General features: G+C 36.1%; 2 protein-coding genes across 5 annotated transcripts; both read left to right on the top strand.

The window, feature by feature from the left end:
- Positions 1–11,747: 11,747 nt before the first annotated feature.
- On the top strand, positions 11,748–86,271 carry LGR4 (leucine rich repeat containing G protein-coupled receptor 4). Its single transcript, XM_081934119.1, has 18 exons — positions 11,748–12,539; positions 52,662–52,733; positions 58,483–58,554; positions 59,375–59,446; positions 62,798–63,013; positions 63,510–63,581; positions 64,369–64,437; positions 65,224–65,295; positions 65,390–65,461; positions 67,101–67,169; positions 68,316–68,387; positions 69,175–69,240; positions 72,416–72,487; positions 73,935–74,006; positions 75,668–75,793; positions 79,666–79,787; positions 80,382–80,462; positions 82,968–86,271. Exons 1-18 carry the CDS (start codon positions 12,355–12,357, stop codon positions 84,242–84,244), a joined length of 2,859 nt encoding a protein of 952 aa, XP_081790245.1. The 5' UTR covers positions 11,748–12,354; the 3' UTR covers positions 84,245–86,271.
- A 2,035-nt stretch (positions 86,272–88,306) lies between these two features.
- On the top strand, positions 88,307–103,938 carry CCDC34 (coiled-coil domain containing 34). Of its 4 annotated transcripts, XM_081932938.1 has the most exons (8): positions 88,307–88,437; positions 88,656–88,888; positions 91,721–91,844; positions 94,507–94,623; positions 98,167–98,325; positions 99,861–100,002; positions 100,798–100,888; positions 103,331–103,938. In XM_081932938.1, the coding sequence occupies exons 2-8, from the start codon at positions 88,671–88,673 to the stop codon at positions 103,407–103,409; spliced, it is 930 nt and encodes a 309-aa protein (XP_081789064.1). In that variant the 5' UTR covers positions 88,307–88,437; positions 88,656–88,670; the 3' UTR covers positions 103,410–103,938. The 4 variants fall into 4 exon arrangements, with proteins under 4 accessions (XP_081789064.1, XP_081789063.1, XP_081789061.1 ...); XM_081932937.1 differs by lacking the exon at positions 103,331–103,938 and having other exon boundaries at positions 94,507–94,614; positions 100,798–101,725; XM_081932935.1 differs by lacking the exon at positions 103,331–103,938 and having other exon boundaries at positions 100,798–101,725.
- Positions 103,939–126,221: the final 22,283 nt, after the last annotated feature.

Below are 126,221 nucleotides of genomic sequence, written 5' to 3'. Positions count from 1 at the left end.
TCACACCATTGCAATATCGCCATGATCATGTGATCAAAATTTGTATGTTTGGCAACTGGCTCACATTTATGATGGCTGCAGTGTCCCGGAGTTATGTGATCACCTTTTGCCACTTGACAAAGTCAATGGGAAAGCCAGATTCGTTTAACAACATATTACTAATTTAACAGTGATTCACTTAACTGTGGCAAGGAAAGTCATAAAATGGAGCAAAACTCACCAACTGTCTCGCTTAGCAACATAAATCTTGGCCTCAAATAAATTGAGGACCACCTGTATATATACCTGTTCAAACTACCTGTTTGAAATAAATAACATTTATTTCAAACAAGCCTGCCACCTCAGCTTTCTTTAACATTATAAGTGAGCAACTTTAGCTGCTATTAGCAGGTGAGCAATTCTAGCTCCTGTTATTTTTTTTAAAAAATGTATATATTTATATGGGGAAAAAATGGGGGTACAATGATTTTCTGAGAAAAGAATTATGAGCATAAAAGCTGGGTTGGTTTCTACAACAAAGAACTGTTTAAGAAACAAGCAGGTGCTTTTACTTATCTAATCATAGTACACTTTCACCTTGGATCTGGAGACTGCAAGTCTGAGGACTGGTAATAAATCACTTATTTCTTTTCCTGCCCTAAGTCATGAATAAAACATGCAGTCAATGGTTAATAGAGCTAAAAGTGGTTGAATAGCTCCCGAAAAGTCACTAAAACAAATCTGGTCCCCCTATTCTTAATGTGATACTTGAAAGTAACCAGAATCCTGCTTGCAAGGATTCTCTGCTTGCAATCCTGGTTCTCTGCAAGACTCTTACGTGGTCTGCACCAAATTTGACTGCATTTGCTGCAAAATATCCCGGGTTCCTGAATACGTATTTCTAGGGTTCATTGAAGCAAGCTACCAGGAGGGGCCACCTTCATTAGTCCTACTGTCAGAAGCAGAAAAGTTTGTTGTCCAGCTGTTTGGTGTGATCCTATGGCTGCAGTCTGTGGCTGCTGGACATCTATAGACACTTGCTCAGAAGTAAAAAGTGATTAGAGAAATGTCAGCTGGACAATAGCTTAAAAACAAATGGAACTGGTCTGCTCTAGTCTATATTAGATTACAAATGTCATTATGACTAGCTAGGAGTATGGTAACCCCAGCCAAATCTATTCAGTGAGAATCACTTTGAATGTCCCAGGATGTCCTTGGCAGGCTTTTTTGTTCAATGTTTATACCTGGGGTGGCAAACTCCAGGCCCATGGATCAGATCTGGCCCAGGAGGTGCTTAGATCTGGCCCATGGTGTCACCTTGGAAACAGATGGCCTGTGGTGCCTCTGCCAGTGAAAACGGCGCTCAGGAGAGCTGCACACAGCCTTCCAAGGCTCCGTTTATGACCGCGACGGCCTCCTGCAGCCCTTTACCAGCGAAATCAAAGTTTGGGGGGAGGAGTTTTCACTGGCAGAGGGCTACAGGATGCCATTGCAGCTAAAAACAGCTCGGGAACCCGTTTTTACTGACAGAGCACTCGGTCCACCATAGGTGTCCCCGACACGAGTGACGTCAAGCTCGCCATGCCCACCCTGGCCATGGCCACTCCAGCCCCCCGAAGTCGAACAACCCTGATGTGGCCCTCAATGAAATGAAGTTTGACATCCCTGGTTTAGATACTGTAGGCTTGGGATTTTGGATTTGAAAGACTGCATTAGAGAAAAACTAAAAGAACAATACTGCAGTGTCACGATGTTAAAAAGTTTGCTAGGCCTGAACTGCCTGAATTCATTTTTTTCCCTGACATGCAGTGCCTTCCAGATCCTTCAAAACCTCCCAGATTTGAAAGTTAAATAATTTGGTTGCTGTAATATTCAAAAAACATATTCCATTTAATAAATGCAAACAGACCAGTAATCCTAATATAATGTAGGAAAGCCTCCCATGGTGACTTAAGTCACCATAATTTAAATGTGCTCATTTCTTAAAAACAAGGGGTCTGTCACTGCTTTCTTTCAGGAAGGTTGGTTTATTTGCCATCTAGCTGGGCAGATATAATGTACTGATCTTCACATTTTAATATCATTGATTGCCTAAATGAACATTAATAAAGTGACTATGCATTTGCGATATACTATTTTATTATCTTTTAATCTTTTAATCTTTAAAAAGAACATGTCAATTTCATATAGCGCTGCTTAGGGTTCAAAACATTAACTCACCCTGCTGCTGTTTATTATAAATATTGTTATAGATGTATTGAGTGTGTCCGCCACTAGGTGCTGCTAAAGTGCTAGATATTTTAAGCTAGTCCAATATTAATAGCTGTAATTATTTTAGTTAAGACAGACAACAGTGATTTACAAAAAGCCCCTCTATTTATCTTTTGTAGATATGGTTCTCAGGGCAGAATAGTTCTGGCAACTGAGGCTACCATTAACCTGATTTTTTTTTTAAATTAGGGGGGTAAATAATGCCAATTGAGTAACCCATGGTATACATGTAGTAAGACTTCTTATGTTTGCACAAGTGGTGATAGCAATGATCTACCCTAATAATGGGATTATTAGAATTATATGTTATAAATAATGTATGATGTGTTTTCAACACTTGTAGTTTTATCATGGTCCAGAGAAAAACCTATAGATTAGGAAGTATTACAGGGAAGGGGGACCTAATTATCATTGGAGACCTAGCCTGGACTCTCAAAATACCACCAAACATGATGAATTGCATGGCTGATATTGCTCATTGTTCCAGGATTTGCCTTCATCTCACCATCTAAATATGGCCATTCCACATTAGTCAGACTTAAGGATGGGAAGGAGACGGCTGCTATGGAATGCCGGGGAGTGAATGTTTGGGCAAAGATTTTTGCTGGGCAAGAGAATTCCTGTGGAGCATTGGGAGACCAGACACAATTTGGTGATGGGCCTTGCAAAGTTAGGGAGGGGATCTGTCAGGGACAAATTCCACAAGGGTAACTATGTTTGGACAACACAAAGAACAAATAATTCAGCACAAAATGAAATAAAATCAGACCACCCACCGGAACAATACTAATGCTTACATATTTTGGACACATAATGCAGAAGCAGGAATCTTTGGATAAGACTCTGATGCTTGGAAAATCAGAGGCCAAGAGAAAGAGACCAGCAAAAGGCAAGAGCACTATATATTATAACTAATATAGGGTCACAAGATCTCAGAAACAGTTACTGAGCAGCAGTTCTGGTGAAAAATTGTTCAAGTCGGAGAGAATGGCAAGTGAATTACCACAAAAATTATGTGCCATGGCAAGATCATTTAAAGGAAGGAACGAACTGCAATCAACAAAATGGAACTGATTAAACCACAGAAGCTTTAAATTTTCATTAATAGTGGGAGAATCCAGAATTTACCCATAAATTATAAATAATGTAATGAAAATTAAATCAAGCAAAATTCTTAAGTGCATTTTTCAACATTTCACTCATTAATATAATTATATTAACTAAATATGTAATTCCAAACTATTAATATCAAATAATATATTCCAATGTTTCTCTTAACTTTTAAAAATCTGTATAGTTGTAACCATACATTTTCTAAAAACTTTGAGATTGCATGTTTAGCATACACTTTTTTCCTGGGCCTATCATTTTTGTTCTAAATATAAAAAAACTACTCTGCTGAAGGGGGCAAAGGTAGTTTACAGTTCGAAGGTAGCTCTGTATTAACTGATCATACAGACTTTAAAGGAAAAAAAAGGAAGACATTAACTGTAAAATGTAAGTCATATCTGTATTTATGACTTTCTTATCATATCTTTTCAGAAATAAGGGTAAGCATTCAACATTACTTACTATCTAATAAATATGTACTGACTTAAAATTTACTAAGTGATTGTGATGCTATATTCAAAGGTCCACTCTAGTTATTGGCAGTAGCTCTTCCACATCTAAATATTTACCATCTCTGTATTGTATAAGGGACAATCTTTATGTTCCTATTCCCTTCTGGTTCTTTGTTGGGAATTCTGCTTACTCCTGAGAATTTCCAGCTGGTCAATCTCAGGTAAAATATAACATCTGAAATATTGTAATTAAACATAAGGATCAATCTTCTCTTATATTGGTTTGCATTTTTCCAAGTGCTTTTATGATTATTACCATTTACAATGCCCTAAATTTAAGCATTCAGTGTTACTGCTACTGCTATTACTTATTAAATGTGTGTGCTACCCAATTCCAATGACTCTGCGGTTACAACACAGGTAGGTTGCTGCTGGTTCAGCCCGAATCAGCCAAACCTGTAGTAGCGGTGGTGGGAGGCTCCCCCCCCCCCCCGCCCAAACGTTTCTGTGCATGCACAGAAGTGTCACAAGAACGCACGGAATTGCGCGCGAACCAGTAGCAAAAAAATTGGCAACTCACCTCTGGGTTACAATATTGCTCCAATATAGTGCTGCCTTGAGTGTATATTCACTGTCATGCCACTATTGTTAACAGATCTGTTTTATCATTTATTTGTTAACAATACTTACTGCGCCCATCCAGTAGATATAAAAACATTAAATCAATGATTTTACAAAATAAACCACACACCAATCACACCTACCTATCTTTGATCTTTCCTGTTCCTGTCCAATCCTTTCTGTTCTGAACTGAGTTAGCTTCTGTACACCTTGTTCCCAACATCATATTCACTGAATAGTGAAGAATAATATGGAGGCACATGAAAAAGAATTAATGGGTTGAAGCAAGAAAGCCTTAATTCCTTCATTATAGTTTTCATATAGGGAATTCTACATTTCTCTAAGACCCCTGCTTGAATTATGATCTATTAATAGATCTCTCCCTTTTGTATACGTTACAGAACTGCTGTTTCTGTTGTTTATCATAACCTAGCCTAGATACCTACATCCTCTTAGTGCTTCTTATTTGTGAGATTTTTCTTAACTGCCCTTTCATTTCCATCATAAGAACTGCATGTTAAGGATTTGCCACAAAATAATTTATGAACATATGGTGAGCTCAGCACTTCAACAACATGGGAATCAGTTTGTTCCATTCTTTGCTGAGGAAAAGGAAAGGTCAGAAGCTACAGTTTGTGTAACTGACAGATTTCTGGCAACTGGATTTCCTGGCTCATGTATTTTTCTAGTTACCAATATCCTCACTTCAATATGGAGTTCTGGCAGGAAGCAGGATATGTTTGATTAATCTAATGATATCCTAAGAAGACAATATTTCCAGTCTTTGCAGTGGGATGTTCTCATGTAACTTCCCTCTTCCTGCCTGATTTCTGCTCCAGACATTACCTTTCACTCTGGCACAAGTCTTTTGCCTGTTGACATGACTTCCTGACCTAGTTTCTGGCTCAGCTCTTGGACTTCAGATGCATAGTGCTTTCCTAATACTGGACATGCTTTGACTCATAGATGTTACCTCAACCTGCCATTACTCCTGTTCTGATTCTGATCTCGTTTACTTCTTGGCTTCACCCCATCTTTAGCTGCCAACTAGTTCTGGCACTTACCTTTAAATCTCTGTAACATAATGTGATTTACGACTGGCTACCCTACAGGCCACCTTTAATCTCCAATAATGCTATTAGAAGAGCCAGCTTAATTTAGTGGTTAAGGCACTCCCAGCTAAAAACTGGGAGATCAAGAGTTCTAGTCCCACTTGAGGTAGGAAGCTAGCTGGGTCCTCTTTCTCTCAACCCTAGGAAATAAACAATGAAAAACCATTTCTGAAAAATCTTGCCAAGAAAACTGCATTGATTTGTCCAGGAAGTTGCCAGGAATCAACATTGATCTCACATTTCCCTTCTTTATCCCAAATGAATAGCTTTCAATTTGTCTCTGTTAAATTTCATGTTGCTATTTTCAGCCAACTTTGGCAATCTATCAAGACAACCGTTGTTTCTGTATTCAACTTAATTTTGTGTTATTTGCATATTTGATAAGCATTCCCCCATCCCATCATCAATTTAAAAAAATAACTGAAGATTATGATATCAACAACTGATTTTTTTAGCTCTCATCGATATCTCATTCCAGTTTGATGAGGAAGCAATGTTGAACACTCTTATAAGTGTAATTTTTCAAACCAGCTTATATATCAATTGATGCCAGATAGATAGCACTAAAATGGCTTGTTAATTAGGGTGTCATTTTAAAAATGTTTTAAATGCTTTATTTTTTTCCCAAATTAAGATATTTTCATATTGTGTATCACATTTGCACAAGCTACTAAGAAACATACCTGATCAAACAGTAAGATTAGTTGGGCAAGACCTGATCTTAAAAACTCCTACTGCTCGTTTTCAAAATGTTTACTGATTTCTTTCATTATAGTCTGCTTTAAAATCTTCCTCAATGTTAACATGAGTCTAACTCGTCTGAGGTTTCCTCAACTTTTTTTTTCCATTTTGAAAAACAGGACTAATGATTGGAATAAAAGGCATACTCCCTGATCAGATTTCTATTCATTTCAAGCATCAGTTCTGTATTTTCGTTTTGCTCTTCACAATCACCTGGTGCAACATTGAAGAATGAATCAAAATAGTTTGCCTTTTCATTGCTTCTTATTTGCATTGCTGGTATAATGGTCCTCTTGCTTTTATTTTGAAGATATCCAACACACACAGAGAGATATTTTTCTGTTTTCAGCTTACTTTACTAACTTCAGTTCATTTGGAGCTTTAGCTTTCCTGATGCCACCTTCGTAACCACAGCTACCTGTTAGATATTTTTTCACTGGTTCTACCTTCTGTGTGTATCTTTTCTTTAGATTTTCAATAAGATTTATTGGGGCCACATTGGCTTCTTTGGCTTTCTTCCATGTTTTCTGGGTTGAAATTATTTATACTTGTACTTCTAATTTCTCTTTTAAAGAAATTCCCTCCTAGCTTGAACACTTTTTCTCATTTGTTTCTTCCACTGGAATTCTGCTTGTCATTGTTCATTAAAAGGTCTCTTTTTAAAAATCCAAGATATTATTATATGCTGCCCAGTTCTGCAGCCCGGGACAGGTTATAAAATTGTAGAATGAATGAGCTTTAGTTCCCTTTAAAATCAATAATTTCAGCATTACAGGGTCACTTTCCCGTGATATCTTTACTACTTCTATTTTTTTTCAATCAAGGCTTCTTTGTTGTTTAAAAACATCTTGTACTTTTTCCACAAATAGGAAGAAAAATTGTCAGAAAGGCAAATCAGGAGCTTCCTGGAAAGATCATGCGTGGCATATGATTGTCTCCTAATACATATCAAAGTATTACTAATACCATCTAATTGTCCATATGAAGGGGCAGCTCACCTCCCTGCTGAAGTGGTTCCTATTTATCTGCTCGCATAGAACATGCTTTTGAACTGCTAGATGGGCAGAAGCTGAAGTGAGTGACGGGAGCTCACCCCAACATGCAATACTAGGACTCAAACAAGTGGACAAAAGACCATCCCCAGCATCATTAAGCCACTGAGCCACCACGGCCTTTTTCCTGATATGTGTCTAGGTATTACTAATACTTTATGCCTCAATTTTTGCAATCCATCTCCCCACCACTTTCTGAACAAATTGTATCAACCAAGATGGCTCACCAATCCATCTCTCTGCATAGTTTATATATTATATACTAGCATTGTCAAAGAATTGGACTGGCAATTTTCTTTCAGACAGATGATTTTGTTCCAAGTACTAAAATTAATTTTGTACTCTTATCATGAAATATTCAGATGCTGGGCAACTGCACCTGGTAGTATTAAAAAAAGAAGTGAATAAAAGATTTGTCATGCAGTGAGTCAAGAAGGTAGGGCAAGTTTAGAGAGACAGAGCCCATTTCACTTTTGAACTATTAAAAATATTTCAATACCAAATTGTGGATATCTATCTATGGCTATGTATGGCTTGGTTAGTGGGGGCCTCAAGAAATACCTTCACATTGTAATTGTTTCACAAGGTTTTCTCAAGAAATTATGATTATGATGGCTTGCAGCACACTCAAATGGCTGCACCTATTGAACAACTCTTATGCCTGACAAAAAGTAATAGAGTGGATTGCAGCCAATCACCTCCACATTGGTTTTCTGTCTCTTGTTTATGATTTCTTTAAACTGCTATCACTTTTCCTCTGGTTTATTTTTCTATCGATTTTTGTTTCATTCTGCAAACCATGGATTCCTTTGAATTTATTAGTATTCTCCTTTTGTGGATAGATAGTATCCTTTTGACTATGTGAAGAATGTAGTCTACAGGCCTCACAAGCCAATGACAGACCATCTAATACAAATCTCTGAAATAAATTCTAGAAAGTTTAATGTGATATTCTTGAGTTACCTTCTCTAGTCAGAACAATCCAATTCATTGGAATTTAACATATCTAAATCACAGTACAATGATAACCCGTTTTCTTTGAAGTTACTGGTAATAGTTGTATATCTTCAGGGGTGGGATCCTACTGGTTTAACAACCGGTTCGCAGAGCATGCGTGCTCAGTTCACAGAGAAATCACCTTCCACATTACTGCTGGGGAGGAAAACAGCTGAGGTGCAGCAATCCACTCTGCCGTGCCTATCAGCTGGGATTCAAAAAAAGGGAATATAGATGAGTAAAGCGCAGGGGTGGATGGGTGGACCCAGCTGAAAGTTGGAGCGAACCTGTTCATTCCCAGCTGATAATCAGAGCTACCAATTCACCCAAACTGATAGAAACTCACCTCTGTACATCTTTGATAGGAGAAGGGGACTTTGAGGAGAGAGATCAGGAGAGAAAGAAAAAATATCTGAAAAGAGACAAGCAATATTAGATAATACAAACACATTAGTATAAGTAATCATTGCTTCCTTTATCAACCAACCTTCAGAAATATAGTTTTTTTCAAAAAAATCTTTGCTCCTTTTCTTATTAGTTCTATGAATTACTTATAGAGTGACATTCCTGCTGCCACTAACTTCAAATGAATGAAGTTAAGTTTTGACTAAGTCCAGGAAGTGGTTTGTTTCTACAGAGTTTGTGGTATGAGGAGATTACTTTCACTTGCAAATTTTTGTAATTTTTTCCTTGATATTTTTCCTTTCCAAGGCATCCAAACTCAGCAAGGTTTCTGGGTTTCTTCCCCTTCCCCCCCCCCAAAGTACACAATCCCTATGAGAAAGTTACATGCCACATTTAAAATGTAAGAAATAGCTTTGAGTGAAAGAAACTGTTGTTTTCCAAATATGACAAAGTTCCTGACAATCAGAAAAGCAAAGCTGATACCTGCTATGTCATTCCACCTCTATGACCACAATACCCAACAATCTATTCTCTTTAGCTGTTTCCTTGTATGATGCAAATCTGCACAAAGGAGTCCTTCATGGTACATTGCACACAATAGCAGCCTTTTCAATGTCAGTCATTCAGTCTCACCATTTAATGTGATTAAGGCTTATTACTGAATTCATGTTAAAATATAATGCCATCATATTTACACAAGCTTCTATTAAGGAGGAGAATCATGTCTTAACCTGTTTCCCACAGACAAAAGCAAATACGTTATTCAGTACCTATAATTATTAGACAATAGTACATCTAATCCAGCCAAGCAGTTTTATTTTCCATCAAATTCAATGGGGGACAGTGATGCAGTTTTTTAAATTAATGTGACTGTATCATGACTATTAGTTGTGTTTTTGCAAAGCTTTAGTAAATTTAGTAAATATTATGGGGATTTAGTCATTGTAGAACTTTGACCTTGAACTTACGTTTATCTACTATCAACTGACTTGATTAGAAATACAGTATATTTTGAAAAAGAATGCTTAGGAATGTGAAAATCACTTATGTAGGGGGGAAATGAGTGTATTTTTAAGAAAAAAAATACAAATCCAGTTTTTCTTGAGCATGCTTTTTTAAATTAGTTTTCCTATATGGATATAGAAGGCAGCTCAGTACAATCCAATGTGCTTTTACTTTTATGGAACTCTGAATGAATAGCCATAGCCATTTAAGGACCCTCCTTTTGAAAGTTTTAGACTCCTATGAATCCAGAGTGTTGATGATATTCAAGAACTAAGCTGCCTCAGCTATCATGTATTTGAAACGGCAATAAAATGCTCTTTCTCTGAAACAGTACCACTGTAACATAACTTGTGAGCAGCTTGCTCCCGTCTCAGTTTTCTAGGCTTTAGTTTCTTAGCCAGTCTTTCTAGGAAAGAGATAATTTGATGGCTTTGCAACTCTCCTTCAGATAAATCACTGTTTTTTAAGATAAAAGTAGGCATGAAGGATAGCAACATTCAGTAAGGATGTTTGCAGTGGAGTGATAAGAAATGTTCTAGTAATTTATTTTTTCTTTTGTGTGTGTGTGTGTGTATGTATGTAGGGGTATTTATTATTTCACAACTCATGGCAGCTGCAACAAGATTGTTACTGTTTTCAGTTTTTAAAGGCTAACAGAGCCAAGATAGTTCATTATGTATCATTTTCAAACTTCTTTTGAGGCATCCAGAAATAGGTATGATAGCAGTCTGGAAGCCCTAAATCCTATCTTGGGAGTGAGGAGTGTTGAGACTTTTGACATACATCACATATGCACCCTCCAGTAGTCCAACCATTCACACTACCTTGTGATAAGACTTGCAACAGTATTATAATGGAGGCCAGTTTTGTTATTTAGACTGCAGATGAAAATGGCACTGATCAGATTCTTTAATACTAATTACTGATAGCAGGTGTAATATTCTTACAGAGTCTTCACTGATTAAAAGAGCATAGACATCCATTCTCCAAGCTGTGTTCTTTAGCTCTTCGTGAATTGCACATTCAACACATCTGGAAGGCATGAGATGGTATAAGACTGTACTGATGGATAATAGCTCCTAAAATCCGTCCAAAGGTGTTTCTGGAAATTCCGTTCTGCTTCTACCTGTAACTGGATTTTCTCATCATAAACTGCTCTGTCAAAGCCAAATACTGAGCACTGTTCAAGGAGGCTTTAAATGTTTTCTATTTCAGCAATATTACATCAATTTTTTTAAATAAAAAAACCCAGCTGCAGTGGTTTGCAAATCAGCAGACTTCGAAAACCAAGGTAGCAATTTAACTTGTTTTACCTAGGGTCCATTTCAAGGGTTCTTCTAGGCATAAGCAACTGCCGCCAGATTTATGGATTCCTCCCCCCCCCCGCCCGCCCGCCCGCCCGCCAATACTGCATTTGCTGATTGCAATATCAACTTAGCCAAAAAAACGAAGCTCAGTTCAAAAGTTAAATGAATTATTAAGGCCTTGAGGTCCTCTTGGTTGAAGTATTTGCCAGCACGTGCTTCATTTTGCAGACTCCTCCTTGACGTCTGAACGGCTGTTTTGTTCGACGAGAGCAATTCCAGCAGGCCGTTCCCTAGCAAAAAGGGGCGTAGAGATCTTTGACTGGTATCCCAGGAGAAAAGGAACCCTCCACAAGCAGCTGTGCGGGGCAAGTCGCACCCAACAAGAGGCTCCATCTTAGAAGAAACCTCCTCTCTCGACCCCGCTACCCTTCTTGGTTATCGAAGGAAACCTCCGCCTCTCCTGTCACTTATCGCTTGTTGCCCCGCCTACCCGTAGCTCCCCTTTCACCAATGAGAGGCCGTTTCTTTCCCTTCTGTTCGGGACTGCTGAAGGTTTGCGGGGTGGGGGGTGGGGGGAGTAACAGGCTCCGAGATTTGTATATATTTACTAGGCTGAGGATCCTCTTCGACCAATGAGAACGAGAAGCACGATTCTCTCATTAGCATACACACCTCGCTGTTTTGCATATCGCTCCAACAGGCGCTGGGAGTCGGGCGAGCTAAGCGCACACACGCAGTCGCCGTATTGTGTGCAACCCTAGAAGGCGAAGGAAAGCAGGCAGGCAGGCGGGCAAGGCAGTTGCTGGCAAAGCGCAACGGCCGAACCGAGGAAAAAACTGGCGAGCGCGTGTGGTGGAATGGCTGAAGGCTTCGCTTCCTAAAAGAGTCCGCGGTTACTTAACCTACGCCGGGCGTTGCAAAAGGAGAGCTCAGGAAAGACGAGCGTCATGGCAGATTCCAACGGGGCACGTTTTTACCTGCTGCCTTGAGAGGGCTCGGCGACAGCCTGCCGCCTTTCCATGGGGTGGGAAGGGAAGAAGGCGAGGCGCTGAAACGTCGGCGGGACCTGCGTTGCGGGGAAGGGGAACGGAGAGGACGCTCGCTCCGGCCAAGAGGTGGGAAAGGAAGGGAGGCAGAGTCAGCCAGCGGCGCCAGACGAAAGACTCAGAGAGCTCCAGGGCCCGGGGTGGGGCGAGCGTAAGGCACTTGGCCCCCCGTTGCTGAAAAGGGATCGTCCCCGGCCGGCCGGTGCGCGCCGAGGGAGTTTTTGATCGCCTGGGCGACAAGGACGAAGAGTCTGACGATGCGCTGCCTGGCTCTGCTCAGTTTCTTCGTCTGGGGCTTTGGCTGCTTGGCTGGGCCCAGCGAAAGAGCTTCCCTTTCTCCATGCCCGGCTTCCTGTAGCTGCGATGGGGACGGAGGAGTTGACTGCTCCGGGAGGGGGCTCACCGCCGTGCCCGAAGGACTCAGCGCCTTTACTCATTTACTGTAAGTAGGGGAGAAGGAGGGGGGCAGCGGTGGAGAGTACGGGAGGGGGGGGTGCCACGCTCGTCTTTTTTTTTTTTTTACCTTGCCAAACAGGTTGTGTGTGCTTCATAACCTGGCCTAAAAAGCGAGCGAGGGAGAGAAAGGCGCCTCTCTTTTGCTTCTCTTTCCAGCTCTTGGCTTGGCTGCAGCCCTTCACCTGTGGCGAGAAATCCTCCCCGCCCGGGGAAAATCGAGCGCTTTGCACCTCCCCCGTTGATTTTGGGGGTGATTTACTAACGCGTAAAAAAACTGCCCATAAATCATCATCATCATAATAATCCCGGCCCTATGAGGGAATTCTCACTTTCAGGGATCTGGGAGTAAGTAAAATGTATGTGAGGTTGTGTGTATGTGTGTGTTTTAGGTCAGGGGTGAACGTACCTTCCCTTGTTTGGAGTAAATCTCTATCTGAACTTAATGGCTGAGTTTAGGAATTTTGTTAATTGCCCTGTTCGCTACTTTGTTGTTCAAAACGATTAAAGTGCCAAGGTTGTTGGTCTTTTTGAAGTCTTTTCAGTAGGGAAAGTGGGACATCTGTTAAGAACTTTTGACTGTAACAAAACTAAAACATGGTAATTGACTAATTTAGGATTCACTGGTGGAGAATGGCTTTATATCTTGTGCATAGTGTTTGTGGTAGCATTTAGTCCTTAAACACCATTTTACTTGCCTTTCCAAATAAATATGCCTATGATTCTTTTTAATTGGCAGACATTTTCTCACTATTTGCTACCTTTTAAGTCTATGGTTTTTTTCATTTCTCTAGTTTTGGGCTTTTATAATGAGTACAGGTGGGGAAGAAAGGAATGACCCCCGTGACATTCCTTATGGAGAGGTCAGATCTATGCAAACAGGTAGATGTGAGTGAGCAGAAATGTTGGTGGATCCCAATGGTGCTGTCCCAGGATTCTTGGAAAGACCACTCTAAAGAAATACACTCCATAAAATGCTGCACAGGATGGACCAAGTTCCTGCTTCTCAGATATATTCTATGCAATCTTAGACATTATCAGGTTTTTGTAATATTTACATACTATATTTTACATAAATTTTAGAGACCACAATTTTGTAATTTTATATGTAATCACAATTATAGATACCACTTTATAACATAGATATGGATTGCTACTTTTGGATTTCACTCATGGATTTTAGTTGGGTTGTTTTATAAATGTATTTTAATTTGCCTTTATTTACTATCTCAAGATAGATTTATAAGTACTCACAAGGCACGGATGGACACATTGCTTGTACTGGTCTAACACTGTAATAAACTGCCCGCCTACGGTATAAAGCAAGTTGAAAATAGAGTTTACCTGATAGCTTGGATGAATAATAGCACATTTGGCTGAATATACAGATGCATTCCAGTCCACAAAAAGACTTAACTTCCTTATGGCACAATCACACACACACACACAGCCTTTCTATTTTTGCCGAAATGCAGGTGTCAAATCACTTAATGCTGGCAATATTATTTAGGCTTACTTTGAAAGCAAATTCAGCAAAGCTAAGGGACCAATGCAATTAACCCCAGCTTTTCTCTTTATTATAAGCCATTATAAGGATAAACATATAGAACACAATATTAGGTGTGTACTGCATCTAGGATTTCAAGGGTGTGGTGTTGCAAGGTGTGTATGTGGTTTGGTGTTAATCATTCTTTGTGCTGAATCTGCAGACCATAAAGGTTTTGAAAATTTCCTTAAAATTGCTTTTGTTTTGATATTAGTAATTACAACTTATTTGAGAAGCTATAGTTTTAAAGTCAGGTGTGAAATATTCAGGGACTAATGAAGCAAAAATCTTGTTTAATTACCAAGACAGATGAAGGAAATATTGTAGAATATTTCAGCTGAAACTTTTGAGAGAGGACAGGCAGTAAGAACCTATTAATTTTCAAAAGAATTATGAGCAGTGAGTACTGCTTAAAGGTCAAGAAATAGAAGAATTAATATCAGTCAGAGATATGAACCCTAACCTCAAGATTAAGATGTGAGCGTTCAAACTTGTTTGAGATGCCAGCATGGCTCTGAATTTTAGAGTATCATATGTTTTATATTTGGAGAGAAGAGGCAGGTGTATATGTTGAGATGTCTGCTCCCAATGTTGCAATATTCATTTGGAATTAGCAATTTGCAATCTTGGCATAAAACATCTATTTTTGAGCAAATAACCAAACAAAATATCTATATAAGACTAACATTATTCAAGAAGTGTAAATAATTCCCAAAGCTACAGCAACAAAAAATAAATCAGTGGCATAATGTTTAAAAAATGAATATCTATTTGAAATGCATAGGTTTCTAAAAAAAATGTTGAATACTACAGCTGGAAGGACTGTATATCTTTTGGAAGGGAGTTTCTGAAGGAACCAGCCACTGCTGAACATTTTTTTGTCCTTAGGACCTACTGGTTTTAATACCAATCCAAATACATGAACCTTTACATATGTGTGCATGTGCAATCTACCCTGCATCTAATTTTATACAAGATCATATAATAGCATCATCATTGATCCCATTCCCTCAACTAAATGGGTGATATTAAAAACTTGCCACTGTTAATTAAAGTTTTCCACAAATCTTTAATAAGGCACATTGGATGTGCTCTGTTTTTTAGGCAGAGCTTAAAATTATAAACAGATAACATGATTTTATAATGAGATGCAGTCACTTAATTACTAATTACTAACTCCTGCTTTTTAGAATAAAATATATTCCTATATAAAACAAATAAAAGCATATGATCTGAACTTTGTAGCGAGTACAATATGATTGGTAAAACTGTGGCTGAAGTGGTCATTTTTCTTGTTAGTAACTAGATCATTTTCCTCTAAATTGGGATTATCAGGAGGTATTTACATTGGATCATCAATTTATTGTGAGTTTTGGGTCCAAACATTCTCCGGTTTCCGCATTAGGCAAAGCTTTATTTTATACTGGAGAAGGCAACCATTGCAAATATTATTGATTTTGTAAACCATTTCTTGCTTTGTAGTTGAAATATAAAATATAGGTAAATAACTCCATAACTAAATGACACCAGATGGGAAGAGCAAATATTTCATTAAAGAGATTTGGTTGTTAAAATGTTTTATACCTTTTTTTTTTTACAATGAAGAAATTTAAATAATTTGTTACAGTATTTGTTCTTGCTAGTACCTTATAATAGAAGTTTCATGCTCTGTAGTAATAGTATTTTCTCTATGACTTGTTTCTGCACATGGCAACAATTGTATACAGTGCAAAAAATTTTAGCACGATTATATGAGGGAGATGTTTTTCTTGCAAAAATGTATAGGATTGAGATATAAGTATAGGATCATGTAGCTTTGTGCTCTGCTTAAACTTAACTTGTCTTGATGTGTTCAATCTTAATGTAATGGCTATAGTGGCTATATAGTTGAGAGTTTGAGAATTAAAATCACAGATTTAAAAGGGAATTAAGTTCATTTTTCAGTTGCTTAAAAAGAATGAAATATTTCTGGCTTTTGTACATCCGTTGTTAGAAATAGCACACAAATATTGAAAGAAAAGTGTTGCTATTTTTTGTATATTTTCAATAATTTACCAATTTACTTAAAACACAACTGAGATGCTATAAATGAAATCTGTCAAAACATGATTTGATGATGGAAGACATGCGGATCCTTTTCTCCATATGTCTTACACTTCCCTGAGTTTCCTATTATATTTCTGTACATACTAGCCATTTCCAACCATAGTTTACAGTGGATTTATAAACCATGATTTGAAAAGACCACTAGGCAGTTTACTATTCTGGAAGTTGTGGCAAACGCTATTTAGAGAAAACCAAGGCATATGAGAGAAAACTATTATATAGAGGGAAAATGTAAGAGCTTGCAGAACATTCAAACTTCAAATTAAGGTTTAGCAATTTGATCTCCTCCAGATGTTTTCAAGTACGGTTTCCATCAAACCCAACTAGCATGTCCAGTGTTTTGAGGCTTGAAGTCTAAATCATCAGGAAAAAACATAAAATTCAGATGCTATTTTTGTCTAACATTTTGTCTAACTATTTTTGTCTTTACTAAGCTTTGAATATGTTCAGTATATTCTAAAGGAGCGAGAAAGATATACATTGGGAGTATAAATTAGAATACATAATATATAGGAAGATTATTGACCACATTGATACTGTTAAAAATAATGTAGGATTTGCAAACAGGAAGAAACTAATGCTGGTCTTCCAATGAGTGGGAGCCATAGGTAGAGATTATCCTCAAGTACCATGTGAAATTAACTTCAGAGGACTAGAGAATTACCTCATATTGCTTTTGCTGATAGGAACAATTATGTCTACATGAAACCAAAATTGGATTCAATCCACTGTCTTATAAAGTTCAGTTTTACTAGCCATTTTCCTCACAGGTATTTATGCTAATCATTTGTATCTGATTGACCTTCTATCATAGCAATAAAGAACTTTCTCTCCTGATTTATAAAAGGCTTCTTAACTTGCAGGCAAATAACTGTTTACGAGCCTGCTTTATGTGTTTTTTATTCTATTGAAAGTTCAGATACAGATAGTCCTCAACATACGATCACAATTGAGTCCAAAATTTTCATTGCTAAGCAAGACAGTTGTTAAGTGAGTTTTGCTCCATTTTATAACCCTTCCTGCCAGAGTTGTTAAACGAATCACTCCAGTTAAAGTTACTAACATGATTGTTAAGTGAATCTGCTTGATCACAAAAGATGATTGATCACATGACCCGGGACACTGCAACCAACTACATGCCAGTTGCTGTTGTTCACATTTTGATCACATGATCATAGGTCACAGATGCAACAGTTGTAAGTGTGAAAAACGATCATAAATCATTTTTTTCAGTGCTGTTGTACTGTAGTGCAGTCACTAAACAAATGGTTGTAAGTTGAGAACTACCTGTAGTTTAGTGTAATAAATAAGGGTAGGGGGAATTGAACAGAAAAGGCCCTGATAGCAAAAAAGGAACAATAATAAGAGATTGATAGCACTATAATAGTTAAAATTTGATGGCAAGTAGAAAATCATTGGTGTCATAACCATGGGTAAAAAGGACTATAGTGAAGATTGCTTTGGCTTGCATAATTTGAGTGCTTAATTGCTGAATATCTGATTTCATGATTGCTTTCTACCAGTATATAGATGTCATTATTATGTCGTAATAATTGTTGTTATTTTTTTCATGACAGTTGATGTCTAATAAGATAGGCAAATATATTAGATTGACTTGTTATGCCGAGTGGAACTCTTTATCATTTCTAAGCTCAAGAAAATCTTACTTATAGATACTTTAGCCTCCTATCTTCCAAGAAGATATTTCACCTAACCAACTTGCAAGTCTATTATTCCAGTATGGTGTGTTGGCTAAGGTATTCAGATTGGATTGGGGATATCTGGCTTCTATTCCCCATCAAACATGGGGAAGGAGGCAACTTTGTGCCATTCCTTCTCTCTTATTATACAGTGAGAAAAGGGGGGAAATTTCAGGGGGAGTGGGGGAAGGGGAAGATGATGTAAGCACTAAGTGTTCATGGATATTGATTGTGAGCTTCCCAGAGTTGGTTATAAAATAGATGGCTGCATAAATGTTTTAAATAAATAAAATAGATAAATCCTGTCTCACCATTGGAGATCCTTTTGATTATAGGTGAATATTTGATCATGTCGTAGGAACTCAAAAAGACAAGGTAGCTTCCATAGGAAGAAAGAGCAATCCATTCCAATATTTACTTATCGAATTTTTAAATTCAGGTGCCCCTTATGAAAGGGCTTTATTTCAAAGTAAAAAAAAAATAGGTTCTTGAAATGTTGAAGAAATCTATTGAATTCTGAATGTTTATAGAAACTAAATTAGACATTCCTGGTTATTGTATTGCGTAGTATAGTATAGCTTGCTAAATTCATGGATGGGGTAGAGGAGGAAAAATAATAGTTCTAAGGAAAGTATTATCATGCTAAACTTTGCATTTAAGTTGCAGTAATTTAACACTGTTGCTTTCTTTTAAGAGACATGTCAAATGAATATTTCGGCATGATAGTTACAGTTCTACAGAATCTCTTGAATTTATTTATATTGGTTTATTTTTCTCTTTCAATCTCTTCATCCTATGTATAGTAAAGCCACAATTACTGAGTTCTATTTGGTTTGTTTCTTTCATACCACTTGCCTTCATTTAGCCTCCCTAATTCTTAACTCCATAATTTTCTTACAGAAAATTGTATAAGTGTTCAGATTTAAATAGAAACTCGAAATCACTCCTCTTTTTTCTTAAATAGTAGCTAAGAAAAGCAGTAGGACTTTTTCATCATTACTATAGCTAAGTTTATTTGCCAAAAAGGTCCTGATTCTGATATTTAGCCACTGTCTATTCAGTTATGCTATGGATTTAAATATGTAAAAGGTTTAATATCATTCGTATGTAAATAGTAATTGTAATCCTTGTTTCAGTACAGTTTGTGCAAGCATAAATTTGAGTGTACTGTATTTGAAAACACCAAATTAAAACATAATCTGATGTTATATGTATCTCGTCAGAAGTGAGTCTCTATTCAGTAGGAGTTATTTCAAAGGGGTTATACAGTCATAGCTTTAACCAAGTATCTTTCGTCAGGGATTGTTGTTGTTTCCCATTTAAGTTGAATGTGTAAAAATGGATTGTTTATATTTCAACACATATCGTTTACACTGATAAAATACTTAATGTTGAATAGAAGTGAAAGTTCTCCAGATTTTTTTTTAGTAAATGATTGCGTCTCAAAAGGTAGTAGCACTTTGCTGACATTGTCTGTACATCAAATTAAGCGGGATCAGATCAGTTAATAGTTAGAAGGGAGACTTTTAGAAAATAGTAGGAGTGTAAAATAGTTTGGGAAATTTAAAAAAAAATGTTGCAAGGCACTAATACAAGTGAGTTCCAGATAGCTGCCAAAATACTTACATGGGTATCTCAGGGCTCATCTTGGAAGAAACTTGACTTACATTAATTTTATTAGTTTAATAGCAATAAATATTATGCACACATTCTTAATTTTAAGAGTATTTAAATGTTCCCTTATTAAAGATGTATTTCAACAACATATAAGGCATTTAAGAAATATTCTATACTAGTAGTTTTGAACTTGTGAGCGCAATTGGAACCAGATTTTTGTTGCAAGTTGCTAGGTCATAAGTCAAGGAATCCAGGTGACTTTGCCTGATTTCATGACATTTTGTGGTGGTCCTTAAATGAATTACAGTCGTTCTTAAGCAAATCTGCGATTATTGAGTGAATACTGCAGTTGTGTCCTCCAAATGTGTGTTTTTTGTCAGAAACTAGCAAAAAATGTTAAAATCATGGTTACGTGACTGTGGGACATTGCAACCGGTCATAAAGATGAGCTGATTGTAAAGCCAACAAAATGTGGTCATATGTCTGCAGGGAGTGATTGTGCAGGACATTTTATAATGGGCAGAAGTGCTTTAGAGGTCAGGAAGTCCCTGTTCCAAGCCTAACATAATTTCGAATGGTTGTTAAGTGACAGGTCATAAGTTGAGGACTACTTTTACATAGACAAAAGTTCACTAAAATGTTTAAATGTTCTGTTTTCAAAGAAAAGCTAGATAAGTATAGAGAGTCCTTGATTTATTACTACAATTGGGATTGGAACTTAAATCATTAAATGAGGTGGTGATTAAGTGAGTCATTCCCATTTATGACCATTTTGGCATGGTTGCTAAGTGAATCACATGGTCACGAAAGTGAATCCAGCTTCTCCCATTGTCTTTGGTTGTTAGAAGCCAGCTAGGATGGGGCGCTACAACCATCGTAAATATATGCCATTTGCCAAACTTCTGAATTTTGATCACATGGCTGAGGGGATGCTATGTCTTAACTATAAGGACCGGTTATAATTGTCATTGTTATTTTGAGTAAACAAATGATCATAACTTGAGGGCTAACTGTATTTTATTTGTAGACAAGGACAGATCTATCAGGTAGTTGATACTGTAGAGATAAAGTTCTTATTCTCTGTAGAGTTTTATGTAAATCAATTGAATGGTTAAGAGAAATCACTTGGTACTTGGTTTTAAACATATGCATGACGGTGTATTATTTTATAAAGCAACATGGTTTTTGGGGGGAAGCAACCTTTTTAAAATATCAGGTGATCTAACTTGGGCTTCATGATTCTCATGCAAGAGAATTGGAATGGCTTCATAAGAATACAAAAATGTGCTGACAGAATTATGAAAAGACATTAATGAGAGACAGATTGAAGAAGTTGGTTAAACATACTATAACTTACCAAAGGCTATTTGGTACTAATACAATTCATTTAGTGACAGTTTGAAGTTACAATGGCATGAAAAAAATGAGTTATGACCGTTTTTCATATTTACAACTGTTACAGCATCCCCATTGCCATGTGATCAAAATTTAGACACATGACTCATATTTATGACAGTTGCAGTGTCCTGGGGTCATGTGATCAACTTTCTGACAAGCAAAGTCAGTGGAGAAAGTAGATTCATTTAGCAATCATGTTGCTAAGTTAACAGCTGTTGTGATTCACTTAAAACCTGTGGCAAGGAGATCACTTCCGGTTCCTGCTGGCGACGGACGTGCTGTCCGCTGCTCGTCTCCTCGGTTGGCTCCGTAAGGAGCACAGGGGGCCTTGGAGGGGTCCTCTGCCGAAGGGCGGCTCGCTGAAACCCCCCGGAATCGGCGGCAGCCGGCGGGGGTGTTTTCAGCCTCGCCTAGGAGCCAGGGAGGGGAGGGGGGGTTGGGACAGCTTCGGGCTGTCCGCCCTTTCGCCGAATGGGCTGCGGGAGGAAGGAGTTTATCCAAGGAAGAGCGGCTGAATGCTGGTGGTGGGGGAGCCATCCTGATCTCCTTAATCGTCATTAAAGGATAAGCAGCAGACTACTGTAAGTTCGTGTTCAATTTATTTGAAACTGAAGATTAGAGGGTTTTTTTTCTTCTCTTTACCCCCCCCCCCTTGGATTAAGCGGCATTTGAACTATCTCTCTCTCTATATTGGAATGGAGAGAGAACAAAGGCTGACTCGTCACTTGAACTAACTATGTGAGAAAGATCGCTATCACAATTGCAAGAGGTGATTGCTGAGTTGTCTTTTTTAAAACAAAGTTTATGGAGATCTCCGTTCTTCTCCCTGTGAAAGGAGGAGCCAAGATGGCTCCCTTCCGTCTTTGTTTTTGCACTTACAAATGAAGTCTGCCTTTTGAAACTACCTTCGAAAAAAAAAAAACCTCTGGTATTGTTTTATTACCCACTCTGAGGGAGACCGGGACCTCCCCTGTTACGTGGTCTTCCTGGACTTTGATTATTTGACTTTCCCCTTTCTGGTGTGCCTCGGTGCCTTGGAACTGTGAAGGAGAATTAACTCTTCGCTTTCGGATTTGCCTGCCTCCTTGGACCGGAACTGCTGCGCAATCCGCTGATGCCATTTTCTTTGTAAAAGATTTATATACTTCTCCTAGGCGCTGCTTGGAGTGTCCAAGCACTGGTTAACTTCAGCTTGCTGCCCAAGGACTGAGTTCGAATTTCTTGTAGCTCCGCCCCTTGCTCTCCTCAGAGGCTCAGTTTTAAAAAACTCAGCCGCCCTACAGGATGCTTTTTGGGGTGCTCCAGTCCTTGTGCAGCAAACTGGACCCTCTAGATAGCATAGTGTAGCTCCTTTTTTGTTTTTTTGAGTATAGTTAGACAATTCCTTAGCGTTTGTTATTTTCTTCCTCCTGTTGCTTTAAATTGAAGACTGAGACGCGTGAGGCAGGCTGCCTGCAGCGTGGCTGGCCTTCGTTTTCCACGATCGCAGCCGCTCCTCGGGGGGGTCGTTTGGAATGTCCCAACGACCAGAGTGGGGTCAGGTAGGCAGTTAGGGGCCCCAGGGAGGCATTAGGCTTCCAATTTCTCCCCCCGGGGTCGCTCCAGGCGTGAAAAACGCGCGCGGCTTTCTTTGTAAAAGATTTATATACATCTCTGAACTTTGACAAATGGGGCCTAAGAAACCACCAATGGGCAAGTCATTTTCGGCTCCTGCGTCTGCCACTTCCAGTCCAAGTATACAGCAAATGAAAATCACTTAATTGTTACAACAAGAAGGGTCTGGAGAGAGCCCCAAAGAGCTATCTGTTACCCAAATGTATCAAGAAATTATGAGGGGTCAAAATGAGTTGAAAAAGAGGTGACAGATCTCAAAGATGAACTCAGAGATGTTGAACATCATATTTCAGAAAACAGAGAATTGTGGTGTTGGAGGAGGGAGCGGCTGGGCTGGGGGAGGAGGTTAAGGCAATCTGGAAGGGAAATGTAGACTTGGAAAACTTTATGGCAAAAATAGAATTTGAAAGAATGTCCTTTTTTCTCAGATTCCAGAACCTACCAGAGAGAGAAAATGAAGACCTTAAGGATATTATGAGTACAATTTTAGCAGAATACATTAAGAGAGACAAAGAACAGCTGTTGTGGGATATGGATCTGGTTTACAGGATTAATTCAGCATATGCTAGAGGTCAAGGGAGATACATGTTAAATTTCTCAGGAGGACCACAAGGGATGAGGTGCTTGGGGCCCAAAGGGAGGGACCACTAAAATATAAAGATGAAGAAATCACCATTCTTAAGCCAATTCCGAAAAAGATAAGAGAAAGAAGGAGGAAGTATTCCTCCTTATCAAAGAAATTATACAATAAAGGAGTTTGGTTTAGATGGTTATTGCCAGAGGGAATGTTGATCTTTTGGGAAGGAAATAGAATTAGAATTAATACAGTGCAGGAGGCTGAAGCCTTCATTAAAAAACATTTTTCTCTCCTAGAGGACGAACACAGGGAAGGTAGTGAAAAGGGTAGCAAGGTACAAGATATGAAGGAGGGGGGGCTGTGGCTCCACCTGGGGACAGGGAGGAAGGTGCAATATCGAAAAGGCTCAGGTCACAAAAATAAAAGTATTTGAAATATTTGTAATTGTTGATATACTAGAAAGTAACAAAGGAAAAATGATTGAACACATGGTTGATACAATGTAGAATAAGATTCTGTTTTTTGCTTATCTTTTATACGTTGTTTTTAATATTGTAAAAATTGTGAGATTTGGTGGGATTTCTACCACTAGCGTGGGAGCTGCCAAAATTTTCTATGTACCCATTTACCTTTTCCCATAAATGTTTAAAAACCAATAAAATTATTTAAAAAAAACTGTGGCAAGAAAGGTTGTAAAATGGGGCAAAACTCACTTAACAACTGTCTTGCTTAGCAATGGAAATTTTGGGCTCAATTGTAATCAATTGTGATAGTGGAGGACTATCTGTATTTGAAACCAGTCTATAAGTTTCCTTTACTAAACAGTAGATACATGCATGTTTCCAATTTTGTTCTTTGCTTATTTTTGGCCATGCTTGTAGTGCTTATTTTGAGGGGAAAATGTCCCTTGCTGAATTCAACAGTATATTGTGTGGTTGAATAGGTCTCTATATGATCTTGTTATTTCTTCTGTCTTGTGAACCGTTGATTGAATACCTTCTTAACAGATTCTTGACAAGCTGGTCAAATATTTTTATGTATGGATGTTTGTGCCATTTTGGAGGTGGTTCAGCAGTTTCCTGAAGTAAATTCTCCAAATTAGAAGTTGGTTGAAGTATTCCAGATGAAACTGGCCTGTTTTATGGCAGGGCCACCCTTGATTCATTTTAAACTGATTCCAGTCCAGAAGATTTATTTCTGGAAAGTACCATATTGCCCCTCCTCTCTTCCAAGTAGGATGTTCTGATGGATATGGAACATTCCAGCATGTGTACATGTCTATTTTTGGGTAAGAAAACTGAAACACTATTATGATGCCTTAGTACCTCTCTATATCTCCTACTGTGTTTTACTTAACATGTCTGTCTGTGTCTTCACTTTTTATGCAGATATTCTAAATTAATGGAATGTTTAAAATTATCAATTATTAAATAATTAATAATTAAATAGCACTCAATGTTTAAGTATATTTCTATATTGTGTTTTTATGCTGTTATTGTATCCTACAAAAACTTAGTCAAATGAGTATACAAAGTATTAATCGGTTCCCAGTTTTTTAAACAATAACAGTTCCTGAAATAACGAAAGAAAGGAACTGGAGGTGCTTAACACTTCAGTAGTTATTGAAGCCTACTTGTGCTAGTGCTACATTACTGAAAAAAATAAGTGTTTCTCAATCTCAGCAAGTTTAAGATGTGTGGATTTAATCTCCCAGAATTCTTCAGATGGGTGCTGGGTGGGATAATTCTGTAGTTGATGTCTACATGTCTTAAAACTTGCTGAGACTGAGAAACACTGCTTTAAATAGCAAAAAGAAAAATTAATCAACCACTGTTGATGCCATAATCTTAAAATTTGTAGAATTACTGAAAATCCATGATTTTTGTCTTGTTAGAGTAATAACTATTATCTTAATCTATTTCATTCTTAACTCTTTACTTGGTAGTATGGTGCACAAATTGTGAAAATGCTGTCATACACAGCAAGGCTAAATAAGGGATGCTAGAAGATGATACAAAACACCCCAATACACCTCCCCCTCTGCCCCAGAAAATAGTTGTTAGCAACATAATTACCAGCTTGATTTAACAAGGCAGGAGACAAAACAGAGATATGTAAACCCTGAAAGGTTCTGAGAGCCTTGGTTTTATCCTCTGGGCTCAGCCACGTTGCTACCATACAGAATGAAAATACTTATGTATTTTAGTTGTTTGTAGTATTCAAAACTAAATAATTCATTTCATATTCCCTAGGGTTTGGATTGTGATGTCCATTTTAAATCGTAGGTAAAAACATATGTAAATATTTCAGTCTTGTTCATGAGTAAAGTGGATTTTTTAAAAAATTATTATTGCTATTCCTGCTAAAGATGACTAATAATTAATCAGTAACATTTCATGTAAAACTCCCTAAAATACCATGAAACTAAAGGAAGAATTATACCATAGAAACCAGGCAGATGTCTTCTTATGGTAAAATACCAGATAAAATTTAGATTCTTCTGAAATTAAAGCCTTCCTAAAACATATCAAAGAAATATACTACATTGCAGGAGTTTTAAACTGGGTTCCATAGAACTCTCGGCGGCTGTAAGAATTTGGTAGAATTTTGTGAGAGACTAAATCTTCCCTTCCCATCTTCCCCCCCAAAATGAGCACAGCCAATTTTCTACCACTAAGCCTTTGCCTCTTGATCAAGGGATTATAGTTTTAGTTTTTAAACAATCAGTTCTGTGACCTGAAAAGGTTAAAATCCCTAGTTTAGAAAGGATTTTAAAAAAATTGCAACTTGTATTTGTATGTGGCTGGTACATTGTTTTTCTGAAAGTAATACTTTAATTTCTATAGCACTGAGTGTTCAATCCATATGCTCTTTGGCAGTATACAAGTGTCTGGAAACGTATGATGATGTTCCAGCTAAATAGCAGTTAGAGATGTTTTGTGTATCTACAAACATAGCCCTTTTTGTTATTCAGGCATATAAATATAGTAAAAAATAAAAGACATGAAATATCTTTCATGCTTTATTATAAAAATGTGTGAAACTGTCTATTAGCTACATCTAATGTAGGATTTTTTAGAATAATTTAACAAATTTATTAATCATTACTATGTGATTTATATTATTGTTCATTAAGTGTATTAGCATCTCACTGGAATAATTAAAACGAGCTGTGATTATCAGTGATGTACACAGAATAACTAATAATATTTTATATGTATTTAAATCCCACAACAGAAACTCCACAAAAGAAACACGTTCGACCAGTGGTAGGCAAAATGTTGAAAACGATAATTCTTCTCTGATAAATGGCACACCCTTGGTCTAATTTGTACTCTTGGAGGTGCAACATTTATTTTTTCCTTTGTTTTCTTCCTGTTTTCAGTTGTATAGAAAATGCAAAAAAAAATGTTTTTAAATGAGGCGAAAGAGAGATACTGACAGTTTCTGACTGTAGCTTTTAAATGTTGTATGCTGTCGTGTAATAGCACCAGAGGTGGGTTCCTACCGGTTTGGCTCGGTTCAGCCGAACTGGTAGTGGTATGGCGGCATGGGTCGCTGGAACCGGCAGTGACCCAGGCCTGCCACACCCCCGAACTGATTCTCTGGTGCAGCTGTTGCCGTCGCCATTTTGTTTTTAAGTTTTACCCATGCGCAGAACAAGTTTAATTGAATTGCGCATGCAGCGCGCATCCAGCCCATAACGAGCGAACTGGCAGTAAAGCCGGCGGGAATCCACCTATGAATAGCACTATATAATATAAATCAATTGTACAGATATAAGTGATAGCTTTATTTTGCCCTGTTTTTAAAGAAGCAGAAAAATAGAAAGGATAATGTTTTAAAATAGAGAATGATATATTAATATTTATAAAAGATAAATATGGTGATGAATTTTTCTGTTTTTAGATTTTGGGGAAAACTTTTTATAATTGTTTTTACAATTGTTTTACCAAAAAGTATAAGCAAGTTTTTTTAAATATGATACACACTATAGGGGTTCCTATTTAGGCTTTAATCATCTAATTAGGCTAAGGTTACTTAACACTCATTGTAAAAATTTAATGAGTTCTAAGATGTACAATGACATCTTATAAATTATTGCTTCTTTCTTTTCTCTGTTTCTTAGTACAGTTTTAACTCTCTTCTAGCAAATTCTGCTTCAGATTGTTAGAGGGTTTTTTACCCCTACAATATTCTATATTCGGTTATATATGTTCCCCTACAATATTCTTTTTCAGTTTTTTAAACTTTGGTGGCCCATATTTTTATGTGTATACATACAGAAATTGAAATGTAGACCAGTTCGAGGACTGATTTAACAGGTTAAAAATGTGTTTTCTAAAATATGAGCAGAATTTTTTAGTTCATATTAAACAGATGTGTAACTGCCAAGGGTATTCATATCCTGACTTGTAATAAGCTCTTGATTGGCCAGTTTGGAAACAAGTTCTATCAATATTTTAATGCACATTTTAAACCTATTGTAACTGTATTGTTACATTTTAATTATTTTTCTTTTGTGAATTGTTAGATGCAAAACAGTATAAAATATACAATATATATGATTTAAAACTAGATTTAGATTTAGAAACTAGACTGTTTCTGATTTAGCCCAGCACTGCCATTCTTACTGATATTAAAAGTACATGGCTATATTTGCCATGCTAAAGCTTTATTTGTTATGTAAGAATGCTTTGGGAGTAAATCCACTCTCATACACATGATCAGCAATGTAGTGGCATATCAAGGATGTAATGACCAAATCATCTGAGAAAACTGCTTATACTATAGGCATTTAATGATTGTGCTATGCAGGATCATCAAATAATACCTTGGAGTTGGCAGCGCAACATGATCTAATTAATCTAATTAATCACTCAGATTGGGTAAATTAATACTATTTTCACTGTAATTAAGGCCAAAATTTCCTTTGCTAAGCAAGACAGTTGTTAAGTGAATTTTGCCCCATTTTATGTCCTTCCTTGCCACAGTTGTTAAGTGAATCACTGCAGTTGTGAAGTTGGTAACACCATTCGCCATTGCCATTGCTTGTCATAAGGTCACAAAAGATTATCATATGACCTAGGAGGCTGCAACAGTCCTAAATATATATCAGTTGCAAAGCTTCTGATTATCACATGACCACGGGAATGCTGCAACAGTCATAATTGTGAAAAACAGTCATAAGTCACTTTTTTTCACCATCGTTATAACTTCGAACTGTCACTAAGCAAATAGTTGTAAATCGAGGACTACCTGTAGGCAGTTTTGCATTTAGAATATCTGAAGGAGAACAAAAAAAAAAAAGAATTTGGATAACATTCCTCATGCTTAGAATTTGGGTTAGATACCTGTTATAACTTCAAAGAGCAGTAGCTAGTAAGTGGGATGTATTTCCTATTTCTCTGTTTGGTCTCGATCCTCTTAAAGTTAATAGGTTTGATTTTTTTTTTGAAAGACCTTGTTCTAATGTTTATCTACTTGTTAATGTTTTACAGAACTAGCGTTATGAAAGAGTTAGGTTTGTACCATGACCTTATCTGCCTATGTACCCATGTTGAATATTCAAAGGAGATAGTGAAATGAGGTCTACATCTGTAAAAATATTCATTTTGGGAATAAATATTGCTGTACTTTAATTTTTATTGAAAGAAATTAGAAGTTAACTTTTTATGGCTGTATTTGCCAGATAACACTAATGCATTTTGAGTTTGGCTTACAATGTTCTATGTACCCAATCACTGCTGTTGTAAACAATAATGGTAAGACTAAGCAACCTGAGGCCCCCGGGTCATATGTGGCATTCATGTGCTCTTTTTATACTCCTGCCCAAGACCTCTTGCCTTCCAGCTTGATTTTCTTATAATGCCTTGGGATTTTGGAGGGCCCAGAAACGTTATTGGAAATTAAATAATGTCTGAGGCATGCTACCAACCTGTTTAATTTTCTTTTTAAATTAGAAGAACAAGGAGCCTTATACCAACACTAAGAGACACTTTGTTAGGGAACCAGGGCTTAGATAGGGTTTAAATCCAGTAACTGTGTTGTAGTTCACGACTAATTTCACCCGTTATTTCCCTACAGAAATGTATAGCAGTTCAAGCTATCTCTTATTTTTACAGAAGTCAATAGAGTATCTATATCAAGTCATCTGACCTCTTAAAATAAGAGCTATGTATATGCATCAGATGTCTTTGTTTAGTTTTGTTTTTTTTTTAAAAATATATTATACAATACAATACAATAGCAGATTTGGAAGGGACCTTAGAAGTCTTCTAGTCCACCCCCCTGCCTAGGCAAGAAACCCTGTACTGTTCCAGACAAATGACTATCCAACATCTTCTTAAAGACTTCCAGTGTTGGGGCAGTCACAACTTCTGGAGGCAAGCTGTTTCACTGATTAATTGTTCTAACTGTCAGGAAATTTCTCCTTAGTTGTAAGTTGCTTCTCTCCTTGATTAGTTTCCACCAATTGCTTCTTGTTCTACCCTCAGGTGCCTTGGAGAATAGTTTGACTCCCTCTTCTTTGTGGCAACCCCTGAGATATTGGAACACTGCTATGTCTCATGTCTCCCCCAGTTCTTCTTTTCATTAAACTAGACATATCCAGTTCCTGCAACTGTTCTTCATATGTTTTAATCTCCAGTCCCCTAATCATCTTTGTTACTCTTCTCTGCACTCTTTCTAGAGTCTCCACATTTTTTCTACATCGCGGTGACCAAAACTGAATGCAGTATTCCAAGGGTGGCCTTACCAAGGCATTATAAAGTGGTATTAACACTTCACATGATCTTTTTTTTTTATAAACAAAATTTTATTGGTTTTTAAAACAAAATATTCAAGGAAAGGGGTAATGGATGAAGTACAAATTTTGACAGTTACATTATGCAGGAAATGGCCCTCCCCCCATTCTCATAACTTTCATTTACTAATACATTAGTTTGTTATTACTAAGTACTATTTTGTCAGCAATAAACTTTTATCTTAAGATAATTTCAATCATTTTATATCACACAGATTTTCAAGTTCATTTTTGTGATCTGAGTTTTCTCAATGTTGCCTCTTCTCCCCCCCCCCCCCGGCAGGGCTCCGGCACCTCCCGTGTCCTGTATGTCCGGTGTAGTGTAATTAGGTTTACTTCACATGATCTTGATTCTATCCGTCTGTTTTTATGTAGCTTGGAACTGTATTGGCTTTTTTGGCAGCTGCTGCACACTGCTGGCTCATATTTAAATGGTTGTTGACTAGGACTCGAAAATCCCTCTCACAGTTACTGCTATTGAGCAGGTACCACCTATACTATACCTGCGCATTTCGTTTTTGTTGCCTAAATGTAGAACCTTACCCTTTTCACCATTGAATTTCATTTTATTTGATAGTGCCCAGTGTTCAGGTTTGTCAAGATCATTCTGTATCTTAAGCCTGTCTTCTGGAGTATTGGCTATTCCTGCCAGCTTGGTGTCATCTGCAAATTTGATGAGTTCCCCATTTATTCCCTCATCCAAATCATTGATGAAGATGTTGAAGAGTACTGGGCCTAAAACAGAGCCTTGGAGTACTCCACTGCATACCTCCCTCCATGTAGATGCAGTTCCATGGAGGACTACACATTGAGTGTGGTTGGTCAGCCAGTTACGAATCCATCTGGTGGTGATGCTGTCTAACCCACATTCTTCTACTTTATCTAGTAGTAGGTTATAGTCTACCTTATCAAATGCCTTACTGAAGTCCAAGTAAACTATATCGTTAGCATTGCTCTGGTCCACTAATTTTGTCACTTTCTCAAAGAATGCAATAAGATTAATCTGGCATGATCTGTTTTTGACAAACCCATGTTGGCTTTTGGCTATTACTTTGTTTACTTCTAGGTGTTTGCTAATTCGTTGCTTGGTTATCTGTTCCAGAACCTTTCCTGGCATTGAGGTCAGGCTGATAGGTCTATAGTTTCCTGGATCTATTTTTCCCCCTTTTTTGAAGATGGAAACCACATCAGCTCTTTTCCAGTCCTCTGCCAGTTCCCCTGTGCTCCAGGATCTCTGAAAGATATAGTTCAGTGGTTCTGAGAACTCATCTGCCAGTTCCTTCAGAACCCTGGGGTGTAATCCGTCCAGTCCTGGTGATTTGAACTCATCTAGGGTAGACAGGTGCTCACTTACCATTTTCTTCCCTATTTCAATTTGTGTTCCTAATCTGATTTTTGTGGTGCTGTTTTTGATAGGTTGGACTGTTTTATCCCTTTGTGTAAAGACAGATGCAAAAAATGAGTTAAATAGTTCTGCTTTCTCTCTGTTGCTTGTCACCTTCTTGCCACTTTCTCCCAGCAATGGACCAATTGTTTCCTTAACCTTTTTCTTGTTTTTAACATGTTGGAAGAAGCTTTTTTTGTCATTTTTTTACTTTTGTGGCAAGCCTTTCTTCATTTTGAGCCTTAGCTTTCCTCACTTCATCTTTACAGGCTCGAGCTATTTGCTGATATTCTGCCTTAGTTATGTCCCCCCCTTTCCACTTTTTATACTTAACTTTTTTGTCTTTCAATTTGTCAGAGAATTCTTTATGCAGCCCTGCTGGCTTCTTTTGGGAGCTTTTATTTTTCTTCTTCATTGGTATTGTGCTAGACTGAGCTTTTGTAATCTCATTTTTCAAAATTTCTCAAGCTTCTTGAGTTGTTTTTCCCTTGAGGATTCTCATCCATGGAATTCTTCCCAAGCTCTCTCTAAGTTTATTGAAATTAGCTCTCTTAAAATCCAAGACTCTAGTTTGACTTTATTCTACTACTTGTCTTTGCATAATGTTGAATTCTAATATTGCATGGTCACTTGCCCCCAGGGTTCCTATGGCTTCAACACCTTCTACCATTTCCTCTCTGTTAGTGAGAATTAAGTCTAATATGGCCGATCCCCTTGTTCCCTTCTCTACTTTTTGGGAAATAAAGTTGTCTGCTAGGTTCGTAAGGAACCTGTTGGATCTTCCACTTGGTGCAGAGTTTGTTTCCCAGTTGATGTCAGGGTAGTTAAAATCCCCCATTACTATTGTGGTGTGCTTCCTATATACCTTAGTTAGCTGACTAGCAAAAAGTTCATCTACTTCCTTTGCTTGGTTGGGTGGCCTGTAGTATAGACCTATAGCAATGTCATTTCCCCCACAACCTTTAATATTGACCCAAATGCATTCAAGATAGTTCTCATCATTGTTGTGCTCTATTTCTGTAGAGATGTAGTTATTCTTATATATAGTGCAACTCCACCACCTCTTTTATTTGGTCTATTTCTTTTAAATAATTTAAATTCTTCTAGCTGTATGTTCCATTTGTGGGTTTCATCCCACCAAGTCTTGATAGCAAATTCTGTGAACATAACAGGTAGAGAGGTGCAGCTTCGTTGGACTGTTTTGACCAAGGCAAGATATGAGGGGCCTGCTTTTCCTTTTTAATAATTCATTACTCCAGGGCGGATAAAATATCAGCCGTTTATTTATTGGCATGTTTAAGGGTTCCATGTTGACTGGTCTGCCAAGAAAGCGGCAGAAATATTGGAGCATTAATATTCTGATAAAACACATGTTTTCATTCATGTACCTACTGCTAGAGTGATTGATTTAAGATAAAAATATTATATTTTGATATTTTATAATAAAAATATTAAAGCATTGTGTTCTACTATATGTATGTCTTATGTCACAGAATAATTTAGATAAATTCATTAGTTTTATATATCTCCAGGAATTCAAAACAGGATAAGAGAGACAGAGAAACGGAGAAAGAGGGGGAGGGAGGGAGGGAGGGAGGGAGGGAAGGAAGGAAGGAAGGAAGGAAGGAAGGAAGGAAGGAAGGAAGGAAGGAAGGAAGGAAGGAAGGAAGGAAGGAAGGAAACTGAGCCAAAGTTAATAACCCAAAATTATTTAATGAGCTTTGAGGTTGAATGATAGCTTGAACTGGCTTGTGAGTATAGTCTTCTACTTGAAACATATAATTGAAATAATTAAGATTGGTAATCATAACTGGAATATACAGGAGCTAGCTTAATAGCCTATGTTTTATAGCTTCGGTATTAATCCATTGCTTAACCAAGGAGAAATTTCCAAAATGGGTTCTAATATATTTGGAAGTTGTCTGTTGAATGGATTTCTAAAAAGAAATCATTGTTTTTTAGGCAATTTTATCATTGCTTTGTATTATGATAGAAATGCAAACATGTTCCTGTCATGAATGTCTAAAAACAGTTTCGTACTTTTTAAGAAAGGCTTCTTTGGATTTTCATTAGCATGATTCCAGGGAATACAGGTAGTCCTGGTTTTACAACCGTTGGTTTAAAGACTATTTGAAGTTATAGTGGCACTCAAAAAAGTGATTTATGACTGATTTTTCACACTTAGGATCATTGCAGCACCCCTGTGGTCACATGATCAGAATTTGGACACTTGACAACTGGCATGTATTTATGACTGTTACAGTGTCCCAAGGTCATGTGATTTCCTTTTGCAACCTACTGACAATCAAAGTCAATGAAAGCCAGATTAATTTAATAATCATGTTACTAACTTAACAGCTTTACAGCATGTGATTTACTTAAGAACTGTGGCAAGCAAGTTTGCAAAATGGAAAAACTCCTTTAATAACCGCAGAAATTTTGGGCTCAATTGTAGTTATAAGTCGAGGACTATAGTGTGTGTTTATGTTTCTTTGACACTGAATTGTGAAATAACCTCTTTATGAGAAGAGGAGGCATTTATCAAAAATTGCTCTTTTTTAACATTACACTAAAAATAAGATACAGTAAACTTCACAGAATACCCTATATTTTCTTGAAAATAATTTTCAGGAGGTAAACTGTAACTGTATTTTCCTGTTTAAAAATACACAAAAATAATTGGACTAGTTACCGTCTTTCAGAAGTTTAGGTTCCTTTCCCTTTTTAAATACAAGTAAAGCAGCATGTAATGCCTTATTGAAAGAATCCAGTGGGGTTGCTTTGTGTAGGACTTAATTAACAACTTTGAAAGTTTGAACAAAGAGAAAAAGAAAATGCTGCAGGTTATTGTTATTCCACCCCATTGGTTCAGCTGGTTGACTACCTTTGGTTCATTTTGCCCCTTGTGAAATCAAATGACGCTTTTGTTCATGGCTAACAGAGGTGAAAGAAGCCAATTATTGGCACTCTTTTCCACAGGGTAGTTGCAGACTGATTTAACTAAATGCAAGCAATGTATGACCCCCCCCCCCCTCTATTGCAACATTGGAACACTATCTGTTTGTCTCTCTCTGTCATTGTAGGAATGATGTTTCTCCTCAGTTTACATGCAGTGTAGCATGAATCAAAGTCTTCTTGACCATGTGGAACTGGTTAAATGGTTCTTTGGATTCTGGCTGAGATTGCCACCCACATTCTTGGCATCAAATAACAGAGTGATCCTTCTTTCTTCATAGATCCACTTGGCTAGCTCTACTGTTGCCTAGTAGTTGAATATCAATGGTGTTTTAAAGAGATGCTTTTTAAATTATGAGCTGTAACTGTTCCTGTTGTGACTGGTTTGTCAATTTGCTTTAAGACTACTGTATTTTTCGGAGTATAAAACGGACATTTTTCCCTCAAAAAAGAGGCTGAAAATCTGGGGGCGTCTTAGACATCGAATACAGCATTTTTGCCTCCCGAAGCTCCGCCCCTGCACCAAAATGGCCGTGCATACCCTTATGGAGGCTTTCAGAGAGCTCCTGGGGGCTGGGGAGGGCAGAAATGAGTGAAAAACTGCCTGTTTTTTGCCCCCCAGCAGCAGTCTATAAGCCTCCATAAGGCTATGCCTGCAGTTTTTTGACAAAAAATGGGCCCGTTTTTGTGAAAAACAGGCTGGTTTTGCTCATTTTTGCCCCCCCCCTCGAGCACTCTGCAAACCCCCGCAAGGCTATTCATGCCTTATTTTTGGAAAAAAAACAGGCCTGTTTTTGGGAGGTTTGCGAAATGCAAAAAAAAAAAAAAATCCCTTTTGGAAAGGGAACTGATTAATGAGAATTAGATTGATCAAGTGCTGTGCCATCAGAAACACATACCTATCTACTGTATTTCTCTCTCTCTCTATTTCTCTCTCTCTATCCCTCTACCTACCTACCTACCTATACTCTCTTTCTCTCCCTACCTACCTACTATATTTCTCTCTATATATATATTTCTCTCTCTCTATTTCTTTATCTACCTACCTAACTGCTCTCTCCCTCTCTCCCTACCTACCTACTGTATTTCTGTCTCCTCTCCCTCTCTATCCCTCTACCTACCTACCTACTTTTTTTAAAAAAAATGCCTCTTCAAAACCTTGGTGCGTCTTATACTCCGGTGCGTCTTATATTCTGAAAAATGCCTAGTTAATGTACATTATTGTTTTAACATAAAATACTTTCCCCCCTCTTAATGTTGTTACTGCCTTGATTATTCCTAGAAAGAAAGACATATATCTTTGAAACGACTGGAAAAACCATGAGACAGCATTTCTTCAAATGAATCCAGCGAATTTTAATTAGAAAATGCAATCAAAATACTTATTTCAAAATGCAATGAATCTAAAGTTAATACATGATGAAATGTTAATTTTATTGTGCTGACATTTTAATTATTTTTGGCTTTACTGTATACTCTGCCCATTCATTAATACCCTTTATGCCTTCCTTGCTTCAGACTTCATCTAATTTGTTTTTATATATGGAACATATATTAATTTTTAAAATATTTATTAATATGCCATCCATTTTACTATCAAGTGACTCTTTCATGGCGTGACTCACATGTCACCAATTTTATTCTGGCCATTGATACTCCATTGTACCTAATATCTAATTATTTTTAGATCATTGCTGCTGTAAATAGCAACATTGTATTTCTAAATTATGTGTAGTAAATTCAAAATGATTAATGTGATATAAGTGTTTCTTGGTATAAGTCAGAAGAAAAAGATTTCTAAAATATATTGAACAGTAAGGCTAAATATTAAATGTAAACATATGTCTTCTAAAATATTTGTGAAATCAGGGGTGTGGGATATACATAGTATATTGCTTTACAATAATACAATAGTAGAGTTGGAAGGGACCTTGGAGGTCTTCTAGTCCAACCCCCTGCCTAGGCAGGAAACCCTATACCGTTTCAGACAAATAGCTATCCAACATCTTCTTAAAGACTTCCAGTGTTGGGGCATTCACAACTTCTGGAGGCAAGCTGTTCCACTGATTAATTGTTCTCACTGTCAGGAAATTCCTCCTCAGTTCTAAATTGCTTCTCTCCTTGATTAGTTTCCACCCATTGCTTCTTGTTCTACCCTCAGGTGCTTTGGAGAATAGTTTGACTCCCTCTTCTTTGTGGCAACCTCTGAGATATTGGAATAATGCTATCATGTCTCCCCTAGTCCTTCTTTCTCTTAAGCTAAACATACCCAGTTCCTGCAACCGTTCTTCATATGTTTTAGACTCCAGGCCCCTAATCATCTTTGTTGCTCTTCTCTGCACTCTTTCTAGAGTCTCCACATCTTTTTTACATCGTGGCGACCAGAACTGAATGCAGTATTCCAAGTGTGGCCTTACCAAGGCATTATAAAGTGGTATTAACACTTCACGTGATCTTGATTCTATCCCTCTGTTGATGCAGCCTAGAACTGTGTTGGCTTTTTTGGCAGCTGCTGCACACTGCTGGCTCATATTTAAATGGTTGTCCACTAGGACTCCAAGATCCCTTTCACAGTTACTACTACTGAGTATGGTATCACCTATACTGTACCTGTGCATTCCGTTTTTGTTGCCTAAATGTAGAACCTTACTCTTTTCACCATTGAATTTCATTTTATTAGATAGTGCCCAATGTTCAAGTTTGTCAAGATCCTTCTGTATCTTAAGCCTATCTTCTGGAGTGTTGGCTATTCCTGCCAGCTTGGTATCATCTGCAAATTTGATGAGTTCCCCATTTATTCCCTCATCCAAATCATTGATGAAGATGTTGAAGAGTACTGGGCCTAAAACAGAGCCTTGGGGTACTCCACTGCATACTTCCCTCCATGTAGATGCAGTTCCATTGAGAACTACACGTTGAGTGCGGTTGGTCAGCCAGTTACCAATCCATCTGGTGGTGATGCTGTCTAACCCACATTCTTCTACTTTATCTAGTAGTAGGTTATGGTCTACCTTATCAAAAGCCTTACTGAAGTCCAAGTAAACTATATCAACGGCATTCCTCTGGTCCACTAATTTTGTCACATTATCAAAGAATGCAATAAGATTAGTCTGGCATGATCTGTTTTTGACAAATCCATGTTGGCTTTTGGCTATTACTTTGTTTGCTTCTAGGTGTTCGCAAATTCGTTGCTTGATTATTTTTTCCAGAATCTTTCCTGGTATTGAGGTTAGGCTGATAGGTCTGTAGTTTCCTGGATCTAATTTTTTCCCTTTTTTGAAGATGGGAACCACATCAGCTCTTTTCCAGTCCTCTGGTAGTTCCCCGGTGTTCCAGGATCTCTGAAAGATATAATTCAGTGGTTCTGAGATCTCGTCTGCTAGTTCCTTCAGAACTCTGGGGTGTAATCCATCCGGTCCTGGTGATTTGAACTCATCTAGGGTAGACAGGTGCTCACTTACCATTTTCTTCCCTATTTCAATTTGTGTTCCTAATTTTGTGGTGCTGCTTTTGATAGGTTGGACTGTTTTATCCCTTTGTGTAAAGACAGATGCAAAACATGAGTTAAATAGTTCTGCTTTCTCCCTGTTGCTTGTCACCTTCTTGCCACTTTCTCCTAGCAATGGACCAATTGTTTCCTTAACTTTTTTTTTGTTTTTAACATGTTGGAAGAAGCTTTTTTTGTTAATTTTTACTTTTGTGGCAAGCCTTTCTTCATTGTGAGCCTTAGCTTTCCTCACTTCATCTTTACAGGCTCGGGCTATTTGCTGATATTCTGCCTTAGTTATGTCCCCCTCCTTCCACTTTTTATACTTACTTTTTTTGTCTTTCAGTTTGTCAGATAGTTGTTTATGCAGCCATGCTGGTTTCATGGCTGCATTGAGTGTCACATGTATGGTTATCTAACCACTGGACAGATATCATGGATGTGTCCTTGGTGTAGAGAGTTTCTGGTGCTCAGAAAACAAGTTTGACCCTTTTGAGGCCATCTGGTTTTACTTAAGTAAGAGAGGAAGAGAGAAGCAGGTGGAAGGGGCTCTCAGGGATGTGAGAGTAGAATCCCACATGCAACTGCTTGACTGTATCAGAGAATGAGGATCTTTGAAAAAGAGGACATTGGATTGAGGAAAAGTTCTCTGTTAAAAAAGACTGATTTCTTAAGGGCCAAACTGTTCTTTTCTCACCGTGAGGAATCTCCTCTTGTGGAAGGGGTATCTGGTGATTCAAATGTTAGAAACATAGATAGCTGGGTGGGGTTGTTGAATGCATACCCAAAGGTTGTGGGTATGACACACCATCTAAACTGCTAGACCAATGATGGCACTCATAATGCAATGCAAGCAAGACCCTCCATGCGCACAGACCTCTGTGCAGGTGCCCACTTCCCCCACACTTCCCTCCTCCACATAGGTGCATGACCTGGGACCAAACATGTGCTTCGAGGGGGGGCGAACCACATTCCCCACACCCCCACGCATGCATGTGACTCCCCCACCCCCTGCATGCACATGCATCTTCTACATGCACCTCGCCCCCCACGCATGCAGGGTAGAGACTCAAAAATCAGCTGGCCGGCAGGAGGCATGCATGCATGCCCAGTGGAGCTGAGCTGGGGCGACGGCTCATGTGCTCGCAGAGAAGGCTCTGTGTGTCACCTTTGGCACGCATGTCATAAGTTTGCTATCACAGTGTTAGACAATGCATCATATGTTATCTGCCAGTTTAATGCTCACTATCCTAATTTGCAGAGATTCCTTTGGATCTCTTTGCAATCCCTTATTTTTTTTAACTACTCTGAACAATCATCAACAAACTTGGCTATTTCTCTACTTATGCCCAATTCCATATCATTTGCAAATGTTAAAAAGCACAAGCCGTAGGGCAGAACTTTGAGGGATTCTACTAGTTACATCCCTGTGAGAAATGTCTATTTATTCCTGTTTTCTATTATTTAGCTAGTTGTTTATTCACAAGGGAGGTTTCCCTTTTACCATGACTGCTAACCTTATTGAGAAGTCTTGGCACTACATGTTTATTAACACCCTAAAACATTCTGGTATGGTGGTTAAAAAAGACATTTTCTTAATGAAATCATGCTGCGTATCTCTGACCAAGCTCTGTGTGGCCAAATGTTTCATCATTTTATCTTTAAGGACAGTTTCCGAGACTTCCGGTGGCGCCGCTGGCTTTGGAGGATGCTCCCTTGGGAACGCCAGCCCTTGTTTGAGAAACAAGCTGCTAGGATAGCATAAATCAGCTGTCCAGCAGTTTGAAACCCCCCCCTTCGGGAAAAGAGGGGGAGTTAAGCTGTCTGGCATAGGGTAGAGGTCCCCAGCGGCCCCAGAAGTAATTCTGTGGTGTGAAGGGTGTGAACTCCCCAGAAAGCCCGACAATCTCCTCATCTCAGGACGCTTCTGCCTTTGCATAAACAAAAGGCAGCGTCCACCCCTGCTGTTTCAATGCTTATTCTACATCTGAACAAGACGCAGGTGGAGCAAACCAGGAGGTCAATATATCGCAAGTACAAGCCTTAACTCCGTAGATTATATCTCCTCCTGTAAACTTAAAGGGAACTTTTAAAAAAATGGTGCCGGAATAATAAAGGGTGTGGTGAAAACGAAAGTGAAGCAGAAAGCTGATTAGCACTTGTTAAGTGCTTGTTAGTGCTGCTGGAAGACTTGAGAGAATAGGTGGATTTTCTGGACTGAACAAATTGGTTGCTTAAAAGCTTGATTTGAATACTTTGAAATGGCTTCAAAGCAGGCACAATTCAATGTTTCGCCAGTTTGCCAGCACAGTCACAAAAGTTGCAGTCTTTACTACCTCCGGTGGAAACACAAACACAAACCCTGACACTGGAAGCTCTACAAAATAATTTACAAAATGCATTAAAAGAACAGGCAGTTGTCTTGGAGAGGAAAATTGCAAGTGCAATCACAACCTAGTTTGGATGGAATTTGAATATGGAGACTGACCTAGGAGGACTTGGAGATTAAATGAAAATCTATTTAGATATGAGAAAAATGTTACGGAATGTAAAAAACTATTGAAATAATATTTTGTTTTTAATATGCATGAGGGGATATCTATGGAAATGGTTTGGGACGCAAGTAAAGCATACATGAGAGGTGTTCTAATAAATTTGAATAATATTTATAGGCGCAGACAAAGGGAGAAACAAAGGGAATTAGAGGAAGAGATTAAAAAAAAGAGCAGGAGTTAATGTCTAAACCAGATGATAAGAAGACAAAAAAGTTAATTACTTTATTGCGAGGGCAGTTTAATGTGTTAATGTCGGACCAGATAGCCACTAATCTTCTATATGCTAAACATAACACTTTTTGCAATGCCAATAAACCAGGTAGATGGTTAGCATATATGTTAAGGAAAAAACAAAGATCTCGTAATATAGAGAAAGTAGAATACAAAGGGAAAGAAGTTTTTCAACAGGATATGATTAAAAAGACTTTTTTAGAATTTTACACCAGATTGTATGCTGGTGACAAAATACAAAGGTCAGACATAGATAGATATTTGGAAAAAGAGAAAATTCCTATACTTACAGATGAGCAAAGGGGAAGATTGAATCAACTTGTAACTACAGAGGAAATCTTCCTGGCAATTAAGCAGTTAAAAATCGGCAAAGCTCCTGGCACAGATGGCTTGACAGCAGTTACAACTAGAAATGATGGAACCTTTTTTTTTTTAACAAAGTTTTATTGGTTTTACCCAAAGAGATTTGGGTAAGAAATGTAAAATTTACACAAGCTCAGAACTTGAGAGAGAATTCTTACAAGATGCTGTACAGATGGCATTTAGATCCAAAAAGGCTAGCCTGTATGTATCCGAATCTACAATCTAAATGTTGGAGATGTGACTGTGTTGGTGCCACGTATTACCATATTTGGTGGACTTGTAAAAAAGTTAAAGCATTTTGGATAAAAATATGGTGGGTTATTCAAAATATTTTGAAAAAGAGGATAAAGTTCACGCCCCAGTTGTTCCTGTTAGGTATAGTTTCAGATTGTACTGTTATAGAGACTAATTTGATTTTGAACCTAACGACGGCAGCAAGACTGTTGGTGGCGCCATATTGGAAGAAGGAAGAGTTGCCCACTATCCAAGAATGGACATTAAAAGTAGTAAACTTAGCAGAGATGGCCAAAATCTCAGCGTATCTGAAGGACCATTCAGATGAGAAGCACAAGCTGGACTGGAGAAGATGGATGGACTATATTCAAAACAAATGCCGGACTAAAAAATTTCAGTTAGCTTATGAATGAAGGCATAAGAAATGCTACAATTTATTTAAAGCTAGTTTAATAAAGGGGGAGTTAAAGCAGAAGAATAGTAACATGTTAAAATTAGTTAGCTTATGTTAGCGTATGGTTGTTAAATATTTATACCCTGTATTTTGCTCTGGGAGGGAGGGAAGAGGGGTAGGGATGGGGTAAGAGGGAAGGGTAAGGGGGGTAATAATTGTAAAACTTATTAAAAATTTTAATTAAAAAGAAAAAAGAAAAAAAAAAGCCGAATGACAAAGACAGTTTCCAAGTATCTTCCCCAAACAGATTTAAACTGAACAGGCCTATAAATTCCAAGCTCTCCCCATCAACCTTATTTAAAATTGGAATTACATGGACCACTTTCCAGTTTTCAGCTGCAGAGACCAAGTATAGGGACAGGTTGCATGTTTTTAACTAACCTACCAGAATGTTTTAGGGTGTTAATAAACTACATAGAACCAATAGACATCATTTGCTTAGATTTTCAAAAAGACTTTGATAAATTTCCTAATCAAAAACTTCTTAATAAGGTTAGCAGCCAAGGATCAGATCCAGTAAGGCACTGTTTATGTTCTTAGCATTTATGTAGTTAGGTAGTTTAAAATATCCTATTCTAGTTGGCATAGTTACAATTTAAGCTATGTTTATATTTTCAATTTTGTTCCAGTTTTATTGCATTTCTTAAATATTAACTTTCCAAATGTCAAGCTTATTCTCATGTTGCTTTCTAAACACTGGGTGTGGGTAAAGGAGGACCAAAATAAGTGAAACTGAAGGAATTTTAAGATATTTGAAATTGCAAAATAGGAATGGAGAGTAGCTGTTATGTATTGTTTTTTTAAGGAAACAAAGGCAATTATGATGTAATCTAGTTTTTCTTTGTTAGATTTTTGTTTCCATTTGTGTAGGAATAAGTCCCATTGAATTCAACAGACTTCTGGATGAATATGAAGATTACACATGTTAAATTATACAATTTTGATTGTAGATATGACATATTTTTAAAAGTATGTTTACAAAATCCCTAATATTGACTTCAGAATGCTCATGTAGCTTACTCACATGTAGAACTGATAAATGAGAGCTTATCTATCTAATTATAAAGCTAGACATATATTTCAAAAGCATTGTATTATGATACTTCCACCACATGATAAAAGTTCCTAAATTCAGGATTGGACTGCCTGTGGTCTTTTTGAGAACAGCAGTTGCAATAATTCCAAAGCCTGGAATGCATTATTTTGCTTTCTTTGTCAATAGCTAAATTTATTGTTCATTAGTATCTTTTGAATAGAAGGAAAATTATACAAATATAAGCAAGTTCGAAAATAAAATATGAAATCAGATTTATTTACTGTAATATAATATACAATACTACTCCATGATATCTAAAAGGAGAATAAAGTAGCAATAGTAAAGCATTACTCTGCATCAATATGTAATAACAGTAGATATGTAAGATTAAAATACTATTCAATTATCTTATGCATTTATCTGTTTGATCCTGTTGGACCATGGAAGGGTGTGTTGTGGAAAAGAAAGAAAAAACAGTGAAAAAAGTAACTTCCAACTTTCATTACAGCAGTTACAATCAAAATTATCCCTCTTCCTGCTTAAATATAAGCATAATTAATTTGTCCCTTATTCAATACTTTTTCCCATCCGATCTAAAAAGTATCATTTTAGCATTTTCCATTTTCAGAGGACAAAAAAAATCCATTAATGGTTCAGTATTTGTTATTTTATCTTCCATTGTGGGTACTTCATCATATCTACATTTTATACACATACAATAATAATACAATAGTAGAGTTGTTGGAGGTGGTCCAATCCCCTGCCTAGGCAGGAAACCCTACACCATTTCAGACAAATGGCTATCCAACATCTTCAAGACTTCCAATGTTGGGGCATTCACAACTTCTGGAGGCAAGCTGTTCTACTGATTAATTCTATTAATTAATTCTAACTCTTTGTGGCAACCCCTGAGATATTGAAACACTGCTATCATGTCTCACCTAGTCCTTCTTTTCATTAAACTAGACATGCCCAGTTCCTGCAACCGTCCTTCATATGTTTTAGTCTCCAGTCCCCTAATCATCTTCTCTGCACTCTTTCTAGAGTCTCCACATCTCTTCTACATCGTGGCTTACTGGTAATACATAATCTTATTGGTCAATAAAATAGTTTCCTTTGCTACAATTTAAATGTATAAATGTATTTGTCATATATTGTTGTGAAGCTGTCCAACAATAGAATACAATAACAGAGTTGGAAGGGACTTGGAAGTTCTTCTAGTCCAACCCCATCCCCTTTCTTCAGAGATGTGTTGCTACCGGTTTGCACCGGTTCGGGTGAACCAGTAGTGGAAATTGGGACTGGGTCACCAAACTGGTAGGGATGGCAGGCTGGGCACGCCCCAGAACCAGTTTCCCAGTCCCCATTGCCGTTGCCGGCTTGTTTCTTAGTTATATTTTCATGTTTTGCGCATGCGCAGCACAATTTACATTGAACTGTGCACACAGGTGAAGCACATGCACAATGAACCAGCAGCAATGCTGGCAACAACCCACCCCTGTCTCCCTCCTATAACTTTGATTCCCTTTAGTAATAATCATTATTTTTAATTTGAAATTTTAATCCATAAAAAGGGAGTAAAAAATAAGAGGTAGTTTTCCCCATGTGCATTAGTCCCTTTGAGCACTCTATAATTTGTAATTATATGGCAGCCTTCTTTTTCTACTTACTGTACCTCTTTGTTTAACAAGGTGGGCCATTCAGCTTCAAATTTAAACAATCTTGTTTCAGATGGATGGATGGATGGATGGGTGTGTGTGAGAGAGAGGGAGGGAGGGAGGGAGGGAAGGGAATCAATGAGAGTGTGTGCGTATTTAAAAAATGAGGCAATATTCCAGATTTAACTGTTTATTCTGTTTTTTAAATTTTTCATTCCAAAATACTTTACATTAAAAAAAGTTTTTTTAAAAAACTTTGCAATTAGTTGCTTTCTTTTAATTTTTCTCGGATGGAAGGTACACTCCTCCAGATGGCTTTAGGTGCTGTGATACTCTGAAGATCTCTTTACACTTTAATTTTGCTCCATGCTTTAGAAAGTGGTTAGGGTACACCCAGTGTCTCTTAAGGAAGCTTCACATGAAACTGTGAGCATAGGATGTTTCCTGTGCGACTACTGGCGGTCTCATGGCTGTCGGTCTTTGCCTCTGTATTATCTCTGTTGTTTTGCTGAGATGTGCTAGACTGCCATGTTTTCATCTGGAAGTCTGCAACTCCATAACATTCTTAACATGACATTTTATCTTGGATGTATTCCATGGGGATTTTTAAAAATAACTTTATGTATTGAAGAAGTGGTTCCTATATTTCAAAATTAGCATGGTGGAAAGGCTGCCTATTCTACTGAAAAGTTTTGGAATGTCCTTAAACCTCAAATATGTAAATGCCTGTGTTTTTTTCCTTCCTAATGTCCTGGCTTGATTTCATGGATTTTCCATACCGAATCAGTCAAGCAAGATTTTCTACTTAATTTTGTTATTTCCCCCCAAATGATCTCAAGTCCTCACACACATTTAAGTGGAAACATAGATAACATAATGCACCTGTTCACTAACAGTCCAAATTCTGGCTAGACAAAGTTTAATTGTCAGCACTTGTTCTAGAGAGCCAAAAGGAAACATATGCATGTGTGTACATAATTTAATAAATCTTAAGATACAAAACTAACACAACTTTGCTGTGTTTAATTTTTGATTAGAACCCTAATCATAGAAACTGCAATAAGAATTCTGAATTCATATTCTTTAAATATGTCTATTTTGAAATCAATACACATTTCACTATCTGTATAATTATGCAACTTGGTGAAAAGGAGAAGCACTTGAAAAAGTCAAAACTCTTTCATATAAACATTCATATTAAGACAAATGCATAGAATTTCTTTAAACTCAGATGTGGTGGAATGTAATCTGGATTCCGAGAATGAAATGGCTGCTTTTCAGAGTGCAGAGACAATGAAACTGGATAGCTTGGTCAAGCTTAGATACCTCGGTAGGGAGAAAAAAAGTTAAGAAGATTCTGCTCCAGCAATTTTCCGAGAATATTTATAGTAATGCAAGTAATTGCTTTAGTTTATAAAAAGATTTATGTCTGTAGGCGAGGAACCATAAAGCCTTGGTGGTTAGAATGCTGTACTGCAAACTAATTCTTCTGACTGCTGGTTGCCAGTGGTTTGGCAGTTCAATTCTCACCAGCTCAAGGTTGACTTAGATGTTCATCCTTCCGAAGGTTGGCAAAATGAGGACCCAGATTGTTGGGGCCATATATTGACTCCATAAATTGCTTAAAGATGACTCTAAAGCACTGTGAAGCATTATATAAGTCTTAAGATCTCACACAACAATCCAGTCACAAAATGTAGATTAAGATTTCTGCACTATTTATTAATGAACTGCCATATTATTCTCGGTTTCTGTGACCTAAGCACTAGCATGGAGCTCAGGCTTTATCTACAATCATTAACAGGACAATTTTAGGGGAAATTTTGTAACTGCTGAACATAAAACAAAACTACTCTCTTGAGCCTTTCCATCAGAAGATTTAAGGTCTCTCACATTCCAGTGGAACATAATGCTTTGGTAGGCTTTGTTTTTATTTCATATGCACTCTTAGTGATTATAGAGCTAATCTTTGAATTACAACCACAATAGAGAACAGAAAATTGGTCATTAAGCAAACCATCACATGATCATATCCAGTTTTATTACCTTTTTTGCTGTAGTTAAGCAAGACACCATGCGATCACAACTTGTGACTTTCCCTGCCAGCTTCCCTGTTGATTTTGTATTCATTCAATGTCATCACAAATTTGAATGGTCGCTTAACAAATGGTCATTAAGCAAGGAGCATCTGTAGCAAACAGTGGTTGCAATTAGCATTTAATCGCATTTGTAAAACATGTTTTCTGAATGTATTCCAGTACACAAAATGGTATCTGATGTTTTTCTTTTCTTTCTTTTTCTGGAGGAGGGAGATTAGTTTTTAATGTCTTTTTATTGCTTTACTCAATTGTTAGTGTCTTTCGCCTTCTGAACCATATGTAATTTTGCTATATAAATGACATTACAACCTAAATAATTACAGCATAATATAATAGTTTTGGAAGTAAAATATTCATAATCCATAACACTATTTTTTAATAAACCTTAGTAGTAATTTGTCTGCACTATTTTTTTTTAGAATACAAGAATATTATATTGAACATTTTGATTGAATCAAAATGTAATATCTGTTATGGATCATTGAGAGTTGAGCAGCATAGTTTAATAAGTTTAATAAGCTTAATAAATTATTATTATTTAAAAGTTCGTGATGAATTCTTGAAAGAGAAATTATGAAGTCAGTAATTCAAATAAACCAACAGATAAACCATCTGATGATCATATGTGCGTAATTACAAATAGTTGTTATGGTGGGGGGAAAAAGTTCTAAAATATGCAATGTGAATCAAACTGAAAAGTCTAAAATAGATGTAATTTGTCCAAGAAACTAGGAACAAATCAGAGATAAAATTTGAATTCCAAAACACAAACCATAGTTTTGAATTTTCAAATTTCTGCTGAAGATTCTATTTTATAAAATAAAAATGAGACGGCTCAGAGGGAAATACCTAGCCAAGAAGTTAAATGCAAAATATGTATGTAGGTCTAAGATCTGAATATCAAATATTTGTTTCTCCCAGAGCAAAACAAAAGACCAATTTCATATGCTGAGAGAAATGAGTACAAATGAGCATTTTCAGATAAACTACCATGTTTCCCCGAAAATATGACCTGTCCCGAAACTAAAGCCTTGCCACATTTTTTGCGTGGGCAAAAATATAAGCCCACCCCCGAAAATAAACTCCCTGCACAACCCCCCCCCTCTGGCCAGGCAGAGCACCGCTCATTGACCTAGCGTTATCCCAAAAGTGCCAAGTCGCAGGATCCGGGGTGAGCACTCACGAAGGCTTGCCGCCTTTGGGATGGCGCTCTGGTGCTCTGCCTGCTCCCCAGCTCCCACGGCTTGGCACATTCGGGATACCCTCTAGATCAGTGCATGGAGCTCTGCCTGGCTGGAGTGGGGAGCTGTGTGAGTGCCTGTTCCGCCAGCAGCCTCACCAAGCCCTTGCGCAGCTCTCCCAGGCCACCGCCTCTGGTCGCTGCTGCCCGCCGCCGCCCTGCTCCAAGTTTAACTTCCAAACTCCAAAACTCGGGGCCGAGTCTTCCAGCATCGGCCGCTCTAGGAGTGCTCTCTATGGTGGGCCGGCTGCTGGAAGACTATCTGTCCGGCAGCCGGCCCACCATAGAGAGCACTCCTAGAGCGGCCGATGCTGGAAGACTCAGCCCTGAGTTTTGAAGTTTGGAAGTTATGCTCGGAGTGGGGCAGCAGCGGCCAGCGGCGGTGGCCTGGGAGAGCTGCGCAGGGACTTGGTGAGGCTGCGGGTGGAACAGGCGCTCGCACAGCTCCCCTCTCCAGCCAGGCAGAGTTCCATGCACTGATCTAGAGGTATCCCGAATGTGCCAAGCTGCGGGATCTGGGGAGCAGGCAGAGTGCCACATGGCTTGGCACATTAGGGATACCCCCTAGGTCAGTGAATGGCGCTCTGCCGGGCTAGAGAGGGGATTTGCCGGGCGGCTGCTCATGAGCATGGTTACCTCATGGCTGCTTTGCCACTGAGGCTGTGCCCGGCTCTTCGGGAGCCAGTTCACAAGGGAGCAGCTGCCCGGCAGCCCCAAAACAATAAGCCCTCCCTGATAATAAGCCCAAGGCTATATTTCGTGGGGCAAAAGAAAATAAGCCCCTGTCGTATTTTCAGGGAAACACGGTAGATTAACACAAAAATTAAATAAAAACACAAAGTATATATTAATACGTCTACACCAGAAACTAATCTCTTCATGTTGTTCTCTCTGCTTTTACTAGCAAATGGTGACACTTAAAAAAATAATGTCTTTATACACTACAAAGGAACCACTTACATTCTTAAAATGTGAAAATAAAGATTGATTTGCAGAGGCTTCACTTGCAACTTACCAATTACTCTGTTAATTTTCTTTTAATTAAAACAAATCTTTAAAAACCCTGAGTCCTGGGTGTGGAATTATTTAGGTATGGGTATCACACATGTCTTTTCAAGTATAGTCTTGCATTTCCAACCCTTTTCACACTGCAGCTTAGTCTTTTTGGTGGCAAATTCCATTGAGCATCTTTGGCACTTTCCCAGGTTATAACGTGAAATCAATCTTGCCAATGCTTCACCTTGGTTAACTGGAATCCCTATTCAGTATAAAAGCAAATAAAACATAAACCATTGAAATATTTTTAACATTATGCTACATTTTAGAAACAGTGAATTTAAGACTGTCAAATTATTTTGACGCAGTGAAATCCTTTTCTGAAGAGGAGCAAGCATGAAACCAGAAATTCTAGAAATGTATCAGTCATGCCTACCAGTAAAGCTATTTCTAAAAATCCCCCTTTTAATATGATCTGTTATGTTTCTCTAAAAACACTGGTTGAATCTCAAGATTTAATATTTTTAGTGTTTAAATATAAAGGGTTCAAAAAAGAAAGGGGTAGCTTTGAAATGATGATTTCCAGGTATGTAGGGAAAGGACTTCCTCGTTCTTCATTAACAAAGAGAGTAGGTTGCATAAAATTTAGAAGAATGTTAAGTACTACTAGGAAAAGCCATCTGATAGCCCAGAGCTTTTCATAACAAACCTGTAGGAAATACAACTTTTTAAAATTCTCTCTAAATATCCTTCATAGCAGATGGCAGTAATTCATTAAGCTGGATGATTTAAAAATAAAAAAGCAAAAGCAAACTTGATTAATGCTTAGATTAGATGAGACCACTGGAAAATGCAAGGAAAGTAGGCTGGACTGTAAAGTTATAGAAACCTCTTCAATAAATTTATTGCATTTATTTTAAATATTTTTACCACCATTAATACATCAGTTATAGTTATAGTCACTTACTTCCACATCTTCCAGCTGAGTTACTCTGATCATTGATTCAGAAACACACTGAATAGATTAACAAAATCTTTAGTGGTGTTTATATTTTCTCTAATTTCAACAAGAAGAGCACATCTTTCTTAGCAGTTGTCAACACTATCGTATTAATGGCAGAGTAAGGTGGCAGAATTTTCTTCAGTATCATCCAGGCAGATGAGGACTCCCATTCTCCAAATTAAAGCATACTGTGCTGTAATAATAGTTTACTTAGCAAATAATTATCTGCATATAAATTTTCGGGTGATACTGGGGATGAAAATATATTGACTACAAAACTCTGCTGGCCCCCTGTTTATGAAATTCTTTTCTAAGGAGACTTGACTGATCTTTTCATCAAGCAGTGTTAAAAACCCTGGGCTTTTACTATAGGGATAATTTTATTAATTATAAAAATAAAAAAATTATTATTAGTTTTTTTTATATAGTAGGCCAATATCACTTTTTCAGTATCTCATAGGCTTCCAGTTCCACGATTGGCATGATCACAGCCAGGTATGTTGGGAATTGTAATCCAGCAATATTTGAGAAGCCATACTTTCCTTGCTCTGTTCTGCCCATGCCTTTTTCTATACATTTGCTATTCAAAATTCTTCGCTCTGCAAAAACAGTTTGGTTTTGCTCGTGTTAAAAAAAATGATGCAAAGAATGTAATAAGTGCTGTGAGAAAAGTTAAATGCTAAAATGCAGAATGTGGTGGTACAACGTTGAAATGTTAAAATAGGCTCTGCTTGGTTTATGGTATAGTTGTCAAGCGCTGGGAAAATCAGGTGATTCAAGCAGTTTACTACCGGTTTGGTGGGTGTGGCTAGGTGGGAGGTATGTGACTGAGTGGGCGTGTCCACTTTGGCATCACTCACGCAACCCCCCCCCCCATCTCTAGACACACTCACCGAACCGGCAAAAAATTCTGTTTTGCCAGCTGAGAGGCTGACAAAGAAGCCTCTCTTTCTCTGCTTCTACCTCAGCGCTAAACAGTCCCTGCCCTCCCCCTATGGACTGGTGCTGCAGGAGGGCAGGAAAGAAACCAGTTTTGGGAGAGACCTTTCCTCCCCCTCAGAGAGCCCATGTGAGGAGAGAGGAGGTGGGCTCGTTGGAATGCAGGTGGGCGGTTTGTATCCAGCACCTCCTTTTTCGTTGGGGTGGCCACAGCAAGACGCATGCTGTAGCAGCGCACACAACACCTGCCTGGGTGAAGACTGTGGGTGGGCAAGTTTTTCTCCCCCCCCTCTCCATCCACCCAGGCCAAAAACGCAATGCATGGGGGCGGGGATCAGCGGCAATGTGCTGTGGCAATCCCCGCAGCCTGGAACGGGACTAAAATGGGACGTGCAGAGGCCAAAAATGTAAAGCACGGAGGCAAGGATAGGCGACGATGTGCTGTGGCGATACCTGCAGCCTGCAACATATCTAAAATGGAGCATGCGGGGGCCAAAAGAGGGACATGTGGAGGCTGAAAACAGCCAAAGGGTGGGGGCTGGTCAGCGGGTGGGGCTTCAGCAACATTCACTGTATAAGACACACAGAAATTTCCACCTACTGTTTGGGGGGGTGGGGAGTGCATCTTATAATCTGAAAAATACGGTATTTGTATGATAACTAGAATTTGTTCAGATTGTTAAGTAGCTAGACAGAAAGACTTGAACCTATTCATTTAAATAAATACTGTTGTAACAGTCTGGGTCTTTACCCTCCTTTTTCATCCTCCCAGTGATGTGACTTCTAATATTAAAAGTAATTGATCATCTACAAGGAAAACTGTCCTACTCAGTCTCTCTTCCTATGAGAGGAAATCAACAAATTGCTTTGCATACCTGTCATGTAAGCACTTGTCTGCATTTGTTTGTGGACTGAAATTCAAGTCTGTTTAAAACAATCATCTTGAGGAGCTTTTTTCAAAAAAATAGGTTTTACATAAAAGTATGACCATGGTAGAGCTGAGACATGTTCTTACTATATACTTATCAGCTTGAGGGGCTTAATTTTTAAGTTTTGAATGTGCTCATATCTGTGCTTTTGCTTTTGCTTTCTTTTAAAGGAAGAGATTGCTATGAATGTTTAAATTTATGTTGCTCACTTTAAAAAAAAGTCAGTAGTAATATAAAAATAACTCTAGTAAAATGCAGAGTTCATGTCTGCATTTGTGTCCTGATATCTACAAAGAAATGCAGTACAGTTATAGCTCTGAGTTGAAGTATGTACAACTATGTACCTAAATTAGTACTCTTACCTGAATAAAGGTAATTTTATATACATTTTAAGTTCTTGTTACATTTGATTCTTGTTAAATTTGTATATGAAAGATACAAGATACAGGTGCTCACGTCAAACTTATCAGGCCCTTCAGTAAATATCTAAAATAAGAGCCATGAAAGGAAATAAATCTAAATGCAAAACCATTGTTTCGTATGATACCCAGACATATTTTTCATTCTGTTCACCCGATCTTTGTTCTGTTTTTCCACCTCAGACACCTACACATAACATTCAGTTACTTTTCCATGCCATGTATACTCAGTTGTCCAATTAGCCTGAGAAAAATGCTTTATGTGTATGTTCTCAAATCCAATATTGTCGTCTTCTTGTGTATAATTGATTCATAGAATTGACATCCAAAAGGCCTTTGAATTGTCAAAATACTCAGGGGCTTTTTATATGTACTTTTGCTTATTTGGTTTTGGGGTTTGCCATTGAATATTTTCATTATTATGCCAGGTTACAATATTCTTTGAGCTATTTTAATTTAGTGCTCTCTGCATTTAGTTGTTTTCTTGCAGATGATTCATTACCCAATTAGGTAATGTTATTAGTGCTAGTAGGGAGTGGGGTTTTCTTGTTTTCTTGTGGAGAACGAACTCCACTCCCTACTAGCACTAATGAGTTACCTAGCTGGGTAATGAAATGGCTGCAAGAAAACAGCCAAACTCAGAGAAACCAGGGACCTCACAGTTTAACCCTGAGCTATAAATACTTTAATACTTTAACTTAGTTGATCAAAGTAATTTTATCACAGAATTGTAATTTTTGCTTTGTTTTTTGTTTTCCACATTTAGGGACATCAGTATGAACAATATAACACAATTACCAGAGAATGCTTTCAAGAATTTTCCTTATCTTGAAGAGCTGTGAGTATTAAATCTAACATACTTTGTAGTATGGAAAGTGAATGAGTGAAGGAGATTGACTGAAGAATTCCTTTAAAACTAAATAACGAAGAGTAAATGATACTGTGCTAATGAGAGAGAAAACATATTTCTTCAAATACCATTTGCACGAGACCTTTTCATAGTAATTATTTTAATTGTGATTCCAGTGTTGCCCAAAGGCAGTATGGGAGTGTCTAATTACCACAGTTTTAAATGGAGGTGTACTATATTGATTGCATAACTTATATACAATATGTGACAAATTCTTGTGCTTACCATGTGCCAGGAACATTTGAATGATAGGGGAAAATATTTTGCCGTGTCTAATTTGAAAGCTAAAAACCCAAAAAACTAACAATAAAACCCTTTCGTCTCTCCAGTTCTTGCCACTATATCAGAGGTATACTTCAGAATTCCGAAAAATAGCTAAGCACAGATTCCCAAAAATCATTAGGGCAAACCTAGATCATCTGAAGAGATGTGGTATCTTTGTACCTTATCCAATTCATGATCCCAGCTTATCAAACATTTACTAACTAGTTTGCTTTATTTGCACACAAGAACAAGAAAAAAGTACCAACTCTTTGTTTTACAAAAATGTCCTGTTCCAACCACTAAGAAATTATTGCTACTTACTGCATGTGATAAGCTGAGAACTTTCCTGTAGTTAAGAGCCACATTTTGTTTCAGAGATTTACAGATTGTCACTGATGTTACTAAAAGGACATGATGAAATTTTATCTCATTCTTAAGAAAAAGTTAAAAATAAACTGTTATGTTAAGATTAGCCAGATCACTTTATCCTTGGGCTGTAGCACACAACTTCAATAATTTTAAATATCTGGTGCAACTTTCTAAAATTTTGAAATAATTTAATATGTATTTCTTTTAATGTTTATATTGCCCAATTCAATACGTCACAGAGAAATATAGATAGATAAATACACATACATACACACACACACACACACACACACACACACACACACACACACACCATTTCTTTTAGTAGAATAATAGCCGGCATACTGGCTATATAGTGGTATGAATAGGATTAATATATAATTTTCTCACTACATGGCATTGGATTTAGATGTTTGTGAGAAGAATTACACATTCCCTGATCTCTTTTTGTTGAAGGAAAGCAAGATATATAATGGACAATGTTTTTAAATCATAGAAATTGTAACTTAGATGTTTGTGAGGAGAATTGCACATTTCCTGATCTCTTTTTGTTGAAGGAAAGCAAGATATATAATGGAAAAGTTCTAAAATTCCCAGGAGCATAGAAACTGAAAAAAGCCTCACCTAGCTATTCAGTCTAATTTGCCTCTTCTATTAAAAGGCTCCACCCAAAGACAGAAGCCTCAAAGAAAGCCATCTAAATTGTCATTATTTCTAGAAAATATTTGCTGACCTTTGATACACACTGTAGTTCACAGAGCAGGATAGGCTGACAAACCTGAAACTCCTTTGCTACTTATAAATAAAACAATTAGAACTTGGGAACTTTTTCTTAGTAGTTGAGAACTTTATAGTTATTTGGGGGCATTTTCATTTCATTCAAATTTCAAATTAATTTCATTCATTTGTCTGCACTTTAAGATAGACATTCAGAACTCTTGTACTACCTGTAATATTTGCTGTTGTAAACTTCATAAAAAAATATATTATGGGAACCAGAACTCAAGAACAAATTCTACTGAATATTGCAATTATTGTTAAAATTATGCCCAACCAACTAGATGAAGGTTCCTTATATTGTGGACCTATTGAATCCCTTCTGGTCCACATTCTCTTTTTTTAATAGTAGTTTAGAAATTATCTTATATTCAGATATGCAAGTGGACTGATGTTTATAATAGATTTCCTTCTGTCACATTTGTTATATTGGTTTGTTTTCTCCTTCCTTCCATCATGAGAAAGTTTACTTCATGTTGACCATTAATTATTATAAGTGTAATCAAATGAAAGAGTTATAATTTATACACTGTTCAGGCCAAGTATGTGTATACAATTTACGTAATAATATTAGTATTTAATAATCTGTAGCATGCTAATGAATATAATGGAAATTCTTGGTTTTGTGGCAATTACTCTTCTGAAAGTAATTTATTAAAAAAAACCATTACAGAAGACTATCAAGGACTTTTTCATTTCCTTTAATGATATGTGTACTCTTTGTAATATCAACATGAGCATTAGGGCTATGAAAATCATTCTTGAAAGCTTGATATATCTATTTTAAGGCATGTTTTACTGTTCTGAGCACTTATGTTACATCTGCACCTGCCAAAATTCCTTTACAAATTGTAAATCAGCTGTAATTAGTATGTTGCTGCCCTGGGTATTAGATAGGGACTAGAATTCCTGGAGAGTTTGACAGCTGTCTTGCTTTCCCTGCAAAATATCTACAGTTCTGTACAAATATCAATGTATTCCACAAAATTATTTTTAAAAAAACTTAAAGTAGTTGTAGCTACTCCTCTACCTAGTATAAATGTATTAGCATTAAAGGATTTTAAAACCCCAGAATTTGGAGTTCTTTGTCATTCAAAAGTGCACAAATTGTTGCAATAGTAGTCATTATTCAAGTTCAAGATGGCACCACTTGTAGTAACAACAGAAAGAAAGGACAAAAATCATCCTTTGGAATATACAAATGAAAAGACACTCAAAGAAGTGAGTGTTTACTTAAGGATGTGTTGCTGTAAAAACAAAAGGGGGTGGGACAACAGATGACTCTGATTACATATAAAAACTTTTCTGGGAATAAAACAAGAAAATTCATGATCTGAAGCTGGATCTAATGTAATGTTTTATAGCTGTGCTGAGCATTTAAAAGTACTTTGCAATGAAAATCCCTTTCTTGGATTGTTAAAGTAACTGCATTCTTTGGAAGCTTCAAAGCCCATCCCATACTGTCTATGCATTTGTGAGTGTGGACAGCTTAGCTGGCAGTTTTGAAGGAAGAGTTGTCTGCGCACACGTATGTGTGCGCGCAGACATCTGGGGAAAGTGAAGCAAAAACAGCCAAGTGAGCATTCCAAAATCTGTTGTAGCGCTTTCAAAGTAATGCTTTATGTCTACTTTGGAACCAACATTTTCAGATTCTTGGTACAGAGTATTGGATTGTACTACCCCAAACTTCTCCCTTTTCAAAAACCCACATCTGGATAGGCTAAGCAAATATAAATTCTAGAACTCCTATAATTGTACCGCTGTCACTAATCTCCAGTTACGTGGGCTTGTGGCTTACAGCTTAATTTTTAACTCGGATTTTATTTTACTTTTGTAGGTGGCACCATTTATCTCTTGAATTTTAATTAAATTTTATGTAACCATATAGCGACTCAGTTTTTAGTTTTATGGCATTTCCCCCCTGCCCCCAGGGTTTTGTACCATCTTTTAACACTATAATCACTGTGCTTACAGGTTCTTGTGGCTTTTTATGGTATAGTTGCTGATTCTATTATTTCCACATGTTGTGTTGATCACAGACAGAAATAAAAGCTTATTATAATTATTTTTGATCAAGCAGTCACACATTTCTGCTTTGCTCTATCTCTTAAAGCAGGAAACATTAGTCTATAAGAAGAGATATTTTTCCAAGAGGAATATCATTTTAATAAAGAAGACATGATATCCTCAGTTGATATGTTTTTCATATCACACTAGAACATAATTCACTAAAAATGATCCTGTCATTGAATTAATATGATTGACACAGTCTATCAGGACAGTATGTGATCTATTTTTCTTATTAACTGCGTATGGAGTATGTTAGAAAAATAAATATATGCACTTCGTTTTAATGTGCTCTAAAACATGGCAAATTATTTCTTTAAACTCATTTTTTAAAATAAATTATCTGTATTGTCTTACCTATTCACAGTGATACACTTAGGCAGGTACACGTGGCCGAGTTGTTTTTAATTTACACCAAAGATAGAAATTGCCCATAATTTGGAACAACTATTAGAATGAATTATTTGTTTCAAAATATCAATTGGGAGTTTGTTGCAAAGTAACCTTAAACAACTTAAATAAGTTTCAATCTTATAACACCTAAACTCCCCTCGCCTTTTAAAAAAAGAAATATAATGAAATTTTTTTACAATAAATATCAGCTGAATAAAATGTTTTGCAACCTTTCCTTGAACTTCAAGCAAGATACCCATATTTATACAGCTGCACAACTCCCAGATGCTTATATAACTATAGAGGAGGGTCATTACATCCATGTTATAGAAAGGAAACATGCTCACCGGAACAGAGACAAGGATGGCAGGGGGAGGGTTGAGCAAAACAGAGGGTGTAAATTAGCAGGGGCTCCTTGTCTGAAATTAGAATTACATCATTCATGTTTATGTGGTGTGCTTCTATTTCCCTTAGTAATGGTAATGAATGATGATTCTCTTCTTCCCTTTGCCTTTGGACTGTCGTGTGGAGTTTTAACAGGATTTCATTTTGTCCCCCATACTATTTAACATTAAGTTGGGAGATGCGGCCAGGGAAACTCTCTTCAGATTAAGGTTTAGCATCATGTAACTTTAACTATGAAATTTGCTTGTAAGAAGCTTGAAATAATTATAAGCTAATGAACTAAAAGTTAATCAAAGCAAGATTGAGTTATTAAGAAAAAAGATAAGAGAAATCAACTAGCATTGTCTAGGAAAATATTTTAACTATCTCAATTTAAAGTGTTCTATAATGCACGCGCACGTGCGCACACACACACACACCAATAAAAAAGTAATTGTTGTTAAAATAACTGTGTTCCTATAGCAGTTCACCTACAGTGGATATAGAAAGCCTACAAATACATCTTCTAAAATGCCAGGTTTTTGAGATGTTAAAAAATCAGACCATTTCAAAAAAAAATTCCCCCCTTTGAATATAGCATACAAGCTGTAGAATTCATTTGAAAAACATACTGACAAACTATGGATTAAATATTCCATATTATTAATCTAATAAATGCATTTATTTATTAGATCCTGCCTTTGAGGGAAAAGTGTAGGTGGGTGATAGACAGTTAAAAAATAGTGCCTTATAGAAGAAGCAAGAGTTACATTTTCCCCCTTGTAATTCTAGAATTCAGACATCTTGTTAAATCAAATGACAGGAGATTCCCAGCAGGCAAAAAGATGAACATCATCTATGCACAACACACGGTTAAAGTACATAAAATTGACTACCATAAAATGTAGTTGTGGTTACTAACAGATACCTTTAAAAGGGACTTAGCCTTACATTACACAAATTTTACTGTCATTAAGAATCCTGCTTATAATGGCTGGGAACCTTGGCATCAGTACAGACATTCAAAATGATTCCCTTAGAAATCTCATACTTTACCTAATTTCTGAGCATCTCACAGCCAATTAAAAAAAAAGAATATTAGACTACGAAGGTCATTGGTCTTGTTCATTTATGGGTGTGGGTGTGGGCGCGCGCTTGTGTGTGTAAGAATTTTGATTATAATAAAGTATTGTAAATAATAAATATAAAACTAAGCTTAAATATAAGAGACTATTTTGCAGATTGCATATTCACTGTGTTTTGCTTTGAATAAAGAAATGTGTTGTTGATGACAATTGAATATGAAATCATTGGGAGAGAGTTCCTGGAATGTGTGTAAAAGTTTTTTTTCTATATTTGCACTTATAATTTATCAGACAAATAGAAATACCATGTATGTATTTTTTATTGCAATCTTTTCCAGACGGTTAGCTGGCAATGACCTTGCTTTTATTCATCCAAAGGCCTTGTCTGGGTTGAAGGAACTCAAAGTTCTGTAAGTAATCAAATATCAGTGCTTCATAGTATAATTCTTCTTTCTTGTCCAGTCAGCATGTTCACTGATAGAATGAACAGAACAATATGTTTTTGCTCTAGTTTCTAAGACAGTATAGAGCCAATAATGAGGAAAAAAAACTTTTAGTTGCTGAGAAAAAGAAAAATATGTATTTGTACCTCTTTTTTCTTTGAGGGTTGTTGCACAGAATACCATGGTTTCAGCTTAGATGAAATAGCTGAGGCAAGCTACTGGGAGTTATTTCTTCTGTCATGCTACCTCAAATTATGGTCATCATCAACTCTCCATATCTGATGGAGAGCTGAAAGTCAACTAATCCCATAGGTGCTTTCCATTTACAAAAATGTTTCTTGCAGGATTTTCTTACAAAATATATCTACAAATTAGCCTGTATTCTAACCAAGTGAACAAATGTCCCCCTTATACCTCTTTATGATGCAAGTTAAAATGTTTTGGGATAAAGAAAAAACAACTACCGTAGTCCCTGAAGGATTCCCTCTTGTCCTTAAAAGCGTTTTATTTGATTTTTGTTTTTGCTTTCTTTTTTGTTATATTAAAAGAAAAACAGATATAACAAGGAGAGTACAGTTTTCTTAAGAAACACAGTTATACTACATGATAGTTATAATATACTGTGTGCTATTATTATAGTATATTACTATATAGTATATTATAATACACAACTACATTTAATTCAGAATTTCAAAATGAGAGAGGAGGCATATATAAAACATAGCAGGAACAAATTATGCTAAATAATGGACATTAGTTTATAGCTCTTTCTCTCTCTTTTTTCTAGCACTTTGCAGAACAATCAGTTGAAAACTATTCCTAAAGAGGCCATCAGAGGACTCAGTGGATTACAATCCCTGTAAGTAGTATTGCCTGAACACGTTAGTTGGGTTCATATTTTATATTTCATGAATTATTTTGTATTTTGGAAACCAAAATTAACAGGATTGTTCAGACAGCACTCTTAATTGTTGCAAATGCAACACTTTTTAAATTAAAGCTCAAATAAATGTAATAGAAAAGCCTAACGGTATACACTGCTCAATTATGGAAGTTCCAGAGACTTTATTATAGATTCTTTTTTTAATTAATTGATTTTATTACAGGAGACATACCCTACTATATTCAAGTAATTATAAGTGATTTAATGGTGTATACAATAAATAGAAATATCTAAAGGAATTTATCAAGTGTGGGGGTGGGAGAGGTTGGTCTTGCTTAGTCTTTCAGTAGTTCTTGAAGATAGTCAGAAAGAGGTACATAAATTTAAGTAATAAAAACTGTTTCAAAATGCTGTGTCATGTGACTATTGACATTTTCATTTTTCTTAGTTTAGTCTAAATTTAGTTTGTTCTGTGTAAACCACTGGGAATTTTTTTATTATTATGGTGGCATAGAAATAACTTGAATGAATGAATAAATGTGTTAATGGTGCATAGATTGACAATAAGAGTGAGATACTTATATTTATTGTCAAGATTCACTGAGAGGTATTATATTTTGAAAGAGTTAGAGTTCATAGTTGTCCTCCATTCCCAAATTTTAAATTGGTGCTGTTTTGACAATATTATGCTCCAGAGGCAGCCTGGTTAATTATTGGAATTCTGCTTACCAGCCTGATGTGAGGTAGAAAAAGACAAAAGCAAATACAACAAGGTGATTGAGAGCACCTTCGCTGGGCTAGCTTCTTCTATATTAGCTGAAGCTACAGAAGATCTATGATGGATAATATTATATATAATGCAGTGCAGAAATCTGCTGTAGATTTTGTATGAGAGTAATGATCAGAAGATCTTCATTTGGCAGAATGCCTTAGAGAAATGTTCTAGGAAATGTTGTGGAGGTTGTCAAATATGAAAGCTACGCAATTAACTTATGAAGAGCATAACGTAATTTCTTGTGACTATATTATGTAATTAACAGAATTTGATCTTTTGAGGAAGGTTTTATTCCAAAGAAAAATGCTTTGAAAATTGTTGAAGTGTGCAGTCTGAAAGTAGATAACAATATGTAAAATACTGGAAATTCTGTTTTTTGTCAACATGCTTTTTCACTAAACAAATATTTATCATCTCATTCCAGAATCTTCCAAATTAAATGTGACTTGGTTGGATGTCTGGCAACTTTCCCTTCTACATGCTTTAGGGGGATTTTTAATTGACAAAATATATTTTTCTTCCTCAGAAGCTTTCGACTTTTTTTACTTTGGGATAATTTAATTCCCAGCTTTCAGTGGATGGTTTGATATCTTCTGATTTATTGAGATGCACATTTTCCGAGTACTAATTTTTTTGTTAAAAATGAAAAATAATGCAAATCTGCTTTTTAGATCAAAGATTTGTTATCTGAAAGGTCTATCAACTTTCAGGCCCAAGATTAGGTTTATTGGGGGTGACTATATCACAGCCAAGAATAGAATAATCCAATTGGGTTTCCTGGACAAGATATAAAATGACTGAAAAGCAATGAAATATTAAATGATTTTTTCTTAAGAGCAGAACAGGGGAAGCTATTAAGCTTATGCCCTGTATAATTAAAATTTTGATCTTTTTCTTTTCTCCTCACTATATTCCATTATATCATTTTTGTACTACTAAGTGAGAGAGCCTGAAATTCTACAGAGATATAACATGTAGAGTGATAAGGAAAGCATAACCTTACAGGTTCTTGATTCATACTGCTTTATTGTTGTTGCTGATTTAGTTTTCATTAGTATTTAGTGCTTGGATTTTATTAAAACATAAATTATGTTCTGGTTCTTTCTAAATCTCTTGATGACCAATTACTTCTGGTCAAGAGATTGCTTTCCTCACCTTGCCAGAAAAGCACTTTATCAAAGGATATTGTTATAGCCTTGTATCATGTCATTGCTCATCACCTTTGACTTACGTTCTTGGTAAAAAATTATCAGTTGGACAAGTTCCTGCATATCACTTACTCATTTGCATCCTGCATTTATATAAGAAAGAATTGATCCTTTGCTTTTTCTGTCTGTCTTTTATATACTGCTTATGCTTGAAGGACATCTGTTAGAATAATAAAAAAACTAAATAGATATTTTTGCCCAGTGGCCACAATTTTATTGACTAACTAGAATTTAAATAGGATGCTTATGACCAAAAGTTTCAAAGAAAGCTGGAACTTAGATAGTAAGAGGAAGTTCTTACATAAATTGCAGTTTAAATGTATAATAATTAGTTTTTTCTTAAGATTTTTGTAACCACAGTTCATCAACAGAATATAGGCCGTTATCCTCAAGTATAGTAAAAAGCATAAGAACTGTATATAATAGTACAGTACACAATTCTGCTTTTATATTTCTGCAAATTAATTAGTGAAATATAATATGTAAAATTCATGAAACGACACATATGAAAATCAGAGTGTTTGAGCAGGCTCAGATTCTTATTAGCAAAAGTATCAGAGTGCCTAGAACATTCACATTTATTTAGGTTTGTTGGAAAATGGATAAACGTAGCATAGAAACATTTTGGTTCTGGGGTATTATTTGGAGATGCTAAGAGTAAATAAAACTTGATTTAAACTTACTCAAATTTGATAGCGTTACTTTCTGAAGGAGTTCTGTAATTGGATTGAAATCATTAAGAATTCCGGGAAAACAAGAATTGTCACACTGTGGATGATTTCCTAAGATGGAGGCACAAGCAGCCCTTATCAGCAATTCAGGGGTCTGACAGATACTGCAGAGCTTGTCTGTTAAGCTGTTTAGATCTTATAGATCAATGCTGTCATCTTCAATTAGGGTGAATTGTTCATAAGTAGCCAATCCAGCTCTTTAAAGATATTTTAATATCTTTATAATAAACTTCCAGGAATACCTGGTAACTGAGAGAGGAGTTGTATTAGGTCAGGTCAGTTTTTGCTTGCACAGGAGGTCAATTATTAATGAAGGTGTCCTTGTAGTGCTTAAAAGGAATATTCACTGAATCCATGAGTAATTGAATGATTATTTGTTTTTGTAAATTGTAAGTTTTGTGTCCTTCTGATAGATAAATTGTACTGTGCGGTGTGTATAGCTTAGTGCCGTCCCTCTAGATTATCTTGAATTGCATGATCCATGTCTGAGTTTTTCGGCTACATTCCCCCTGTTTCCAATATTTACTTCTTTCTAATCATTTACATTTTTTAAAAATAGTTTGCTTCTTGTGTTATATACCCTTTGTTTAATGCTCCTGTTCTTTTTCTTTAGACGTTTAGATGCTAACCATATTACAGTTGTCCCAGAAGACAGTTTTGAGGGCCTAGTTCAACTACGTCACTTGTGGCTGGACGATAATAGTTTGACTGAAGTTCCTGTTATTCCACTCAGCAATCTTCCCTCACTGCAAGCTTTAACTTTGGCTCTCAATAAAATAACTCACATCCCTGATTTTGGATTCAGAAACCTGTCAAGCCTTGTGGTCCTGTAAGTATTTGTATTATGTCATCTCAATGAATACTTAATTAAAGGGACAAATGTATTTAGAACTTCATTACATTTTTACAAAGGAAAAATCCATTCCAAGATGCTTCTGGAAGACAAGATTTACATAATCTTTCCTGTCATACTTGTGACTTTAGGAGAATCATATTATCAAGTTAGTTTCTGTGAAAATCCATTTTAAAAATCGTTTCTGGATTCCTCCATAGATTTTGTCAGAATCGGAAGATTCCTTTTTTCACATCTAAAAACTTTATTCTTAAAAACAAAAAAATGCAGTGTCGATTTCAAAATATAGAGATTTATTTGTTTTTTCTATTACCTTGCTTGACAACCAAAGGGATTTTATACGTTAATAGTTCACTAGTCAGGATAATCTTTCAAGTGTGTTGCATTTTTTGCTATAAATATTAATTTTGGGAAACTGTGACAAGAAATGATTAATGAGGTAATGGATTCTACATCCCCTTTTCTTTTTCAGACATCTTCATAACAATAAAATAAAAACATTGGGACAACATTGTTTTTATGGATTAAACAACCTAGAAACTTTGTGAGTATCCTGACTTTGAGGTTCTGTAACAGAACAAAACATATTACAAAAGACTTAATGCCTTGAAATATTAACATTAGGAATTTAAACTATTTGGTTTAGAAATGAACAGGCTTATAATTAAACATGATTATGCTGTGATTAGCTAGATTTACATACATTTGCAAATATACTTAATGCTTTGTTGTGAAACAGAACTGGTCACAACTTGGTTTGATTTTCTTTTGCACGTTATTTTGTTGCATCAGAGAGATAAAGAAATTATAGACTATCCTAATTAATCTTAATATCTTAAAGGAATCATTACAGTCAGTCACATTGTTGTAAGGTGAAAGGAAATAACATTTTTAACAATAACCCCAGATTGCTGAATGGGGGAAGGTTGAGAAGGGGGACCTGGAATTACTCTGGAGCAAGAAGATCTTTGCTCTTACCAATAAGAACTTGTAATTTGATAGTTGAATGTCAGCAAGAGGGTAAGGCAAGCACTGCAATAATCAGTGGAAGGAGTTAATTCCAGCAATTCCATATCCAGATTCTATATGAGCTAGTTTGGACACCCAGAATAAGTGAAAAATTAACACTATCCTAAGGGAGGTTAAAAGTTTTGAAACAAATGTGTGTCAAGTGTATGTGTGTTTGTGCATTCATGGCATACTAGGAAGCACATTGCAAGCTTAAACCAAGAGGATTTAACCAAACTAATTGTTAATTATTTTTAAATTTTAATTGTTAATTATTTTTTTCATAATATCCCGCATAATGCCATTGTTTATGTTCTTTCAAGGGATTTAAATTATAACAGCATGGTGGAATTTCCAGAAGCAATTAAATCACTTCCAAGCATTAAAGAATTGTGAGTATTACTACCTACTCTTACTTTTTTCCAACAAAAAATGTTTAGTTTTAGGAAAGTTATGTTTTTCTTCTTGATAAACTAAAATAAATTAAGTTTGAATGGAAAGGATCAACTTAAAATAATAAGTGATCTGGCTTTTGGGTCTGTCATATTTAGTATTGTTTAGTTAAGTGCAATATAGGTTATTTTTAAATGAATTATCATGACTATTATAATAACTTTCATTTTCAAAGAGATTCTATTTCCTTATAGCTTTAAAATTGCCTCCTTAGTTTTGAAATATATAATTTTTTACAATAGTTATAGTTATCTTCATCATGTTGTATCAGGTAAGTCTTCTCTATATCTCATTTCAGATCTTTCTTACCAAATTCTTCCATTATGCCTCTAAAATTCAGATTATTTTTACACTGTTGGTTTCTAGTGGCTCTAGTCTGGCTTCCAATTGGTTTCATTCTGTTTGATGAGAGGTTTGGTTAAAGATAATTCTGGATAAATTCAGCTTGAGTTGCCAGACTATAATATCTGTTGTCCATTTTTGCTTGGAAGATACACTTGCATTTCCTGGTGTAATTATTGAAATAACTTATAGAAAAATTATCTTTCAGTACACAGAACTTGCATATAAAGAACTTTTGAAATTGTAGAGAAGAAGCTGTTCCTTCTCACAGAAAATTTGTTTTTACTTTGTTTCCTTTTACACGTTTTGAAAAAATTACTAAGATTTTATATATAATCCCCAAATACTAAACTATTAATCCAACAATTTCAATTTGTTTTTAGGGGATTTCACAGCAATTATATTTCCATGATCCCTGATAATGCATTTATAGGAAATCCGCTTTTAAGAACAATGTAAGTTTTTAATCTAAAAAATAAATTGTGGGGTTTAATGGATTCAAAAATAGATGCATTCATGATAAAGCTTGCCTTTTTTTTTCTTCTTCAGACATCTGTATGATAACCCTTTATCCTTTGTTGGGAACTCAGTCTTTCAAAATTTATCAGATTTGCATTCTTTGTAAGTACTCTTGCAGTTAATTTAAAATGTACTTGTGCTAATTGGTCTTCTAATCCTAAATACATGTGTTCAGTGGAATTACTTCTCGGAATCTTTGATTTAGATTTTGTTTGCATAAATATAGGAGTTACATTTTGAAATAAGTGAATCTGGAGCAATAAGTGTATTGCTTATTATCATTAGGGCAGAAAACTGGTTGTTACAGTGTCCAGTTGTATTAGCTTGTTTAGTAAACAAAGGAAAATATTTTAAAAGAAGAAAGAAACCTTTTAAAGCCTTTGGTTAATGTTGCAATATTGTAAAGAAATGAAAACATTCAACTTCATAATTGTGATAAAAGCAGATCAATAAAATTTGTTATACAAGCTGATAATGGATAGTTTATTGACAATACAGTTTCAGTTGTAAAGTCTTGCAGGAAAGAAATGGTGAAGAGTAGTCCTGTCCAACAATAAAATGACCAATGAAAAATAAATATTAATGCAGAAGATCCACAACAGTATTTCTATATTAAGAAATAATAGCTGATGAAAAGTTTTCTTGCCAGTTTTATGAAGATCTAAGTCAGTGATAGCTAACCTTATCCAGAGTGAGTGGCCAAAGCGTGTGTGCACGCACGCAAATGCACACATGGACACTCAAAGCCCCAAAATGCAATGCATATGTGGCCCCCACGCATGAACCCCGCTCCCATGGGCATGCATGTGGTCCCCACGCATGTTCGCTGCCCCACCCTTTGTAACCCTTGTAATTATGTATTAATTTTTCAATGGTGGTGTTACTGACCATTGTTAATTTTTACAAAAGTAGGGTGAAATATTTTTATTGTTTTTTTCTTCTATTCTTGCTGGGTGGAGGTGTTTAATGTGGCAAAATTGCACGGAAGCTGATGCATTATATTTTGGTATGTTTGCTAAAGCTCATCTTAGTGGTTATACCCTACAGAAACAGAAGATTGCGAGCTTTAATACAAGCAAATGCTTGTAATTCTTACTTATATTGAAATTTGTTTAATTTTGAGTGTCTGTTTTATATTATTGCTCAAGTTAAATGCATCTTCATTTAATTCCAGAACTATTTCAATCTGTTACTTGAACTTCTAAAATAAAAGCTTTATGAGTTGACAATGTGATCATTTTAAGAATCACAATGTTTCTTTTGTAAGTTTTTCTCCATCCCATAAATGTATGAATAGCAGATAAATGTGTATTTTTAATTTTAGTGATAGTCTCATAAAATTTAGTAAGATGTACTTAACAATAAAATGAATGGTTTAGCAATTACATCATACATTCAGTTTTGCAATAGAACTGGTTACAAAACTGACTACAGTATCATCTGCAGGATATTAGTGCATTCTCAGAAATCCAAATTCTGGCAAACATAAATATTTCATATTTTCACCATAGTTCATTATAGTTCAGTACAAACAAAGTTTTTCCCCCCCCATATGGATATATACACATATAACCTCCCTCTATGGCTTAAATTTGGCATTAGTAAATGTTAGTGAGAAAGAAAAAGCCACCTTGGCACAAAACACTGGCAAAAAAATGTTAACAAAATCTTCTGTTCCCATAGGGTTGATTTTTCTGTTGAACAGAGTAGCTGTGATGTATTACATTTCTGTTTTTTTAAGAGTCATTCGTGGAGCCAACATGGTGCAATGGTTTCCTAATTTAACAGGGACAATCAATCTGGAGAGTCTGTAAGTATTTTACTGTCAGATTTCAAAAATGAAATAACTAGTAAAAGCAATCCATCTGCTATGGACCTACATTTTATGGGTCTTATGAGACGTGCCCTTTCTGCCGTCGTGCCCACTTTATAGAACATTCTGCCCCTCAAAATTAGTTTAGCTCCATCCCTTTTGATATCCCAGAAGACCCTCATGACTTGATTATATTATCAGACCTGGAGCTTCCAAGGAATTGGAGACATACTTAGATGGCTCCACTCATTTGATGAGCTCCATTGATGAGCTAGATAATTTTATTCCCTCTTTATCTAGAATTTGTATGTCTTTTATAATGTTTACGGTCACTGTGATTTTTGTAATTTTTATACATATGCAACTTTTATATGTGATTTGACCTATCTGTTATGCATTGTCCAAAGTCGCCTTCAGTGTGGATCTGGACAGCTATATATATTTGATTTATTAAAATCAGAGACAAAAAAATTGGAAGGCTAAGATATATTTATTCTGCCTGTCTTTGCATACACAAAGTACTTTTAAAACGCACACTGTATTTGTAGTCAATGAATAGAGATAAAACAAAGAAAAGCAAGTTTAATATATCTCTTAATATTGGAGATTTATTGTAAAGCAATTTTTGTGCTTGATTGTATTGGCACAAAAATGGGAGTCCAGAATTTCTAAGTATGCTAACAGACTTGCTAGTGTATGTTTCTCCGTTGTTTGTCATGAAAGGAAAAGTAAATAACAACAGCAGGAACTTAATAGTCATGGGTGGCTTAGCATTATATCAAAATCATTGACTCAGGATATTTTAAAGAGGGGTTGCTGTCTATCTTTAACTTAATGATGAGATGCATACAATTAATATCTCCAAGCAAAAGTAACTGGAAAATCCATGCAGGACTGTGTGTCCTGTTCTTTGCTATCAGTGAGTCAGAAATGTTAGCTTACTGTTTGTGTTAACAGGACCAATTTTAAACCTATTGTTCTAAATAAGTGTATTATTATGAAGTGGCTTAAGTGGATACATCAGTACTTCAATGATACCTGGTTAAGCTAGGTTCACATGATTTATAGTATTCTAGAATAGCTGCTACTTTTAAAAATTCTTTTTTCCAGTGTACTTACAGATATTGGTATTTTATTCAACAGAACTTTTACAGGAGCCAAAATAAGTAATATTCCCACTGGTCTATGCCAAGAGCAAAAGATACTTCGGACTTTGTAAGTACATAACTTCTAATTCTAGTCTATTTTTATAAGTAGGGGTCATAGTGTCAGAAAATCAATCTGATGTTTGTAAGTTTGGTAATAGTTTGTTTTTTGGGGTATAAAAACACATCAAAACAAATTTGTGTACAGTTTATTTATTTATTAATTAAAATTATGCAACCCATCTTGCCAAAGTCAATTCTAGGCAGCTTACAAGTTAGTTGACTACTTAAAAAACAAGCAAACCTTAATTAAAGCCAGGTGTGTTACACTTTTTTATTCAGTTCAATATTATAGTGTTAGCTTACAAATTGTAGTTTATAGCAAGTTCTGTCCAAATGACATTAGGTATATTAGGAAACAGCAAATATTTAATTAATGAATAGATGGTAACTTCTAATAAATTATTGTGGTTTATTTCCAAATTTGATTAAAATTATGAGGCTTGCAATTGCTGAATAAAGAGAGCTTTTAAGAAAATAGCTAATCCTGTAATCTTTAATGTGGTACATCAATTTATTATTTATTTTATTCCCACAGAGAATACACTGTTATGAATACTTCTTTACTGCACTAATTTTATGAACTACTGCTGAATTTAAGTACTCTATTTCTGTTCTGTCCTTCTCAATTAAGTTAAATGGAAATAATGTCAGTTTCTTAAGAAAAAAACTAGGAAAAATTGTTATAGCAATATGATAAGAGGATGATTCGCTGACAAAGCTCAAGTAAAAACCGAACAATTTTGTATAAATTAAGATTGCTTTTTTTCTTTCTTTTCTTTTTCCTATCTTTTAAGGGATTTGTCTTACAACAATATAAAAGAACTTCCACATTTTAAAGGTTGCAGTTCCCTAGAAGAAATGTAAGTAAAAACACACTGGATCTAATTTGTTGGTGATTTCTGTTTTGTTTGGTTACCATATTTCAATCAATCAGAATAGAGCTGGAAGGGACCTTGGGGGTTTTCTAGTCAAACCCTGTACTCAAGCAGGAGAACCTATTCCATTTCAGACAAGAGACTGTCAGTGTCTTAATATTTGTTTGGATGAGACTCTGGTTATCCATTAGAATAAAATAGCAAATATAGTGCTCGACCAGACTGCACCAATGCAGCTGCTCCTCCACAGATCCAGTCCAGCTCTTCAGTACACTGAGAAGTTTGGGAAGAAGCATTAGAGGGGATTTGGAAGTTTATCTGTGTCCTCAGGGTCACCTGAAGAATGCAAATAGATGTGGAGCCTTCTTGGAACAGCTGGAAGGACTGTGTTGTAAACTGGAGATAGATGATGTCATATCCCTCCCCCTCTGTTATGGCCTCAATGACTCTCTAAAAGAATTCAAATGACCTGTTGTCTGCAAGGAATATAAATCCTTCAATTCCCCACCATCCAGTCAGAGCTGAAAAAACTGCTTGGATGAGAAGTGAAATGTCTCCAAAAAACAAACAAACAGAAAAAGAAGGAAGTCCAGTTGCCTCTTGAAAAAGCCTCTTTGGGACTACCATAACCTGGATGACTGAGAATATCTATAGACATTACAGAGGATGTCAGGAAGAGGAACTGCCAAGTTTGACAGCACTAACAGCACATATTTGAGCCTGTAAGTGGGAATTTGAATGGCAAAAGGGTAGCCATTCTCATTGTGTCTGCTGAATTCTGACTCTAAGTCAACTTGTTCCCTTTTAAGGAAAGATGATTGCCAAGAAGATCTGAAGAGCAATTATGAAGGATTGTCATAGCATTTGATCAATAGAACTTTACAGAGTCAAAGAGCATCAGACTTCTAACTGGACAGTACCAATGGGGATCTGAAATCAGTCTGAGTCATAAGGAAATCCAATGCAGTTCTAACATCTCTCGAGGTTGATTAAGGCCTCCTGTGAAATGGCAGGAGAATGGATTCAAGCAGTAATCTATACTTCTTTCAGTGAGGGGATATTTCCATTATCTCTGGAATAAGCTGATGTATACACCCTGCTCAAGAATTTATTTTTTTTACCTGATCATTTTGAATAATTCCGGGCCAGATAACCCTGCTCAGAGGCATCTCCCACTTGGACTACAACCTGAGGCTGCCCTTGGAAATCATTCAGAGGGTTCAGCTAGTACAAAGTGTGGCCCACACATTTATGTAGTCTATAAGGATATCATAAGGTATTATATCTCTATACTGAGAAGAACATTTTGCTTTAGGTGTTGCACTGATTCTTGGTTGGCTTCTGATTTGTGATTCAGGGCCTGTAATTCTCAGGACCAGTCTTTTACTGTATCTGGGTGTCCAGTCAGGTTGAATAGTATCAACACTGTCCAAGTCATTTCTATATGACAGCCCATTTGAAGTGGCATTTTTGAATAAATGCTCCCAAACTCTGGTATTGCTTCCCACAGAGATGTAGTTTGTTCCTTCCCTCAGGGATTCAGGAGAGCAATTAAGACCTGGTTATTGTAACAAGTGAGGGGAAAAGTAAGTTGCACTATGATTGTTAATTTGAATTTTGAGAATTTATGTATTCTTGGAGAAGACTTATCAACACAAACGTGACCACATTATTTAATCAAATTGTTTTCTTTGTTCACTTTTGTGTAATTCTGATTGTATATTTGATTTATTTTGTGGATGGTTTGTTTTTGAAGTGCTTATCTTTATTATTAGGGTGGAGGGAGACTTAGTGATTTCTCCTAGGCGCTGCTTGAGTTTAGGAACGAGTTCAGAAGAAATGGAAACAAACCAACAATTAAGGAACTAATGCTACCTAATGCAAAAATAATAAACTGTAAGGCTACACTACACTATACAATACAATACAATACAATAGTAGAGTTGGAAGGGACCTTGGAGGTCTTCTAGTCCAACCCCCTGCCTAGGCAGGAAACCCTATACCGTTTCAGACAAATAGCTATCAAACATCTTCTTAAAGACTTCCAGTGTTGGGGCATTCACAACTTCTGGAGGCAATCTGTTCCACTGATTAATTGTTCTCACTGTCAGGAAATTTCTCCTCAGTTCTAAGTTGCTTCTCTCCTTGAGAGAAGCTAGGAGAGTCCAACTTGATGCTCAAGGACTGGAGCTCCCCAAAAAGCATCCTGTAGGGTGACTGAGTTTTTTAAAACAGAGCCTCTCAGGGAAGCAAGAGGCGTGGCTACACAAACTTTGAACTCAGTCCTTGGGCATCAAGCTGAAGTTAACCCGTGTTTGGACACTCCCGCAGCGCCTAGAGAACAACCCTTTAGGTAAGCCAATGGTCAATTTCTGATTGTTAGCTGCCCAAAGCTTTTAAAATAAAGTAAACTAATAAAAAAGTTTAATTAGTTTATAATTCACAGCAAGTGGTTGTACTTAAATCTGTATTCTTCTTGTGGAAGACAATCTGTTGTAATTAGTATTAGAAACATTACAGTACTGCAAAATTAATTTCTGTTTCCTTCCTGTCTCTGTTAAATTTAATTCTGTCATTTTTAGCCTCTTTCTTTAGCTTCAGCAAGGCCTCAAAGATGTTCCTGAGTTGTAGAAATACAGGATATTTTATATATTTCTTACTTCTGGTTGTCATTATTCACTTCATGTTTTGCTTTGTTTGAGTCTCTTCTCTTTGGAGAGTTACTTCCTCTGTCAGTTCCTGATATAGCACATTCTTTCTGTGATCTAATGATTGTTCATATTCTCTTAGGAGATGAAGTATTAACCTCTCAGTGCTCCAGTCTTTGTTTTTAGACACTGCTACAAGCTTATACTGGATGCAAATGTATGCCAAGTTGTTTTCAGACAGGAACAGAAATTTGCCAAAAGCACTGCAGGTCATGACTCAGAATCATTTCCATTCATTTTCAGTTATGTTACAAAACCATCAGATAAAAGGATTTTATTTCTTCTTCCTTTCTCAAAGATATTCTTTTGATTTTTCACACTATTTTATAAGCAATAATTAGTGTTAAGTCACATGTTAAATGGGACTCTATTTCATCAGAATATAATGAAGCATCAGATGTATAGCTTTTTTTGATGAAAATATTCCTACATAACTAATTACTGCATTTCAGATATTTGCAGCATAATCAAATTGAGGAAATTGAAGAAGATACCTTCCAGGGACTAACATCTTTGCATACTCTGTAAGTATACTTTCTCTTTACAAATGTCTTTAAGTTCAGAGAAGTTTGAAAGTGAATTGTTGCATTCAGTTTTGAAAGACAAGCTGGTTATCCAAAGCAAAACAAAAATCAGTGCTATGTTTATTGGCTTTCTATCTTAGACTTGGGGTAGTTTCAGTGATGCCAGTCAAAATTTATTATATACAATACAATACAATAGCAGAGTTGGAAGGGACCTTGGAGGTCTAGTCCAACCCCCTGCCCTCCCCCTTTTCCTTTTTAATATTTTAAATATGTAAGTGTACATGTGAATTTGAATGAAGAAAAAAAGATGAAGGGAGTAATAGAAAAAAAATCAGATTAGATACTGTCACCTGGATCTACCAAATTTTGTAAATAAGACAGAACAGTAATAAATCATCATTCGGAATCAATCTAAATCCAAACCACTTCTCATGACTATGTATTTAATCTGTCTAAATGCAGCCTCCTCCTTACACATTTTGCTCATTTAAAAGTTTTACCAAATTGATAGTAAGTAAAATGTAAAATGTTTTCTTGGACAAGTCGAATCCTAAAGATATATCTTGTGTAGCATATGAGTCCTGATGTTCCAAGATATGGTTTTCTGCAAAGTAAATCAAATATACATAAACCTATTTGACTTCTGATGGGATTAGTAAATAATCAATTGTTTTTGACAAAGATTTAAATGAAAATGATTCTTAATGCATTTGAATTACAGATTCTTTCACTGAGTGGCTACAGAGAATCGCAGCTTTTAGTGCAGGTTTATAGCAGAAGAGTTGACAGTGATAGGCTTTAAGAAATTAATAATACACACATACACACACACACTTGGTAATCAGCTCTTCAATATCAATTCCCATAAAGTAGTGTAGGCTGAAATAGCATGCAGATATTATAGGGAAATTGTTCCATTAAACTGATAGCATATAGCTAAATCCAATGATGGGAAGCAACTGGTTAAATTAACTTGTCATACAAAATAGAATTTAAATACAAAGATAAACCATTTTTTTACATTAGTTTCCATTCTGGTGTCCATAAAGGCATTTTCATATATGGAGTAGAGTCTTGTGACCTTTCCTAGCAACAAAGCAGGTGTTCATGTCCCAGGTTTCAAGATGTAATTGCATTCTGATTTAGGTAAGCTGGTGCCCTAGAGAACAGAGAACCAACAGAATATTACAATTTCATACTGTGTGGAGCTTAGACCTTTATCGTCCCCAAACTGTAAAGCTTTCCATTGAATTAAGTGTTTTTAAAAGAATTGGATAAAGAAAATTGTCAAGATGACATTGTAAAATACAGATAAACTCAAGTTATTTATTTGTTAGAAACTTAGTGTGACCTAAAACATAATGTAATCACTGAACTGCAAGCAATGACCATTTGAAAGTGTCAGTGTAAATCACTAACACAATAGTTCTTTTTGAAATTGCAGTGATCTCAGCAGAAACGTGATCCACCGGGTTAACAAGGAAGCATTTACTACGCTTGGTGCTATTACCAACCTGTAAGTAGGGCGTTTAGCATAGTGCACATTTCCAATCTTAAAATATTATAACTTCTCAGAAAATTCTCTTTTACACAGTGTGTTAAAACCGTTCATCCTGTATTTAAAAAGAAACAAAAATAATATGAAAGAGTACCTCATCACATACTTTATTGCACGTTAATGAAAAAGTCTGTGGAAACCTAGATTGATATTGATTTTCTTTCAAATCCCCATTTTCTGATCTCATGCAATGGGAATCTGGATCTCTTGGGGCCTTTCAGTACCATCAATCACGGTATCTGAACAGGATGTGGGGAATGGTAGAGAAAGGCACTGTTTTCCAGTGTTTTTTTTCCTTTCTCCACAACTAGTAGCACTTTGTGTTGGAGGTGGAAAGAGAGGTCCAACCCATGGCATTTACCATGTGGGATACCTCAGAGCACAGATCTTTCAACACTCCTTGTTGGGTGAGGTTATCTGATGGCAAAAGGTGTGATGTCATCAATATACTATTTGTACATCTCCATCCCTGGCCAGGAACGAGATGCCTTTTAGAAGTTCCCCAATGCTGGATTCTGTGATGGTCTGGGTGGTAAGGAACATGTTAAGTACCAATTGAACTCATTCCTGAACCAGAAGATCTTGCTCACAGTGATTCATGCCTTGGCACTTCCCAATTGGACTATTGCAGCAATCTTTACGTAGGACTTCATGTTACAACAAGGCTGCCAAATTGCAGCAACTTATGCAGAATTAGGCACCTCTTAGTTTGCCATGTTACACCATTGCTGTTCAAGCTGCATTGGCTACCATTTTCTTTCCAGGTGTAATTCAAGGTGCTGGTTATCACCTTTACAGCTGTACATGACACAGACCAGGTTATTATAGAATCACCTTTCCTTGAAGTTATTTGCCTATTCCAGATACACTGTGCATGTTCCAGGTCCCTCCTCTTAAATATTGGCATCTCCTGGGGCCTAGGAAGTGTGCTTTTTCAATAGGTTCCCCCAGAGAATTTTCAGAGCTATCCAGCATATGGATGGATCTGGATATGGGACAACAAGTTATAAGTTTTCTAATGGAGAATTTTAATGGAGTTTTTTTCTAATAAAGAATTTTAATCAGCTCATACACAATAGATGTTTCCAATTTCTCTAAATTATATCATATGCTCTTACAGTTTTTCATACTCCTTCCATCCCCACTTAACGACTAGTTATACTTTGTCAAGGTGGGAAAAGCTGCTGTGTTGTCAGAAATGACAACCCTTGTAAGCATGGGAAAGCAAAAGAGACTGGTAAATATCATCTGGCTTTGCCTGTTGGATAAGATGCTTGTCAGACAAAATAAATGTATTCATTTTAATGGCAACAGGAAATCTAAAGTCAGTGAAATACAGTAAAAGAGATTGGGTCCCCATTCATTCTTAGCCATGAAACTCACTAGATAATCTTGTACTAGGCTTCATCTCTCAGCTAATTTTTTTTTTGCTTTTGTTAAGCATATGCCTTTGTTTCTGGAGGGCTACAAACAGTGTAAACAAAAAATTAGATTGCAGCTTTTTAGTAGAATCTTCTTATTGTAGAATTACTTGCTATTTCTTCTGTTTTTGTTTTTCAAATTCAAGTATTTAGTATTTTGGTTTCCCCTCATGCTTTTTTTTCTTGCCATCCCTTTAGTGACTTAAGTTTCAATACGTTGACTTCATTTCCAACTGGAGGTCTGAGTAGATTAAAGCAATTTAAGCTGATAGGCAATATTGAACTGAAAGAAACATTATCACCAAAGGACTTCACGAAACTCAGGTAAATCAATAATTAAGTTGGTACCCTCATATTTTAACTATACAGTTTTTCTGTTCAGATTACAGTTGCTTTCTCCAAAGTGTGACAGTTCAGTTAAGACAGCCTTGTATCTTAGCAAGCACTCTTCCTACATTTTTAATGTGCAGAAGAAAGGTGTACAAGCAAATTAATGGAACTACCACCCTGGAAACTGTGACTTAACATAAACTGACACCCTGGAAACTGTGAGTCTAACAACACGGGGCCCACCTATGCTCTCCACATCTTGCTAGAGCTCCTATAGCATCCTAAAATCATGCTGTTGAAATTTGGAAGTAAGAAATGGGCAAATTTGGATAGCACAAATTTGGGCTAATTTTTTTTTGAAAAAATAAGATGATGGTAGAAATGCAAGCGATCTAGCTGATATAATGCTCTAATTTCCTGATTTCTCTAAATTGTCTGTGTTGTGTCCTCTTGCAGTCTTTCATACTCCTTCCATCCCCATTTAATTACTGCTGTATTTAGCTGACTGGCTGCATGGGACAGTTGTACTTTGTCAGGTTGGTAATAACTGCTGTGTAGTCAGAAATGGGTTATAATTGGGTTTCATGTTGGAAATATTGAAATAATATTTATCAGTTTTAACCTCTAAATATAAAGGGAGTAAGCAAGAATCCGTAAAAGAAAAATTCTCAGCATACTGTTAGGGAAGTTTGTAATCTGTATTCATAGAACAAGTAATACTCTAAGCTGGGTTCTGGCTGATAAATAGATAGTAGCACCTGACACTATAAAATATTGGCATCAGTATACTGTAGTGAGTAGACGTGCATATTGACTTTGGTACAGTTAAGCTTTTGTTCTGTGTGTTCATCATAAGGAAAATGGAGGGAAAAGTACATTTCCCATTTGATATGTAGAATAGGAATGTTAATAAGTACAGTGTCTGGGTGTAAGAGATCCCAACTGTTAGGATTCTTTAGCTTTTGAGCAGATGTTCATTATTTTAGAGCAGCAAGTAATGTATTTTAATCATACTTTAATTAATCTTTTCCTTATCTTTTTCCCTCTCATTTCTTACCCGGGTAAAAAAGAGTAGTGAATCATTGTAAATCTTTTAACACTGACATTGTCAGCATAATTATTGGATGGAATGCGTTTGCCCAAAGTATTATACTTTTAAAAGAGCAACAACATCCATTGTTTCTGCTCAGTCTACAATGGCAAGAAAATAGTATGACAAGTATGCACAAGTATACTATACCAAATACACAAACATTCGCAGAAGTTAACTTGAATTGAGTTATTTCCTTGTTAAAAGCTAGTTTAGAAGAAATAAAGGGCAAGGCTCTGTTGTTTGTTAATAACTTTTGACACTCCTCCAAGGTACACAAAACCCAGAAACACATAAGTTAATACTTTTATTATAAGGTTATAGTAACAGAACCTTGCAAGTCTGAATGTACTTCCCCCTTTCCTCTTTTTATATCTTCAGGAGATCTAGGGAAGGTCATGTCTGAAACACTTTCTCAAATTACATTCGTGTCCCAGATTTCTTTTATCTGACTGATGTCTTGGTTGTGGCTTTTCTTCTTATTCCTTACACATCTCCTATGGAAACATCATTTTGAATATTCCTAGCAGGGCAGATGTATTCCTGCTACTTGGAAATTGGTTGATGGGGAGAGAGGGGAGAGAGGGAGAGGGAGAGGGAGAGGGAGAGGGAGAGGGAGAGAGAGAGAGAGAGAGAGAGAGAGAGAGAGAGAGAGGCTGATCTAGTATCCTATTTCTGTTAGCAGTGATAACTTTTTACTATTCTAATGGTGGTATTTTTCATTTGTTATATGTTTAAGGTTAATTGGAGTTACTAGTTTTTTTAATAACCAAAAGCAACGTGACAGAATATAATTAAAAATAATATAAACCATGGATCTGACCGATTCTGAATGCATAAATAGTTCTGGCATTCCTTGAATTGAGTTAAGAGAGAGACACAGTGCAGGAAACCCAGACTTGCAGCATGTAGAATTTCATGTAACCTGAGAGAACAATGAGGATGACAGGTGTGGGCTTAGTGCTGTGCTTTCCTGGGAATTCACTTACGCATGGGTGTTGCTCTCCAGCCAACTTGATGAATGTTCGTTTCAGTGTGCACAGGTAACAACATGATTTCACAAAACATCTTGCTTCCCTAAAGATAACAACACTTTAACATAATGTTGGATTACATTCAGATGCGTTTTTCTTAATTTTCAGCATGCATCAGTCTAGTCTGTATCCTTTTTCTCTAAATAAAGTCAAGCTTTAGAAAATCTCAACATTGATTTTAACCTGTTTTCTCAGAATATATTTTTGAAAAAAAGATCTGTTTAAAAAAAAATGCTGCTGCTTAAAGAGGGGAGGGAAGAAAAGCTTGTCAATTCTCCCGTTGAATACCAAACAGGACATAAATGATCTGGTCTGGAATGAAAAGATGGTATGTGTGACAGACACCTGGTTGGGTGAGCTGGATGGTATCATCTAATTTCAGATGGTTTCTGTGATCTGAAGTAGAGCTATTAAGTGGGCCTCAGGGAGGAAAGAGATCCCATCATTGTAAAGGATTCCCATTCCATCCTCATGACAAAGCCTAAAATGATACAGGCTAAGGGTTCAGAGTGTGTGTATCTAGAGCAGAGTGAGAAAATTAAGACAGGAATCCTGATGGCACCCTAGATATCCTGCTGCTCAGGAACTTTACTAATTGAACTAATAGTACTAGTCTTAGAGTGTTGAGTCTTATATTAATGCTTGAGTCTTATCTTACTGCTTGAGATTTTCAAGCTCTAATTCATGGTCATTGTGACTTTCTTTAGCTTATCTCAGGTAATCTTTACCTCCACTTCTCGATCAGGAAACACTTTGGACTAGATGTTCTGTACTGAGGAAAGTATTCCATGAGTGGAAGAACCTGTAGCTACTCCCTTGTCATGAAACCTTTTATCATGGATGGATCAGTTAATAAAGGCCCATCAGTTATGGCTTTTGGATCCTTCCAGAATTTGCTTGTTATTCCATCTTTCAGTTGAGGCCTTTGGTATGGCGGACTGGAATGACCAACTAAAGCCATTGACTAATTGATTCCTGAACATGTTTTGACTCTTGATCAAAACAGCTGATCTCCTTAGTTTAGTGAAAAATTGAGTGATGAAGCAGTCACACCAATGGCTAGACTGTCAGTGGCAGAAATCTAAAAGCAAATGTGACCATATCATGTTTTAGAAGGCTACACCAGGGAGAAAATATTTCCCTTTGCTACCACTGAATTGTGGGAAGTCGCCCAAGGAAGCTCTTCTGCTAGTATGGCTGCTGATGTAACTTCAGATAGTTCTGGGAAGGTCTGTTAGAGTCTGTGATAGCAAATTGTGAAAGCCTTGTGTTTTTGTTTTCTCTCAGAAAGTTATTCAGATATATCAGCAGTTTGGCAATGACTAATGGAGGCACAAGGTCAGGATTGTCTCTGGGTGCGCTAGCGTGATTGTGAACAGCCCCTATTTTTTATCAGTGATGGATTTACCAATTACATTTCTGGCCCAGCCAGTATTACCATCAATGACTTTCCTGAGAAGTTACTTAAATGTACTGTAAATGGGAATGTCCTCAAAGCAACCTCAAGAAATGTAGCAGGTTTAGAATGAGGCAGCTAAGTCCTGGTCAGATATTATATAGAAAGTTATGTTTTTTTTATTGTGGGCCTATAATTATGATTTCTTCCTTATTATTCCATTTTATTTATTAATATATTATTATTGTAACTTTATTGCTATGTTCCACAATCAAATTGTATCAAAATACAAATATGTTAAGTAAAATAAATATTTCCCCCCCTGTTATTCTCTTCAAACTTTCAGATCTCTCTCTGTTCCTTATGCCTACCAATGTTGTCCTTTCTGGGGTTGTGACTCTTATTTGAATTTTAATCCTGAAGACTCCAGCCTCCAAAATCAGAGTCGAGAAATCATAAATGATCAAGGTGAGTGCTCTGATACAATAATAATATATGCAGGTTGTTTAAAATTTAAAAGGATTCAATATGGTGTTAATAGAGTATGTGCTACTGTATTCAGATGTTAACTATTTTTTATACTTTGAACATAGTATCCCATTTAAACCTATTTAAACAGTCATGCAGAACATTTTGTTTCTACATTATATCATTTCATGATTAAGATCAGCGGTGGATGTGTAATCCATATGCTTGCTTGCCATGATTTGAGTATAGACATGTATAATATTTCTGGTCAAGAAATTCCAAAGCAATGGCATATCAGGGCCTGGTCCAAATAATTTTTATTACATAGAATAATTGAATTATATCTGAAGAAGGATAACTGCATAACAATATGCTTATGCTTGAATATATTTCCATGTAAAAATGCTATTCCCCTGAAAAGCTGTCCTATTCTAAAAGAATTTCTAAAACTTCTCTTTGTCCGGGTAGTCACTCAGAGTCAAGATTGACTTGATGAGAAAAAAAAGTTTCTTGAAATGTATTTTTTAAAAATAAAATATATGAAGCAGAATTTAATATTTCTGTAAGTCTGATTTTTTGGTTCTTTTAATCTAGGTGCACCAGATGTAGATGACTTAAGCAGTGCTGAAGTGAAAGAATCAGGTCAAACAGTAATCCACTGTACTCCCACCACAGGTACATATTCTGTGTCCACTTCCCTTTCAGATAAAGTTATCTTACATTATAGATGTTTGCTTTATTCATGTATATAATTAATTGTGTGATAAAGGATACAGGTAGTTTTCTTGGCTGTCCACCTTTTGTCAGATGACATTTTGCCTGCTCTTCAAAATATTAAAGGATGTGCAGTAGAGAAGGCATCTACAGCAGGGCTGTCAAACTCCTGGCCTACAGGCCGGATGTATCATGCGCTGGCCATGCTCACACCTAGTTTAGTGAAGGGAGGAAAGTAACAATATGTCACATGATGCTGCCGTGACGACGTGAGTTTGACACCCCTGATCTACAGCATACAGCATCTGCTTAAACGTTCTCTCAGAGACCTTTTACTTCTTAAAGCAATCTGTTCCACTGCCTGACACTAATAACTAATGTTTTTGCAAAGTCTGCTTCCTTTCCAGTTTGCATCTGTGGCTACTTCTCATGCCTTCTGCATGACATCATGATAAGTTTGCAGATAGTGTTTTGTGACTAGTTTTAATTTTCTCTTTTGCAACCTAAGCTTATTCAATGTATTCAATTATTATGATAGAATTTAATTTTCTGACTCTGATTTATTAATGACCTTATTAAAACATAGCACATAGACATGGCCTTAATGATCAAGAATATAATAGGATAGAGTAATGATGTCTACTGATGCAGATATGATAAGTTTATGCAGTATAAAATTGATTTTGTAAGTAGCTGCATCACATATAGCTTTTGATGAGCTAAAATAACGGTCCTTTTTTCATCTTTGGACTATATCTCTTCTATAAATAGCTTTGATTCCTATTTATGCAAAGCCTTATAAGTGTTATATATTTGTTGTTTTGTTTCTTGTTTGTGTTTTTATCTATTAGCTGTCCAGAGTTGCTATAGCAAGTTGGGTGGCCAAATAATTCTAAATAAATAGAGGAATATTATGCAGCCTACATTTTATTTCTTTTAACAACGAAATGAGGAGCTTCGTGCATATTATGCCGAAATCAAAGTGTACTTATATTTTTGGTTTTCCTTCATTTATCATGCTATTTTGAAAAAAAAAATTGAGGATTTTTCACTGGGTTGACTAATTATTGATAAATATGTTGGCTCTTAATAAAAAGCATATATTTTTCTCTAATTTATCCTTAATAAGCTGCTTTCCCCTTATTAATATGCAGCTGTTTAATTTTGTCAAAGATAACATGTCTGTGTGCTAGCATTCTCTCAGAATTCAGACTGACGGACAGACTGAATTCTCAAAAATTGCAGACCAAGGCTTTGAAATAAAAAATGCAAGCTTCTTCAGCATCCTTAGAAATATGCCACTGTTTCCAGAGATGGTACTCATGTACCGTACTGTAATCCATAAGACCCTCTTTACACTGATATTTTCCTATTTATCAAAAATAATGTCCTTTCTCATTCTTCTTCTAGCATGAGAAAGGACATTATTTTTGATCCATGATAAATAGGAAATTATCAATGTAAAGAGGGTCTTATTTTCTAATGAGGCAGTAGTCCAGGCACTTACTGCAAGTTCTGCATTGTCCAGTTGCTCCCAGGGAGTAATGTCATCCTGTTCAGTTGTGCTTCCTGCCCTGGGGTTTCTGCTTAATGCTTTACATCCTCACCATGCTTAGATATGCTGCTGCTTAGGAGGTTTGGAAGCAGATGCAAAATAGATTTTGTAGTAGAAGTATGAATAAGTGAAGTAGTGACCCACTTTCTTCTCAGTTTTACTAAGTGGAAGAGCAGAGCTAAAAAGTTATGAACAGTTGGCAAGCAACTTGTTTTCTGATTTTCAAAAAAAAAAAAATCCTTCTCCTCCTTTTCCTTTTCTGAAAATACTAATTGCATCAGTACTTCTATTTTGCACATATTCATTTATGAATGTATAAACGCTTCAGTCAAAGCTTCTTTAAACAGGGCAAAAAAACAACATCTTCAGCCAATGCAGTTATATTGCACAATATCAGAAATACTTGAGTATAACTGGTAAAAATATATATACACCAGTAGCAGAAGCTCTGCAACACGAATTTCCCGAAATTCTTCAAGAGCTTCCTGGCATCTGCGGGCCTAGAGATACTTGTCTAGCATTCTTCTTATTTATATCTTCAGATAAGCCAACAAAGGATTCGACTGTGCTCCAGATCATTGGGAAATTCCCCAAGTGCCATCTGGAAATTGGATCCAATCAAGCACTTATTTATATATAAGTGCAAGTCAGTTGATTAAGTGAAGCTTAATTGAATTTTGATCTATTTCACTTAGGTTATGAAACTGCTTCTCAGGTGTGTCTTCATTTGATTGTTATTTCAAGAATATTTTCTTACCCAATTGCTCCACCTACCTATCTTTTCCATTAATCTAACCTTGAATGTAAATGTTCTTCTTGTTTTCAGGAAAAAAATATATACTTGTCTGTTATATAATATGCTGCAACTAGCAACCTTTTTCTCTTAGCACATTTCCCCTCCTCTTTTTTAGGTGCATTCAAGCCATGTGAATACTTACTGGGAAGCTGGATGATTCGTCTTACAGTCTGGTTTATTTTTTTGGTGGCCTTACTCTTCAATATGCTTGTCATCTTAAGTATATTTGTTTCTTCTACTTCACTTCCTTTGATCAAATTGTTCATTGGCTTGATCTCTATCTCTAATTTACTGATGGGGATCTACACCGGTATATTAACTTTCCTGGATGCAGTTTCCTGGGGACGGTTTGCTGAATTTGGTATTTGGTGGGAGACTGGCAATGGTTGTAAAGTGGCTCGGTTTCTGGCTATCTTTTCTTCAGAAGGGGCAATTTTTTTCCTTTTGTTGGCTACTATTGAACGGAGCTTGTCTGCCAAGGAAATCATTAAAAAGGGTAAAAGCAGCCATCGAAACCAATTTCGAATTGCAGCCGTATTTGCATTCTTGTGTACATTGATAGCAGCATGCTTGCCAGTCTTCCATAAAGGAGAATATTCTGGGTCACCCCTTTGCTTACCCTTTCCTACTGGAGAAGCCCCTTCTTTGGGCTTCACGGTTACTCTCGTGCTCCTTAACTCATTAGCCTTTTTGCTAATGGCTGTTATTTATACAAAACTTTACTGCAAGCTAGAAAAGGAAGATCTCTCCAAGAACAATCAAGCTAGCATGATTAAACATGTTGCTTGGCTCATCTTCACCAACTGCATCTTTTTTTGCCCTGTTGCATTTTTCTCTTTTGCTCCACTCATCACTGCAATCGCCATCAGTCCTGAAATTATGAAGTCTGTCACTCTGATATTTTTTCCACTGCCCGCTTGTTTGAATCCAGTTTTATATGTGTTCTTCAACCCCAAATTCAAGGAAGATTGGAAGTTACTGAGATGGCACATCACCAAGAGGAATGGAACTGGAACAGTTGCTGTCAATACACAAACTGGCTGTAGGACTCAGGATTTCTACTACGATTGCAGCATGTACACCCATCTGCAGGGTAGCTTAACCATGTGCGAATGTTGTGAGTCACTTCTTATATCCAAGCCTGCACCATGTAAACATTTAGTAAAATCTCACAGTTGTCCTGCTCTGACTGTAGTGCCTTGCCAAAGGCCTGATGGCTGTTGGTCAGATTGTGGTACACAGTCTGCCCATTCTGATTACGCTGATGAAGAGGACTCATTTGTATCGGATAGTTCAGATCAGGTGCAGGCCTGTGGACGTGCTTGCTTTTATCAGAGCAGAGGCTTTCCGTTAGTTCATTATGCCTACAACACCCCGAGGATTAAAGACTGAAAGGCTTTACTGCAAGCAATCCATATGCTAAAAAGGAGGAAGCATGATGCTTCATATAGACCATGCCTGTTTCATTCTTTCATCTGAAAGCACTTTTATTAATCATTGTATGATATTAATTATAAATAAGGGATGTATACCTAAGTACCGTGAGCTATACATTTTAAATAAGAGCTGTTGCTCCTTCTGTAAATAATTAGAAAACCAAAATTTGTAATCCATTTTTAAAAACCTTTTTTTCCCCAAGCAACTATATATTTGAAGCTTATTTCCATGTTACACAATTTTAATTTCATTTTTTGTTGTGATATTGAACCTGATAACTTTTATAAATAAGCACAAAACAGCAGAATATTATAGATTTTGGGGGGAGGAAACTGGTCAGGGGGGCTGTTGCTAACTTTTGTATAGCATTTTTGACTGAATCTCAGGACAATTTACTGCAGGGCCAAAAGATGGGAATATTTTTCCCATATGCAACTGTGAGATAAATACAGGCAAAAACATTTTTCTTAGGTCAAATTATGGATTAATTTGTTTATAATTAAAACTATTTATTTCAGCCAAATACTTACCACCCCTATAATATATTCTGAGTAGTTTGGCATAGTAATTTTTATTTTGAGAGTACTGCTTGAAAACAATTTGAAACTGATCTTTTGCATACTTAAATGGACATCAAACTCAGGTTTTCTGCACTAATATTTAACCTCTGATGAAAATATATATTATTAGAACATTCCTACAGTCTTGAGATTCACTTTGGAGTTCTGCCATAATAGTTGTTTCTCGCCTCTAAAATGGGGATGTTCTTATCTACATATATTGGAAAATGGGCTGCAGACATTTTGTGGGTTTTCTAATACCTCTTTAAGCAATTTTCACAAAGGCAACAGAATACTCAATCACCCTATAATCTTAAATGTGCATGTTGGGTTATATGTTGTTTTGACAGCAAAAAAAAAAAACTACTTTATGTACATGAAAATCATTTTAAAGTATCATTTTCAGTGAAGCTGTAGCAAATACTACAATCTTCCCCAAATTGGTGTTCTCCAGTTGCCAATTAATTAATAGGCGATCCTATATATCTGAAAGGTACACAGCTAAATCTGAGGTAGAATATATTAACAGAATAGGTTTTATAGGAGTAAAAACTGGTGGCACAGTGGTTAGAGTGTACTATTGCAGGCTGTTTCTGCTGACTGACTGCAATTTGCAGTTCGAATCTCACCAGGCTCAAGATTGACTCCGCTTTCCATCCTTCCAAGGTGGGTAAAATGACGACCCAGAATGTTGGGGGCAATATGCTGACTCTCTAAAACCGTTTGGAAAGGGCTGTAAAGCACTGTGAAGTGGTATATAAGACTAAATGTTATAGTGCTATTGCTAAAGGAGGCTGAGATGTTCCTAATGTAGAGACAGAACAATGTAAAGTACCTATACTTGGGATTTTTTATTTCATTGTTATGTTACAGTAATGTGAAACCAGGCTGATTTTCCTTAAAAGGGCAAGCAAGGAGATACACAAATCATTGCATTTTAGAATTAACCTTTTTCTTTAGTTATCAATGCATATAAGCTACATCTTTTCGAACAAAAATGTTAAATGAGAGCAATTCTACTGCCAAACCAGAAATTCTGGCACATATTCTTATTAAATAACATTAGAATTGCAGTTAGGAAAGTTAAACTGTACATAGTGTGCATAAAAAGATTTTTTCTTGGTTTGTAAATTATTTGATAGAACACTTGATGGGAAATGTGGCTTCAGTACCTTTTGTTAATTAAAGCTACCTCCTCAAGTATAGAAGCTGCCAGTAGCAGAATGTTTAAATTGTGGTTTATATTTTTTTCCATTGTAAATAAACTTCAGTTGTATATTGTTACTGTAATAAAAGCCAGAAGCTTCGTGTACCAAAATTACTTAACTTGTACAAAATATGAGCTATTATCATTCTTGTATACTATAATTTTGTAAGCCTAAATTGTTCTTAGTAAAATTATAGAAAAATGAAAACAAGAAAGTATTCTAATATGTTCTGTTGTCATGCTTACATTTCTTAGAGTTATATATGTGTGTGTGTGTGTGTGTGTGTGTATATATATATATATGTGTGTGTGTGTGTATGTGTGTGTGTATGTATGTATATGTATATGTATTTGTGTTACAACCCCTGGTATGACTATATATATATATATATATATATATATATATATATATATATATATATATATATATATAGTCATACCAGGGGTTGTAACACAAATACATATACATATACATACATACACACACACATACACACACACACACACACACACACACACACACACACACACACATATATATATATATATATATATATATATATATATATATATATATATATATATATATATATATATATATATGAATGATATATAACTGATATAATGAAACCAATTGAGAAGAAGATCCTAACCATAATGTGGCAATTTTGGTATTTGGGTTGTGCCCTGAGGTTCATGAACTACCAGATCCACCTAACTGGGTGTGTCCACATCTGGGGCATGATATGTCAACACTGTCAGTTGGTATTGCTATCTTTCTGCCTTCCCAACCAATGCAGCAGTTGGCAAGAAAGTCTACAACAGTATGAACAGCAGCACTCTGGACTCTAAGGTCAGAGGAGGCATCCAGTAAGCCATAAATCAAAGGGTGGTTCATCCAGGGCAGGAATTGAGAACTTGGCTGTCTTGATAGTGAGGAACAGTCTAGAATAAGTTCCAAAGTGACTTCAAACAGATGGTTGCATAAGCAGGGATAACATCTGCTTGAAAGAGGTTTCTCTAAAAAGGGAGCTGTTCTGGACCTATTTAGGGAACATTCAAAAGCTGCATCCATAATGATGGAGACCGGTTATCATATATGCATTGCAAAAAGATTCAAACAATCACTAGAAGGGAGCAAAGAATGCTATCCACTGATCATCTGGATTTTTGAAACATGTTTGGGAGTTTTTAATTTTCTAAGATTGCAGGGAAGAGTGATGGTTGGAGGTACAATAGTGGCTGCCACTTAGAATAGAGCTGGAAGGGACCTTGGAGGTCTTCTAGTCCAATCCCGTGCTCAAGCAGGAGACCCTATACCATTTCAGACAAGTGACCTCTTAAAAATCTCCAGTAATGAAACACCCACAACTTCTGAAGGTAAGCTGCTCCGCTAGTTAATTGTCCTCATAGATAGGAGGTTACTATTCTAGGTTGCTTCTGTCCTTAATTAATTTCCATCCATTGTTTCTTGTCCTGCCCTCTGATGCTTTGGAAAATAAATTGACCCCCTTTTTTTGTGGCAGCCTCTCAAATACTGGAACACTGCTATCATAGACCCCCTAGTCCTTCTTTTCTCTAAACTAGCCAAATCCAAACCCTGCAACCGTGCTTCATGTGTTTTAGTCTCCAAGCTTTAAAAGTGCTCTTCTTTGCACTTTCCCCCCCAAAGTCTCAACATTTTTTTTTGGGGGGGGGTAACTTGTTAGCCCCATGTTAGCAGGAAAAGCAGCGTAAAAAATATATTAATTCAGAACCTGAAGGGGTTCGAGAACGGATTTTGCCCGAAAAGCTTCCTAATTCACATTGCAGCAGAGGTTGGGGAGGAGGGGAGAAAAAGAGAAACATGCAAGCAGCGCTCGAACTCCATTGTTTCCTCATTCCAAGCCTCAGCCTCACGGGGAACTTAAACCCTTTGGCTAAGCTTTGACATGTCGCGCAAAAACACTCGCGCCAGCTTGATGCCCAGTAGTGAAATGAAGATTCGCCTGCAATAGTGACGGAGGCGATGCATTGTTGAAGTAACTCAGCCAGAGACAACTGGACGGCGAGAGAAAGCCGGGAGGATTATAACAGACCCACACATGCAGTTGTGGGCTCTGAGCATTTATTAAATCGCTGTAAGTCACCCAGGGAAGGAAAAGGTTAAAAATGAAAGCTAGCTCTCGGGAAAAGTAGATAAGTAGGAGGAGCCTAATCCCACGCACCGCCAAAACGGAGCGGGGACCGAGACGCTCTAAGGCGGGCTTTCTGAGAGAAACGCAGGGAGGCGTCTCTGTTGCCATGGCACCCATAGCACATAGTGATTGGTGGAGTCGGCTGTGCCGCAAGGACGAGTGGGAGCCGAGTAGGCGCTGCGGGTTTAGAAGCGGCGGCCTCAGGTAGCGTGGCGGCGTGCCGTCCTTGGACCGTTGAAAGGGAAGGGGGAGGCGCGAAGGTTGGGGGTGTTGATGGGCGAAAGGAGAGCCCCAGAGATGGAGGCGAGAGGGGCTGAGGCCGTAGCCTCGAGTAGCGGGGTGGGGAGAGTCGAGCGTCTTTCGAGGCGAGGAAAAGTGGGGTCCGGGAAGACCTAGAGCTCCATTCGCTGCTTTCTTCGCAGGTACTAGTCACCATCATGCCTACCTCCGAGCCCCCCAAAAGCAGGCGGGAAGCAGTCTATTCCTCCCCTGCTAGTTCTGACGACGAGGGGCCCGGCAAGTCTTCCTCTTTCTCCCTGATCTCTGACAGTTTCCATCCAGAGTTATCAGATTTCCACCATGGGGGAGAGGGAGAAACAACAACAGTCACTAGCAGGGGATCGAGCATCCCTCAGAAGATGAAACACCACCATAGGTAATGTGTCACTCGCAGTGCAACTTTCTACTTTTTATTTATTTATTTATTTATTATTCGTATTTATAGACCGCCCCCTCTCCAGAAAGGGACTCGGGGCGGTGTACAGTCACTAAAATGCGTTATAAAATACATACATTAGACATTAGATAGATGATAGATAGATGATAGATAGATAGATAGATGATAGATAGATAGATGATAGATAGATAGATAGATAGATAGATAGATAGATGATGATAGATAGATAGATAGATAGATAGATAGATAGATAGATAGATAGATAGATAATGATGATAGATAGATAGATGATAGATAGATAGATAGATAGATGATAGATAGATAGATAGATAGATAGATGATAGATAGATAGATAGATAGATAGATAGATAGATAGATAGATAGATAGATGATAGATAGATGATAGATAAATAATTATAGATATAGCTAACGGTCCCAGATAGTTCGGAAGACGCATTGGAAAACTATATTTAATATTGGTGGAAAGCATTTTGTTTATCCGAACGCCTCTGCCCTGAGGTGCCACAAACTGAAACAAGGAATTATATCACTACTGGACAGAGCCTAGATAATCTGCAAAATGGCAAAAATTCCCCCTTTGTTCTTTTGTGCAGTATTGCTGCTTGTTGGTGCCCAATAAAGTGTCATCAAAGTTACCCCAAAGCACTGGAAATGGCATCTACTATACGGGAAAGTGCATTGTGGTATTTTAAAATACCTTAGCTTGGTTAACGGCATATTTGTCACAAAGGCTAATCTTCACTATTTTACAGTTTCTAAACTAACTGATAAGAGAAAATGGCTTCTGCTTTATGTACTGCAAAGAGCCATATTAGATTGAAGCAGTTTATACATCTTGCAGGTATTTAAAACTTAGAAATCCAATTTCTTCCCTCAAAATTTATTTCTCTTATCAGAGATTTATTGGATATTCCTTTCCCAAAGAGGAAGGTGTTAGAAAGTTAAAATGATAATATCAATGAATAACTGAAAACAAGTTTGGTGATTACTAAATATTTTAAGAAATAAGCTAAATATTCAAGTACTTTACATCCAAGAAGAGGTACAAACATCAAATTTTTATAAATTGGTCTGGGAGTTGAATATCCTCCAAATTAGATGGAGACACATACATTGGGATTAAACAAAATCAGAGAACATTGCATGAATGGCTTATATAACATTGAAAATAGGCAAAATTAATTTTATAAAACTATTCTAGTTGCTTTTCAAATATCCATGTTTGGGACTTGTAGTAAATCAAATGACCCTGGATCAAATAATCACTATTATAAAGACATTGCCTTGATTAAACATGCAGTTTTAAGGGCAAGGCAAACAAAGCTGTTAAAATAATCAGAGGTAAATTGCAAAAATGATAATCCTGATTAATGGATCACTTTCCCTAAACTCAACAATTGTGTTGAGACTTCACCTCAGAGTATTCCTGCTTAGTTGGACCAATGTGTGTCTGAAAGACGCCAGGTTTGGAAGGTTGAAGAAATGATGCCTACAAATATTAGTATTTGGCAAGACTTATCTTTACTATGACAGGAAGGAACTTGATACTTATTCCTAGTTCTTGTAGCAAGTGTATGTTTATTAAAAAGTAATAGAAAAAGGAATATTATTGGATTACAATATATTTTAAGTATTTATTGTTTTGTATCTATATTTAATGTGTTTGAAGAATTAAAGTTATTCATTAATGTACATCTAAGATCATTTCCTAACCAAAAAAATCTGGACAGAAACTTCACTATCTTCCCCCTGCATCTTTAAATTGATAACCATTATTATACATTATTGTAATATGATAGGGAAATAAATATTATATTCCATAACAAGGCCTCATTATTTGAATTAATTTCAAAAGCCATAGTATAATTAACTTCACTGCACGTCTAAAATTCAAAAACATGCATCTGAATACTGTGGTTGTTTCAAAAAATCCAGGGTACTATGGTAACGATTGCATACTGATATGCTAGCAAACAATGATATGATAGGACTGTATTCTACTGTATCATAAAGACCTTAGTGAGTCATAGATAAAATATCCTGATTATCATTTTTATGATAATATACATTTTTAACTAAAATTGAATTTAGAGACAATCATTTTCACATATATTAAAAATACATATTTGGATCAAATAAATTTAATCATATCATTTTTTCCCTCTTCCTAATGTAATTATGAAAAATCTGCAATTCTGAAACACATGGGTTTGGGCTTTTGATATTCTTTAGTATGTATGATTACAATATTCTATGTATGCATTGATCACACTCTGAATGAATGTTTACATTATACTATACAATGTGTGTGTATACACACCCACCCACACATACATACAATACAGAAAAGCCATAACTTCTGTGACAAGTATACGTTGAAAAAAAAGTTTATTGGAGAAAAACACTTTCATTGTAATTGAATTTATTGCTACATATTTCTGTATACAGGAGGAGAGACATTGTGCTATATAAGTATAACTCTGTGTAACATTGGATGAAATCTACTAAGGTTATACTGACTTTCACTATAATACCATTTTCTCTCTCCTGTGACCACGTTCTGTTTTCCTACAGAAGCAGATTTGTAGAATTGCATGGAGAGTGTTAAAGGGAGAGAAGCCTATACAGTAGCAAACAGTAATTTTGGGGCAAAGTCCCATAATTATAGTAATATTGTAAAGAACAGTTCATAATATTACTTGTTTCTTGTTTTTAAAAAAAACAAAGATTTGTTTTAAAATGGTATTCATTAAACCTATTGCATCTGATTTCTTATTTGTCAATTCACAGTCTGGAACAAATTACGGACACAAATAAACACTCACCTGCTCACAATAATCTTTCACCATGGGAAGAATGGTTCCTTTCCAAAGAGAGAGAACTACGTGCTCGTTTACAAGCAAAAGCTTTTGAGGTGAATACATAGCTTATTATCTTTATAGTTAACAATAGACTATGAGACATCAAAATGCATACTTTCCCGATTATTTTTTTAAATACAGATTGTTTTTTATATTTTAATCATATTTGCCATGCTTTTTATTTGTTGCTTATGTCCTGATTCATTACTAGTTGTACATATTTTTACTCTGTTGTATTTATGTTATGCTTAATAGAAGCTATTACTTGCATTTTACTTAATCAACTCCCTCCTAAACATTTAAATTTAAAATGCAATGCTTTTTAAAAAAAGAACCCTACATATGTATTGAAGCTTTAACACATTAAAAATGTGTGCTTTCACAGGTAAGTGAAGTTATATGATCCAGGATAAGAGATGGTTGGCTGTAAAAGTATATTTTGGTTGACATATGTTGTGATAAACTGTAGTATGTTACATGACTGTTAGAGATATATGTTGAGCTTTTGTGCCTTTCAAAATTAAATTTATTTCTAAAAAGTTAGTACCCTTTTTGCTCATGAACTTAACTAATTTTCTAATTATATTCAGAATAGCCTCATTTCACTTTTTGAAATGATGCAGCCTTAATGTTGTTTGCATTACCTGCATTTTATGAAAAATTCTGTCATTCCAATGCCATCTATGCTGATGCACATTTTTGACTATAATTCAATAGCAATTTTTGAATGACTGGTGAAAGTGTTTATTGTCATAACTATTATTTTATCTACCTAATGCAAACCAACCTGTAGTTTTCGAGGTATGAATTCTAGTAACTGAAGAAACAATGAGACTTTTGGCAAAGAAGAAAACTTTCTCTAAGTCCAAACCATTGTTAAGTAAAGAAATGAGGGTACCAAGTGGTTCGTGTGTGTTCTTCAATTTTGTTAAACATGCTATATTAATTAAACAACAGTTAGCAACTGAAACATCGCAATAAGCCACCAATCATGTTTTCATAGCACAATCATCCAAATTTTCATGTTGGTGTCATTATTATAAAAAATATAGAAACCTCTCCCAGCACCTGTTTAAAATAACCGGTTTCTTAATTGAGAAATGACTTTAGCATCCCTTGCCTGCAAGCCATGCCCTCTGCATATCACAAGGAGGGGTTGTAAGTTCCCTATTGAACAATGCCTCTGTCGTGGTGGTGGTGGTGGTAGTAGTGCTGATCAAGTGGAGGCTGTTACCCATTATATTCTTCACTGCTCTGTTTACAATGGGATCAGGCCCAAATTATTAATGACAGATGAACTCAAGGCCTCCAACCTTGCAAAATTAAATTGTTTCTAACAGTCAGCAAACAAGTTGTTGTCATTTACATTTAGAAATATTTAAGATCTTAGTTGTATGCTTTATTGTAACCTTTTACTATGGTTAATACTTCTGTTACTCTGTTTTATAATTTCACTATGGTTAGTTTATTGTATTTTATGGCATCTTCATATGTTGTGAACTATGGTTACAACAATAAACATATCTACATTACATAAATCATGTTTACAAATCTTAAGAGCTGGGTTTACACAATACGCTAAACAAGAAAACAATTTACATTATGGCTTAGAACATTATAGCCCAATCAGTATCAGTTAGAGCTTCATTAGATCATAATGTTGGATTGTAGCCAATAATTATACAGAGATGTTGATATCACTAAATAGATTATTCTGTTTCATTAGTTTATATATGTTGGATATTATGCATGGATGCCACATTCATGTATTCTGAGCAGAAACATGAGAAAAGCAGAAAGATTAGGTTAGTAGAACAGACCTGCACAGTCTTGCTTTCCTTCACACAGGGAACTTGAGCGAGAGAATTCAAGGTCCTTACATTTGATCAAACATCAGTACAATATCTACAGTGTTCAGAAATGTAATGATAATAATGGTCAGACATTTGACTCCCTTACCGATGTTTACCATGATAAACTGTTCATTAACTTTTTTTGAGTGAAGAAGCAATCTGGAGTTTGATTTTATTGCCTGCACAAACTGGGGTTTCTAATTCTTGGAGGAAAATTCATCTTTCTCAACAAGGGACATTGATGCCAGTATGAATCATTGCCCCCAGTCAGTCAGAAGTAAAATTAGTATGTTTGGCACATTCAATAAATGCACGAGCACATTGTATTTTGCAGTTTAAGTCAGTGGGATAGCTGAGAAGGAAAGTCAGGGCAATTCCGCAATTTGCCAAAGTCATAGGGTTAATCCTTTTCTGCTGAATACATTTTGGGGTGACTTGGAGAATGGCACTTTACAGTTAATGTTCTGAAGAGTAGAAGCATTTGGACATAGGCCTCAAAACATGAATTTCAGCCTGTGGATCTTATCTAGAAACGACTTGCTTCAATGTTTATTGTTTTCATCAAACAAGCTTAAATTACAAGTTTTGGAAGGACAAGACATCCAAGATATTCATTAACTCATGCAGCCCCCTTATACAACTGCATACTTATTCATTAGAGAAAACTTCATGATAAGTTAAACACACACATCATAATGAAACAACTTGTAGCAAAAAGATTTCTGGAAGTTATTACTTTCATTACTTTAAAATAAAACAAGTTTGATGTACTTTGCAGTGAGAACTGTATTTGGATTCAAAATTGCTGTGGTTTATGCAAAGTAATCAAGAAGCGAAGAGTAATTTCCATCTCTTTCAATAGGAAATGAATCAGCAAATGGAGAAAACAAAGGAAAAACAAGAACGAGAAAGAAAAAAATTAATTGCTGAAGAGAAACACAAAGAGTGGGTCCAGAAGAAAAATGAAGAGGTGAAAAGGGTGAAGAACTGCTTTTCTCTTTCAGCTATATATTATACTTGTGACATGGCATTTAGTATCTATTTTAATGTGAACCAAAATAATATTTTAGTTCCTAAGCTTTAAAATCCACTGTAGATTTTTAGTTAGATTTTATTTTGGTGATTCAGCAGGAATTAATGTACTTCCTTCCCCATAGGATGAAAACATGACCTTTCTTATTCTGTTAATAACTGTGATTAACATTGATTAATTAATACCAGATAAACATATGTATATTCTCGGAATTAGGTTGCCTGTGGTATACTGAGGACTTTATTTCTGGGTAGTAGTTTGCTCAGTTTCAGTGCCACTAATGAAGTATAAATTCATCACAGTTAAATAGAAATTCCTGTGGGGTTTTTTTGTAAATTCTTCTTGTAACAACATTGGCTTTCTGCTGATTTAATATTAAAGATTGTTTAAATTCTGTTTTCTATTGATTTGAGTTTCAGGCAAGAAAATAGATGAGATTTAAACACAAATTATATAATTCATAACCAAATAATTTAGTTTATGCTTACATTATTTATGATGATTTTTATATACTTTGCAAGTAGTTCAGAATACTCTTTGCTGTATAACAAGCAGTGTTTCCTCATTCTTGTCAATTTTCAGACAAGTGGAACTGCAGATTATAGAATTTCCCAGCCAACTTGGCTATTGTTAAGAATTTGGGGATATGTAGAAGTTGCAAATTTGGGAAATATGCACTAGATATTGGATATCAGATAGAATTAAAAACAGCCCAACTTTCCTCTAGTTGTCTGGAACATACTTTTATTCAAACTACATAATAGAATTAATCTATTTTGGTAACCCATGATGTGAAATTATCAACATTTAGAAAATATAATAGGAGTGACAAGTTTTTATTATTTGTGATGCCTATTTTAGTGTTTAAATGCCAATTTTAATGTTTACATCAATTTTGTTGATTTAGAAGCATAAATTCTATTACACATGGTATACTTTGCTAATCAAATTAACAGGTTTTGCTTTAAATGTAAAAATTTAGATTATTCAGAATATTTGAAACTTATTTTTATAATGTTCGCTAAAACTTTTCAACAAGATTAAGAACTAAAAAAAACATGAAACAGAAAAAAGAAAAATTATTTTAGATCACAAGTGCATTTTGCTTTGGCATTAAGTTGTGTTCAATATACAAAAACAAAAATAAATGATCTACTACTATCACACATTCCTATTTAATGTGTTATTAGAAAACATTGAGAGATAAACATATCCTTAACATTTTGTGCATCCTAAAGAATAACATTAATCATTCAAAATGTTTTGGATTTTTCAGAAACAAATATTGCACTGATTTTTCTCCAAATTTCATATTTTATAATTAAATTTTAAGTCTGTTGGCTTATAATAAAATATTGAGGATATAAACTTTTAAAATATATAAAAAATTTAAATGGAATTCAAAGCAAAACAATTCTGGCTCAGATTTAGAAAGGTGAGTTCTTTAAATATTACATAATTGATAGAGAATGAATATCTTTCATTCAGCCTTGCAGTATCAGTTGCTTTAATATGATACAAATGCTATATTAATTACAATAGCCCTCATCAGTTTATAAACCATGCTTATACAAAAAGAATATTATATCTAAAAATTAGTAAGCCTTGTAGAATAAAATTAATATATGAAATAACTTGTCAAAACAGGAAGTGTTAGCATGCAGACACTTTTAGTGAAATAACATACTTTGAGCATCATGTTGCCAATAATTAGGTAAAGACACCAGTTGCTGCCTAATATCTTACACAGCTTCCCATAGGCATGAAATATTTTCTTGAATTCTATTTTAAATATGTAAAAATGAAACACATAGATACCAAAATGCTGTTTCATCTATGTTAATTTATGATTATTCCAGTTCCTTATTCATTACCTTAGTATTAGCTTTAACATCTAATTATTTTAACACTTTATAAATAACTATTATAATCTCATGTCATTAAAAACACATGTTATTTTCAACTATCATGTTCAATCAGATTCTATGCTATTTAGTACTAACAACTTACATTAGGTTTCAACAAAAGACTAAAATTGCAACTTCTCAAATAATACATAAAAAATAAAAAAATATCTGTTAACTGTGCATTCCACATTCTACCCAGATTCTCCAACAAAAACACTGTCCCTTCTGTTCTCAAATTTTACCACTATAATAACTTAGCATAGTTATACTATTAAACTTTACTTTCTATTTTATCTGATGATAATTCATCTTAACCTTTGAGTTTAGGCCATAGAAATTGTCCAAACAGTTTAGGAGCCCCACAGGCATATACTGAGATTAAGACCTATATACATATTATACCCAGAAAGATTCCAAAACCATCAATTACAGATATGTAAAATGCCAGCCGTTTCCAGGTCATGCTATCCCTGGGGCAGCTTAGCAGTTTATTGTCCAAAGCTGATGCAGTTTGAAGCACTCCAGACATGACTTTGCAGACAAAACAGACCTGTTTCAGGGCTCAGTCACTCTTGGGGCATCTCCATTCATTTCTGGCTCACAGGATTATTTTCCAGAAGCTGCCAAATAATCCAAGAATGGCATGGTCCAAAGGAGATTTAGCAGCTAGGTTAAAATTCTAAATGCAAATTTAACAAAAACAAAAATGTTATATAACTAGTAAAATTGTTTTGTAAGATAAGTACACAGTGCTTTAAATTCTTTATTTTAGAGAAATTAATAGAATAATTAAGTTCTGTTCACTGTTATATTGTAATTTTTTGTTTGCCATTCGTGTCTTGCTATATTTTCTTCCTGTGGAGGCACTGTCGACAAATGGAAAACTCAGTTTTGTTGACTGAAGTTTCAGGCTGCTTTTACTAAATACAAAGCACAAACTATACTAGTTTTGGCATGTTCAGATGTGCAGAGTTGATGTTTTGATACGTGCTGCTGCTTGATGTTTTGCTTTAGAGATAGTTAACCTTCAATGGTATCTAGGTTGTTTTTGGCTGATGCCAGCAGGCCAGGTTCATAATCTAAAAAGTATAGTATATATACATTTTAATAAGGAACAAGTCTTGCAGCAGCTTATGGCTGATACTATTATTATTATTATTGTTGTTGTTGTTGTTGTTGTTGTTATCTTCTGGGCTCCATTGGTATCAATCCAACAGCATTGCTTTGCTTAGCATAATACCATATCTTAATTATTTCAAGTGGAAATTTATGTTTTCTTTGTTAAAAAAGAGTAATCAGTTAGGGCAATTATGCTGCAGTTTAGTAAAAAAGGTTTTACAGAAGAAAGTGGAAATGAAACAGTCCTTCTTTCATTGGATCATGTCCAAGATTGGCTTTGACAGATTCAATTTACAAAAGAATAGTATCCTTATAAATAGCCATGGTATATAGGTCAGGTAGTAAATCTGCATAGGGACTTATTACCTTCAAGTACAGATATTATTGAGTAACCAGAATATCAATAACTTAGATTTTCTGAGGAGTAATATTTCTATATTTTCTAAAATAATACTGTCTGCAGGAAAGAAAAGAAAGACAGCGTAAACTCAAAAAAGAAATGAGAGAAAAGGAAATAAAAGAGTTCGAGGAAATACAGTCAAAGGAAAAAGCAAAAGAAATGTATAAGGAATGGTTGAAGAAAAAGAATACTGAAGATCTTCAAAAAAAGAAAGACGAGAAAGTAAGTTTAACTTAGCTTTTTATTTGGAGAAAACCTATAACTGACCTTTCTTTTTTGGTGTAAGTTAGTAATATTTTAAAAAGAATGAGTTTCTTCCTGTTTTTTTCTGGATAAAGACAATTGGAGCTTGTTTGTTAGGTTTAAGACTGAAGCACAAAAAATCCACAGTTGTGAGGTATGGGGAAGATGTTTTCAGTGATGAAGTAACACTTGTAGAATATTTTTCCACAATAACTCATTTTGCATATTTGACAGTTTCTTTCAGCACAGTGGTTTTTTTTATACACATGTTAATCTAGCTTTCTAATCTGCTTTCTCTTTGAGACATCTATATATTTTGGTGCTATATTCATTTATTGTTGAATTTTAAATTATTGTATATATTGTCCTGAAATATCTGTTATAATGTGGTTAATACAGTAACTACTGTGAACAAAATGATTAACCAGTTAAGTAAAAGAGTAGCTGAAATAATTTTACATATATGTACACACATTCATTATGCTCTTCCCTTAGAGAAATTGGTGAAAAGGAAGACCAAAAAGTTTATAGTTTGGTGGAATTGGTGAATTTCTCAGAAAGAGACAAGTGGTTTAAAGAACATAATAAGACAATATATGATCATGGAAGAAACAAGGATGGATTGCAAAGTATTATGTACTCATCAATTCTATTCCAGAAGACCAGACTACCTTTTAGATCTAGCGTATCTTTCCCTATTCTGTTATTTTTACAAATAAAGTATCATATTTTTAAAACTTCCATTCATTAATTATGCTTTTTAACCTTCCATTCTTCTTACATTCCAAATTGCAGTATTTCATGTGACATAATCATAAATACATGCAGCCATGAACATTGTCTACTGAGGTTTTCACAAAACTGTTAATTTGTTTATAAAATTTATATAGTTATCTGACTTGAACAGTGCAGATCTGTTGGCTTGTAATAGAAAACAATCGAAGATAAAAACAAGCGTCAATTCATTTTTAATAAGGAAAAACATAGACTCTGTTGTTAGGTCAAATTTCTCACACACACTGCATTCCCTGCTTCTATAGCGAGGTCAAAATGCTAGTAGGCTTTGCCAGATTTGGCTAGCATGTTATAGGCCAATTAGACCCAATCTTATCCTAAGGTGCTGACATTTTATGCAAGCCAGCATCTCTAATCTAAAGATTACTTTACAAGTCAGTGTGCTGCTACCCTAGTCCCACTGAAAGAAGGTAGATGCTGTATATTGTATCTGCTCAGAATACTGATTAAGTTGTAAATATTTTGCTGGTTTTAAATCTGGATCGGAAAATAGAAACTCACTATTGGTTACAAGCACCTTTAAAACTTTTTCTTTCAGTGTGAGAATTAATCATGGGTTTAAATAATCCAATTCAGAATTATTTCAATCCAATGTCTTAAAAGTGTAAACTATAACTCGATTGTTTCTAGAGCAGCCAATTATCTTGATGAAATATATTTTTGACAGGTTGCAAGGCACTTTGTATTTAGATATTGTTACATGCCTGTTACTTTTGCAGGAAAAGGAAAAGCTACGGGAAGCTGAATTACAGGAGAAAAAAGAAAAATCAGAGAGGATGTTCAAAGAATGGCTGCAGAATTCTAAAAACAAGCCCCGCCCAGCTTCTGCTGGCTATGCCTATGTCAATGGGAAACTTGCAAGTTTGTATCAGTAGTCAGACAACTACTGTAATACAATATCTCCTCAACTTGTATAGAAATGTTGATTTTTCAGAAGTTTTCTTTAAAATATTAATGAGCCGGGTGATAAATATTTTGGATGTGAAGGGGCATTAAGAGCCAAGGTAGGCCTTCAGAGTATACTTAATAGCCTATAAATTCTGCATATGCCTACAAATATAACCAACTTCATTATATATAGAAAATAGGTTAAAATGTGTCACATTGTATTGCTGTTACTAGTGACAACAGACCTTTTTTTAATCCTCCTGGCCTAAGAAAAAAGAGAAAGACAGAGAGGTTTCTTTTTCTTTCCAGTGAAGATAAACACAAGATAGTATCACACAAGGTAACAATTAAATGATTACTGGATTGTCTGGGACCAACCCAGGCTAGGGGTGGAGGTACACTACAGAATTCCAGAGAAGGGGCAAATGCAGCTGAAGAAGATATGATTAGGGGTATGATGGTTTTTTGTTTGCCAAACAATATAAAAATACCATGTGCTGCTGTCATGAAAGCAAATTCTGATTAATATTTGAAAGAACCTATGTAATTTGTAGACCAGAGCTGAAAAGAGTATCAATGGTTTTAGGTAAATAAAAAGTGCAACTTTATGCCAGAGAAATCAGTCAAGAAAAGCTCTTTAAATCTTCATGTTATCATGACTAAATCAGGTTATCAAATACTTTATAATTAATCCACTGCTTTCTTCAGTTTGAAGGTAAAGTTTAGCGCGCATACTAGTTCTTAACTATTGCTTTCTGAACTTTTCAGCATACCCAGATGGAAATGCCTATCCAGCTCCAGCCTTTTGCAACCCCATACCTTGGAAACCAATCCCTGTGCCTCCTCCTAAGGAAGAAAAGTATGTTTCAGTGAAGAAAAATAAGAGGCCTCTATCCAGTCACACCCATAGATCTTCATCAGTGCTTTTTCAAAAATCCAGGAGTAATATTTATCTTGGATCATTATACAGACTTCATAAATAGCATAGGCATTTTGTACATAATATTAGTGAAGTTTAAAGTGTTATATTAGGTGTGACATGTAAACATCTATGATTTCTTGGCTTTTGATACTTTTTCATTTTTTATTGTTAAAATAAAGCACCTAGTAGAAAAATAAATGGTAATATTTTCATTTTGTATAGGATCTCTTGTGAGCCATATCTTTGTGTTAAATACTTAAAACGATTATATTTACATATGCAACTTATATTGCTTTTTTGCTTTTTTTGAGCTAGCTAATGTTACAAGATCACCACAGCACAGTGGAAAAATAAATCAAAGTTGTGGCTGCAAGCTAAAACTTAAGATTTTAGTCCATTTGGGCCTATAGAGTCAATTAACTATTAGGTTTTATCTAACTATGCTTGTTAAACTAACTTGCAGAGTGTGGAGTTGAACATTTTTAATATCCTATTTATTGATTTGTGAAATGCATCCCTTTAATATGAAACAATCGATATGTGTTATATTTGTAGTATATTTTCTCTTCATCTTAGTTTTTCTGATAATGCTATTCGTTTGTGGTAGCTAAATGTATAAATAATATTTATTTTAAATCTTAAGCTAGCAGAAGAAATAGGATTTTTATACAGTATATAGTGCACCAGCCAGTAAATACAATTTGTAATTTCTAAAGAAATTATTGCATTTTATGTTTTAAAAGCAATTGTTTAAGGAATAAAACAAATTGTTACAAGACTAATGATATTCATTAATGGTTTATAAAATATAATGCACATTAAAACATAAAGTTGTTGATTATACATAAGCAGTACCCATCTTCATATAGGTTTAACAAAATAATGCACAACTAAAGTGTATTCTGTTACAATACACTTACCAGTACTAAAGCGGACAAACTATGTTTGGTCATAATTTAAAAACAAGGGCTGTTTATCCAGATAGGCTTTACAACCTTTCTATAGAAAAGAAGTCACTGCAACATTGTCTGAAAAATAAAATGAAAACTCTTTGATAGAACATTTTTAAAAACTATAAACATGGGGATAGATACAAACATTAAGCATCAAAAAATACAATTTAGTGATGGTAACATTATTAGAAAACTGATTAGAATGAAATCTATTTGCCATTAGCTGGAAATCCTGTTTTGGACATTCTGAATATTATATTATGTTCAAAAAACCTTGTAGAGCCAGACCATTTTCATAATGTTTGAAGAATAATTTTAGGAATCTTTTTTTTCTTAATGAACTAAAAGAGTTTTATTTTTTAATATTTTGAGCAACCAGGCAAAGAGGCTTAATTTTTGAAAGTATTAGACTGTAATCCTTTTTTCTACACATTTTCTGTCCTTATAGAAGAGATTTGCATCAGTCATTTTAAAAAGGCTCATACAAAATGAATCATAGATGAATTCAGTTTGAATCTCATTAGCATATCCAGTTTTTTTTAAATAGCATGAGATATTGACAGGATTTAATCTATTCACAAAAGATGGTGCTCTGTAGTTCCAAATGCTACAGGTAATTTTAAACTGCCTTGCAGAACATGGTGCAGAGCTGTCTACAAATTGGCCTTTTGTAAATAGAGCTGACAGCAATAATTCCAGTGATGTTGGGTAGTTGGGTCAAACTTGGTTTCCCACAATGCCTCTAATATCAAAGAACTTCAGGCTATTGTGGAGATTGCTCAGTTATCAGATGCTGCTCTCAGTTCCACAGGACTCAATATAAGCAAAGGGAAATATCCCTTAAGCAATTGCTCAAGAGTGCCTCATATTGGCAGCAGCCCTATGTGTTACCTCTACATTTTTATTATTTTTCCTTGGTGTTTACTGGATGATTTCAAACATCTCAGGATTTATAAACTTAAAAAAAATAGCTGTACATGTAATACCTATTTTCAGGGCCTGGCTTAGAAAAAAAACTAAGCTGAAGTTGCCATGTATACTTTTATCCTATAATTATTAGATTCTTCACATTGGAATGCTGTAGCTCATTCTTCATCTTAAATCCCATGAAGTCTGAGAATGATTATGCTGACAATATAGCATACCATTCTCAGCTCAATAGTGCTCTGAAATTCTACTATAGAAACATGATGCTATGGGGGCATAAAGAGCTTGTACATCAGGCTTCCAAACACTGGGCAGAAATATAAGCGCTTCCAGCAAAACATTAAGGGCCGACCTAATGTATGATACGAGACTTGCTTAGATAGGGGTTATTAGTAATTGCTTTAAAATAATATTAAGTAATACTTTTATATACGTTAAGTGCAGATTGTTATACTACTTCTCTTATCTTACTCACTGAATCTGGTCTTTGTAATTGCAGAGTTGTAATCTCAACCCAAGCCCGTCTGTTTGGGAATGCTGAAGACAAGAACCATGAACCTAAGGCTGTTAGTCATTAATTCCTCTGCTTTCCTTTCCCAGCATGCATGAAATGCGTGAAATAAACAGAAGGCATAGTACAGCATTACTGTGAGAGGTAGTATTGATGGAAAAGTAGATGGAGGGTGCAGAGTTAGAGACAATATTGTTTAAATGTTTTCAAAGGGATACAATTTCAGAAGAACTGCTTTGTTCATCCAAGTTATTTCTTCCCCATGTCTGAAGCTATGAAACAGTCTCTCCTTTGTTTAATATTATTCTTAAGAGGAAACAAAATAACAATGAACTCTCTGATTTAACCAATCAGTATATGTGCGAAATATGCATACATATCTGCATTGGGTGCTAATTGTGGCCAAAGAGATGCATTTTTCTGTTTCCATAACATGGTTAACAATTTTTTCTAAAGCTTCCATTGAAATCACTGAAGGGCTTAGGAGAATGTTGTGAAATGCCATAGTTAATAAGAATGAAACTGTTTTTTAAAAAAACCCTATGTATAGAATTAAGAGTTATCTGTTAGTTTGTTATTGATTTTTTTTAATTAAAGATTTTTAATTCTGTTGCCAGAGGCTTTAGTTAAGAAAATGCATCATAAATTTGTAGCCTAAATTGAATTCTATTAACGTCTTTTCACACTTTTAGTGATAATTTATTTTAGACTAAAACATACTTAAAGCAAGAGGTATCAGAAAAACATAATCTTAGATAAGAGATCAGTGATGAAAGCAGCAGCTGAGTCAATTATATTAAACATTATTAAGAACTAAAGAAAAATATTATATTTGGCTTCTAAAAACCAATGGAATTTGATTAGATAATGTCATGAAGAATGAATGTCGCAAATGAAGTATTTCTGACAGCCCGAAGAAATTTCCTATACTTTTCTATACAGTTTCTGTTGAGCATATAAATGCACGTAATCCTTCCACTGTAGGGCTGTTGCATTTTCAATATGGAAAATGCTGAATGAGGGAATAGTCTCAATAATTCCCCATGAATGTCACTCAAATTAAATCAGATGCTGCAGATGGAAAAGCCAAATTATGTTGGCTTGCATGAAAGTTTAAAAATCCCTATAATGCAGGATTGTTGTTCAAATGAAAACTAATAGTGAATAAGTCTCTTTGCTACAAATATTTACATTCAACACGTGCCTGCAGCAGCTGGTGGTTTTAAAATGCTTTTGGCAGCAGGGTTATTCATGAATGTTCAAACTGGGCTTCATCAGATAATTTCTGGGTGGAGGTAAAACCGGATTTATAGTATCATTTTTATGGCTATAGTTGCTTTATTTTATTTGGCACAAACGTGGACTAGGTTGTGTTAAGAACAGTGAATTGCCCAAAGTCACATAGTCTGCATAGTATAAGACAGATGTCCCCAGATTTATTCCAATACATTTAACTGCACAGTGAAAAATAATTTATTCCAATACATTTAACTGCACAGTGAAAAATAAAAATACGTTGTAGAATAAATGTAGAAGAAAATAAGGTATTTTGATATGGTACAGGGAATTTTCAGATGGTAAAATGAATTATTTAGGAAAGGAATTTTAGACAGAAAAGTTACACTTTGCCTTTTCAGGATACTCTTCCATATCACCTTCTCAAAGATTGTAATATAAAGTACAAAATTCTATAAAATTGCTATACATTTTATAGCAATTTTATAGCATTTTATTTTATTTAAAATAAAAAATGAATTATTTCAAATTCTGAAATATATAACAAGAAATAAATTAGAAACCATCAAACATTTTACACCCTATTCCTCAAGTGATCTTGTGGCAACCTAATAGGTCTAGATTCCCAAGAACCCAGAAAATATGATTAAGACAGTACACAGGTTAATGTCATTGGCCCACAAACAACGGAGACTTCTACACTCACACAACTATTACTGTGGTAAAATAACTAATGAAAGACAGACTTTGTATCACTTCAATGATGGCTGGGTGATGTCATGGAGATGCTATAAGTCATTAGTAAAAAACAGTCCTGTGCTCTGAATGTAGTCGTTATTATTTTGCCAAGTATCTGGGATAGCATAGGAAAAAAACCTTGATTGCTTTAATTTCAATCAAATCTTGTCTAGAAATGACTATAAAGTCCCTAGACTTGTTTATACACAATCTTTAATAGTAAATAGATTTAATTATGACCCATCTTACATATATATTTAGCATATTAATCAAAACTCCTAAATTTTTAAATATAAGGAACTCAGGAATTGGCTCTTACAATTAAACTTACAGTAATTTATTTAGAAATAACTGAACATAGCAAAGGTGTGATCTTAATAAAATCTACCCCAAAAAGGTTTGAAATACCTCTTCATGCTATTCTTTAAAAAATACTTGTTTACATTTTGCCTTTAGAATTTAATTTGTATTATCCAAAACATAATAGCTTTCTTAAACAAACAACCCTGAGTTGATGCAAACACACTTTAAAATTAGAGAAGACAGTACTAAGATACCACACCATCAGAGATGCTCCAACAATTCTATACTAAGGAGAGGAGAGGAGGAATAGTTAAAAATTGGCCTTTTTCTACATATTTAATTTTATCTTTGCCTTCATGTCTCTTTGGGAGAGGTATTATTCTGCTTTGCTTGTAGAATGTGTTGCATCTAAAAAAATTCTAAAAATAGCAACTTCAGAATGAAAGCTCTTGAACAATCTTATCTATGGCATTACAAATATGATTTTCTATCCGCCTGAATAAGGTTTTAGGCAAGATTGGTCATGAGTGTACATGTTAGATTCAGTTCAGTCAATATAATGTACTGGTGAATGGGGAAAAAGAAAAGCATTACTTGGTTGGTTTCCAAAATGATACAAAGCATACATCTGAAACTTTATTTTAAGATGGAATATTGAAAAAAGTGTGGTTGGTTTAAAATAAAGCAATCCAATTAATTCTAAGTAGGCAAAACCTCTGGAAGTGCGATATTGGTGTATTGCTATCCTAAGAGGTGTTGAAAGTCTTACTGCTTGCTCAACATCTTCAGTCTTAAACGCATTTTAAAGACTGGTGAAAAGAAATGTTGTAATTGTTAATTGTCATATGCAAGTGGCAATATCTCCCAGCTTTTTAAGTGAGTTTTTTCTCCTGGTTTTATATTTGCTCTCAATGTAGTCTCTAAAGAGGGAGGAAAAGACAAGAAAGACCCAGCTACAAGCCAGGTCCATGAGGTATCTTAACAATTCAAAGTCCCAAATAAAAGAGACAGTTTAATAATGGTGTAGGTTAACATAATCAATACTTCTTGAGTGTGAGGTTTGCTCCCTGTTTATATACATTAGATTGCCCTATAGCAGTGCTTCTCAATTATTTTCTGTCATGCCCCCCCTAGGAAGAAGAAAACATTTCGCGCCCCCCCCCGCGCGACTGTAAATAGTATCATTTGCGCCCCCTCCGCCCGACCGCTTTCCTTTCACTTTGGGACTGCAGGTCAGTCATTTGGTCGGCCGGCGGGCTGCAGGGTAGCCCGAGCAAGAGGCTGGTCAGCGTGAAGGGACGTCCACGCCCACCAGGCGGGCTCAGCTCCCGCTTCTCCTCGCCCGCCGCAGCCAGTTGCAGGGCGCGGATCCCGCTCGGAGAAGGCGGAGCGGCAGCTCCTCCCTCAGCCAGGAGCCAGCGGGGGCTGGTCGGACAGGCAACCTCGTCGGGAAACTCCAGTCCACCGCCTTTGCCGCCGCCGTTGCCGCCTTCGCCGCCAGTTAGTCCAGAGGAGACGCGAGCGAGGCCCACCTGTTGCTCCTGGCTCCTCGTTTGCACCCAGATGGAAAGGGAGCCTTCGCGCCCCCCTTTACGGAGCCTCGCGCCCCCCCTGGGGGGCGCGCCCCACTATTTGAGAAGCACTGCCCTATAGCTAATGGCAGGGTGTGATTTTCTCCTTGCAATTCCTTGATTAGGGTGTTGTAGAAGAATTGCAACATATTGTGCAAGGCTGTAACCTGCCACTATGTATGACAGGCAGACAGAAGACCAGTAGAGTGCATCCATGAACACCAATGAGCAGTCAGAAGATACAATAAAAATCAACCACTGTTCCAACTAGGAAAATTAGTATTCTGGATCAAGCAAATCCAAAAATGCTAGAGAATTCTTGGATGTTTGGCATTCAGACAAATCATCCATCAATAACACACATAGAAATAAATCATATTTACTTACATTTCTTACATTTAAGAGAGATAAAACATTATGAAAGAAACAGACCCGAAAACATCTCGTCCAACAGCCCAAACCAAGATAAGCAGGAATTAACACCAGACAAACAAGTAAGCAGAAAACAATATGCTAGCCAAGGAAATCTCAAAAAGAAAAGCACACCTCCACCAATATTTGCAAGGCAAGCTACTGTATATTAACAAGGAGCAAACCCTACACTCACACTGATGATGTTATGTAGTTGAGTAATGAAACATCGGCAAGTAAACAACCAAGATCCAGAAATAAAAGTGCAGCTCTCTTGTTGCATCCTAATGTTGACACTCTTCCAGGCTACTATTTGAGTTGTACCAGTTCCTGTTTTATCAAATTGGATGGATTTTGTTTTTTGTTTTTTTTACATTATTGGCATTGTGACAAGTTGTTTGTAAGACCTCTGCTAGACAAGTTTGTCAGATGGATTAAAAGGAAGAAAAACTAACTTATAATTAACAGAACATGTCTGGCAAATACTTGCCCATTTCAAGACAAAGACTGAAGATGTGGACAAGGGTCCCATTTAGGATTTTGTTGCCAAATTTGGAGATGGTGACAAGCATAGCTTTTCTTGGCTTTTTAAACAGCAAAAGATTTTGGGTTGATACAAGGGAAAATTGTCCTAAAGATTGTAGTATAAGATCAAAACTTCTAAGCAAAAGTTGGATGCAGAATGTGTAACATTGACCCAACAGTCCTCAAGAAGTAGTGAATACACACCTTATCTTACTGCTTGCCAGGTGAACCTTGCCTTCCTTCCCATGATCAAGAGACTATTGTTAGTGATAAGAAATATTCATCAGTAGTGGAGGCACCAACAGACATCTATAGATCTGAGAAATCATACAAGTGATAAAACATGTATCATAGCACAAATGTTACCCCTTATTTGTGTGTCACTTTGTGACACAATTATGAAAAAGCAGAACTTTTGCTTCATCTAATTTCATATTTTGATGAAACAGCTACTTTATGAAATCCCTCTTCTACATATAATTAAATGTCAGTTGTTGTATTTGGTTGCTGCTTCCTTTTGGTTAGATTTCACAGTCAACGTCCAGAGTTCAAAGTCACAACCAGTTCTTTTTAAATAATAGTAAAACAAATAAATCAGAGTCTTGGTGTCGTTATTGGTCTCTGTTAAGACAATGGCAACAATAATAATAATATTGATCTACTCATTGTAGAATGTAGAAAGAACAATTTTAAACAGACTCGCAATAGGTCATCTCCATAATTCTTTTTTTTTTTTTAAACAAAGTTTTTAATTGGTTTTTTGATGTTTTACATAGGGAAAAGGTAAGGGAAAGGTTACAAATTTTGGCAGCTGCGAAATGCGGTAGGTGCATCCCCCCCCTCCAGACTCATAGTATACATTTGCATAAAATTCAAATATTACATAATAGCATATAGTCAGTGTGGTACATTCAATTGGTAATTTCGGTCAGTTTATATCACATGGATTTTCTTACTTATTTATGTGATCTGAGCTTTCTTGATGTCGCCCCATCTCCCCCAGTTGGCAGTGCTCCGGCCCCTCCCGTGTCTTGTACATCTACTGAAGTGTCTTCTGGTTTTTCTAGGAGTAATTTATTTTTTTCCATAAAGGCCTGCGCCTCTATGGGTGTATTAATTCTAACTCTTGTCTCCTCCCAGAATGTTAGCATACCTTCAGGCAGTAACCATCGAAACCACACCCCCTTCTGGTATAGTTTATTCGCCAATTGCGAATAAGATTTTCTTTTCTCCCTCACTTTCTTGGGGATCTGTTTCAGAATGGTTATCTCCTTATCTTTGTATGTCAAGGCTTGCCCCCTTTGTGCATTCAGGATTTCATCTCTTGTGCTTTTCCTAAGACATTTAATGTGTACCTCCCTGGGAACATTGTGTGTTCTAGCATACGCTGAGTTCACTCTGTAGGCCAGGTCTATTTCCCACCCCATCTGTTGTTTTTCCTTCTGAATATACTCAGCCAAAATGGTTGTCATGATGTCCCTTATGTTTTCATCATCTGTCTCCATCACGTTCTGAAATCTAAGATAAAAAGACATTCTCTCAAACTCTATTTTCATTTGTTGGGTGTCAAGTTCTTTGTTTCCCCTCTGCACACCCTCTATCCCCCCCTTCATCTCAGCCGCCCCATCTTCCAAAAGATCCAGTCTCTGTGAGTTCTTATTAATTTTATCCTGGTTCTCTTTAATTTCTTCTTTCATCTCCTTCAATTGTCTCTTTATTTCCTCTTGTCCCTGTAGAAGTTGTTGTAACATTTGATGAAACTCCAGGTCCGTAGATTTAGGTTGCTTGAAGGCTGTTAACGTTGATTGTGTACTAGGACTGGAGGTTGCAGATGTTGGGGCAGAGGCAGCAAAGCCTGACTTTCCAGGAGGTGGTCTTTTAGATGCCATTGTTTATAAAGTAAAGAGTCCAGTCAGTATAAAGAAGGATCAGTCAGAGAGATAGTAAGTAAGTAAGTAAGTAAACTTTTATTTATAACCCGCACCCTTTCCTAAACAGGACTCGGGGCGGTGTACAGACATATTAAAAACCATGTAGATACAAAATATAAATGTGCATAAATATATAAACATATAAACGGAGGAGGTAGAATGTACTGTACCAAATTTAAATTAAAATACAAATATAATTAAAATTCCCCTTAAAAATTACACAGTAAGATGTTTGCCAGGAGGTTAAAGATGGGACTATACATCCGTCAAGCCAGCTAATTGGAACAGGTGGGTCTTAAGCTTCTGTCAGAAGGAGCGGAGGTCGTTAGTAGTTCTAATAGATAGAACAGCCAAGAGAGTCCAGGAGACAGAGAGTCCAGGCACAGGGGAGTTTTCTAATCACCCTGGCAAAAGAGCAGTCGTTTTTCACTCCAGGGGGTTCAGAAGCAAACAATCCACAAGAGAGTTATCCAGGTAGCACGGAGGTAGCACGGAGACAAAGACCGGAAGCCTGAAGCTAAAAGGTGGAGTCAAGTCTCACATCTCATGAAGACAACGGAAGTGTGCCATCTTGCCCTGCCAGCTTCGGATATTGAGGCAACAAATAAAGTTTTCAAAGTTCCCAGGGCTTCCAGATCTCATTGTCTTAAACCTTAAAAGTTTAAATCTGAAAATCCATTTAGTAGGGCTGTGACATCTTTGGTTTGGCTCTCCCCCTCCTCCTTCCATTGGGGCTGAGAGCTCACTTGTTTCCAGCCGCTTGTCCAAGGGGGGGGGGTCATCTCCATAATTCTGTATTTCAAAAGTATTTTGTTCTGATCAAATTGAGTGAACGGAATAGGACCGGATATGTAATTAGTAAAATGGTTCTAACTGGTGCTTTGCAGATACTATGACGCAAATGCATACACAAGTACATTACATAATGATGACTGAGCATGTACATTCACTATGGGGAATATCTGCAGTGTGCTTATATGCTTCTCCCAACTGTAGAGCAATTACGCAGAATTTTTCCCACAAGACCCACCAACAGAACAATAATCAATGGAATAAATAAATGAAAAGAGACAGAGCTGAGAGAATACATTTTTTTTAAAAAAAACCAAGAGGCTGCAAGAGATGCCAACTACTGCAACTTAAGCAATTTAAATCTTACTTTCCAAAGTAAGTACAGTATATTGTTTCTAAAAAATAATATATTTTCAAATAAACTAATAAATTGGCATCTTAACTATCAACATGCACATATAGCAAAAAAAGATGTGGCAAGCATCATCAGATTGGTGTGTCTTTGTCAGCTAATTTTTCATGCCAGATCTATTTGCCAATGTCCTGAGCCTGATGATCATTACCCAACATTGGGCTTGAACTTAGGCCATGAAAATTACGCTAAGCAAATAGCTGCAAGACTATCTTGGGTATTCAGAGGTAATGGGAGGGTAGTGCCCTACCATCATTAACCAAGAAACATCTTTGATTATAGAGTGAGAGAATTCAAATAAGCCTATTTGCTTGCACTGCAAACACAAGGGATATAAACTTGTCCATATACTGATTTTGGCCCGGTGGAGATGATACAGAACAATTTTTAAGGGCATTTCAATGTTTTTTTCCCCAAACTAAATCTAAGCACTGTAATTAAGACAACATGGATCTACACTATAATTATTGAGTAGATTTAACATCATAGCATCCATAACCTTGACTGACTCATTTTACTCTCAGTGGAGAAAGAATACTTAACACAAGATCTTAATAACTGATGTATAGCTTCTCTAAGACAGCTGAAATGCTTCAAAAAGAAGGATTAAGGGATACCGAGCTTCAAATGATTTTGAGTTTTTGCCATTTAATTCATTTCTCACCACAAGAATTTATATTCCAGGGCTACATCCATGTCTCCTGACCTCAAATGATTGTGGAAGATATTAGCAGAAATGGCCATTTATCAATTTAAAAACATCTCTCTCCACGTGGTGTGGGGGAAATAGAACCCCATAGTCATATCTGATGTTATGTTACATTACATACATTACGTACAGTATTTGGTGTTGGAGAAGACTACCAATAGCTAAGAAAAAAACCCAAATCATTGAACAAATCAACCCAGAGTTCTCATTCAAGACACATATTGTATGACACTAATTTATCTGACACTAATGCAAAATCCTAGCTTTTTAGAGAATTCTGTAATGCTGGAAAAGATAGAAAGAAAAGAAAAGAAAAGAAAATGACTAGTAGAAAGTGAATGGATTCTGTTACTGTGTCAATGCTGCACCATTGGAAAACCTAATGGACCAGGTTGGGGACAGATCATCCTGAGAAATATTTTATCTATGCAGCAAGAAAAGATTGGCACTGATTCTGTGGTAAATAATCAGACAAGACATATTTGTATGCCTTTGGTACAGAATCATAAGAGAGGGACCTTAGACCTTTCTTGAGGAAAAGATTTGCAATGGTAGACTAATAATAAGAAAAAAAATCAGAGTTCTCCAATCAAATCAGAAAGACTTAATTACAAACAATGAGGAAGAGGGATTGGGGGTGGTGGTGAAGGAATTGTAGACCTAGAGATCTGCCAAACATTGTACAAATATACATTAGCCTTTAGAAAATGTATTTACTTACACGATCAACATTCCATTCTGATCAGCTATCTTATATGTCTAACAAATTCATCGCTTTTTAAAGTAAACTTTAAGGATTGATAAGAGGGAAATAATGCTTCTGGAATTTTTTTCTAACCCTTTTCCATCAGAGGCTAGAAAAAGCATCTGTATTTTCTTCTGTGTAACAAAATAACATTTTGCATCACTCTGTGTGCCTTTCTGTTTTTCCCTGTGTCTGTATCTCTTTATATGTATGCTGGGATTAAAAAGAAGACTATATAACTAAGTGGGAGGAGAAAATTGACTTGGCATGGAAAAGTTAGCAACTACCATTCCCCAATTATCTTTCCACAGCATTGGGGAATTTTTTTCTTAGAATCTTTTTCCTGAAGCCCTCAGCCTGATCTGCCTTTTAAAATTCAACCTTTTTCTTGCCAGCTTCTCTTAACACGTTACATTCAATCCCACTCTGTTCTGATTTTGTAGAGTAATCCTCTAGCACAGATGGACAGAGATCTAACCCCCCTTGTACATAATTTCCCAACACTCTGTTGAATTGGAAAGAATAAATAAGACGTGGAACCATCTTTCCCATACAAAAGAGAAATGCATTGTAAAATTACAATGTCAGGACATGGACATACTTGGGAATACTCAAAGTTAAATAGCTCTGTATCTAGTGCCTTATAGTCATTAGAATGAGATATATTGTGGGCTTGTATGTATTCAGCCACAATTTTGCCTTACCCATGTGATTAGCTTATGGTTCAATTTGTCATTTTTAATATACTTTTAGTACACTAAATTAAATAAGAGAAGTAAAATATGATTACATATGGCAGTACTAGCTGAGTAATAAAGTTTCAAATATCATTGGAGAAACAAGGGAAAATATCTTGTTTCTCCATTGTGAGGAAACATTCTCCATCAAGAAAACTGATATAGACACAATTCCCAAACTTTGAAAATCTTCCTTACCCCAACGTAAAGAAACAACAACAACAACAACAAAAATCCAGCTCAATCCTAATTCAAAATGTTGACAGAAAGCCATAACTGCAAATCAGGTATGGGTGCTTTCAATATATTTCTTTTATCCAGCCCTCATATTTGAAAAAAGCTTGAATTTTTAATAGATTTCAGATACTGGGATATAGCCATCAGCAATATATGCATTTTTATGTATACTCTACTGATAGATGAAGAATAATATGAATAATCCCACTGATAGTTCAATGTGGCACCAAATCCAGAACATTGGAGTGATTTACCTGAAAACGAGTGAGCATGCTATGTGAAAATATCTATGGACCCATTTTTGAAGAACTGGCTTGCTTCCCACCATATATAGATTTATATTGGGGGTGGGGTCTTAACTGTCTCAAAATTATGGTAATTGCATTTTGATAGAACACAACCATACATAATCACTATTATTCAGATGACAGAAATACTAATCCAAACCTTAGGATCTGATGAAAGAAATAGATCTTATTCTTCAATAAAGAGTTGATTTTAAAATGTCAGCAGGAAGCTCATGTTATTTCATTTTCTGTTCTGTTCCACTGGAATCTGGTGCTGCTTTGAAATGAACTCCTACTGATTTGAAAATGGTTTCAATGGATGATTTGCCTTCCAAGTTAGCAACTGTGTTTGAGAACATTCCAAGCAAAAGTATCATTTTTTATTAAAAACAATAATTTTATTATTGCAGGTGGGGCGATTAATGCTGTTACAATATGACACTAGAAAAGCTTTGAAAATAGCTTTGCTTTGGGATATAGTATTTCAGGATTAAAGAGTTCAACAATATTATAAAAATATCATCCATCTTAATTCAGGAGAATTAAATGTATTCTTCTGCTCTTTTTAGGAATGATCTTATGTGAAATATAATTGCATAAAACCTTGTCCTTAAGAAAAACAAAAAAGAAACACAAAAAGTTGCAATAGTGAACAGGATAATGGCTGTTTATCCTCATACAACTAATCACAGATACTTCTGCCTCTGTTTTTCTCTCTGTGAATGAACCTATACAATTTCTTTCAGTTGTTAGGAAGAAAATCAGCTTGATAGTTAATTTAAAATATTGGGGTGTGGGGAGTCAAATAGGAAAGGAGAAAATGAAATTAAAAAGGTCAGCCGGTAACATTCTCATTGAATCTAGAGGACCCTGGACTAGGGAAGTCTATCCTATGTTTTCTTTCTCTTAAATAGAGCATGAAATGGATGAACAATCAGGAAAATGGTACAGAAGAAATTGTCTCAAAGATAATGTCTATGGAGATTCTCAGTCATCCAAGTCATGGTTGTCCCAAAGGTGCTTTTTCTAGAGGAACTGGACTTACTTTGTCCGGTTTCCATATTATCTTTGAAGATATTTAATTTCTTGTCCAGGAAGAACTGAAGAAGCTTCTTGGATGAGAAGTGAATGTCTTCAAAGAAAAAACAGAAAGTCCAGTTGCCTCTTGAAAAAGCACCTTTGGGTCCCAAAGATAATGTTTTCAATCCTCTCGATATAATAAGGGAATTTGAATCCTTCACTTAATGCACTTAATCCTTCATTTAATGAATTCTTAGCATCCTCTGCAAAGATGCACCATGGTGGAAGATGTCACAACTCATAATTTTTGCAGCAGCTGGAAGGTTAAAGCTTGACCAGTCCTGCTATTATCTAGTACAAAGCTGTCCACATATACAGTAATCTATCAAATAGCTTGCACATGCTCCTGAATGCAGGCTTTTTGAAACCACAGAGTTGTTGCTACAACCTTCATTATTTTCTTAAATCCTCCTTGCCTTGTGTAAATAGCTGGGCTGTGAATCGCAAGCAGATCATGCAGGAGGAATGAATCTGCATGTAGGCCCCTGCACTTTACAAAAGGATGCAAAAGGGGAAGGCAGGTTGCTCCAAACCTGGGCTATTTGATGATAAGCACACTGAAAGAATGCAAAAGATCATTAAAAATAATAATAATCTAGCAATGGTCAGCTTCAGACCAAAGTTTGTACTTATGCTGAGGCTTTAGTTGCTGCTTATGTTTGTCACAGCAATTCCCATTTGGTTTCATGAGCTGAAGCTGGGCAAAGTTTTAGGTTTTTTTTCCTCATGAAAAAAATAATAATTAATGTTACATACACAGATCTTCAGATCTTGCAGTGTTGCACACAGAGACAATTTGTTTTAGCTATCCCTGACCAACCTTTTCTCTACAATTGAGATTAAGCTACAAAATATGTAAAATGTATATTGCCTGAATGTTTTTGCATACAATACATAAACATACAAACGTACACACATAGACATAATGATTTCTATTATTTTAATTAGGGCATAATTATATTTGGAGAGCGAAGAAAGCTTTCTTCTTTTATATCCCTTTTAATACCAAAATGTTACTCTATGCCTCAACTCATGTCAATTTGAGGGAACTCAAGGGTTTTTTTTTGTTTAAAGAAATTGAAAAAGTAAAATGGCTGGGAGTCCACATTTCTTAAAGTTGTCTGGTTGAGAAATGCTGGTTTTGAAGATGATTACAGATGAGGAAATGGTTAGCTTTCTATTCTCCATGTACAGTGGTTATGATCTGAATCAGAGCATCATATTTTTACATTGGAATAAGAACACCAGTATGATACACTTGATTTCAACCCCAAGGTCAAGAAGTTTGAATATGCCACTTGTTACATTTGTCCTTAGACTGCAGCCTGTAACAATAAGACTGAGACATAAGCTAATTGTGACTTCTTGTTTTTTTTAAAAATGATTTGTTTACACATAATATGTTGATTAAATTGCTAGGTTTGCATAAATAAACCATGGTTTATATAACCACAATGGCTGGGATAACAGAAGTCACAAGGTAGTTTGACATGTTTTGGTTTGGGATATTGCCTGAAATCAGCCAAAGAGCATAATGTTAGAAAAACTTTAGAAATGAAGGTAACTGATTAAGCATTGGCCAAAAGTGGTGACATGAAACACATGGTTTGTTTAGAGGCAATAATGCGTAGACTGGGGAATAGCTGGGAATATGAGTGTTTTTCCCCAGAAAGTATCTTTTCCTGGACCTTCCTTATGCTACCTGGTTTAGGCTCTCTCTTTTCTAATTGCACAAATAGCACGGTTGGTGGGAAAAGCCACAGTGCTATATTTTTGCCAGATACATTAGGGAAAGCTGTCACCTTTAATGAGGACTTTTTGAGTGAAAGTCCAATTTGTGCCAAATAGTAAAATGTGTAGAGCAGGGGTGTCAAACTCACGGGCTGTGGGCCGGATACATCACATGCTGGCCACACTCACCTCCAGTTTAGCAAAGGGGGGGGGGAAGTTGCAATACAACACATGATGACAATGTGACAACGTGAATTTGACACCCCTGGTGTAGAATTAGTGCCACTACCTTCCCAATGTAATATCTGCTATGTGTATAAAGACTGAACATATTTTTTGAAATGTTGAATTAGCGGACAACAAATTGCTTATTTAATGAAAATGCTCTAAAGAATAGAGTTGCTAGAAATGTACTAATTATGGCACTATGCTCAAACGGGAAATTAAAATAACAGATATATAGTTAGAAACAGAATTCTCCATAGAGATCCAAGTGAAAAAATAAGGAAACAGGGAGGGGTTTATGTTATCTGATCTTGAGATTTGTGGATTTCCAAGGGGTTTTGATTAAAGCTGCTTTTCCTTTGAATCTATTTCTCAAAACCAAATAACATTTGCCAAGTTCTTGATTAATTTCCAGAGCTATTCTGTGGCCATATTCTCTGATAATATTGTATTGTTGTTACCTCTAATCATTATCTGGAACGAATGTCCAAGTCAAACTAACTGAGCTTACATTACATAAATTATGAGCTATTGTCTATATGATGCATTGTAGTTATCACAATTTCTAATTGCAAATTCTAATTATATGCAATATTTCAAAATACATTTACTGCAGAGGTGGTATTCAGCAGGTTCTGACCAGTTCTGGAGAACTGGTAGCGGAAATTTTGAGTAGATCAGAGAACTGGTAAATACCACCTCTGACTGGCCCATCTATTCTCTGCCTCCCCAGTCCCAGCTGATTGGGAGGAAATGTGGATTTTGCAGTAATCTTCCCCTGGAGTCAGGTGGGAATGGAGATTTTACAGTATCCTTCCCCTGCCATGCCCAACAAGCTACGCCCAACAAGCCATGCCCACAGAAGCGGTAGTAAAAAAAATTGAATCCCACTACTGATTTACTGATAATTTTGCAGAAAATTAGAGACCGTTTTTTCAGACTGCAACTGTTGATCAAAATTACCATGAGTTGCAATCTCTCGGATCTCTTTCTTCCTCTTTTAAACATTACAATTAAAATGACGTAAACTTTCCTGCATACTGGATGAAAATTAAAGTTTTTTTAAAGGCAAAACAGAACTTTTCTGGTTTTGGTATTTTAAACTATGTTTGCCTTTTTGAATGATAATTAATATTTTGTGTGATATGAAGAATATGAAATAGTTGGGATAATCACATTTTAAAGAAAAGTTACTTTCATACATTAACATTTAAAATTTATTTAGTTTTGTGGCAGAGGGGAAAAAATCAGTGATACAGGAGAAATCAAATTCAAAATATTTGGTTCAAGTGATACTGAGGATACACTTCATATGTGAAAGACATGGCCGGGTCTCCCAAAATCACAAGAGAGTAAAATAATTGCCAGATTGCCCAATTTCAAAACTACCACATTACATAATGAAATGTAAGTAATGCAATTATTAAATTGAAACTAAATTATTACATAAATAACAATCTACTTGGGTTAGATTGGAGAAACAAAAAACCAGGAGCAACAAATTAATAGTCACTGTTGGGAACTGAATTTGAGACAAGATGTCAATGACAACAAAAAATAAAAAATGCAGTTCCACAATTCTGTCTTAAATATTTAGGACACCTTCCATTGTTTTCAGTGAAAAGACTTTCTGTGGAAGTATGCCTGAGTTAAAGCTAAGAATTGCAGGCTTTGGTCACTGCTATCGATGCTATTATACATAATGACATTGTTTCTAGAAAAGGATCTTTCTAGACCTGGGTTAGCCTTGAGGTTTTAAATGATAGCTTTAGAAATGCTGAGGTTTAGCTAATCCTTTAGAAACCTAGTAAAAATATTTTTAGCAAGGAAAAGAGGCTATCAGCTGATGTTTCACTCCCTCTCTTTCTCTTTTTCTCTCCTCACCTATTCATATGTTGCACAAATAATTCATACATTTAAAAAATGATCCAAGCTTTAAGACTCTAGAGAAACAATACAAAAAGAAACAACTAAAAGGAACATTTGGAAAATAAACAACTGCCTACATAAACGTTGGAAACATCCACATTTTTGTTTTTTCATATACATAAACATTCAACATTTATACTCATTTTAAAGAATTATGTCACTTCTGGCATCTGAAAGCAACTCCCTGAAATATTCAAGACCGGGTTTTATACAAATGGCTCTGGTACATTGCAAACCAATTTTTAAGATGTTTTTAGATGTGAATCAACAGGCCTATTTATTTCTTTGATTTGATTGGGAATTTTCCAATTTTCCATAACTGGTTTGAATGCCAAACCTACAAATGGCATTCCCTACTTGTCCAGATTTGTTCCTTTCACAGTAAAATCAAATGGTTGCCCTTGTACGTGGGTTACATTACTTTCAAATAAGAGTAACACATGGTTGAATAATGGTTCTCATTCACAATAGCTTTCCCTACCTAACGAAAATTGAAGGAATTTTGTTATCCTATATGGTTGGAACCAGTGATGGGTTGCAGGCGGTACGCCCTGGTACAGGTGTTCCGGAGTCTGCCCGGAGCACTGGGTACTGTTCCGTTCCGGTGCTCCGGAGGGACCACCCACTTGTCCATGCTCCTTACCTGTCTTTAAATCCTTTGGCGCTTTCACGCACGCACATGCGCATGGCACATACAGCGCCTGTGCAACACTCCACCGAGCAGCTGGAGCATCGCGGAGGCTTGCGGAGGCATTGCTGGATGGCAAAATGCCACATGTGTTCATATGGACGACTCCGGGCCCCGTTGCAACTGTAGAGGTTGCAATGGGATCCGGAACCCACCACTGGTTCGAACTGTGGTGTATTAACCATTAAGCAGACTAAGCACGTGCTTAGGGCACCAGGCACAAGGGGGCACCATAATGTTGAGAAAGAAAAACAAATCCAATGAAGATTTGTACGGTATGGATAAAGGAGGGGGGGGGCACCAAGATTTGTCACTACTTAGGGCATCAGTGAGCCTTAATCTGCCACTGGGTTGGAAGGAGCTGCCGGTTCTTTCTTTTTTTTCACTTGCAAATGTTCAAAAATATGAACCTTTGCTTTCACTTTGAAAAGGTATAATCCCAGTAAAGCTTTTTTTTCATATAATAGTTCTGCATTTCTAATAAACAAGCTTGGAAAGTCACTTGTGTGGCATATGATGCAGTCAGTGTGTGATTCAGAAGGTCAGGCATTGCCACAATATCTCTGCTGTTATTTTTGGACTTTCATATGTTATGCTTGGACCCAAATCCATGGTATTTGGTTTCAGGTTTTCTTCCCCTCTTGGATTTGGCTTTTTAAGAATAGAAAAACATATTTAAGCAAAATCCAACTGTTGGAAGAAATGTCCTTCTAGGTTCAGTTCCAAGCGGGGGGGGGGGGGGGGAGACGAGACACTGGAAACATGGAAGCTGCTTGGAAAGATGGTTTATTGGTGAACAGGATCACATGGCTTGAGCTCCTGAACAGAAAAGGGGGATTACATGCTTCAAGATGTTGGGCGAAGAAGAAAAGAGGCAAAGATGCTGGAAGTCCCTGGTTTTATGCCCTCTCTGGGCTTTGAATCTTGTATTCTAATTGGTTGTCAGACTGCCATGGGGCCATGCTGGGGCAACTCTTTAAGCTGTGTTTTGAGTCCAATTTTGGTTGAGCATTGCTTCTTCCCAGGTACCCTGTGGTGTGATGGGTAAAGGGCAAATACTATCATGCCTTAATCCCATCACCCTGGAGCTGAAGGGGGGTATTTGTTATGTAGTATAGACTGGCTCAGGCCTTTTTATGCCCCATTGACAAAGGTGGGGGCTATTAAGAGAGAGGCTGTTTCCTGCCTAAAACATGTTTCTCCATTTTTTATCTAGGGAAATATAATATTCTGCCTTTTCAATATTTCCTAGGATATTTCATTTTTCAGGGAGAGGGGTGGGTTTTAACTTCCTACACAATGAAGTGTAATTTTCAGAACAATTTAGAATCAGTGTTGGTTTCAAGCTGGAAATAGACTGTTCTTCTCTGATTTTAAAGGATTTCAGCAGCTGGTCCTAAAAATATTGGCTCTAAATTATTGCACAGAGGTGGAAATGGGGTGGGGGTGGGAGAGAATTGAATAAGCATTAACCTCAGAATGGTTACCAAACAATCATTATGTCTTTCTTGCACAAAATTAAAGTTTAAACCCAATGAAGTAAAAAAAAATCATCTACTGAGTAATTATGATATTGCTATGTACTTTTCTTTTGCTAGTTTTTCCATTACAGTGATTTTCTAGCATATTTGTCACTGTATGGAAATACTCAGACCTTTTCCTGTTTATCCAAGTCTGTCTACCTGTCTCATTAGCTGTCTGGCTGCAACTAGTAAGAAATCCATCAACTGTTTTTAATGTTTAGTTGTTTTTGTTGTTTGGATTATCAAAAGGAAAAAAAACAGAAAAGAAATGAACCAACCAAATAAACAAACAAAACCTTTCTGCAAAGTGAATTTAAGATTTAGTATAATCTAAGCTATTATTTATACTTTTAAAATGAATAATTCAATCCGAAAAGATTAATCCACTTAATTACGGTAGCTTTAAATATATTAAATTAGATTAAATAGATTAAATAGATTAAATAAAGTTGTGTGTGTGTGTGTGTGTGTGTGTGTGTGCATTCTATTGTGTTGCTGATTATTAATAAATTTAAAATCAAATGCCACAAGTAAGAGTGAAGGACTTTATCCTTCAAACACCACCTTCTCCCGTTTTGTATCTGTTTGTGGAGTGGATTTATCACCCAACCAAAAAAGTGACACTTTTTTGACGTTAACTTGAAAGATCTTAGGTTACAAAAAAGACAAGCTAATTAGCTCTGGAAAAGATGATGTGGTTCCCATCTTCAAAAAAGGGAAAAAAACAGATCCAGGAAACTACAGCTCTATCAGCCTAACCTCAATACCAGGAAAGATTCTGGAAAGATAATCAAACTACGAATTATCGAATACCTAGAAGCAAACAAAGTAATAGCCAAAAGCCAACATGGGTTTGTCAAAAACAGATCATGCCAGACTAATCTTATTGCATTCTTTGACAAAGTGACAAAATTAGTGGACCAGAGGAATGCCGTCGATATAGTTTACTTGGACTTCAGTAAGGCATTTGATAGGTAGACCATAACCTACTACTAGATAAAGTAGAAGAATGTGGGCTGGACAGCATCACCACCAGATGGATTCGTAACTGGCTGACCAACCGCACTCAACGTGTAGTCCTCAATGGAACTGCATTTACATGGAGGGAGGTATGCAGTGGAGTACCCCAAGGCTCTGTTTTAGGCCCAGTACTCTTCAACATCTTCATCAATGATTTGGATGAGGGAATAACTGAGGAACTCATCAAATTTGCAGATGACACCAAGCTGGCAGGAATAGCCAACACTCCAGAAGATAGGCTCAAGATACAGAAGGATCTTGACAAACTTGAACATTGGGCACTATCTAATAAAATGAAATTCAATGGTGAAAAGAGTAAGATTCTACATTTAGGCAAGAAAAACAAAATGCACAGGTACAATATAGATGATACCTTGCTCAGTAGTAGTAACTGTGAAAGGGATCTTGGACTCCTAGTGGACAACCATTTAAATATGAGCCAGCAGTGTGCAGCAGCTGCCAAAAAAGCCAACACAGTCCTAGGCTGCATCAACAGAGGGATAGAATCAAAATCACGTGAAGTGTTAATACCACTTTATAATGCCTTGGTAAGGCCACACTTGGAATACTGCATTCAGTTTTGGTCACCACGATGTAGAAAAGATGTGGAGACTCTAGAAAGAGTGCAGAGAAGAGCAACAAATATGATTAGGGGACTGGAGACTAAAACATATGAAGAACGGTTGCAGGAACTGGGTATGTCTAGTTTAATAGAAAGAAGGATTAGGGGAGACATGATAGCAGTGTTTCAATATCTCAGGGGTTGCCACAAAGAAGAGGGAGTCAAACTATTTTACAAGGCACCTGAGGGTAGAACAAGAAGCAATGGGTGGAAACTAATCAAGGAGAGAAGCAACTTGGAACTGAGGAGAAACTTCCTGACAGTTAGAACAATTAATCAGTGGAACAGCTTGCCTCCAGAAGTTGTGAATGCCCCAACACTGGAATTCTTTAAGAAGTTGTTGGATAGCCATTTGTCTGAAACGGCATAGGGTTTCCTGCCTAGGCAGGGGGTAGGACTAGAAGACCTCCAAGGTCCCTTGTATATTTATTAAAGAAATTTATATGGACTCCCAATTTACATACATTGACTATGGGCTGCTTACAAAATTAAAAGTTCAAATTAGAATAACTCGTAGACTCCCCAACCCATTTTATCGGCTCTGTATCAGTTGTTATGGCTGTTGTAGTTCTTTCATTCCTATTATTAACTACATAGAATGAACATAGATTTGAATATCATTAGAATGCAAATATTTTCTCTTCTCTTCTCTTCTCTTCTCTTCTCTTCTCTTCTCTTCTCTTCTCTTCTCTTCTCTTCTCTCGCGTCCTCTCCCCTCTCCTCTCCTGTCCTATCCTCTCCCCTCCTTTCTTTTCTCTTGACTGCTGGCAAGTCCCTGAAGTTTTCTTTGCAATATTTTTGGAGTAGTTTGCCATTCTTCCTAGTACTAAGAAAGAACAACTGGCCGAAGTCACTCAACTGATTTGTACCTCATACAGGATTAGAACTCATAGTGTTGATTTACAAAGAAAGAACATCTGAGCATGTGCAAGAGTATCTGTTCTAATAAAGTTCCTCTTGTGGCACTGCCATACTCTACTGCTATGTGAAAAATTAGGTTCTTCTGAATGAAAATCAGCTGATCCTTTCTTTCCATTTGTAAAGGTATTCTGCATCTGGTTCAGATTTTTCCACTTCAAATATTGTTTCTAGCTAAACCAAGTCTTAGTTCTGAACAAGTGAACAGATACCTGTGCTGGAGGAATCAAGATCAACTTTTGTTTTAGCCTCAATGTTTGATGTAGCCCTGTACAAAGATTTAAAACCAGGAGTGTTCAGCATTGTCAATACTGCCAAACTGGTTGGCAAATCCTGAGAATTGAAGTCCACAAGTCTTAAAGTTGCCAAGTTTGAACACCCCTGATTTAAACAGTTCTGTGAGCTCTGTTTTGTGCTTACCTCTTTTCGGCATGTAATATATTTCTTTTTATCAATTGGCAACTTTGATTTTGAAAGAATGCAGTTGAGAAAATGTTCCTTCCTTGATTTAGACAAAACAGAATGGTGTTTCTTCTGTCTCTGTGATATTCTGCTGTGGCCCTTCCTAAAACCTTAGAACATTGAAGCAAGATGCCAATCCTGCTTGCAACACTTGAGCAAAAAAAGAAGAAGAAGAAGCTCTTACAGCTGCCTTATTGACTGGGCAGTGACTATTCAGAGAGAATAACTTGAAAAGATCTCCTGTTAAGTCATTGGCGATAAAAGAATTGCTTCCTCTTTTCTACAGCCCATGGGTTGCCTTGCGACTCCAAGCTCCAAAGAAAAATATGAATATGTCCTTTAAAAAAAAATGCAGCATTCTGCTGTCCAGCTACATTTTGTTAATTCTCGTTATATCAGAATTTGAGCATCTTAATTGGCAGTTTAACCCCCCTCCTTCCAATATCCTGTCTTTTTTCCAATAATATCAAGAAATTTGAACTTGCATTAACTTTGTCTCCATTCTTATGTACTGTAATAGTAATAAGTATGCAAGTGTTCCATTTCAAATACTACCATGGCCATAACCAGAAAGTTATACTATTACATATTCAACAAGTTAAATGTTTCATTAAATGAAGAATCATATCAACCATGGTGTACAGCAAAAAAAGAGATTACTTTTCAGCTCAAAAGACAGGGTGATATCAGATTTATAATGTTGGATCAATGTTATGTGTTTGTTTACTCTGGTTTTATTCATACAATGGTAAGATTGATAAATATTTTGATCAAGTTTAATTATGTGTTGATTAATGGGATTAACAGATTTTCTCAATATATTATATGTATTCTGTTTTTTTCTACTTTACTATGTGTCTGGGTCCCCCTCCCCCAATGTCTTTAGTATATAGAGATTTGGGAAAGTTTTATAAAACATAAACAGACAATGTCTTGTTTTCTTCTTGAATTCCTGTTCTTCCAAATCTAGTTTCTTAACTAGCAATAATTTGATACACTTTTTGATTATGTATGTTGGATCATATCAATATGGAAACTTGGAAACATTTCTCCCTGCACTCATTTTCTATTGTGCAGATTAGCAAGCAAATAAACATTGTCCAAATTTAGTACCATGCTTATATTTTCATAAGGTAGTTGGAATCAAGAATATATATTTATTTGTAAAAACGAGTCTATAAGAATTCTATCTACACTGACAAGATACGTTTAAGTGTCTGATGTATTTTCCTGTATATTGAGTATTTTTTAATATAATTTAAAATATGGTATATTTTAGTTTTCCGCCTCTGGGATCTGAGGGCTGCAAGCAGAATGTGATAAACCAGTGTTTTTCAACCTTGGCAACTTGAAGATGTCTGGACTTCAACTCCCAGAATTCCCCAGCCAGCATTCGCTGGCTGGGGAATTCTGGAAGTTGAAGTCCAGACATCTTCAAGCTGCCAAGGTTGAAAAACACTGTGATAAACAACGCCATGAAATGAGGTAGGGACAAGGAAGTAAACAGTAAAAAGATGGTGGCCGTGAAGTTTCAGCCAAAACTCTTGTATATGTGTCAGAGATTTTTTTTAAAAAAGGCAAAGACTTGATTGATTGTTCCATAGCAGCTGGTATCTTGCCTCTTTTTTTAGTTTGAGACCTCAATTTTGATCATAATTCATGACAGTCATAAACTGAGTCACCACAAAACCAGACCCGATTTTACGACTCGTCTTACCAAAATCATTAGGTGAACACTACAGTCGTCAAGCAAACACCATCATTCTTAAGTAAACTCATTGTTCATTATGGGTTTTGCCAGAAACTAAAACTAAACACCATTTTTTGGCAAAAATATAAATTGCGGTCTCATGATTGGGGGATGCTACAAATAGCCATAAATGCAGTCAATTTGGGTGCAGTCATGTAACTGGAGAGTTGCACATCAGAACTTTGAATCTGGGTCATAAGTAGCTTTCTCAGCTTTCTCTTACTCATCACTTGAACAGTTGCCAACCTGATTCCTTTGTTCCTCATCTTTAAGCCAACTAAAAGCCTTTTAGAGGCC

The sequence above is a fragment of the Natrix helvetica genome (assembly GCF_964273705.1).
Source record: "Natrix helvetica genome assembly, chromosome: 1".
NCBI lineage: Eukaryota > Metazoa > Chordata > Lepidosauria > Squamata > Natricidae > Natrix > Natrix helvetica.
Note: the sequence above shows the minus strand (reverse complement) of the source record. Positions and strands in the feature narration are given on the sequence as shown.

Bases quoted from the DNA above. Each gene is read 5' to 3' on its own strand.
- LGR4 (XM_081934119.1), top strand. From the start codon at position 12,355: ATGCGCTGCCTGGCTCTGCTCAGTTTCTTCGTCTGGGGCTTTGGCTGC. The intron at 72,488-73,934 runs GTAAGTATACTT...TTGAAATTGCAG, and splicing joins CTAACATCTTTGCATACTCT to TGATCTCAGCAGAAACGTGA. The intron at 80,463-82,967 runs GTACATATTCTG...CCTCTTTTTTAG, and splicing joins CCACTGTACTCCCACCACAG to GTGCATTCAAGCCATGTGAA.
- CCDC34 (XM_081932935.1), top strand. From the start codon at position 88,671: ATGCCTACCTCCGAGCCCCCCAAAAGCAGGCGGGAAGCAGTCTATTCC. The intron at 88,889-91,720 runs GTAATGTGTCAC...GTCAATTCACAG, and splicing joins AAGATGAAACACCACCATAG to TCTGGAACAAATTACGGACA. The intron at 91,845-94,506 runs GTGAATACATAG...CTCTTTCAATAG, and splicing joins TACAAGCAAAAGCTTTTGAG to GAAATGAATCAGCAAATGGA.